This window comes from Muntiacus reevesi, chromosome 15 (genome assembly GCF_963930625.1).
Source record: "Muntiacus reevesi chromosome 15, mMunRee1.1, whole genome shotgun sequence".
In the NCBI taxonomy this organism is placed as follows: Eukaryota; Metazoa; Chordata; class Mammalia; order Artiodactyla; family Cervidae; genus Muntiacus; species Muntiacus reevesi.
In genome coordinates, this window is record NC_089263.1 from 19,511,785 (window position 1) to 19,615,132 (window position 103,348).

A 103,348-nucleotide genomic window follows, 5' to 3' on the forward strand; every position below is an offset into this window, starting at 1 on the left:
ACTGAGCGACTAACGCTAACTAAAAATCAACTACTGTAGTTCGACTGTTCATTCTCATGCAGAGACCTTCCCCCTTCCTTTCTATCGCAGCCCTCCCCACGCCCCGTCAAAGCTCAGCAAAGCTCTCCCTTCCTCAGTTCAGTTCAGTTCAGCCGCTCAGTCGTGTCCGACTCTTTGCGACCCCATGAATCGCAGCACGCCAGGCCTCCCTGTCCATCACCAACTCCCGGAGTTTACTCAAACTCATGTCCATCGAGTCGGTGATGCCATCCAACCATCTCATCCTCTGTCGTCCCCTTCTCCTCCTGCCCCCAGTCCCTCCCAGCATCAGGGTCTTTTCCAATGAGTCCACTCTTCGCATGAGGTGGCCAAAGTATTGGAGTCTCAGCTTCAGCATCAGTCCTTCCAATGAATACCCAGGACTGATCTCCTTTAGGATGGACTGGTTGGATCTCCTTGCAGTCCAGGGGACTCTCAAGTCATCTCCAACACCATAATTCAAAAGCATCAGTTTTTCGGTGCTCAGCTTTCTTTCTTTCTTTCTTTCTTTTTTTTTTTTTTGGTAAGTAGATTTGAAAACTGTTTATCATCACTTACTAAGTTAAACAAGATTCCAGTTCAGATTGATATACAAAACATAAACTAGATTGAGAGCAATGTATTAAAAAAACAAAAACACAGTTTGTATTTTGGGGTAATTAAAATGTACAGACCTAACACTAAAAAGAATGAAAAACACATCAAAGATTATCATTCTGTAATTGTTCTGTTTAGCTCTTTTTACTCTAAGCATGTAGTCTTATTTGGAGAATGACAGCTGGTCAAATTTTAGCTTAAAACATTTATCCATACTTAACCAGAGGTTTCAGAGATAACACCAACTCACGTATTCTGAATTATTTTATGTTAAATAGGAACATTTTCTCAATAGTCTTAACATTTTCTCTTAAGTTACATCTCATTTATCTTCCTCCTAAAGAACTACATAGGCTTGTTTTAAATAGTTTAAACACCTGTAATAAACTACAGATTGCTAAGAGTAGAGGTACTCTGATTAATGCTCAAAATGATATGGCCAGAGGAAAAGCCAGCATTATTAAATATGAATGCAATCCTTATAAATATGAATGCAATCCTTACCAACACAAATTGAACCTTTTTTTTCCCCAATAAAAAAGCTAGTCCAAAAAAAAAGGTCTCATTCTATAAAGATTTATCATTTCCAAATCACAGTGAAAGGAACTTGAATAATTTACCAATTTTGTTTTCTACTATGTGCCTTAAAGATACCTCACTAAAAACTGGTATCTGGCACAACAGAATGACATATGCAGAATGTAATATTGTAGCGACAGTACTGAGGTTGATTGTTACAGACATATTTAAATTCTGAGTATTAAATGTTGCATCCTAATTAATTATACAGAACATTGGTCCAATACCAAAAATAGAGAAGAGCAGCTGAAAGTGTAGCTCATTCAATGTTCAGAGATAAACCATTAACCATTCTTTCCATTATTTTCAGCAGATAGTCCTTTTTTGTCATATTTAAATCTGATGGCAACTGAAGAATTCTGGCATTTTTCCAAGCTACTGTATGAAAAGGATGCTGAAGGCCATCATGATACAGCATACTGCAACATAAGGACTCTTCCGTTCACCAATTCTGGCACACTTCCAAAATATACCCAACAACCCAGTTTTATTTCTGTCCAGGAAGCTGGGTGCCAAGGATCGGATATAAGCACAGGTACATATAAGCAGCAAGATTACAGTCAACAGACTCTGAAAATTGAAAATGGCAGACATAGTGAGGCCGGCGAAGCCCCCGGTGCTCAGCTTTCTTTATAGCCCTGCTCTCACATCCATACGTGACCACTGGTAAAACCATAGTCTTGACTAGATGGACCTTTGTTGGCAAAGTAATGTCTGTGCTTTTTAATATGCTATCTAGGTTGGTCATCACTTTCCTTCCAAGGAGTAAGTGTCTTAATTTCATGGCTGCAATCACCATCTGCAGTGATTTTGGAGCCCCAAAAAATAAAGTCTGACATTGTTTCCACTGTCTCCCCATCAATTTCCCATGAAGTGATGGGACCAGATGCCATGATCTTAGTTTTCTGAATGTTGAGCTTTAAGCCAACTTTTTCACTCTCCTTTTTTACTTTCATCAAGAGGCTTTTTAGTTCCTCTTCACTTTCTGCCATAAGGGTGGTGTCATCTGCATATCTGAGGTTATTGATATTTCTCCCAGCAATCTTGATTCCAGCTTGTGCTTCTTCCAGCCCAGTGTTTCTCATGATGTACTTCTCCATTCCTAGACCCTAGGAAGCCTCCAGCCTTGTTTTCCTCTGATTTCGCTACCTCTTCTAAAGCTGAAAAGGACTCATCCCCTCTGAGATATTCGGGGTTGGGATGGTGTGGCAGAGGCCCTGGCTGTACTCTGGGCACTCACACCAGGAAGTCATCACTAGGTCCCTTCTCTGCCCCAGAGCTGGGGTGACCTAGGGGTGGATGGATGAAAACACAAGAGAGCTCCTGTTCAGGCCTTCTAGCTAGCTGGGCAGAGAGCAGGATGGCCTGAGAAATCCTGGCCCCACAGTTCTGGCTCATAAGTCCCCAGTTTGGAATGGGCATGGGATCCACTGGTGGACCACACTGCCACCAGCCTTGGGTTCCTGGCTGGACAACTGGCCCTAGGAGAGGCTAATGGGAGGCGGGGGCTGCCACAGAGTTCTTAGCCAGCCTCTCCAGTTGGGGAGGCAATTCTGTCGGTGAACAGCCAGTGGAAATCCTGCAGAGGGGATTCATCCTGCATCTACCTGAGCAGGTGCTGTCCAGGAAACCGCCCTCAAATATCTCTTCCAGCATATGCCGCGCACCATCCACCCCATCACTCAAGCCATATTTGACTTGTCTTCTTCAATACACCACCAAGTTTCAACGTTTAGGAAAACCATGCTTAATACAATGAGCATTAAAACCCAAGTTGTAGGACTTCCCTGGTAGTCCAGTGGTTAAGAATCCTCCGCCTGCATTCGATTGACATGCATTCGATCTCTGGTCTGGGAAGATCCCACATGCCAGGAAGCAACTAAGCACGTGCACCTAGAGCCTGTGCTCTGCACCAGAAGAAGCCACGACAATAAGCCTGAGAACCATAGAGAAGACCCAGCACAGACATAAAAAAAAAAGCATGATAAATGTATGTTATTAAGTGAAACGGCTTTTTTTCCATCTCCAAAACTGTGATTCAGTTGGAGGTGCATTTTGTGAGCCGCAATAGAAGAGAGGGGACGATGTGTTTCTCTGGATAGGGACCTTGGCATCCCAGTGTGAAGGGGAGGTCATCCTGAGGTCCAGAGTGTGGGTGAGCCGTCATACCCCATGAACAGGAAAGCCAGCCAAACTGATGTTTCTCAGGAGAAAAGTCCCACATCCAACCTGGAGCCAATGAAGCAAATTTCTGTCATTTAGAGGAGATGCTTCACTCTCGTTTCTCACCAGAAAGTATTCAGAAAGACTGAGGGCCAGGCTCAGAGCACTTTGCTATCAGTTTAATGATAAAAACAGAATTTTGTGGACACGTTGTTTGCCTGCTGGGCTGTCCTGTGCCATATGCTGGTTCCCAGCACCCTGGTTGGGATCCAGGACCGGGTGAGGGGTCTGGGTCTGGCCAGTGGGTGTGTTGACTTCTATGGCTCTCCTGGCAAAAGGGACCCCAGGACTATGGAAGAACAGATAGTTAGGAGTGTGGATTCCGGAGCTCCAGGAAGAAGGCTGTGCGGGCAGGTGATGCCCAGGATAGCTGAGTGTTTCTATCTACACTAGCAGGCCCAAGGCCAGGTCTCCTACAGCTGCCCACAGGGGCCCTGCCAGGGCTAGGCTGGACTCTGTCTCTTTAGTCATGTCATATCAGCTTCTAAAGGCCCCACTCAGGAAACTGCTGAGTATGGTGTGGATTGTGAGCATGAGGTAGAGGAAGAGGGTGAGGTGGGGGGTGAGATGGGTGAGCTTGATCCCAAAGCTAATTCAAGGTCCTGACCATGTCCACCTGTGTATGTCCATCAACACCCCCCTTTCCTCATTCTGGACATGCCCAGATTCCAAAACCATGGATCAAGGCCAACGACTCATTACACCAAAGATCCGCCAGGGTCCAGAGTCAATGTCAGGGAGCTGGACTCAGGTGTGCGACAGAGTGGAGGCCAAGAGGGCACTCATGGGTCTGAGGGGGGTGAGGGGATGAGCGTGTGTATACAGATGTTGGAAAGGATGGACAGAAATGTCAGAATTACCTGTGCAGGTGCAGATGACAAGAACAAGGAAAACCGAGTTCGGTTTGGAAAGCTATTTGGCATTTTCTCTTATTTAGACTTTATTTATTTTTGGTTGTTTGGGGCCTTTTCTGCTGCACAGGCTTTCTCGAGCTGCGATGAGGGGGCTGCTCTTTCTTGAGCGCTCGGGGGTCTCATTCTGGTGGCTTTGATTGTTGTGAAGCCGGGGCTCTAGGAGCACAGGCTTCAGTAGTTGCAGCACTTGGGAGGCAGGGCTTTCTCGAGTACGAGCTCAGTAATTGTGGCACATGGACTTGTTGGACACACATGTCCCATGTCCCATGGCAGGTGGGATCTTCCCACACCAGAAATCGAACCCATGTCCCCTGCGCTGGCAGGCACATTCTTATCCACTGTACCACCTATCAATATTTCTAAATGAATATGTTCTTTCACTCAACATGTCATGATTTTGAGTTATAAATTTACCGTATAGATACATGCACACATCTACATGAAACATTGTTGTATAAAGATATTTATTGCAGCCCTGTTCCTGGGAGCAAAAAAAAAAAGGAAATAACAGAAAAGTGCGTGATTAAGGAACTGGTTTAATCAATTATAGCACGTCTATATTATGAAGCACTTACTATGTGGCTGTTAAAAAGAGCAAGGAGGATTTACAATACTGCTTACAAAAAGATTTCTAAGATGCATTGCTGAGTGAAACAGCAGTGAGTAAAACACCCCACAGCGTGTATGAACGGAGTGGGGAGGGTATACACGTGCGCTTGCGCACCCTCAGTCTCTGATGGAAAGGGCACACTAGACTGCTGCCAAGACTGCTCTGGGAAAGGGGAACCAGGGGATTCCGGGAAGAAAGCACACACCCTTTTGCAATGTTTAAATTTTAAATTATATGCATGCATTTCTAAATGTGCCAAATATTAACGTTTTCAAAAATAGGTTTGGAATGAACTGTGGCTATAGGGTCTATTCTGTTGTTCAGTCCCTCAGTCATGTCTGACTGTTTGTGACCCCACGGACTGTAGCCCGCCAGGCTCCTCTGTCCATGGGATTCTCCAGGCACAATACTGGAGTGGCTGCCATTTCCTACTCTAGGGGATTTCCCAACCCAGGGACCAAACCTGTATCGCCTGCACTGCAGGTGGATTCTTTCTCACTGAGCCACTGGGGGACGCGCCATAGGTTCTATATGTATTGTTTATATAACTAAGCTTCTGTATTGTCTCCCAGGACTGGGGGGCGCCAGCACTCAAAACATGGAAGGAAGAGTGAACATTTAGGTGTAAAATCATAACGGTGCAAATGGCAATGTAGCTAGGAACAGAAAGGTGGCGCTACAGAGCACAGGCCAGGACAGCCTGTGGAGAGGGCAGGGTACTCAGAAAATGATGCGAATATGTATCTAGGCGCTTCCCAGGTGCCACTAGTGGTAAAGAACCCGCTTGCCAATGCAGGAGACATAAGGGACACAGGGTCAATCCTGGGTCCAGAAGATTTCCCTGGAGGAGGGCATGGCAACCCACTCCAGTATTCTTGCTGGAGAATCGCATGGACAGAGGAGCTGGGCGGGCTACAGTCTACGGGGTCGCAAAGAGTCGGACACGACCAAAGCGACTTAGCACACACGCAAGCTGTTCCCTTCAAAGGAGTCAGCTGAGAGCCTATGTACTCAAAGGAATCTCTGCATTTGGGGCTTGAAAATGTGTCAGGATCGCCTGCTTGAACACTTGGCTTGGTGACACGTTACTCACTAGTAGCAAATATTTGTCTACAGAGGATGGATGTAAATATTGGAAACAGTTAAATATCAGTGGGCCACAAGTTTGGTGAAAGAAGTGAGAGATAAGTTAGGCAATTAATCTTTTTGTAAAAAATTTAAAAAACCCAAGGTCTAGAATCAAAGCAGACTGCTACTCTGATGTTTCTCAAAAATGGACTCTGACAGCTAAGCCCAAAAAGGATGCTCAAAAGATGTGTGTCTTGGCAGCATCCTAGGATCAAAGCTTGGGACCCAAAGGGACTACTTTGAGGAAGCCAACGCTTACTTCTTCATAGGTTCTGTTTGTCTGCTAGCGACAGCGGCCCGGCCCGGCCCGGCCCGGGGCTGGGAGAGCGCCAGGCCGGGAGGGCGGTGAGCAGGCGGCTCAGCTCTTCTTGCGCAGCTGGCTGTACTGTGCTCGGCCCAGGATGGGCTCCATGACGCTGGGCCGGAAGAAGCTGTCGCTGACCCGGCGCGTGGGCTTCTCGCGGGGCATGGCCGGGAAGGCGGTGCGCGGCAAGGTGGCCGCGTCCACCCGTTCCTCCGCGCCCGGGCCCCGAGTGCTCCGCAGGCTGCCGCGGGGCGGCGCAGGGCGCGGGGCGGGCTCCGGGCAGGCGGGCGGCGCCCCGGACCCTCTGCGCTCCGCCTCCCGGCGCTCGGTCTCGGCCGGAGGGTTGTCGATGTCCCGGAATTCGCTCTCGGGCTCCATCAGCGACAGCCTGGGGAGCTGAGGGCCCGCCCGGCAGCCACGTTAGGGCCCTCAGCTTGGCCCTTGTCCCTGCACCTCCCACCGCCCCGTGGTCACACGCGATCCGGAGGGCACAGGCTGCGGTGGGACGGGGATGGAGGATGCAGGGGAACCTGCCAAGGACGGCCACCCCTGCAGGTGTGCAAAGTGCGGACCCCCAAGGCAACGCAGCCACCCTCTAGTTTCCGGACCCCAGGGTCCCCCTCAGAGGTCCCTCAGTGGGAGGTCAGGGACTTCCCTGAACCTTCCTTGGCCCAATTCCGTGAACTAAGGACAACCCACACCTTGCTCCTGCGTGGGTCAGGGTACCCATATCTGGCTCCATTTTGGGTCCAAAGTGAAGAGAGCTCTCTGCCAAGCCCCTTGTTTAAGCCTCTTGGTGAGAATGAGTGACTAGTAACCCATTCCCCACCCCTACCCTCCCACCCCTCCCACCCTCAGCTTGAAGGGGCCTCCTGCTCTGACCAGATCTCTAGTGCCTGCATGACCTGTTAACTCGCTCTGGGAAGGGACACAGGGACCCCCAAAGTGGTAATAGGCACCCCCTGGGGTTTTCCTGCTGGGAAGAGGTATTGGAATTGGGATGGGGGCAGCTGCTGTCCCCTGGAACAGAGCCCACCCCCAAGGGGTCCTGGAAGCCTCCCTCCAACACTTGCCCAGGGAGCAGCATGCAAACCAGCCAGGCCCCTCAGTTGGGAGCTGAGGGGTGAGAGCTGGGCCACTGGGGGCCCCAGACGGATGACTGGTGACCTCTCCAGCTGCAGGTAGGAAGGATGGGTGTGGGGGAAGGTCTCAGGCCAAGGCCACCGGTCTCTATATTCTTGGGGCTGCAGAGGGCCCCAGTCAAAGTCACAGTGTGTCAGAATGTTTCTGGGGCACCGAGGGTCAGAGGCTGGGGAAGGGAGAGCCGCTGTCACCCCTTCAGCCTAATCTGCTTTCCAGGGGGTGGAGGTGGGACTGGGAGGGGAGGGGGAAGGGGAGGGGGGAGGGGGAGGGGGAGGGGGGAGGGGGAGGGGGGAGGGGTGGGGGGGGCTCACCGGCACGTAGTGCACCACTGTGCCCACCACGTTGTCAGTAACACCCTTCAGAGCGTCGGACAGGGACATGGCCCTGCCCTTGCTTGAGGAGGTGGCCCGGGCCGGCGTGAGGTGCAGCGTCCTGCCCGCCGTGGCCAGCACAGCCGCTGGTGCCCACATCACGACTGAGACGGTGCTCTGGAGGGCCTTCTGCAGGGTGTGCACCACGCTGCCCAGGAGGCCCTGCGGGCCGGGCAGGGCTGCTCCCTGCTGACCAGAGCAGGGTCAGTGCCTCCACAGCAACTCCCCTGATCCGTCCCCTCCTCACCATCCCCGGAGCTAGAGGCGGAAGAATCTGGACACTAAGTTGGAAAAAAAACTATCGGCCTGGCTCTTGGTCAGGTCACCTCTGCGCTCTGAACCTCAGTTTCTCCATCTTCAAAATGGGGATGACAGTCTCTGTCCTGCCTATTTGATGGGGTTGTTGTGAGGATCTGCAGGGAGAACTATTAGCCGGGTGCTCAGGGGTGAGGGTAAGGGGGCTGCACCCACGCACACGCCCCTGGGCCTGGGGGCAGAGAGCCTTGTGTCAGCCCGTGCCTCTGCTTCCCACCCCCTCAGGGGTTCCTGCACACGCCCTGGCCTGCGCTCTCCCTCGTACCTCACTGAGCCTGCTCTCCTCGGCCGCCGCCTCCTCCTCCTCCTCGGTCTCCTCCCCCTCAGTGTCCGTGTGGTCTTCGTGGTTTTCCTCCCGGGTGGCCGCGAGGTTGCGCAGCCAGGGCACCCGCACCTCGCTCTGCCGCCGCGACACCACCTGCATGGCCGCCGACGCGCCCCACTGGGCCAGGCTGCTCTGAGGGCGGGAAGGCCGTGGTCCGCTGGCTTCACTGCCCCTGCCAGAGGCCAGGCTGCCCCAGCAGGCAAAACCCCGCATCCCCAGGGTCAGGGTAGGGGGAGGCGAGCTGGGCCTGGCCCCAGCGGACTGTTCCAACTTTTTACAGAGTGGTAACTTACACCCACTGAGGTGCGCACGGCTTTAGTGTACAGCTCTGGGAATTTTTAGAAACACACACAAGTGTGACCAGCACAGATCAAGACAGAGACCATTTTCAACACCCCAGAAAACTCTGTGCCCCTTACCCAGTCAGTACTGCCTCAGGGGACCACATACTGGCCTCCATCACCAAGCATTAATTCTGCCCGTTTATGAATGGACTCACACGTGTTTTCTTTCATGCATAGCTTTTGTTCAATGTTATGTTGTAAGATTCACCCACATTACCGAAGAGTTCCTCCTTTTTCATTTCTGTGTCACACTCCACTGAATAAATATACCAAAATTTACCTATTCTACCGCTGATGGACATTTGTGTTGTTTCCAGTTCTTAGCTAAGGGTAAAGCTGATAGTAGCATTTCCAACATGTCTTTGGGGGATATAAGCTCTCCTCTCTGTTGGGTGGAGTTGTTGAGTCATAGGGGATGTGTGTGTTTAGTTTTCAGAGGTACTCCTTGCAGTTCTTTAAAGAGTGAGAAAAATCAAGTGGGCCAGAGGGTCCCATGGGAGGACACCAGCCTGGGCGGGTGGGCAGGTGCCACTGAGGCACAGCTTGACTCACTGCAGACCCCCAGGGGGCCCCACAGTCTCCTTGTTATACAACCCTAGGGGACACCATTATTTTCTGTGTAAATGGTGGTGTCTGAGGTTGTGCCGTAGAGTGGCCTCTGTCCGCGATGGGCTAGGCTGGGGCGCAGGAGTTAGTCTAGCCCCCACATGGGGATGTGACCCCCAGTGCAGGGGACAGGGGAGAACTACTGCTCCCTACAGGGCCAGGCATGTGGTGGGCTCTCAGCAAACATTTACTGGAATGAATGAGCCAGGTTTGACAGTGCTTTTAAAAGTACCACCCTCATGAAGGCTGAAAAGTGGTTATCTTGTTCACTGACCTTTATGCTGTAATGTTTTTATTTCCTTTTTTAGTGGGGGCAGGGGGCTTAGTTTCTTACTAAAGTTCCTATGAAAAAAATCCAGGCTATCCCTGCTAAAATACACAGAGTGTGTGGTATGGGGAGGAGTAAGCCCTGTCTGGGGCTAGAAAAGACAACTTTACCAGAAGTGCAGTGGGATGCCAATGAGAAGCCTCTAGAAGGGAAACCAGAAGCCTGGGGGCAAGCAGGGATATGGCCCAGCTGGGGCTCTCTGCCCCACAGGAGGGGTTTGGTGCCTTGCACCTTGCTTATTCAGAGGTGACACTCGCTAGTGCCTACAGAGAAGATAGGTGGGGGGAGGTCTCTGATTTCTCCCAAGAAGGTTGGGGGATAGAGTGGAACCTAGAGGGAGAATGGGAGAGACGGAAGGGGGTGGGGTGGGGTAGGTGACCCTGACAAGCAGGCTTGCCCTCCTCTCCCCTTGCATCCTAGAGCGCTAGCCCTCCACCCCACCTAAGGTCTCTTGTCCTTAGACCTAATATTCCACCCACCCCCACCCCGGCTGGAAGACAGGATGTTCTCAGGGCAGGAGGTGGAACTGGATAGGGATGGGAGGGACCAGGAGGTCCACAGGGTTCCCAGGCCACATCAGACACTCACCAGAGGCGCCACACCTGGGATCCACATGGCCAAGGCCCGGCCCTGTTTCAGTGCCCGGGCTGTGGTCTGGAAGGTGTGTCTAGAGAGAGTGTTGGCCAGGGCCCCAACCCTGCTCACGAGGCTCGGCTTGGCCTTGGGAGGTTTCTGGGCATCCTGGAGTCCTGGGGCAGGGGCTAGGTGGGAGTTGTGGGGGGAAGGAGAGGAAAGCAGATCAGAGAGGGGCTGGACAAAGCTGGGTGGTGTCTAGGGTTAGAAAAGGATCACCCTATTCCAACACAAGCTCACTGGAAACTTGAGGAAGTCACTTTCTCCACTTAAAGATGGGGAGAGGGGCCAAATGAAAGTGGAGGCCTCTGGGAGTCCTGCTGGGCCCTCCCTGCTCCACAGCAGTGGCTGTGTGCGCAGTCACTGCAGTCGTGTCCGACTCTGTGACCCTAAGGACTAAACCCAGCCAGGCTCCTCTGTCCATGGGATTCTCCAGGCAAGAATACTGGTGTGGGTTGCCATGCCCTCCTCCAGGGGATCTTTCCAACCCAGGAATAGAACCTGTGTCTCCTGCATTGCAGGTGGATTCTTTAACCTCTGAGCCACCAGGGATAGCAGTGGCTAGATGAGCCCTGTTGCCTCTTCCTAATCCCCAAGGAGCAGGGCAAGGGTGGGCACCCCCAGCACCCCCCACAATGGCAGATACCTGACTCTTCATTGGCTGGAGGGAGGAGGAACTCTACCATCTTCTCAACACCACCCAAGGCCAAGTCGGCCCCTCCAGAGGCCAGCCGGCCAGCTCGGGTGTTGGCGGCATACTCAGCAGTGTCTCTGGCCATTCCCCAGGCGAGCTCACATCCAGCCAGCGCGGCCCCTAAGACTTTGTCTGAAGTGCTGGCAATGGGCACGCTGATGCTGTTCCTGGCGCTGCGAAGGCGGGTGGAGATGGTGTCCTTCAGCTCAGAGGCGATCTGGTGGAAACGGGGATGGGTAGTCAGGCGTGAGGCTTTGGCAGGGCCTACATCCCGCTTTAGGAAAGCCTCATTTAAAGGCCTAAGGGACTGGCGCCAGTATTGGGGCACCTTGATTAAGCTGAACTTTACAGGGAAAGGGCTGCAGTCCTTTCTGCGCCAACCACTTAGATCTCCTGGCTTCTCTGCACCCGATTTCTGCCTGTCGAGATGCTAATCACCCTTCAAGAATCACCCCAGTGACCACGTTCCTGATAACACTTGTCCTCATATCCTCAAGGCACCTCCTCCACTGTATCTTCTGTCCTGACCCCAGAGCACTCCTCACATTCCCATCTGTGCCTAGGTGAACGTACGGATGTGGCTGGCCTTCATACAGGTTCTGCACTGAAATGATGTCTTTCTCTCCTTTGACTTTTTGCCTTTTCATACTGTTCCTTGGGTTCCTGAATATTCCTTGGAAGGACAGGTGCTGATGCTAAAGCTCCACTACTTTGGCCACCTGATGCAAAGAACCAACTCATTGGAAAAGACCCTGATGCTGGGAAAGATTGAGGGCAGGAGGAGAAGGGAACAACAGAGGATGAGATGGTTGGATGGCGTCACCAACTCAATGGACATGAGTTTGAGCAAACTCCAGGAGACAGTGAAGACAGGGAAGCCAGGTGTGCTGCAGTCCATGGGTGTCAAAGAGTCAGACACAACTGAGTGACTGAACAACAACTCCTTTGACTTGGGAGCTTCTTTGTGACAAAGGCTTTGCCCTTTATCTGGAAAAATAAGTGAAGAGCAAGGCCTCAGAGCTGAACAGTGCTGCTCTCCTGTGGCCTCCACTTCAGGCTATGTGGTCAGGGGGAAGTCACTAGTTTTCTCTGTCAAATGGGGATACCACTCCTATCCCAGAAGGTTGAAAGTGTTAGTTGCTTAATTGTGTCCGATTCTTTGTGACCCCATGGATTGTAGCCTGCCAGACTCCTCTGTCCATGGGATTCTCCAGGCAAGAATACTGGGGTGGGGTGCCATTCCCTCCTCCAGGGGATCTTCCCGACCCAGGGATCAAACCTGGGTCTCCTGTATTACAGGCAGATTCTTTACCATCTGAGCCACCAGGGAGAAAGAGGATTAAAGGAGAGGACTCTATAAATCACGTGTCATGACCCCTGGCATAGGATAGGGCTCACTCAGTAAATGTGAGATGAGTGGTAGTTTATCAGTGAGATGGATGAGGTCTGAGAGTGAAATGTATTCCCCTAAAGCACCAGACCTGGCCCTCACCACGGCAAATAGCCAATGAATAGGTATCCAGGTGAAATGACTTTTTCAATCTCATGGTTCTTAAGGTGTTGGATTGTGAAGACATGGGACTGCAATCCTGAAATCTGGTGAGTGTGACCCATGATCTTAGGTGTCTGTAGCCACCAAATGGTCTGATGTAGGCCCATGGGGTATCTCACAGAGGGGGGATCAGAAGCAGTGGCCCCCCACCCCAAGCTCCTGTATGAGTCTGCCTCTGGCCTGTGCCCGCTGGTTTCAGAAAGCCTGCCTTCATCTGGTCCCACAGGGAGAGGAAGAAGCCCGCTGTGCACTTTTGGGGGCAGGCAATGGCCACCAGCCTGGAAAGGCATTTGCCACGCCCTCCTGCATCATGGGCTCATGCCTGCTCCTCCGCTGAGAGGCAGTGACAACAGAAGGTGGAAGTGCTGGAGAAGAGGGGAGGGGCTCACCTTTTCAGGAGGATACTGGAGGGCAGGGATCTTTTCCTCCAGGTGGTCTAGGCCTCGGCAGGCCAGTTCGTTGGCAGCTACGACTGGAAGCAAAAGGCCATGGTGGGGTGAGCCCTGCCTTCACTGTGAGGACCTAGCAGGGGCCTCTGTGCCAAGTAAGGCACCTTGGAGCCCTCAAAACCCCCAGCCCTGCCACCTCCAAAGCACCGGGCAGCCTGGGGCCCTCTGCCACCATTGGCCCCCATCCACTGTGACTCCTTGAGACCAGGAAGTCTTCCCTCTGGGTAGAAGATCTGCAGTCATGCAGACCTGTTCTCAGAGCCTGGTGCCTGCATCTGCAGTGTGACTTCAGGCAAGTCACAACCTGGCTGAGCCTCAAGTTCCTTATTTGTCAAGTGTGGATTAATGTGGACAAACCCTGCAGGGTTGTTATGAGGAGGAAGTGACAGAACCTACGGGAATCACCAATGGATCTTGCTCTCTCGTTCTCCTATGACCCCTGTCTGGGTGAGCGCTGGGTGAACACGACAGGGGAAAGCAGAAGTGGCAGCGGGGAAGGAAAGGCAGTCAGGCCCTAAGGGAAGACCTTGGTGGGAGCTGGCCTGGTACCACTCAGGTCCAGAGATGACAGCTGGTCTAGAGTTCCAGATGGTCCGTGGCCCTTCATTTTAACCTTCAGGAGTGAGATGGTCAACAGTGGGAAGAGGGTCACAGGGAAGAGAAAGGGGCAAGTGACAGAAGATGCCAATGCTCCTGGAAGACATGACCCTGGGGCTGCTGAGGACATAGCTCTGCGCCCATGATCATGGAAATCACAGTTTTAAAGGATACCTACATCTTCTCTTTCACATATTCTTTCTCCAGGTATCTGAGGTTTTCACAAAATTCTCAAGCAGCAGAGAGAGCCCAGATGACTCAGCTGACTTCTGATATTGGGCCAAATGAGACCCAGGGAGATTATTTAAGGAGCCTGCAGGCAGGGAGGTGGGCCCGGGCCCAGGCCCAGGTCTTCTTTGTATCTGTCCTCTCCTGCTTGCTGTGCCGAATCCACAGGTACCCAAAACTCTCTTCAGGATGGTGGAAAGTCCTAGACTGCTGGAATTTCCCTCAGTCCTGTCAAGAGCTGTGCCAGGGAACACATATTTTCAATGAGGCAGAACAAATTGAACAGGGGCAGGCCTGGTAAGCTGTCCTCCACCTTCAGGTCCCTGGCTGGCAGCTCTCTTCTGCCGCTGCCTATCATGGGACCAGTGCCATCAGCTGCAGGACCCAGAGGGCTTCCCCTCTTCCTCCACTCCCCCCAGCCCTGCCAGGCCAGCCCTCCTGCCCACTGGCTCTGTGCCAGACTCTTCCAGTTTCTGCTGCTGCTGGATCTGGAGCTAAACTGTGTGTCTGGTCTGCTGTATGCCCCACACCCCCCACTGCGCACCCCATAACTCTGTCCACCCCTTCTCCTGCCAATTATCATCCTAGGAAAATGCCAACTGGATCAGAGAGGAGGCATTATAGATGAGATGAGACCTATGTCTATATCTATCTCTCAGTAACGTGCTTGCATGCTAAGTCTCTTCAGTTGTGTTCGACTCTTTGTGACCCCATGGACCACAGCCCTCCAGGCTCCTCTGGCCATGGGATTCTCCAGGCAAGAATACTGGAGTGGGTTGCCATGCCCTCCTCCAGGGGATCTTCCAGATCAAGGGATCGAACCTGTGTCTCCTGTATTGGCAGGCAGTTTCTTTACCATTAGCGCCATATATCTACATCTAAATCATCTGTATCTATAAATGAAACAACTATGTAATGAGATATAGAGAGTTAAGAAGGCAGTCAGACACAAACAAAAAGGCAAACAGACAAGCTGGCTATCAGACAGACTGGCAGACAGGTAAAAGATTGGCAGGCAGTCAGCCTCCGAGGGCCACGAGTACTCACATTGGGTGGACAGCCTGCGGACCACTGGCTCCATGCTCCAGGCTGCCAGGCTGCTGGCGCCCTGCACGCCCTTCTCGTAGGCATTGCATACAGAGGCCACCAGGGGGTGGGCTTCCTTGGTGCTGGCGTAGGTCTTCTGGAAGCACTCACAGGTGCCACTCACCACTGGCAGCTGCAGGACCCGCTGCAGCACATTCTCCTGCTCCTGGCATGGAAGGAAAGCAGCGAAAGAAATCAGCCCACCTCCTTCTCCTACCTCCTGGGGAGGCGGTCCCAGAGCTGCGGCGCCCACTAGCGCCTGGGTCCAGGTGACCTAGGAGGAATCCAGAATAGAAAGGCCTCTGCAGGCCCCACAGGAAACATAAGAGCCGGGCAGCCGCGCTCTCCTGGTCATAGTCCTGGCTCTGGAGAGCTCCTGGGGCAGCCTCCATCCTCCAGGGGCCACCCCACCCTGCAGCCACTCAACCTGAACTTCATGGCCAGGAGTGAGTGTGCCGGTGCATCTGTCTAGAGCTTTGGTCCACCGTGGATTGGGAGCTTCACCTGAACATCTTTCGGGTCTTTCTGGGACACATCTCCCTGCCTCCAGTGCCGGTCCCACTGCCTGGGGTGCTCCCCTTCCCTCCCACAGACCTTTCTGTCTGGCGGAAGACACAGCTCGAGCGTCGTTTCTCCCGAGAAGCTTCCCGGCCCTCCCTCACGTCAGAGGTCACCACCTACCTCCCCGGGATGTGTCCGCACTCAAACATGGTGCTGCGCTGGTGCTGACCACCCATGCACTCGGCTCCATCCCAGGAGGCTCTCACCACTGTGTCTCGGGGCCTCACCCAAAGCCGCCAGTCATGTCAGCCGAACAGGTGACAGGGCTGCACCTAAGGTGTTCAGATCTGCCCAACTGGACAGAATGACAGAATCCTAGGCCTCCAGGGGCCTCTGAAGCAAGACTGCTCTTCCCACATCCCTCTGGGAGGCTTGCACTTGAACTTCTCCTCAAATGGAGCTCACTCCTCGTAGAGTGGCCTATGCCCCTCCTTGGACAGCGTGGCTGAACCGGCATCCACCCCCACCCACAGCTCCACCCGCTGCCCTGTGGAACAATGCTGAACACATCTATTTCATCATTCATGGGTTGGCCTTTCACACACTTGAAGATAAGCATCTCTGCCTTTAGCAGTTCCTTCTGTATTCTAAATAGCTCTAGTTCCTAACTTAGCTTATAAACAACTCAGTGCCCTGATCTGCTAATTCCATCCTCTGCACACACTACATCTTGACATAGCCTTTATAGCACTCAAGCTTGAAGACAGCCTTCCAGGTGTGATCTGAATGTGTGGGGTCCAGTGAGACATCACCTCTCATTACTGGGATGCTAGGCTCTTATTAATGCATTCTAACTTTGGCAGCAGGCACATAATTAAACTTTGGATCAGCTAGGAAACTTACTTAAAATAAAAAAAGTGGTCTTTGAGTAAAAAAAAAAAATGCAGATTCTAGTCTTGCAGAGAGAGACAATATTTACTCAGTGCCATTATGCTCCAGGCACTGATTGAGGTGCTTCAGTAACATAACCTCATGTAACACTAACAGCAACCCTCTAAAGTCAGCACTGTCACCAGCACTTGCCAATGAGGAGACAAAGACTCAGAGATGTGAAGTGACTTACCCAACAACACACAGCTAATAAGTGGCAGAGCCAGGCTTCCAACTCAGGCCTGAAATTGCAAATCTGTGATTTGCTTCAAAATAACATAAGATGGGTGAAAGGATGGGTGAGGAGAAGGCAGTATGTCCCCGGGATTCAGTTGCTGGGGCTAGTGAAGGGTATTGTATTTTTCTGTCTTTTCTTAGGAATATTAGGAATTCTCCACATAAACATCCCAAGTCTGGCTCAGATGTTCAGGTTCTTTTTGTAGTTTTGAATTTGTACTGCTACATAGTTTTTCTCCAGAGGGGAGGATCTAGCTTCTTCTGTTTGTAGGAGACTCGCATGTACACCAGACCGTAGGCTATAATATTTCAGATTTTGGTCTTGCAGATGAGATTCTTAACAATTTGAACTAGATTCTTGACAATTTGAACTAGAAAAAGGTTATAACTGTAAACAAGAAAATTTTTCTTTAACATTTTGGACGAAGCCTTCGGGAGTTGATTTAGGCAAAGCCAAAGAGGGAGAGAGGTCCTGGGATGGAAATACACTACCATCTGTTAGGATGCACGTGTTAACTATGCATCTGTTAACTATGCACGTGACCATTTTATGCCTCTCTGTGTTCTATGATCAAATACAACACATGGCGATTCCTAGTGCAAAGGTTAGTTAAAGCCTAACTTGGGACAAGATGGATATTATACGGGCTCACAATTTTCCAGTTTCATTATTTGAACTGTGCCTAAGGTGGAGAGGCCTTGCCAGGCGGCATCAGTACACCTAAACGTGTAAAACCTCCCTGAGTCATGCTGAAGACCAGGCTAGACACAGTACTGTGGTCCCTTCTCACATACATAACGTGTGCTGTGTAGCTCTAAGAGGTGCCATTTACATAAACTAACATATCCAAGATGGCTCTGGAGTTACAGAATGCAGAGTCTCAGTCCTGAGAATTCAGTTTTGCCTGGATGGACAAAGCATGGACGTCTGGGTCAGGCTTTAGAATATAGTAGTTCCCTTCCTCTCCTTGTCCCCCACCAGCCAATTTTTTCTCCAAGGTGCTTAGTTTTTAATAGGCATCATTCCCTACCCCTCCACATTCTCTAACAGCCTCCTGCAAAAGCAAGAATAATGAAGATGTAATGGTCAATGAATTATGAATATAACCTAGACATATTTTGCTCTAAGCCCCCCGAGCCCTTCCTCCCAGCTCCTCCCTCCCCCTAAAGTTGTCTATTGCTTCATATAAGCCCAAGTTACTTACAGGGAGGTCTCCATCCAGCAAGGTGGGGCCCTTGTTGACTGCCATTGGAGCTCTTCAAGCTGCAAAGCAGAAGGTTTTAGGTCCATGAGAAAGTCCTCAGCCTGAGATCCACGGGGTCAGTCCCTATCCCTCAAGGCCATCAAGGGGACCCAGGCTTCAAGTTCCCTGAAGAGAAGGTATTTGGAGGATGAATGTCACAGACAAGTGGTCAGTCCTTAGAGTCCCACAAGTATGAGGCCTGGCAGCCTACTTGTTGAGACCGAAGTTTCTTATAAGTATTCAGGGTAAGAAACAAAAAATGAAAGTAGCTTCTAAGAGATAAGAGGTTTTAGATGAAGTTTAGGAGCTCTTAGATGAGGGTCCAAGAGACTAAAAGAAAGAGTTTCAGGTTTAATCTTTTGTTTTTTTTAATGAAAAAGTTCTGCATTAATTCCTCTCTTTTTAAGCAAGCACAGATACCAGTCGTTCCTCTGCTCAGCCAGATAAGAAAGTAGCCATTCATAAAACCAGCAATTTCAGTTGTGTTCTGGAAAAACCAGTGGCTGCAGAGTATTTACATTCTTGGTCATTCACCCTCAGTAACCTCTCCCTCAGGGGTTTCCCTTCAGGCCTCTTCATCCTCAGTAAAATTCCCAGAAGAACCTTACCCTCAACTTCTTTACTTCTCAGAAACCAACCAGGTAAGGTTGTCTCGGGACCCCCACGCTCACTCCAGCTGATGCTGTCTCGGTGCCACAGAGCTCAGGCTGCCGAGTGAGCCTCTCGTCCGGAGGAAACAAATCCAATTGCTCTTGGGCAACGCTATTAACACCTCCCAGCTAGAGGAGGGCAGAGAGGAAGAGAAAGCCTGGTCAGCCTGTTGTCATGGTTATTTGACCCAGGGTCCCCTGGGCATATCCTGCTCTGTAAGGAGATTTAGCCAACTAGGGGGTAGAGAGCAGGGCTGAAGGAAAACCAGACTCAGAGGAGTTATTATTCCTGAGCAATGAAATAACTGCTCCATGATCCATTTCTGACCCTCACTTCTCAAAAAAGCTGTTTTCCAAAAAGAAGACGTTGGGGTATATGTCATTAAACTCATAACCTCTAAAGTTTTATAATCTTTGACTCCTTTTCCATAGAGGGTCCTGTGGAATGGTTTTCAATCCATTTCCCTCATCCTTATTTTTTACTATCAAGAATGACTTTTGAACAGTAAGATTTAAACCCACACAGGAACACAGTTTACCTGAACATGTTAATCTTTTGATTATTAAGATAAATTACTCTCAGTGAAAAAGATAACCAGACCTGGGGTAGATTCCTTGACAGTCTAGGCTTTAATAGAGCTATTTCAATCTCTGTAAATCCCAGATTTCCAGGAAGTTTATTGAACTCTACCTGGTTTAAGATGCCACCAGAATATGCAGTGAGAAAGCCAACTGGATTTTGTCAAGTCTGGAAAAGACAATGTTGACCAAGATTCAGTTACTGATCAGTAGCATCCAGACAGCCACTGATCACCTCTCCTCCCTTCCTTAGTAATGAATCAGACAGGACCCCAAGAGCTAATTCCTGGCTTCAGAGATGATGGAGGGTTGTGGTATAAGCCATAGTTTTCAGATTATCTAAGAAGGCTTTTTAATTAACATAGGGAATAGGACAAAACTTATTTTCCTTATTTTTTGCAAAATTGTACCTACTGTTGGCTCTCTGCTAAGCTGCATACTGTGGGCAATCAGAGAAAGAGGCAGCAAGTGGAGAGGAATGGAGATGTGTGATAGATCCTCTGTAATCAATTCTATGTCTAGGATATGATAAGGCAGGAAACTAGAAATCGGGAAGGGGAGGAAAGAGTCAAATGGAGTCTCCAAAAAGAATAATAAATATGTGATACCACCCATTTATGATAAAAACTCTTCAGAAAGTGGGCTTAGAAGGAACCTACCTCAACATAATAAAGGATATGACACATAACAAACATACAACACACCTACAGTTCACATCAAACTCAATGGTGAAAACTCTAAGGTAAGGAACAAGATAAGGATGTCCACTCTAGACACTTTTATTCAACACAGTTTTGGAAGTTCTAGCTATGGCTATTAGAGAAGAAAAAAACAAGAGGAATCCAAAAGATTCCAAACAAAAGGAATCCAAATTGGAAAAGAAGTAAAACTGTCTGTTTGCAGATGACATGATACAATACTTAAGAAATCGTAAAGATGCTGCCAGAAAACTACTAGAGCTGATCAGTGAATTTGGTAAAATTGCAAGATACAAAATTAATACATAAAAATTTCTTGCAATCCTATACACTAACAATAAAAGACCAGAAATATAGATTACAGAAACAATCTTATTTACCATCACATCAAAAAGAATAAAATACCTAGAAATAAACCTACCTAAGGAGGCAAAACTATAGGATACTGATGAAAAAAATAAAAGATGACACAAATGGAAAGCTATACCATGTTCTTGGATTGGCAGAATCAATATTGTGAAAATTACTATACTATCCAAAGCAATCTACAAATTCAGTGCAATCCCTATCAGATTATCAAAGGCATTTTTCACAGAATTAGAACAAAAAATTTTACACTTTGTATGGAAACACAGAAGACCCTGAATAGTAAAAGCAATGTTAAGAAAGAAGAACAGAGCTGCAGGAATGAGGCACCCTGACTTCAGACTATACTACACAGTTACAGTAATCAAAACAGTATGGTACAGACACAAAACCAGAAATATAGATCAGGGAAACAAGATAGAAGTCCAGCGATAAACCCACGTACCTGCACCTCTGAGCACCTCAGTTCAGTTGAGTTGCTCAGTCATGTCCGACTCTTTGCAGCCCCATGGACTGAAATATGATAGGCCTCCCTGTCTATCACCAACTCCTGGAGTTTACTCAAACTCATGTCCATTGAGTCAGTGATGCCAATCAACCATCTCATCCTCTGTAATCCCCTTCTCCTCCCGCCTTCAATCTTTCCCAGCATCAGGCTCTTTTCAAATGACTCCATTCTTTGCATCAGGTGGCCAAAGTATTGGAGTTTCAGCTTCAGCATCAGTCTTTCCAACAAATATTCAGGACTGATTTCCTTTAGGATGGACTGATTGGATCTCCTTGCAGTCCAAGGGACTCTCATGAGTCTTCTCCAACACCACAGTTCAAAAGCATCACTTCTTTGGCACTCAGCTTTCTTTACAGTCCAACTCACACATCCATACATGAATACTGGGAAAACCATATCTTTGACTAGATGGACCTTTGTTGGCAAAGTAATGTCTCTACTTTTTAATATGCTGTCTAGGTTGGTCATAACTTTTCTTCCAAGGAGCAAGTGTCTTCTAATTTTATGGCTGTAATCACCATCTGCAGTGATTTTGGAGCCCAAAAAATATAGTTTCTCACTGTTTCCGCATCTATTTGCCATAAAGTGATAGGACTGGATGCCATGATCTTTTTCTGAATGTTGAGTTTTAAGCCAACTTTTTCACTCTCCTCTTTCACTTTCATCAAGAAGCTCTTTAGTTCTTCTTCGCTTTCTGCCATAAGGGTAGTGTCATCTGCATATCTGAGGTTATTGATATTTCTCCCAGCAATCTTGATTCCAGCTTGTGCTTCAACCAGCCCAGCACTTCTCATGATGTACTCTGCATATTAGTTAAATAAGCAGGGTGACAACATACAACCTTGACGTACTCCTTTCCCAATTTGGAACCAGTCTGTTGTTCCATATCCAGTTCTAACTGTTGCTTCTTGACCTGCATACGGATTTCTCAGGAGGCAGATCAGGTAGTCTGGTATTCCCATCTCTTGAAGAATTATCCAGTTTGTTGTGATCCACACAGTCAAAGGCTTTGGCATAGTCAATGAAGCACATGTTTTTCTGAAACTCTCTTACTTTTTCAATGATCCAACGGATGTTGGCAATTTGATCTCTGGTTCCTCTGTCTTTTCTAAATCCAGCTTGAACATCTGGAAGTTCATGGTTCATGTACTGTCGAAGCCTGGCTTGGAGAATTCTGAGCATTTTCTCTGACAAAGGAGGCACGAATATACAGTGAAGAAAAGATAGTCTCTTCAGTAAGTGGTACTGCAAAAACTGGACAATTACATGTACAAAAATGAAATCAGAATACTCCCTAACACCATACACAAAACCAAACTCAAAATATTAAAGACCTAAATGTAAGGCTAGGTACTATGAAACTCTTAAAGGAAAATATATGCAGAACATTCTCTGATATAAGTCACAGCAAGATCTCTTTCAATGCACTGCTTAGAATAATGAAAAATAAAAATAAAAATTAAAAAATGGGACCTAAGCTTAAGAGCTTTTACACAGCAAAACAAACCCTAAACAAAATTAAATGACAACCCTGAGAATGGGGGAAATATTTGTAAATGAAGCAACCAACAAGGGATTAATCTCCAAAATACACAAATAGCTCATGCAGCTCAATATCAAAAACAAATAACCCAATCAAAAAATGGGTGGAAGACCTAAATAGACATTTCTCTAAAGAAGACATAGAGATGGCCAAAAAACATCCGAAAAGATTCTCAACATTGCTAATTATTAGAGAAATGCACATCAAAACTACAATTGATGATATCACCTCACATCAGTTAGAACGGCCATCATCAAACAGTCTATAAACAATAAATACTGGAGAGATTGTGGAGAAAAGAGAACCCTCTTGTACTGTCAGTGGGAATGTAAACTGGTACAATCATTATGGAGAACAGTGTGGAGGTTCCTTAAAAACCTAAAAATAGCACTACCATATAACCCAGCAGCTCCACTCCTAAGCATGTATCTAGAGAAAACCATAATTCTAAAAGATTCACACACCCTGTTCACTGCAGGACTATTTACAGTAGCCAGGACACAGAAGCAAGGTGAAAGTCCATTGAGAGAGGAAAGGGTAAAAAAGATGTGGTGCATATATATAATGGACTATTACACAGACATAAAAGGGAGTGACATTTGCAGAGATGTGGATGGACCTGGAAGCTAGCATACAAAGTAGAGTACGTCAGAAAAACATCCTATAATATCACTTATATGTAGAATCTATAAAAATAGTAGAGATGAACTTGTTTGCAAAGCAAAAATATTTATAGAGTCACAAATGTAGAGAAGAAACTTATGGTTATCAAAGGGGTAGGGGGGTAAAATGAATTGGGAGATTGGGATTGACATGTATTTATAATTGATATAATGTATAAAATAAGTAAATAATGAGAGCCTACAGTTTAGCACAGGGAACTCAGTGCTCTGTGGTGATCTAAATGGGAAGAAAATCTAAAAATGAGTGGATATATGTATATGTATAACTGATTCACTTCGCTGTACAACAAGAAACAAATACAGCATTGCAAAGCAACTACATTCCAATAAAAATTACTAAAAATTTTAAAATATGTCATACATTTAATACTTATTGATCCAACCTGGGCTTTGAAAATGTAAGATAGTAACAGAGAGAAAGGGAAGTAACTAAAGAAGTGGCCTCTGCCTTCACCTCACTTCAATGTTCAGGACAAATTATCTATGTGTCAAGAGAGCAACCTGGGCCAAAGGGCAGTGTTAAGACTTTGAAGTCATGGCTTTGGGCCAGAGGGAGTACAGGGCTCTGTGCCTGAAAGCTCTGTTGACAAAGCTGGCTCTTTGGCCGTGTCAGCTGGTCATCCAGAATGTGGGTGAGAAGTGAGAAGTGGTGAAAAGGGTCTAACAGAGTCCCTTGGGAAGAGTCCACTTTCCAGCAGCAGCTTGAAGGACATAGTTACTTCCTTTTATTCCCCATCCCTACCTGCCCCCTCAACCCTGTCCAACTACCCCATGAGCACAGGGACCTTGGTCACTCTGTATTCAAACGGACCCCAGATCTAAGCACGGCACTCAAACATTTGTTGTTGAATAAACAAATTCTAGGCAACAATGTTCAGCTGTGAATGTGCTGGTCTATACATCTAAGAAATGTCTTCAGACAAATATTATATGGTATCACTTAGTGGTAAAGAACCTGCCTGCTAATGCAGGAGACATAAACAATGCGGGTTCGATCCCTGGGTTGGGAAGATCCCCTGGAGGGCTCGGCAACCAACTCCAATATTCTTGTCTGAAGAATCCCTTGGACCGAGAAGTCTGGCAGGCTACAGTCCATAGAGTCACAATGTTGGACATGACTGAAGTGACTTAGAATGCATGCACATATGGAATCTAAAAAATAATACAAACAAATTTATATACAAAAGAGAAACAGACTCACAGACACAGAAATTAAACTTATTGTTAGCAAAGGGGAACAGGGGTAGGGATAAATTAGGAGTACGGGATTGACAGATACAAACTACTATACATAAAACACATAAGTAAGGATTTTCTGTATAGCACAGGGAACTATATTCAATATCTTATAATAACCTATAGTGGAAAATAATCTAAAAAATACGTATGTATCACTGATTCACCTTGCTGTACACCTGAAACTAATAATATTGTAAACCAGCCATACTTCAATTTTTTTGAAAAGAGAAAACAGAGATACAGTTTTTAAGAATACCTACCATTTGAGGTGAGGTTATGGGGTAAAAGAGCAAACAGGTGAGGGAGATTAACAAACTTCTTACAGTTATAAAATAAATGTGTCACAGGTATGGAATGTACAATGTGGAAAATTTAATCAATAAATATATAATACCTTTATCTGGTAACAGATAACTAGATTTATTGTGGTGATCATTTTGAAATGTGTAGAAATATCAAATTACTATGTTCTGCACCAGGAAATCACACTGTGCTGTAGGTCACTTTTACTTTAAAACCAAACTCATAGAAAAAGAAATCAGATTTGTGGTTATCAGAGGCAGGGGATGGGGAGAGGGGTATCTGGAAGAAGGCAGTCAAAAAGTACAAACTTCCAGTTATAAGACAAATAAGTACTATGGATGTATGACAACATGATAAATATAATGAACACTGTTGTATGTTATTTATGGAAGTTCCTAGTGAGTAAACCCCAAGGGTTCTAAATGTATGGAAAAATTTTTTCTATTTCTTTAATTTTGTATCTATATGAGATGATGGATATTTACTAAACTTACTGTGGTGATCATTTCATGATGTATGTTAAGTCAAATCATTATGCTGTACACCTTATACAGTACTGTGTCAATTATATCTCAGTAAAACTGGAAGAGAAAAAAAATATCTTTGGTTTTTAGAATCCCTCCTGAATGCATATGGAGGATTGAAGGTGGGGATGGTTAGTTAGAAAGGAGAAAGGTGCACAGGGAAGGAGGGGCCATTAAGGTTTTCATAAATTCTAGAAGAGGTGGCTTTTCCCAAGCTCCCCATCACCCAGTCTAACTTGCAAAGGACAAAACTAACCAAGATGGACACACTGTTAAAATGCCATTACAGAGTCAAGCTTTTCCAGGCAGAAGCAAAAACACCACTGACAGGGATAATACATGGGACCCTCAGCAGTCTGGACAAGATTGTCTTAGAGGTCTCTTTCAACCAGGATGTTCTATACTTAAATCTTTCTTCATCCTTCTCCTGCACTTGGACCTTCCAGCCAAGAGCTTATTTTACCAGAACTCACTCTATCGACTGTGTAGACTGCTTATCTTAGGACCACCTTACTTTAACTCTTGTCCATTCCCAGAACACATTCACAGATACATGAGTAAATTTTGTCTACAGATTTATTAGACATAATTTATTACAGTAGAAGATAAGGACAAAGTAAATATAGTTAATATTTTTTATTTGCTTCGATCTAGCAGCTTTCATTTCTCTTAAAATTCCCAAAATGTTCTTTATCAAATCCTGTATCTTGATTGGTTACTCAAAAACTAGAGTGCCAAGTACCTGAATCTATTTTTTAAGAATCTCAATCACATTAATGGAAAATTTACTGAATGCACACTTCTCATTGCTGTTCAGATAAATGTGATGGCTTTACTGGTAGGGCTGACACTGGCCTCTTATCTGATGCTACCCTATTTCTCTACCTCACTTGCCTCAAATTAAGAGGATCTGCAACCACAAGAAAGAACCCAACACCCTGCATAAGCAAGTGGCATTCACTCAGTATTCTGGTGTCTTCCTCACTCATAGCTTACTGCCCTTTTCCACTTTTCCCAACCACTCCACAAATATGAAGTCTGACTTACAGAATGTTATGATCCTTCTACTTTATAGTTTCATGAAGTTTCTTAACTTCATAAATTTCAATGAAAATTAATGTATAAATGCCCATACTGTTATATGGCTTTATATCAAACAATCCAGTTAGTGGATCTAGATATAGTTTTAAATTCTGTAGAACAGAATATAAAGCACTAGCCAAATGTTCTTAAAAAAAAAAAAAAAGGCTTTTTGTATGGGATTCTGGAGAGTCTCATACTTCTACCTAATCAGGAAGGCAGTGAAACATGGAAAGAGCACTGGATTGGGAGTCAGAGAAATGAGGTTCTGGCCTCAGTTTTTTGTTTTTGTTTTTGTTTTTTTTTGACTATGCTAGGTCTTAGTTGTGGCATGTAGGATCTTTAATTGCAGCATGCGGAATCTAGTTCCCCGACCAGGAATTGAACCCTGAACCCCCTGCATTGGGAGCACAGAGTCCCACTCAATGGACTACTAGGGAAGTCCCTGTCCTCAGTTTTAACCTCAGCCTCCTCATCTGTCACAAACTGACCCACAGGTACGAACTGTGACTTTCCATATTATTTTTACTTCATGTCCTTTCTACCTGTCCTCAGTTTTAACCTCAGCCTCCTCATCTGTCACAAACTGACCCACAGGTACCAACTGTGACTTTCCACATTATTTTTACTTCATGTCCTTTCTATCTGCTTTTTATTTGTTTTTCCTCACTGCATTACCTAAAGACACAATTTATACCATGAAGATGCCTGATACATTTCTGATTTTACTCCTGGACAGAGGAAGGACAGGAGTGCAGTTGATGTGAAAGGTAAGTTAAGAGGCTAGAAGGCCAGCTCTGCTCCATCCTGCATTGACAGCTATGGAGGAAGTGGGGTAACTGACCAGATCAGGAGCCTCTACTAGATCTTAGAGAGGGCTGTGCATCAGACCTACTGGAGTCGTGCAAAAGTAGCCAGATACATGGACTCAGTCCTGCCCAACTCTGTGCAACCCCATGGACTGTAGCCCACCAGGCTCCTCTGTCCATGGGATTCTCCAGGCAAGAATACTGGAGTTGGTTACCATGCCCTTCTCCAGGGATCTTCCCCACCCAGGGGTCGAACCTAGGTCTCCCAAATTGCAGTCGCTATATATTAGTGTCCACTTGTTAGTTTAGATCTTTAAAATTTTTCTCTTTCAATTTTTATTCACTTAGCAAACACTGAGCTCCTAACATGCACATAAGAGATGCTCAATAAATGTGAGATGAAGGAAAAATACACAGAAAGTTAGAAGTCACTCCCACACTCTAGAAAACATATAAATCTTCAAGCTCTCCCCCTCACCATCCGTGGCCCCACCTCTGTTCACATCACAGTCACTAAATGTTCATGTGAATAAGTCCTCAAGCACAGTATGACACGGCTGTGCCTAGTGCAAATGTCCATTTCACCTACAGCTTGTCTTCAAAGCAGGTACTGGTCTTCAGCCTGAAACCATGTCACTGGGTCTTCAGTTTCATCTGAGGATACACCACAGTGATGATGCCTGCTACAGAGGACACAAGGCCTCCGAGGCCTATGATGCCAGGATTGGACTTATAGATCCCCAACTGGTCCAAGGGGTTCAGGATGTCACAGAAGTTCTTCACTGTGTCCAGAAACAAGGGAGGATGACTCTTCAGAGAGTGGAATAAGAGAAGAAGAAGGGACTGGAGCCACTCTGTCTCCTCATCAGCCACACTGTACCTGAGGGGATCCTGGGATGGTGACTTCTCCCTCTTTGCCCTGTCGTGTGCAACCTGTTTCATCTGCAGGGAGACTTCGTACAGATCCCTGACCAGGCTCAGCAGAAGAGAATAGTAGTAATAGCGGGCAGCCCACCTTCGCCATTTCTCTTTGTTAACGCCAGAGACAAGCCCTGTACTCCTCACGAAGAGGACAGTGTCACAGATGAAATAAATCACACGGTTCAAGCTGGCTAATGTTAGGCATATGCGGGGCACCGGGTCAGTGGCACGAATGCTCTGCTGTGTCGCCTGGAGAGCATGCACCACATTGCCTAGTCTGAACCCTGCAAGAAGAATCCACAAGAATTAACGGTTATTTAATCAGATGTAACAGGATTTTATAGGCAGAAGCCCTGTATCAGGGTGAGAGGTCAGCACTGCTTTTTTTAACAACTGACTGTCATCTATGGCTCAGTCTTTGCTCAGGAAAGGAAAAGTACTTTACAGTAGGTTAAGGACACCTAAGATGATCCTGGAAGGCAAAAAAAACAGCAACCCTTTAAACTTATTGCCTCCATTTGAATGACTATATTAACAAATGACAACATACTTTAGGCCAGGTCAATCATAAGTGTGGGTTGTTACAATTTGCATATTACCAGCTATACTTCTTTAGAAGGAAGGTACTGCAGTAACATGAATTCCAGAATGCAACATTCTTTTTTTTTGTTTTCTTTTTTTTTTCAAAATGCAACATTCTTTTAGAGAGTCTAATGCCTTACACTTATTTACTTTCCAGTTGAAAGACTGCTTTTTAAAAAAACACCTTCCTTGGTGGCTCAGCAGTAAAGAATCCAACTGCCAGTGCAGGAGACGTGGGTTCAGTCCCTGGGTTGGGAAGATCCCCTGGAGAAGGAAATGGCAACCTATGCCAGTATTCTTGCCTGGGAAATCCCATGGACAGAGGAGCCTCAAGGGCTACAGTCCATGAGGTTGCAAACAGTTGGACATGACTTAGCGACTTAACAAAACATCATCCTGCAATTTCTCTGATCCAAAGCCCCTATGGCTCCCTACTGTCAAAAAGCCAAAGTAGAGACAGCAGAATTTAGTGAATAACACAACTAATAATACTGTCATATGTGATGCCTAGTTCAACTAAATCAACCATTGACAGGGTATTTCCTTTATCAGAGCACGTAACTTGATCAGTGATGCACCAATCAATAAATATTTGTATATATTACAATCTTAAACATTATGGAGGATACAAAAGAAGTATTTTCCATACATGAATATATCTTAGACTCAGTAAATTCTCAGAAGTAGCTACCCTCAGGAAACACAGATCTCAGAAAAATGTTTGGTATTGTTTTATCAAAAATAACACAAAACATGTAATGAATAATTCAGGTTTCCAGTTCTAGATGTTGCACTAACTAGCTTAGTGACCTTGGGTAAGTCCTTTCTAAACTTCAAAGACCAGTGATTTTTAAAGTACCTTTAAGCCCCAACATTCCGAAGAGGGAGAACTTCTAATCTTGGCTTTCCAATCCATCCAGAAGAGCTCCTTCCCATCCCTCTGCTTGACAAATTAAGTCTTCTGCTCATCAAATTAGTTTCCTCATTGAGCTTCCAACACAATGGTTTGCTCAGAACATCCTGAGCCTCCACTAGAGGAAACTACCCTTCAAGAATGCTCTCCCAATCCTTCTCTCTCGTGCCACCCCTCAAGTTCCACCTCCTCAAAACACCTTTCTTTTTCTCAACCAACGTATTTGGTACTAAATCCTATATCATTAGACCATGTGATCTTAGTTCTTCCATAAAGCTCAGAACTACACCTACATGAGCAAATACTCAAAATGAATTAAATGAGTACAAACCACTGACTGCTTTTTGCCTTTTACATAAAAACAACCCCACAAATGACTTAAGAAAAAGTATCCATCCATTTCCTCCAGCAATCCCTCAAGAAAAAGGAAAAGGGAAAGGGGTCAAGGATATAGCTACTGTATTCTTCCAGGGCTCCCAGGAGCCAGAAGTTCATGTCAGAGATTGCCAGAACATTCTGTGATTCTAAGAACTAAAGGTGAACTAACACATTGTATGTCCCACTGGTTACAATGAAGCAGAAAGACAAGATGTCGCACCAAATGTGAACATAGGAGAATATCTGTGAACCATTTGCAGCAAAATATTTCATCTTTATGGCCTGTCATTCCATGAGGGCAGCCTTACTAGTGATCTTCATCAATAAGCTTGACTGACTAGAAATTCATGACCTGGGAAGTATTTTTGTGAATTACAAGGTCTGAGGATTCTAAACCAGGAGCCACTGTCCCTCAAGGGACAGGGTACTTACATTTACGGCCAGTGCTCACACTGGATTCCAGTTTCTTGAGCTTCATTACAACCTTCTCATTGTCAGCTTTAGGCTCTAACAAATATCTAAGCAACATGCATGTGTACTGAGTGGCTCTGAAATGGAAAAGAAAAATGAGGAGAATGATTTACAAACCAAATAAAATTTGATTCATGAAGTAAGGGAAAGAGAAACATGTCTTGCCGAAAACAAAGTTTCCAAGACAATTTCTCATGCAGCAGCTCCTACAAGAGCAAAATTCTGCAACACTCATTTCACAGGGCCAAAGGGTAGAACATGTGATGAAAATGCAACACAAAGGTAATGAAAGAGAACTCCACAAAAATAAAGTGAACAATTTCTCAGAATGCCCATTGCTGGCACAGAGAAAAGCATATAGCCAAAAGAGTGAACTGCAGAAAACTCTATCTCATGTTAAGTCTGCAAAGATCCATATTCTTTATTTTCTACAGTGTAAATTTCTAAAAGATTTTCAGATTTCTAAAAGGAAATTTTTACCAACTACTTAATGTGACAGGTCACACACTCAAACCAGAACCAATGAAAAGTCCACCACTGGCATACTGTTTAGTTTTTTTTATAAAAGAACCAAATACAGACCAACACATAAATAAGTATAGATTTGTCTTTCAAACTAATGAGTATTTTATATAAAGTACAGACTCCTGTTTAATACTACTAAATATTCAATAAAGTGATTACTGTCATGAGTACAAACAGCAATGCCTTACTGAAAGAAACATAGCAAATGAAAAATTGTGTATCATATAACTAAACATCTAAATGCATTTGACATTCTAATAAAGTAGGTAGATGACTGTTTCCTACTGTCCTGTAACTGCATCTGAATCCCCTTACGCTATAAATATTATTCTCAATAAAAATGGTGAATGTGTTATTGTGCCTGAAGTAATAAGAAACAATCTCTCTTTCTCTTGTAAGCATGTTTCCTGGATAAAGGGCTCAAGCTGGTCAAGTCAATGAATCCCTTTTTCTCAGATCTGGTCTAATAATAGGAATGTATCCAAAAACAAGACATTATTTTCTGAGTGCCAGTGTATTCACAAAAGCTGTAGATCACCAAGGGGGTTAGGAAATGAATACTAGAAATCTCAGATCTTGAAATAAGTATATACTAAGTACATATAATAAGTATATACTAAGCAATTATTTATTAACCAATCTCATTGATAAAATTTGCAGGGTATATTCTAAGCACACTGGAACTGGAGGCTTCTGTTTTAATGAAGTTTGTATATAATGCAACCATTTTGAAAATCTATCAAATTAATTAGAAAGATAGTATGGTTTGATAGTTAAAGAACTGGATCCTGAAGTCAACTGTGTGGTTTTAAATCTCTCGGTTCAGTCACTTAGTTCCTATTAAACTATTTCTGCTTCAGTTTCCCCATTTCTGTGAAATGGGAATGATTTCAAGAATTTAACCTAATAGGGTTGTGTTGACAGTTAAGTGGGTTAATAGTTGTTAACACTGGGAAAACACCTGGCATTAAGCCCGCTTCCAAAAGTCTCATAATTGCTGGGGTTACTATTGATCTGTGTGTATCAGCACTTGGACACTCAGAAGAAGAAAAAACTGTTAAATAAAACTGTAATTGTGACTACTTTCTTTTTATTGAGCACGATTCAGCCAAATCCCTAAAAGAAACGTTAGAAGCTAGTATTAAAGCCACAATCTCTTTAATATTTCAGCAGCACGGCCTGTATCTCGGAAAGGTGGTCAGTTCTTTCTGAGGCTCTCCACACTGCATTTTACGGTTCAGAAAAATTTCACAGGCGGTATCTCGCTGAGATACGGATGACAAACACAATTCCTCCCCATAAGTATTTCATGGAGCTTTTCAAGATACTACCAAATGCTTAGATGTCAACCCCGAGTTTGTCTTAAATAATTCCTTGGAGGAACATTGAGCGGAGAAAACCCACCCTTCCTAGAGTCAGGAGAGGAGGGTTCGTCGGCTAGTTTACCGCAGCCAGCGGCCCGGAGACGCGGGACCTGACGGGAAGGGAGGTGTGTTCGGCCCAACCTCATTGAAGTTAGGGTGAGGAGGGGCTCCCGCGCCACGCTACCGCCGGGAGCCGGCAGCGGCTTTCCCGGTTTCGTCCACTGGGCTACTAACCGCCCTTTCCGGGTATGGAGAACTGGGAACGGTCTACCCGGGTGAGCGGACCGGGGAAGGGGTAGAGGCCGCGGGCACCTAACTCACCTGAAGAGTCGGTCCCGGCCCTGGGTCTGGTTGGTGAAGCGGATGAAGGCGTCCATGGCACCCAGCCCAAGGATACGCGTCGCACCGGGCTCTGTCACTAGTCCTCAAGGGCGGCCGACAGTTCCCCACGGGACCTTCAGCTTCTCCACACCCGAGGGACCAAGTTTCCCCGCCCCCATGGGGGCGTGCACACCTTCCAAAGAGAGCCTTAGTGGACTTCCGGTTGGGACCGGAAGTTGTGGTTACTACGGCGACGCCACGCTTCTGGTCCAGGTGAGAGAAACATCGGCTTCTGATCCGGGTCCCGAGGCTCCTCACAAGTCTCAGGACTCCCCTCTGTCTCTAGGATCTCCTAGCGGGGGATCTGAGGGAACCTGTCTCCTCAACCTCAGGCGTCCCCGGGACGCCCTGCGCCTCCCCGCAGATCCCGGGGACCCAGGGGCCTCCACAGCGGAGTCCCGAAAGGAGGTTTCCCTGAACTTTTTGCTTGGGGACTGAGGTGCCTAATCATTTCCCAGCTCTGTACCTCTGTTTTCTCTTGAGCAACACCAGTTCCAGATCTGGGGAAGGAAATGGTTAGAGCAGAGATAAGCCAATTCATGGGGTGTATTTTAGCATGAGAGCTAGGTAAAGTGAGAGAATTTTCTGTTAGGATTGTTGAATGAAAACTGAAAGAAGGTTGCTCCTTGAGGGAATTCTGAAAAAGGGTTAATATGAAGGAAGTGGGGGCTAAAAGAGATTACAATAAAACTACACCACTGAACTTTCCTTTTTGAGGCTTGAAGACATGAAGCCCCACTCTTCCATAAGCAGTAATTTTATAGAGTTCTCCAGTATTCTTGGACTTCCCTTGTGGCTCAACTGGTTAAGAATCCGCCTGCAATGCGGGAGACCTGGGTTCAGTCCCTGGGTTGGGGATCCCCTGGAGAAGGGAAAGGCTACTCACTCCAGTATTCTGGCCTGGAGAATTCCATGGACTGTATAGCCCATGGGGTCACAAAGAGTTGGACATGACTGAGCGACTTACATTCACTTATTGTCACAAAGTAAGGGCATCAGTTTTTTTTAAACTTTATTCCCATGATCAGGTTTGCCCCTCACATTTGTAGGCCCTGGGTAAAAGTACAAATAGAGACCCACAAACCATAAGTTTAAATATTTAAATTTTTAATCAAGGTAACAATTGTTGTATAAGCTATGTTCTTTTCTCCTACCTTGACAACATACCATCATAATGATCTAGAAGACCAGTTTCATATTCAGGATTCTTGGACTCCTTGGAATACCTGGAAACCCAGCTGGAATATGGCACTGTGGAGAAAGCTGATCTCTAGTTCTTTCCCAGTTGTAACAGAGCAGGATGAGCACATCCCTTCAGTTCAGTTCAGTTTAGTCGCTCAGTCATGTCCAAAGCTTTGTGACGCCATGGACTTCAGCACATCAGACTTCCCTGTCTATCACCAACTCCTGGAGCTTGTTCAATCTCATGTCCATCGAGTCAGTGATCCCATCCAACCATCTCATTCTCTGTCATCCCTTTCTCCTCTGGCCTTCAATCTTCAGCATCAGGGTCTTTTCCAATGAGTCAGTTCTTCACATCAAGTGGCCAAAGTATTAGAGTTTCAGCTTCAGCATCAGTTCTTCCAATGAATGTTCAGGACTGATTTCCTTTAGGATGAACTGGTTGGATCTCCTTGCCGTCCAAGGGACTCTCAAGCGTCTTCTCCAACACCACAGTTCAAAAGCATCAATTCTTCGATGCTCAGCTTTCTTTATGGTCCAACTCTCACATCCATACATGACTACTGGAAAAATCATAGCTTTGACTAGACACTTTTGTTGGCAAAATAATGTCCCTGCTTTTTAATATGCTGTCTAGGTTGGTCATAGCTTTTCTTCCAAGGAGCGTCTTTTAATTTCATGACTGCAGTCACCATCCTCAGTGATTTTGGAGCCCAAGAAAATAAAGTATCTCACTGTTTCCATTGTTTCTCTGTCTATTTCCCATGAAGTGATGGGACTAGATGCCATGATCTTCCTTTTTAGAATGTTGAGTTTTAAGCCAGCTTTTTCACGCTCCTCTTTCATTTTCATCAAGAGGCTCTTTAGTTCCTCTTTGCTTTCTGCCATAAGGGTAGTGTCATCTGCATATCTGAGGTTATTGATATTTCTCCTGGCAATCTTGATTCCAACCTGTGCTTCATCCAGCCGGGCATTTCACATGATGTACTCTGCATATAAGTTAAATAAGCAAAGTACCAGTATACAGCCTTGAGGAACTCATTTCCCAATTGCTGTGCCTCATTTACTTTGTACCCTGTTACTAGGCAGCAGGTCTTGCTCAGCCATTGGTCGGTGCCTCAGTGGGCCTTGCCCATAAGCAACCAACTGTCAATGAACCACAGTTAGTGGTCCTGCCCAGATACTGGTCAGCACCACCGTGGGCCCTGCCCACTGGTAACTGTCAAAAGGGACCATTGGAGAAGAGATTGAGTCAGGGGTTGGTGGTGTGGTGGTCATCAGGTGAAGAGTGAGGTAAGAGGCAGATTCAGGCTTTCTCTTGGAGGCCCTCCAGCACACCGACTTGTGCTAGTGGTTGAGCTGGAAGGCCCAGGGAACAGATTGAGGACTATGTCCTGAGGGCTCCAGAGCCCTCACTAAGGCCCTCCACTTGCCTTGGCCCAAGGAGGAACAGTGAACCTCTCCCCCATCCCTGTCTCTGTGACCCTCTAGCAGTGGCCATCTGTCTGGGTGACAGTCTGTGAGACCTGATCTCCCAATCTGGGTGGCCTGAGGAAGCTGAGAGCTAGTTGGGTTGGATGCTTGGCTTCCTCAGGTATGACATCTGGGCAGGATGTGAGAACCTGGCCCCGAAGCAAGTAAACTGTACCACCTGCTGTGCTAAGCTCTAGGCCTATGGCAATAGATCTAATGAGGGATACAAAAAAAGAGGAAGTACAGCGAAGTGACATGTTAGATGATAGAGATGAGCATAGAGTGCTGCTAAACACAGATTTGTATAGTTTGTTTTGCTGTACCTACAATTCTGCCTTTTCCACAGTATCATAAATTGAATCATTTAGTATGTAGCTTGTTTTTTTTTTTTAGGCCACACTGTGCAGCATGTGGTACATCCAAAATCAGGGATCGAACCCATGCCCCTGCATTAGAAGTGCAGAGTGTTAACCTCTGGACCAAGAAAGTCCAGTGTGTGGCTTTACTATTTGATTTCTTTCACTTGGCATAATGCATTTGAGTTTCACCCATGCTGTGTATATCAGTAGTTTGTAAATATTTAATCACTGAGTAGTATTCCATTGTATGGATGTACCATAGTTTATTGTCTATGCACTGAAGTACATGTGTGTTGTTTCCAGTTTGAGGCAGTTATAAAGAGAGCTGCTATAAATATTTAAGTACAGATTTTCATATGAAACATTTTAATTTTTCTTGCATACATATGTAGAAATGGGATTGCTGAATCCTGTTAAGTGTGTATTCAACTTTGTAAGAAACTGCCAAGCTGTTTTCCAAAGTGGCTGTACTATTTCGTGTTCCCACTGATGTGAATGGGATGTGAATGTGTAGGAGTTTGTCTGTTCACCTGTTGATAAACATTTAGGTTGTTTTCAGTTTGGGGCCCCTGGAAGTAAAACAGTAATGAATGTTCATTTACAAGTCTATGTATGGACATATGATTTCAGTTCCCTTTTATCACACCTAGGAGTAGATGTGAATTTAACTTTTTAAGAAAATGCTAAACTGTTTTCTAAACTGTAGTGTTTTACTTTCCCAGCCACAACTGGAAGAGTTCCAGTTTTCCTCATCTTCAACAACACTTATTATGGTCTATCTTTCTAACTTCAGGCATTCTAATACATGGGTAGTACTCTCTCACTGTAATTATAATTTGCATTTCCCTAATGATTAACCATGAAGAACATCTTTAGTATGCCTGTTTGCCATCTGTATATCTTCTTTTGTTAAGTGTCGATGCAAATCTTTTACCCATTTAAAAAAATTATATCATTTTCTTATTATTTTTAAGAATTTTCAAAATATTTTGAATACAAGCATTTTGCCTACAAATATTTTCTCCTAGTCTTTGAGCTATCTTTTATTTTCTTAAACGTTTTTTGAGGAGCATAAGTTTGTTTTGGAAAGGTGTAAATTATCAGTTTGTTCTTACGGAGTGTGTGTTTTAATGTCGTATCTAAGAAATCTTTGTCTAACTGAAGATTGCATAGGTTTTTCCCTATGTTTTCTTCTAGAAGTTTTATCATTTTAAATTTTACATTTAGGCCTATGGTCTACTTTGAATTCTTGCCTGGGAAATCCAATGGACAGAGGAACCTGACAGGCTATAGTACTTGGAGTTGCAAAAGAGTCGGACACGATTTAGTGACTAAACAACCAGTTTGAATTAATTTTTGTATATAGTGCAAGGTATAGATCAGAGTTCTTTTTTCCCCATATAGATATTTAACTGATGCAACATTATTTATTGAAAGGATTGTGCTTTCTTCACTGAATTATCTTTGTCAAAAATAAACTGTCCATATATGTGTGAATCTAGTTCTGTCTTCTCTATTTAGTTTCATTGATATATTTGTCTTTTTTTTTTTTTTTTGGTACCTCTCCATCTCCCTGACCTATCTTACATATCTCTCCATCCCCTACTGCTTCTGGCAGCCACCTGTTTGTTTTCTGTATCTATGACTATTTTGTTTTGTTTGTTCACTTGTACTTTTTAAGTATTTTTAATTTAATTTATTTGGTCACGCTGGGTCTTAGTTGCAGATTGTGAACTCTTAGTTGTGGCATCTGGGCTCTAGTTTCCTGACCAGGGATCAAACCCAGGCCCCCTGCACTGGGAGCATGGAGTCTTAGTCCCTGGACCACCAGGGAAGTCGCTGTATTGTTTTTTTAGATTCCACATATAAGTGAAATCATATGGTACTTGTCTTTCTTGTCTGACTTATTTCACTTAGCATAGTTCACTCTAGGCCTAGTGTTAGTTGCTCAGTTGTGGCCAACTCTTTGCGACCCCATGGACTGCAACCCACCAGGCTCCTCTGTCGTTGGGATTTTCCAGGCAAGGATACTGGAGTGGGTTGCCATTTCCTTCTCCAGGGGATCTTCCCAACCCAGGGATTGAACTCGAGTCTGCTGCACTGCAGGCAGATTCTTTACTAACTGAGCTACCAGAGAAGCCCCTATGTCTATCCATGTTGATGCAAATGCAAGGTTTTATTCTTTTTTCTGGCTGAGTAATATTCCATTGTGTATATCACATCTTCTTTTTCCATTCATCTATTGATAGGAACTTAGGTTGCTTCCATATTTTGGCTATTGTGAATTATGCTGTAATGAACACATATCTTTTCAAAATAGTTTTTCTGTTTGTTTGTTTTCTTTGGAAAAATGCCCAAAAGTGGAATTCCTGGATCATATGGTAGTTCTTTGGGATTGGAATGAAAATTGACCTTTTCCAGTCCTGTGGCCACTGTTGAGTTTTCAAATTTTGCAGACATATTGAGTGCAGCACTTTAACAGCATCATCTTTCAGGATTTGAAATAGCTCAGCTAGAATTGCATCACCTCTACTAGCTTTGTTCCTAGTAATGCTTCCTAAGACCCACTTGACTTCACACTCCAGGATGTCTGGCTCTGCATGAGTGATCTCACCATCCTGGTTATCCAGGTCATTAAGACCTTTTTTGTGTAGTTCTTCTGCAGCCTGTGGTGTTGCAGAGTCAGACATGACTTAGCAACTGAACAACAACAACAATGGTAACTCTACTTTTATTTTTTTGAGGAACTTCCATATTATTTTCTGTAGTAACTTCACTAATTTATATTCTCACCAGCAGTGTATGAGGGTTCCCTTTTCTGTACATCCTCACCAACGCTTGTTATTTGTTGTCTTTTTGTCTTTTTTTTAAAGTGCCAATACCATACTGCCTTGATTACTGTGGCTTTTTAAGTCTTGAAGTAGGTAATGTTAATTTTCTAATTCTTTCTTTTTCTAAGTAATTTTGGCTATTCTAGGTACTTTGCATTTCCATATGAAGTGTAACATCAACTTCTTAATTTCTAAAAAATAATGCCAACTGGGATTATCATAGGGATTATTTTAATTTTTTATAAATCAATTTGGGGAGAATTGACACCCTAAAAACATTGTCTTCCAGCCCATGAATAAGATCTCTCTCTCCATTTAGTTAGGTCTTCTCTCAGTGATATTTTATGGACTTCCCTGGTGGGTCAGACAGTTAAGAATCGGCCTGCAGTGCAGGAGACCTGGGTTCGATCCCTGGGTCAGGAAAATCCCCTAGAAAAGAGAACGGCTACCCACTCCAGTATTCTTGCCTGGAGAGCTCCATGAATAGAGGAGCTGGGCTGGCTACAGTCCATGGGGTCACAAAGAGTCAGACATAACTGAGCGACTAACACATACACACTCAGTGGTATTTTATAGCTGTCAGGGTACAGGTCTTGTACATCTTTTGTCAGATTTAACCCTAAGTATTTCATATTTTTATATTATTATCAATAGCATTTTTAATTTTAATTTTTGATTGTTGCCTTTATATAGAAATAGATTTTTGTATATTGAACTTTTCTTCTGCAACCTTGCTGACTTTATTAGCTCTAGTAAAATTTTTTAAAAAAGATTCCACCAGGTTTTCTCTATAGATAATCATATTGTCTGGGAATAGCTCTGCAGAGCTCTTTCCAATCTGAATGAAAGAGTCCCATTTTCCCCGAAATTCCCTCATGCTCTTCTTTTTTAAATAACATCACCCCCCACCTATAACTCCTGACAACTACTGTTCTGTTCCCCATTATTAGTTTTGACTTTCAAGAATGCCTTATAGATGGAGTCACTGCACATAAGTTTTTAGACTGGTTTCTTTCATCCAGCATAATGCCTTTGAGGTTCATCCATGTTTTTGTGTTTATCAGTAGTTTTTTATTTTTATTACTGAGTAGTATCCCATAATGTGGGTATACCACAGTCATTTTTTAATTGGATCTTAGACATTGTGAATTTTACTCCATTGGATGCTGATTATTTTTGTAACTGAGCAAGGGCTCATGTGTCCATGACACAGAAAGCCAAATTCTGACAGCAAGTGTTTATAGCAAAGTAAGGGTTTATTGCAGGGCACCAAGCAAGGGAGTAGGAAATGAGTCTTGGATCCACTCCTTCTTGGTTTTTGGTTTAGGGATATTTTTAAATGGAAAAACAAAGAAATTGGGATTATCTTTGTCATGTGACATTTCTGTGACATGTCTTAGTCATAGTTTTGAGAGTTAGGATGACCCAGTTCATGATTCTCTGGCCAGGTAGTCCATGGCTCGGGGATCTAAGAGCTTAATCTTGCTCTGGAGAAACAACCTGAGTTTGTATGTTAATGATGGTGTCTATAACAGCAATCTTAGTACATTTATGATGTTATCAGCAACTGCAGTCTTAGTCATCTGATTCTGCTTGACCTAGTGTTCAGGATTGAGGTCAGAGGGGAGAAGAAACAGAGTGAAGTCAAAGGAGAGAGGCAAGCGAGTAAAGTTTTAGGTAGAGTAATCACAAACTCAGTAAGGGAACTTAGTTTTATTGGGGCTTGGTTTCATATTTGTATTCATATAAATATTTGTTCTGGTGTGTAGTCAAGTTACTTCATTAAGTTTGATCTTCTGACTTCCAAGATTCATTGGGCAATACCAGAGCAGTATTTGAATAGGATTAACTTTTCCCACTACTTGGCTAGATTCTCCTGAGTACTCTACCCAGTGTTTGTGAATAATGAGGTTTTCTGTTCTTGCTGGTGGAAACAGGCATTATTCGTGGCCCTGTGTGAGCTCAGTTTAGTGTTCCCACTGATGATTTCAGATGGTTCTTTCCTTTCAGACTCAAACCCAGATAGTCTCTTCTCACTTTGCATGGAAACATCACAAATGTGCTCTCACAAATGAGAAAAGATGATGGTAGCAGGGCCTTTATAAGGCTTCCAGGGCCCCAAGGCATTCCAACAGTGCAAGACCCTACTCCACTACCTATTAAACATCTTAAAATGTACCCTGTGTTCCACGTTAAATGCCTCTTCTTAACTGTAACATTTGAAAACCTTTTTATAATTGTACAGTTTTGAGTTTTATAAAGTGCAGATTGCTTGTTCTTTTCTCATAAACTTAGATATTATGTACACACAGTAGAGTTGATAAGCTGTCAATGTTTTCGTAAATATTTATTTTGATTTTGTGGGATTTTCTTTTTAAGTCAGTTTCTTTTCAGGTCTCAAATATTTCTGTAAGCCCTGGAAAAATCTCATAGGCTCTGGGCACTGCGCCTGCAGAGCTGGATGGCAGCAGGGGGAATAGAGAGGAAGGAGTAAACTGGACAGCAAGGAAGGGAAGTGTTTGAGCTGTATCTGACTGGAGGTGAAAGGAAAACAAGCAGAGAATCATGGCCCCCTACCCAGCTGGCTTCAGCACAGCCATTTGCAGAGATGGAAGAGCCAGGAGAAGGCATAAGTTGCAGAGAAAGGGTGAATTCAATTTGGGACAGAAAGCCACTCTGTTATCAGGAGGTGAAGAAAGGCAGCAAGAAGTCAAATTCCTTTCCTTTCATCATAGCACATGTCATCTTGGGGTGGCCTGAAAGATATGAATAGTCAAAACCTGTCTCTGCTGATATCCTTATTAAAATGAAGAGCATATCTTAGTGATGTGGTAATGAGGCAGGTGCCAGGCTCTAGAATAAATAGTGCCCATAAGTGAATACGCTAAGGAGGATGATGTGCTGTCTTCTGATAACTTCCCCCTTTTATCTGTAAGTACCTCAGCTTGTTTCTTTGACCAGCTTTTCAGAATTTCATAGACATTTCCAACACTATCTTCTGTGATGGCAAGTCCCAAAGGAAGTCGAAGTCAGAAGATGAAGCTCCCCATCTTTACCCGAAAGGGGACACTGGAGGTGCCGTCCCCAACAGAGAAGGACTGGTCTAAGGATGATGAAGATGATTGGGTCTTCAAGGATCCAGATCAAGAGCAGGATTCCCTACCCCAGCCGTATCGAATGATCAACAAAATGGTGAACTCACTGTTTGACCGTTCATGGGAAATTATTGAGGAGAGGGATACCTCAAAGACAGCTGAGCTCCGCCGGACCCAGCCCACCATCTACCATCCACTTAGAGAAAGTAAGGTATGGAGCAGCTGCCAAGGTGGCCTTGTTTCTCAACTGAGTGGTGGTTTTCACATTTATTTTATTAATTATTTATTTATTTGGCTGTGTTGGGTCTCAGTTGCACCGTGGAGGATCTTCATTTTGTTTTGCGGGTTCTTTTGTTACAGCACAGGGGCTCCAGAGCACATGGGCTCACTAACTGGGGCATGTGGGCTCTCTCGCTGACCAGGGATCGAACCCGTGTCCCCTGCATTGCACGGCAGAGTCTTAACCACTGGACCACCAGGGAAGTCCCCTCAACTGAGTGTTAAGATAATAAATGAAAACTCCTGATCCAGGGAAGGAATTCCTGCCAGGAAGCTTCATTCACCTGTATTACAGGTGCATGCTGGAAAGATTACAGGCATGCTGATGTTGATTAAAATGGATCTAGTCATTGCCTGGGTAAATGGGTATTCTGGTTAACTGAAGATTATGGACATCTACCTTTTACATCCTATTGTTATTTGAAAATCTTTCGGAGTGTATTAATCACTGTCTTGCTTGGTGGTTAAGAATCTGCCCGGTGTCAGCTACAACTCTTTCCACAGTGTTCTAGAAGAACAAAGTACAGGGAATGGGGGTCACTGGTCCACTTATCACAGGGCTATGGCCACGCTTGGTGTTGTGAATGAGCATTTCTTCTCAACTTCCTTGCTTTCTCCTGCCCCTTCCCCTAAATGTAGAATACTATGACTTGCTTATATCTGGGCAAGATATTTAGATGGGCACTGCATTTGGGTGGGATACCATAACTAGGAAGGACCTGCATCACTTTTTGAAGAGTTAGCTCAGGACTTCCTTAGTGGTCCAGTGGTTAAGGCTCCACGTTCCCCTTGCAGGGGGCAGAGGTTCGATCTTGGCTGGAGAACTGAGAATCCTGCAAGCTGCACAATGCTGCCAAAAAAAGAAAAGTTAGCTCTTGTTACTTGCAGATGGCAGTAACTGAAAACTATTCCTTTTCTCTTTGTTTTGCTTTTTCCAGCTCAACACAATGCCAAACTGCATGGATGTTTCCCAAGACTATGTGTTTATTGGAGGAAGCAAAGGATTCTCTATCTATAATCTGCATAACGCTAAACAGTTATATGTTTGGGAGAAACTTAAGGTTGATGTCATTTCCATCTGGGCCACAGATTTGGGGAGTGAAATACTTATTGCTCCTGTGGATGAAACGGGTACATGTCCCTCTCTTTCCTTTTTAGCCTAATCTACAGATACCTGTAGACTGTTGTTCAGTTTAATCTTCTTTGCAGGCGTGGGAGGGACCAGACATGGAGAGTTCTCCCTGGTCATGTAGTAGCAGCCAGCATCTGCAGGACAGTGTGGTGTGCCAGGCGCTGTTCTCACATTTCACATATGTTGGTCCATTTCACCCTCTCAATAACCTAGGAGATACATATAGTTTATTATTGTTGTTTTTCAGAAGAGGTAATGCAGAAAGCGGGCTTTCTGGGTGACTCAATGGTAAAGAATCTGCCTGCCAATGCAGGACATGAGGGTTTGATCCCTGGGTGGGGAAGATCCCCTGGAGGAGGAAATGGCAACCCACTCCAGTATTCTTGCCTGGAGAATTCCATGGACAGAGGAGCCTGGCAGGCTGCAGTCCATGGGTTTGCAAAGAGTCAGACATGACTTAGCAATTAAATAACAACAGAGAAAGTGGCACAGGCAGGATTTGAACCAGGCAGTGTAGCCCCGGAGTCCACACCCTTTCCAGCACTCAGCAGTCCTACTGCTCACATATGCAAGGCTTGCTTTCCCCCTCTCAGCCTGAGGATGAATCAGGCAGGGGAACCTTTGTACAGAGAACTATGGACGGTGTCCTGGAGGATACTCTTTCTGTAGGAGAATGATCTGATTCCATTGACGTTTTAGGAAGAGCACCCTGATAGGAGTTTGAAAAACCCAAATGGAAAGGTAGAGAGACCAGGAAGAGCTAGTTCATCAATTGAGGAGAGAAATTATGAAGGTCTGAGCTAAGACAGGAGCTGTTTAATTGAAAAGTGCACTATGGTTCTGTAAGATGTTAACACTAGGGGAAGTGAGATGAGGGGTATAAGGGAATGCTTTGTAGTATTTTTGCAGTTTTTCTATATGTCTAAAATTAGTTCAAAATAAAAAGCTTAAAAAATGAAAAGGAAAATATAATGGAAAAACTTGGTCAGAGATGGAACATATGTGTGGAGTTGGGAAGTGGGGGGTATGAAGAAAAATGACTCCTTTCTGCCTTTAGATAATGGGATCAAAGATGATACCATTCCTTGAAAAGCAGTTATAGGAGAGTAAGGTTTCAGGGGACTGTGAGTTGAAAGCCTCAATTTGCACATGTAGATGTTTGAGGCACCTGGATTAGGAATGTTGATATTCAGGAGGAGTTTGGTCTGACGATAGGATTGCATTTATCACACTGCATTATATCCAGTTGGTTTCATGTCTGTGTGATTCTGAATGTGATAAACTGGAGGGTGGAGACTGCCTTGGTTGTCCTTCGCTCCTTTGTGGTCTTGGAGCAGATATCCCATGAATATTTATTGGGTTGAGTTAGACTTTCACCCACAGCGGGCCAGGTGCCTCTTGAAAGTCTGTATTATGGCAATAGAGGTAGGTTATGAGTGTCTGGGAGGCACCTCAAGAAAGTGGCAAGAAGTTTGTGGGTGATGACCATATACTAGAGCCCTTAGGTTAAATGGGAATTAGAATGACCGAATTACTTACTGAATTGACAAAATTAACTTCATGAGGAGCTTGCTGGGGTTTGAGAGATGAGGCACATAGAAGAGGAAGAAACCATCCTTTCCCTCAGAGAATCCATGCACTCGCAAGAGGAATAATGAACACTCACAGGAAGTGAGGGCTTCTCTCTTAGCTCAGTCAGTAAAGAATCCGCCTGCAATGCAGGAGACCTGGGTTTGATTCCTGGGTCTGGAAGATCCCCTGGAGAAGGAAATGCAACTCACTCCAGTATTCTTGCCTGGAAAATCCCATCGACAGAGGAGCCTGGTGGGCTACAGTCCATGGGGTTGCAAGAGTCAGACATGACTTAGTGACTAAACCACCACTGCCATAGGAAGTGATTGGATGACACTGTGAAACACTGGAGTGATGTGCTAAAACAGGTGGATGGAAATCAAGGAGTGGATCAGTGTAGCTGAAGTGCTTACAAACAGATTCTAAAAGGAGAAGGTAGGGCCAGTGTAGCTAGAGATGACCTAAGAGTGAGAATAGCTTGAACATTTCAAGTGAGGGGTGGAAGAAGGCCAGGAAACCAAGATGATCACCGGCAGTGGAGGGGGTGGGATGGAAACCTAATAATGCACGAGCTTATGATATTTCAGAAAGTCAAACATATAAAATTCCAATTTGTCTTCAGCTCACTTGTCTGTCTCTCAATCTTCCTTATTTTTCTGTTTCAGGTATCGTTCGACTGTTTTATTTTTATAAGGATGGTCTTTACCTCATCAAAGCCATCAATGAATCGGTAAGCTCCTGTCCTTTCATCGATAGCTGGGCCAAAAGCTGTAGCAAATTAAGTTTACTTTTAACATGGAAGCAATGACAGCTATCCTAGAGTAGAGAGAAGTAGAGACCTCCCTGGCCAGGGAGCCTCCTCCAGAATATCCAACTGAAAGATCCCTCACCATCAGAGAGTACATACTGAATGCCTTGGATTTATTTACCCTCTTGTCAAGAGAAGAAAATTACTAAGGAACTCCAGTCCAAATTGAGCACCAGATCAACATATCTAATAACAACTTTGTTGTTTAGTTGCTATGTCGTGTCCGACCCTTTTGCGACCCCATGGACTATAACCCATCAGGCTCCTCTGTCCATGGAATTCTCCAGGCAAGAATACTGCAGTGGATAGCCATTTCCTTCTCCAGAGGATCTTCCCAACCCAGGCATCAAACCAGTGCCTCCTGCATTGGCAGCCGGATTCTTTACCACTGAGCCACCAGGGAAGCCCTAATAACCACTTACAAGCCGCTAAATTTTCCGGGCTGCTTCACATCCCGTTCTCTTATCCATACTCTTCCCTCCGCCTAGAAAGCTCTCCTTGTTTCCCTGCCTACTATGTGTGCCTCTTAAATTGCTCTCATTCCTCAAGACCAGCTCAGACATCCTCTTCTTTGAGATCCTTTCCGAAGAGAAGTTGCCCTTTCCCTGCGGTGTAACCACCATAGAGGACAGAATTGCTATCACAGTGTTTCTCCCCCCTCCATATTTATTTGTTTATATGACTGTTTCTTCTCCTGGATGTAAGTTCCTCGAGAGCAGAGGACATGGACCCATATATTTCTTATTCCTAGTACCTTGCCTGCATACTGTAGGTTTTTGAAAGTGTTTTTTAAATTAACAAACCCAAAAAGGAGGAGGTATTGCTAAGAGTATATTTTTAATTGCGGTTTATTTTATAAAAAATATTACTGATGAGCACCAAAGCAATTCAGTGTGTGTGGGGGGGATGCTAGAATGATGCTGGAATGCTGGATAAACAAATTGGGGGAAAGAATGAAGCTCAACCCTACCTCACATCATATATAAAAATTAGAGATGAATTATAGACTTAACTTTAAAGGGCAAAGACATTATCCTTTTTAAAGAAAATACAGGAAATGGTTTTTACAACCTTGGGGCAAGCAAAGATTTATTAGGACATAAAAGGCACTAACTGTAAGAGAAAAAAACTGAAATGGGACTTCATCAAAGAAAATTCTCATGCCTCATGTGAGTGAATGAAAGTCTCTCAGTTACGTCCGACTCTTTGTGACCCATGACTGTATAGTCCATGGAATTCTCCAGGCCAGAATACTAGAGTGGGTAGCTATTCCCTTATCCAGGGAATCTTCCCAACCCAGGGATCGAGCCCAGGTCTCCTGTATTACGGGCAGATTCTTTACCAGCCAAGCTACCAGGGGAGCCCAAGGATACTGGAGTGGGTAGCCTATCCCTTCTCCAGTGGATCTTCCCAACCCAAGAATTGAACTGGGGTTTCTTGCATTGCAGGCAGATTTTTTACCAGCCGAGCTATCAGGAAGCTCTCAGGCCCCATGCGATATGCAAAAATGAACTCAAAATGGATCATTTGAGCTATTTGAAAAATCAAAAACTATAAAACCTCTAGAAGAAAACATAGGAGCAAGTCTTTGTGACCTTTGTTAGGCAAAGATTTTTTTAAACTACAATACAGAAACTACATTTCATACAAGAAAAAAAATTGATACATCAGACTTCATCAAGACTAAAACCTTCTGTCCTATAAAAGACACTGTTAAAAAAATAAAAAGGCAAGTTATAGACTAGGAGCAAATAATTGCAAATCACATATCTGATAAAAGACTTGTATCTAGAAGATAGAAAGAACTCTCAAAACTCAAAAATAAGAAAAACAACACAGGTTTTTAAAATGAGCAAATATCCTGAAAAAAAAAAAAAAAAAAAAAGAGTTCACCAAAGAATGTATAGAAGATTAAGATGTTCACTACCATTAGTCATTAGGGAAAATGCAAATTAAAATCATGACCTATCACTGCATGTGTACTAGAATGCCTAAAATTGAAAAGACAGACCATACCGAGTGTTAGCAGAACTATGAAACAGCTGGGACTCTCATACACTGCTGGTGGTGGAGACTAGTGCCACTACCACTTTGGCAGTTATTTTTTAAAAAGACATTAAACATACACCCACCATACGATGTGGCCATTCCACTCCCAAGTATTTGCCTGGGAGAAATGAAAGTATACTTCCGTATGAAGATTTGTACATGGACGTTCCTAGTAGCTTCCTTTGTCATAGCCAGAATCCAGGAGCCGCTCCACACCCATCAACAGGTGAATGGCTCAGTCAGTCTTGGCACATACTGCTCAGCAGTAAAAAGGGATACGTAAAACAACACGGTTACAGCTCAGAATAATTAGGCTGAGTGAAAGAAGTCAGACAAAAAAAGAATACATATATACTGTATGATTCCATTTCTAGAAAATTCAAGGAGATACAAAACTAATCTAGGAACAGGGAATGCCAGTTTTTGCCTGGGGTAGGTTGGGAGAGGGGTGGAAAAAAGGCTTACAAAGGGGCGGGAGGAATGGATATGTTCCTTATCTTGATTGTGGTGTTGGTTTCAAGGGATCTATATATGTCTAAATTAACCAAATTGAACAGTTTAAATATGTGCAGTTTATTATATTATTATCATATCCCTAATAAAACTAATTTAAAACTTATGTTCATCATAAGATGCTGTTGGGGACTTCCTTGGTAGTACAGTAGATTGGAATCTGCCTGCCTATGCAGCGGACACAGGTTTGATCCCTGGTCCGGGAAGATCCCATATGCCGCAGAGGAGCTAAGCCCATGCACCACAATTATTGAGCTGGAGTCCTAGAGCCCACAAGCAACTACTGCAACTACTGAGGCACTAGAGCCCGTGTTCCACAAGAAAAGAAGCCACCTCAATGAGACGCCCGCACACTGCAACAAAAAGTAACCCCCACTTGCCCAACTAGATAAAGCCCATGCATAACATGAAGACCCAGCACAGTCCAAAAGAGATAATTAAAAGATGCTGTTAGAGTTTAGTCAGTATTAGGGGCAGAGAGTGGACCCCAGAGAGCTCTGAGAAACCCCACTGCTGCCCTGCCTAGTGACCCTATAATATAAAATGTCCAAACTCATCATGTAAACATGTCCAAGCTCATGAAGTTGTACCTTTAGTATCTGTGCCTCTGTGAAGTTGCTCAGTCATGTGTGACTCTTTGTGATCCCATGGACTGTAGCCTACCAGGCTCCTCCATCCATGGAATTTTCCAGACAAGAGTACTGGCATGGGTTGCCATTTCCTTCTCCAGGGAATCTTTCCAACCCAGGAATCGAACCCAGGTCTCCCGCATTGCAGGCAGACACTTTACCATCTGAACCACCAGGGAAAACTGCTTTTAAACTTTATGTAAAAAGAAATCTCTTTAAAAAAAGATACAAGGAGTACTCATCAACTCATTTCAGAACTGTGACCAGCAGAACCGTGATATCTAAACTTGACAGGAACATTATACACAAAGTAATGTTAGTGAATTACAACACACTAGTAGTGTTTAAAAAATTAATTCATAACAGATATATCTTTTAGGGACTTCATTATTGCCTTTGGAAGTTGCTAGGGTACAAAGTCTGTATTCTGAAAACTCATCAGCGAGAGCATCAAGCATTTCTCTTGACTTTCCCACATAGGCCGTATTTCTGGATAATCAAATCAATGATGACAGAAAAAGTGGAGAGATTTTCTTTACAGAATTCTAACAAATGTGGATTCCCTGATAGCTCAGTTGGTAAAGAATCCACCTGCAACACAGGAGACCCCAGTCCAATCTCTGGGTTGGGAAGATCCCCTGGAGAAGGGATAGGCTACCCGCTCTAGTATTCTTGGCCTTCCCTTGTGGCTCAGCTGGTAAAGAATCTGCCTGCAATGCGGGAGACCTGGGTTTGATTCCTGGGTTGGGACGATCCCCTGGAGAAGAGAAAGGCTACCCACTCCAGCATTCTGGCCTGGAGAATTCTATGGAATATATAGCCCATGGGGCCACAAAGAGTCAGACACGACTGAGTGATTTTCACTTTTAGTTTCAACAAATGTGGAAGGAATGATAGAATTGGACTATCTCAATTTTTAGCCATTTTGCAGAGGAATGGTCTAGATCATTACATCAGTGCTAATGGGGAACTTTACAATTGATGAGCCAGGATGACACCTTTTGTCAGTGATCAGTGTGAACTTTATTAAAAGAAAGACCAGCTAGCTATTATGAGCCTCCTGGTGTGATGCTGGAGGGAGACACAGAACACCTGTGTAGTATTCTTGCCTTTTATTTTAATTGTACCTAAATCTAATCAAACCTCTAGATCTGATTACTGGTTTATAGGAAATACAAGGGATCCCAAGGACATATTAAATAATGCCATGGGATGCAATCAGTCCAATCCAGAAAGTGAAAAAAAATCTATAGGACAAATGACCTGATTTATTCAACAAAAAAGAATGGCAAAAAGAAAAACAAATGGGGTAACAGTTATAAATCAAAAGAGACTTCAGAGATGAATTAACTAAATATACTACATGGACTTTATTTGAATCCTGATTTGAACAAACCAGTTGTGGAGAGACACTTATGAGACAATTGAGGAAATTTGAAAACAGACTGGGCTAGTAAGTGATATTAAAGAGTTAGGATTAATTAAATAAAAATGTTTAATGAAGTCAGGAGGTAATAAAATAAGATTTCCCATATATTATAACTGATGAAGTTGAGTAATGGATACATGGGGTTGGTTCATTATACTATTTTCTGTCTTCATGTGCATTTGAAATTTCTATAAAACTTACAAGTTGATATTAAACTATATAAATAAAAATGTTGTAAAAATGACCATACTACCCAAGACAATCTGCAGATTCAATGCAATCCCTATCAAAATACCAATGGCATTTTTCACAGAACTAGAATAAATAACTTTAAAATTTGTATGGAAATACACAAAAGACCCCAAATGTCAAAGCAAGTTTGAGGAAGAAGAGCAGACCTGGAGGAATCACGATTCCTATTATACTCGACTACAAACCACAGTGATCGAAACAATAGGTGTTGCACAAAAACAGACGCATGGGTCGACTAAACAGGATAGGAAGCCCATGTAGTTATGGTCCGTTAATCCATGACAAAGGAGGCAAGACTATACAATGCAGGAAAGGCAGTCTCTTCAATACGTGGCGCTGGGAAAACTGGACAGCTACATGTAAAAGAATGAAATTCAAACATTCTAAGTAAACTCAAAATTATACATATATACATACACACAATGGAATACTTCTAGGCCATAAAAAGAATGAAATTTTGCCATTTGCTGCAACGTGGATGGATTTGGAGGGTATTATGCTAAGTGAAAAAAGACAAAGACAAATATTGTATGATATCACTTTTATGTGGAATCTCAAAAATATAGCAAACTAGTTAATATGACCAAAAATAAAAAACAGACAGATATAGAGAATAAACTAGTACTTACCAGGGGTAGGGAAAAGTAGGGAGGTAATATAGGATTACAGAATTAAGAGATACAAACTATTATGTGTAAAATGAACTACAAGGATATTTTGAACAATATGGGGAATATAGCCAATACTTTATAATAACTGTAAATGGAGTATACACTTTAAAAATTGTGAATCACTATACTGTACATCAAATATACTTCCATTTTTAAACAAGAAAGTGAAAGAAAAACAAAATGTTTAAAACTCCCTCTCCTTAAATAACTTAAGGAGCTTACTAGCCTAATTCTTCTAGGCACCTAATTTTGCTAGTCTTAGAGCCCCTGAAAGGTATAGCACATCTGTATACATTGAGGCTTTTTCACCTTGCTGAAAATTCGAGCAGGTTCCGTTCAGTCTCTACTTCATATGGACTGAATATATTTTTTTTATATGGACTGAATATTTTTGTGCCCCTAAATTTCATGTTGAAATTCTGATCCCCAGTGTGGGAGGTGATTAGGTCATGAGGACAGAATTCTCGTGAGTGGAATTACAGCCCAAGAGAGCTCCCTGAACCCTTCCACCATGTGAGGACACAGAGATGGCAGGCAGTCCATGAGCCAGGAAGCCAGGTCTTAGCAGACACTGAATCTGCCAGAAATCCTTGGAAATCATGGATCATGAGAAATAGATGTTGTTTGAGCCAAATCAGACTATGGCAGTACTATAGCCTAGACAGAGCCTTTTTTTCAAGCAGCTGACCAGAGTTTTCATTGTCATGTAGAGCTCTTTTCACCACATCTTGAAAAGAGTTATTCATAGGTCTGTAGGGTTTGCAACCTGACCAGGAGATCAGACAGTATGAAATCACTGTAAATGATCAGGAGTATTTATGAAACCAGGAAATAAGTCCAAAATCCTTTAGATGGAAAATTGAGTTCTACTTCTTTACATACAACCTAGTCCAATTCCTATACAAAAATGGAACATCTGAAGCAATTTGAGGCATCTTTTTATGCCTCAATCTTTAAAAGGATTGTTTTCCTGATATGAACTACAAAAGGCCCTGAAATACACTCTCCTCTATCATCAGGCTAAACTTACTCTATCAGCTTCTCTCTTCTTTCAGGAGGATGCCAGCAAGCAAACCACCTGTGTAAAGATGGAAATTTCTAAAGGAGGGAACTTTGCAGCCTTGCTCCTACAAGGTAAGACTGACCAAAGGCTCTTCAGAAGATTCAGATTTCCACTATCTTCCAAATAACCCCTTTCCCCAAAAAACATTTTACTTTTTAAAAATAATTTTATTTATTTATTTTTGGATGTGCTGGGCCTTTGTTACTGTGTGTGCTTTTCTATAGTTTTGAAGAGCAGGGGCTACTCTCTAGTTGCAGTGCGTGGTCTGCTTATTGTGGTGGGTTCTCTTGTTGCTGAGCACAGACTCTAGGATGTGCTGGCTTCAGTAGTTGTAGGATGTGGGCTCACTAGTTGCAGTTCCCAGGCTCTAGAGTGCAGGCTCGATGGTTGTGGTGCTCCTTACCACAGGAGCTTAGATGCTCCTTACTACATGGGATCTTCCCAGACCAGGGATCAAACTCATGTCCCCTGGGTTGGCAGCCAGATTCTTTACCACTGAGCCAAGGGAAGCCCTCCAACCCTTTTATTTAGAAATAATTTACAGAAAAGTTGCAAAGATATGGCTGAGTTCCCTTATATCCTGCACCCAGTTTCCCTAATACCAACATTTAATATAACCACGGTACACTTGTCAAAATTAAGCAAATAACATTGGTATAATACAATAAACTACAGATTTTTTTTTTTCAGATTTTTCCAGTTTTTCCTAGATAATTTTTTTGGCTCCAAGGTACAATCCAGGATATCATATTGCATTTGGTCATCATCTTTTTACACTGTACCTGTATGTGTGATGTCTTGGTCTTACCTTGTTTTTCATGACCTCAACATGTTTGCGGAGTACCAGTCAGGTATTTTGTGCAATGGCCCTGATTTTCAGTTTGAATTTTTCCTCATGATTCAAACTGGGGTTAAAGATTTGGAGGAAGATCTCACAGAGGTAAAATGCTCTTTTCATTGAATTATATTGGGAGGTACGTGATAGCACTGCTGCTGATGTTAACCCTGATCACTCAAAGTGATCTGCCAGCTTTCTCCACTGTTGAGCGACTGTTTTTCCCTGTCCATGCTCTAGGTCCAGACCACACTCAAGGGGAGAGAATGTAAACACCATTTTCTGGATGTAGGATGATCAGAGAATTTTGATACCTATGTTGAAACCTCCACAGTGACTGATAAACATTTAGGGGGAGATACTTGGAGATTATGGAAATATCCTATTTGTCATTAAAGTTTTGCCCACCAGTTTTAGCATTCAACATTGGATCTTGCTTCTTGCAATTTTTCCTGTGGTAATAGAACATATTTTATCCAAATGATTATTAGCATGGCTTTTAACTTTTAAATAATTAGACATTTGGCATCTGGGCCTCTATTTAGATTCTTGCCCCAAGTCCCTCAGATGTTAGGCGCTGGAGAAAGATACATATTTTGTAATGCTTTATGCACCAAAGGAAACATTTATACTATCTGTAGTAGTTTCTTAGGGCTGTTATAGCAAAGTACCACAAACTGGCTGGCTTAAAATTACAGACATTTATTCCCTCACAGCTCTGGAGTCCAAAAGTCTAAAAATAAGATGTCTATATGAATACTTTTTAAGGGAACATTTAACCAGAATCCCATTCTAGGAAAGTAACCTTTCCTGGGTTGGCAGGTATTCAGTACAGAAGCTGAGCGTGTTGCTTTGACAAGATAAAGTTCTCACAGCCAGCCCATGGGCTGTCATCTCCTCAAATATTGGTCAGAAGAATTCTCTTGAGGCATCTCTCACAATTCAGTTCTAGCCCTTTGTCAGCCATACCCCTCTCAGTTACTGATTCTGCATATGCCCCTGTCCTTCCCAGGTGGGAATAGCTGTAACACAAAACACCAGTGGAATTTACCATTTGGAACCTAGAAAACGTGGGGACCAGGCAGCGTGGATAGTTAGGTTAAAACTGTTACATCAGCGCCGTGAGGGTGAGAAGCCCATCTCCAGTTAGAGGCAGTGGCCTGGGGCGGGGAGCTCAGGGCTGTGTGAGTGAGGTCTGGCAACAACTGCTACAGAACCACGTCTCCTTCCATTTGTCAAAGTTGCTGTTCCGAAGCTGCCCACTGGCCCTTGTGCCAGTGGTTCTGAGAAGATGGGCCGTTTCTCTGAGGAAACTCGTTGCCTGCTTGCGGTTGCTCAGTGGTTCCTCTTTCCCAATGCAGGAGCCGGGGACATTTGGCTGGATGTGTATAAACTGCCCAAGGAGTCTTGGATCAAGGAAGTGCAGTACCCCCAACTCACCGTAAATACAAAGAAAAAAGTCAGACAGCAGCTGCAATTGGTAGGTAACACCTGTCTTCAACTGATAAGTTTCTCCCTGCCCACATCTAGCGCACCTCCTTGCAATTTCAAGATGAAGGAGCCTGTCTGGAGGCTGTAAGACAGGACAAGAGGCACCCTGGCCTGTGTCTCTCAAGTCAGTTTGCTTTGGTTAAAATAAGATGGTTAAAAAGCAGAGGGGTCTTAAACGGTGGAACACAGTATCTCTCTTGTCTGAGAGTTGCCTCTCCACCAAGACCACTCCCAGGCATTTCTCTGGGAGAGTGTTGTCTTTTTTTTTTTTTTTTTTTTGACTCTGACTAATAGATATATTTTTTCCCCTCCTGGGCTGAAATAATCCTTCCATGTCTCCTATTCCACTATACTCTCCAGATTATGGTATAAAGGAGTTGTTCTAAATATGTGGGAATATATGTATTCTTTATATTATTCTTAGAAGGTAAGTAGAACTCTACTATTTCAGTTTAATTACATGTGATCCCTGGGACTCATGCCATCTCTTTAAAATATAATATTTAAGCAAAAAAAGATTTTAAGACAATTTTCTCATCTGTCTGATGTGCAGTTATTATATATATTGGCTGCATTGTGTGTGGCATGTGGGACCTGAGCTCCCCGACCAGGGATCGAACCCATGCCCCCCGCAGTGGAAGTGCAGAGTCCTAACCACTGGACTACCAGGGAATTCCCAAAGTGTACTTATTATTTTTTTAATCAACAACTGCTGCTGCTGCTGCTAAGTCGCTTCAGTCGTGTCTGACTGTGCGACCCCATAGACGGCAGCCCACCAGGCTCCGCCATCCCTGGGATTCTCCAGGCAAGAACACTGGAGTGGGTTGCCATTTCTTTCTCCAATGCATGAAAGTGAAGTCGCCCAGTCGTGTCCGATTCTTCGCGATCCCATGGACTGCAGCCCACCAGGCTTCTCCGTCCATGGGATTTTCCAGGCAAGAGTACCGGAGTGGGTTGCCATTGCATACAACAAATATCAATTGAGGATGCCTTTAAAACATATTGTGCTATGTGCTATAAAGTGTTAGTGAAATTAATCTACGAGACCAAGATTGAGATTCACATTCAATGCCAAGTACATTGAGTGGCTTTGAATTAATGCCCTTTCTCTCCAGTGAATGTCTTCATAGCAAGGTGTGATTTTTGTATCTCTGGGAGGGTTACTGGCCCAGAGACATTCCTCCTCTAAACTCTTACAGAATCTATTCTTTGCACCTCTCTTTGACACTTCTCATATACTATCCTGTTGTGTGTGAAAGTTCTTTTCTCCTAACTAGATGGTAAATTTCTAGGTTGTTGTACCTTCTGCTTCTTTTTGTCAACCATCCCCATGGCATCCTACCCAGTGCCCAACAGATACATTTTTTGAGGGATTAACTAATTATCCAAGTGGGAAAAGCACCTTGGAATGGGGGTGATTTCTCACCATAATTCACTCAGTTTCTATACACTGAGAGGCAGTCACTAAGGCCTGTTACAGTGGTAGCTCTTGTACTGTGAATTATATTTAGAGTTACTTATAAATAATAATTGTCAACATCACTGATATATTTTGCCAATCAGAAATATTCACTTTAACTTAGATTTTTGTAATAGTCTCCTAGCTGACCCCCTCCCTTCTGCTCATATTCTCTCTTAACGTCACTAATGATTTCTTGTTTTCCCCAATACATATTAAGATCCTAGAGAACAGGTATCATGTATTAAAATCCTACAGGCCAGAAGACCGCACAAATATTGGCCCTCCATGTCTATGGGGATGAGTTCACATCTCATAAGAGTAATTGGGGGGAAGAAGGAGCAACTCAAAAAATTAACAGAAGAAGGGGAACATATACCAAACTCATCATGAATTAATTTCTCATTTTTCTCCCCAGAACATTCCTGATTCTGTGACTGCAGATAGTTTAGATATGGTAAGAAACTTTAAAGAATATCTCCAAAGAGATTTAACTTGCATGTTAGAGATTTTTTTATTTTTTATTTTAAAGGTACCCTAAATGTCAAATATATTGATAAAATATTCTCCCCAGGGCACTGTTTTCAGATTCTCTGTGACTTGATCTTGTCCCTCATTCTCTTGAAGATAGCTCTCTATCCTTGAGGATAATTGACCCAAGTCATTTGTTCAGGGGTGAGTTTCCCTGAGATAAGGGGCCTTACCAGTGTTTTCACATGGTCATGGACTTTTGTAAAATTGGAAAAAGTAACATGTTTTAACCATAATCACTTAAGATCACTGTCATCTCCTCTCACTCAAACTTCCCCTCTGTCACAATAGCCCCCAAACTGAGTTGTATTAGGTGGTCATAGGCACTTTGTATTCTCTTTCTTACAGAGACCCCTAAATCATATATACTTCAGGCCCCATAGAATCCAACTTGCCTTTACCAACGTAAGCAGCCCAATCCACCAAACTGGTGTTTGGGGTTTTTTGTTCTATTTTGGTTTGGAGGTCACCTTTGTACTGGGATACAGCAGAGCACAGACTGGCTTCCTTGGAGCTTCCTGACTCTGCCTCTGAGGCAAAGAGCGCAGCATGCTTTCCAGAGGCTTAGGTCTTGTGATTCAAGCCTATCAGAAGAGAAATGATCAACTTCCAAATGGAAGTCTCTCTCCAGAGGCCTCTCCTTTATCCCTTTTAAAATTACGTTTTGTCTCAAGTTATACAAATGCTATGTGAACACATCGCTTTGGGAAGAACCAAGTAATGCAGACTCAGCAGCCCTCTCCAGAGATCATCACCATTAATAGCTTGGTGTGTGTTTTCTATAGGCCTTTAATATATAGTTTGATTCAGATTATCAGTTTATTTTGAAAAATATACTTTCATTTTATAGGAATTTTCTTCTATATAAGTGGCATCATACTATATAAATTTTCTTATGAATTTGCATTTTTATACTAATCAACTTATTGGCAAAGTTTTGCAATGTCAAACAAACCTACCTTGTTCTTTTGACATCCTCTGTTATACTCCTACTAAAGATGTACCATAGTTTATTTGGTTGTTCATCCACTGATGATATTGAAGGTTTTCCTAACTTGTGGCTTTTATATAATGCAGTGAAAATCTTTGTAAACTCTTCTTTGTGTACCTGAGTGCTTCTGAAGGATGTGTGCAATTTTAGTTTTAATACAGATCCCGTTAAATTGTCCTCCAAAAATGGCATGACAATTTACCATCAATCAATTTCTCCACAGCCTGGTTAACCTTGATATTATTAATTAATTTTTTGTGCAAACTGATGAAACAAAATAGTGTCTTATGTTAATTTTCATTTATCTACTCATATTTTTATTGGCTATTGAGGTCTTATCTTCTGTGAATTGCCTGTGAATTTTTTTCCAATTACATATTTTCTTCCCATCTGTTGTTTCCCTTTTTTACTTTATGTGCTTTTCTGTTGTAAAGACATTTTAGATTCTGTTATAGTCAGAAATTTTAACCTTTTCTTTACAACCATTGCACTTAAGAAGGCTTTCTCTATCTCAAGACTAGAAATAAATTCTCCTGTGCAATAGTTCGTAGTCTTTTTTTTTTTGCACATTTCACTCTTTTATACACATGGTAGTTTCTTTTGTGAGTGGAGCAAGGAAGAGATCAACTTTGATCTATCTTTTAAAAATAGCAATTGCAACACAAGTATCATTCCTATGTATATTTCTACACTTTTGATCCTGTTCCACTAAAATATTTGTGTACCTGTACCAAGCACCAAGACCTTAGGAACTTCACAGCATAATATAGACCTTTAGTGCTATAAACTTACATCTAAGTAATGCTTTAGTTGCTTCCTTCAAATTTTGATATTTTATGTTTTCATTTTTGAAAATACTTCCTAATTTGCTTTTTTTAACTTTTTTTCTTAAACCAGTGGATTATTTTTGAAGCATATTATTTAGTGTCCAAATACTTTCTTTTTTTTTTTTTTCTGGTTTCTAACTGAATTCCACTGTGATCAGAGAACATACTTCATATAATTTGAAACCTTTCCAATTTATTAAGACTTGTTTCATGCCCCACATATGGTTAATTCTGTTAAGTATTCTATGTGCACTTGAAAAGACCATGTAGTCGGTTGTCATTGGTCCCAGTTATTCAAGTCTTCTATATCCTTAGTGCTTTCCCCTCTATACTCTTACTGATTTTCTGTCTACTTATCCTATCAATTACTGAGGGAAGAGTGTTGAAATCTATGAGACTGTAGATTTATTTCTGCTTTCACACTAAGAATTTTTGCTTCATGTATTTTGAAACTCTGTTATTAGGTGCAAGAAACATTTAGAATTTTATATCTCCTTAAGAATTGACCATTTTATCTTTATTCAATGACCCTTTGATCTCTGGTAACATTTTTTGCACAGAAATCTATTTTGTCAGATATTAATATAGCAACCTCAGCTTTCTTTTGATTAGTTTATAAGATATATTTTTCTATACTTTTAAAATCTTTATATTTAAGATAAATTTCTTTTTGATAGCATATCATTAGGTCTTGCCTTTTTAATCCAATCTGTCAAACTCTTACCTTTTAACTGGGGTGTTTAGGCCATTTAGACCATTATATTTAATATGATTTTTTATGTATTTATGTCTAAATCTACCACTTTGCTGCTTAGTTTCTATTTGCCCCACCTGTTTTTCTTTATTTTTCTTCTTTTTTCACCTTCTTTTGAAATGAGTGTTTCTAATGATCCTGTTTTATCTCCTTTGTTGGCTTATTACCTGTGCTTTTTCCTTATTGTAGGATATGAACATTTCTTTTAGAGGAGATGTTAAGTTGAGTCTTCCAGTTCAAATAATGAAAATCAAACCACCCAAACCAATTACAGGTACGTATAACTCCATGAATACTGTTTTTCCTTTTGCCATTGATTTCTTAGTTTTTTTCTTTCTCTTTCTCCACATTTTTTCATTCATTAGCAGCAGTATCTGATTTACAAGTCATAGGCTCTGGGACCTAAAGATTAAAAGTATAAATGTTACAAGGATACAATTAACTAAAAGAATTGGGACATCAGGAAAGAGACACCTTTCCCAAGTGCTGGTGGAGTTCACTCATTCCTACATTCCTGTGTTACTTCATTCACCAATATTTGCTGAGAGCCAATAATGCACCAGGCACCAAGATGAGTAAGACACATCTCCCATGCTCTAGAAGCTGCAGGTGAACAAAGAGAGAATAGGAGGAAACCGTAATAGTAGGATTCGATTAAGTGCAGCAGTGGGGACATCCAGGACCAGAAAAGCATAGAGGAAGGAGTAACTAACTCTGCCTAGGGAATAGGCAGACGCTCTGTCAGAAGAAGGAACATCTGAGAAGGTTTTAAGAATTAAGTGGGAGTTGACTGTAGACAGAAGACATACAGTCTATCCTCTCAATATTCACACATGACCTTAGAGATATACCTACAAGGATGTTTACTGCAGTGCTATTTATAGAGGCATAAGACTAGCGAGGTAAATCTGGTACACTCAGAGTACTTTGCAGCCATTAAAAACAAAGAGACAAATGCAAAAGACCAAGAACAGACAATTCACTCTCATAGAAGAACATGGTGATACGATTTCTCCATCAAGATTTATTACAAAGTAATAAATTACAGTAATTTTAATTACAATAATTAAAGTAATTATTACAGTAATTAAAACAAGGTAGAAAAAGAGATGAGTGGATAATAGATGGAAACATATATATAAAATATAGAAATAGTTGATAGAATATAGTAGATTTATTTATTTATTTATTTATTTATTTTTTTTTTTTAATATTATTTAGATTTAAAGATTAGATGAAAAACACAGGGTCGAGAGGGCAGGACAGAGTTAGGCTGAAACGGACCCTTGATAGCTGATGAAGGTGGTGCTACAGAGCAGTGAATGGTCATTTCAGTAAGTGGTGCTGGTCGTCCATATGGCCATTGCCTCGCATGATATACAAAATTAAATTCCAAATGAATCGTAAAAGTTAATATGAAAGACAAAGCAATAAAACTTTTAGAAAATAATATAAGGCAATATCTTTATGACCTCTGGGTAGGGAAAGACTTCTTAGACCAAAGACAAAAAGTACTTATGATAAAAGAAAAGCTGATAAGTCTGACTATATTAAAATTAAGGACTTCTAGTCATCCAAGTACATTATTAACAGCATGAATGAGCAAATTATGTATTGGGAGAAGGCATTTTCAAAACACATAAGACTTACGAATGGTCCATATCCAGACTCTATTAAGAATTCCTACAGATTGTTAGGAAAAAGACAGGTAATTTGGTATAAAATAGGTAAGAGATTATTCAAATGGCCAATAAACATATGAAAAGATGCTCAGCATAGTTAGTTATTAGGGAAAGGCAAATTAAAACCATAATGAGAAAAAAAGAACCCTTAATGAGATACCACTCAACACCTACCAGGATGGCTAAAATTAAAAGCTACTGATTATAAACAGATCTACACACACACCGCAGGGTGTTTTTCTAACAAAAGGAGTCAGGAATAATGCTAATAAAGAACAATGATGATATTGTTTAAAAATAAATAAAAGATATTGATCATACCAAGTTGGTGAGGATATAAAACAATCAAACCTCCCATACATAGATAGCAATGAAAATCAGTACAACCACCTTGGAAAATAATTTAGTGTTAGTGTTAAAGAAAAGTTATATCCTCTGGACCAGCATTTATACCGGGTAACCAACCATATCAGTTTGTCTGGGACCAAGGGATTTCCCTGGACATGGGGCTTTTGGTGCTAAAACTAGGAAACTCCTGCACAAACCAGAATGAGTTAGTCACCCTGCTTCTAGATGTATACCTGATTGGCTTGAAAGTAAAGGTATTTCAGGAAGAATGCACAGGAATAGTAATAATGGCATGATTTCCAATAACCACAAACCATGAAACAACTGAAAATCCATCAACAAAAGAACATGTAAATAAACCTTAATATATATATTTTTTCCACCCAATGGAATACTATACAGTAACAAAAAGGAACAAACTACAAATATACCCAACAAAATGGATAAATCTCACAATATTAAGCATACGAGGGCACATATAGAATTGACACTGTATAATTCCACCGTGTACAGCTCAAAAATCAGGCAAAACAAATCTGTAGTGTCTAGATGCATATTTAGGCAGCATAAAAGTAACACAGACATCATGAAGTGATTACCTAAAAGCCAAGAGAATGGTTGCTGCTTTCCTCAGGGGGTTATGACTGGAGCAGGGCCCTTGGGAAGCTTTTATTACGAAGATGTGATAATCTGTTTCCTGACCTCAGGAAGGACAGATGTTTTCTTTAGCATAATTTATTAAGATGTATTTAAAGGAAAAGATACATTTTTATGCTCCTTTCTGAATGTGTTATAGTTCACAACAAGGAAAGCGTTTAATAAATGCAAATAAGCAAGAAACAATGAAGAAGATCTATAGTACTGAAATAAAGAGATCTCCCAAGATACTTCATTAAATCAAAATGCAAAATAAACCAAAAAACAAAATGCAAGAGGTGTAGGGTATGACAACAATTCTCAAACTTCAGCTGGATCAGACTCACTTGGAGGATTTATAAAAACCCAAATTGCTGGGCCCTACCCACAGTGTTCCTGTTTCGTTTCTAACTCTGCTGATCTGGGACCATATTTCAAGAACTGCTAGTTAATATATGGTATCATTTGTTTAAAAGATACATACAAATGTACATGTAATACATATAATAGTATATATTATACCATACACATTATATAAGCTAGTAATATGCTGCCATCTGGGGCTTCTCTGAGGGCTCAGACGGTAAAGGGTCTAACTGCAGTGCAGGAGACCCAGGTTTGATTCCCTGGGTCAGGAAGATTCCTCGGAGAAGGAAATGGCAACCCACTCCACTATTCTTGCCTGGAGAATCCCATGGACAGAAGAGTTTGGTGGGCTACAGTCCAGGAGGTCACAAAAGAGTCAGACACAACTGGGCAACTAACACACACACGCTGCCATCTAGAAGGGGTCAGTTTCTAGAAAGTCGTACCAGAAACCGGTAACAATGGTTGCCTCTGGAGGAGGGACTCGGGGCCCTGTGGGGCCCCTGGGCACCTTCCAAGGAGTAAAGGAGTTCTGAAAAGTAGGGTTCATGCCCAGAAAATAGATCGCCTAGGTTTACTGTGGGTGTGCCTGCTCAGTTGCTCAGTCATGTCTGACTCTGCGACCCCGTGGACTGTAGCCCGCCAGGCTCCTCTGTTCAGGAGATTTCCCAGGAAAGAATACTGGAGTGGGTTGTCATTTCCTCCCCCAGGGGATTTTCCCGACCCAGGGATGGAACCTGGGTCTCCTGCATTGGCAGGTGGGTTCTTTACCACTTGAGCCACCTGGGAAGTCTCCACTGTGCATTTAGGAGCAGATGAGAAAGAAGGAAATGAAAGGAAGGAGAATTGGGAAGGAGAATGATAAAAATGATTGGCAGAGAAAGGAGAATTTTTAAAGGAAGGTAGTTGGATCAATGTAAGCAGAGGAGGCTGAGACTGTGTATTGAGGGTCCTCAGCCACGGCTGAATAGTGCGAGTGACTGGCAGGTTTGGGGCCTTGGTGGGCTGGAGAGACAGCAATGGTGATCTAAGGTCTCTAGTGATATTGTGAACATTTCCCTGGCCTCTGGAGATTCCGTGGTCTGGAAACAGGAGATGACAGCAGGATGGAGATGGAGGAGTGGGAGGAGGGAGAGCAGCTGCCCTTCACCAGTGCTCCATGAGCTGGGAGACCAGGGAGAAGGCTGAACACCTGGGCAGAGCAAGAACAGACTTCTGAGGACAAGGGATTCTGCAGGAAACTGGGAAGCATAGAGGAGGAAGGAGAAACCAGGAAGGAGGACGTCAGAAGGTTTAACCAATGCTTGAATATTTTCAACCTAGGTACCACATTTAAGAGCCCCCTGGAAGCCTTTGCAAAGATAGCAGGCTGCCGCGGGCTGGGCTCTGGGCAGAATCACTACATCAAAGCAAGCCAGTGGGAGAAGCGGGAGGCAATCTTAAAAGCCACCTACAAGAAGTACCTGGATGGGGAATGGGAGCCTGAACCGATCAGGTGAGCCTGGAGGTGAGGGGTGCAGGGGTGAGGCCAGAGCAACCCCTCCCTGGGAGCTTCTCCTCTGTAAGCACATGCAGAAATCAACCCAAGGACCTGAATTAATTCAGAGTCTCAAAGCTCTTGATGGTTTGCGGGACTTCTCTGAGAACTTCAGCAAAATCTTTTGAAAAGTTGGATGGAGGTTGTTTAAATATAATTAGACAAAGGATGATAACATAGATTTAAAAGAAGGAATAGGCATCTGTGGAGATGAAAAGTAGAGCTTTAGAATTTTGGGGGGGGGGGGGGCGTTGGAGGCCATCCAGCACTGCTTACAGGATCTCAGTTCCCTGACCAGGGGTTGAACCCAGATCATGGCAGTGAAAACACCAAATCCTAACCACTAGACCACCAGGGAACTCCCTATTTTATAATTTTTTTGTATGATAGCATCTCCTTAAAAAAAATTGTTTTCCTGATTATCTAGATAACACAGATGATCCTAGAGAGGAAAAGAAAATTGACCACTAATAACATTTTCTTCCACTTCCATCCAGTCTTTCTAAATGTAATACATTAATGTGTAATTGTTAAAACACGTTACTTTCTAATCTCAGTGAGCAGGTAGGCCTCAGTTATTGTAAAACCTGAGCCCGAGTCCTTGAAGTATCTGGTGGAGCAGGTTCGGCAGCCAGCTCTCCTCACAACTATTGCAGGTCTCAGAAATGTTCTTACTTCACAAGGGGAGTGAAACCTCTCATCTTGCTGTCATGTGGACCTGAATTTTCTCACTTCACACAAAGTCCCAGGGCTAGCTAGGCCCTGCTGCTGCTGCTGCTGCTGCTGCTGCTGCTGCTGTCACTTCAGTCGTGTCCGACTCTGTGCGACCCCATAGATGGCAGCCCACCAGGGCTGGGATCTGCTGTCCCTGGGATTCTCCAGGCCAGAACACTGGAGTGGGTTGCCATTTCCTTCTCCAATGCATGAAAGTGAAAAGTGAAAGTGAAGTCGCTCAGTTGTGTCTGACTCTTAGCGACCCTATGGACTGCAGCCTACCAGGTTCCTCCATCCATGGGATTCTCCAGGCAAGAGTACTGGAGTGGGGTGCCATTGCCTTCTCTAAGCTAGGCCCTAACAGACACTTAAAAAAAAAAAAGTACCAACTTAGTATACCCGGGATAGGAGCATTTATGTACTTCACCCAAGTCTGATCATGAAGGGGTCTTCCCCCAGGACAGGAATGCCTCTGCCCATACTGAGTGCTCCTCCTGACCTGGACTAACTCCCACCACTCTGCCTGTCCAACCCTCACCAAACTCCAAGGGCCCACACCCACCAGGACCAGCACATAGAATATGATTTGCTTCATGGCCTTGAACACCCTGGAAGGTCCTTCTGAACTACTCATTTCTGGTCTTAATACCAAGACGCTGCCAGCACTTCTCTTTGCCAAGGAGTCCACCACGGCTCTGACCAGTGTCTCTTTCTTTCCCAGTATGGCTACGTTCTACTTCCTCCTTCCCAGTCGTGTAATCCCAATGCCAGCGGGAGTCAAGAGACCCCCAGGTAAAGGAAGGGGAAGCAGGTGGTCATCACGGGGGAATGCCCAGCAAGCCCTCCTAGAGAAGCTCTGCTCAGCACACCCTGCCTGCTGGGAGGGAAGGAGGTGAAAAGTAGGTTGCCAGCTGCAGCTTAACAGTTTCTAGTTGCACCTGTGACCCCTGAGCCCAGATTCCTTGATGATGGACACTGGCACTGTCTTCAGGGTGTGAGCTGCCACAGAGGATGGTGTGCGCACATCCCGCCAGGCTGCTTCTGGATTTTTGTTGTTGTTCAGCCTCTTAAGTCGTGTCCACCTCTTTGCAACCCTATAAACTACAGCACGCCAGCCTTCCCTGTCCTTCACCATCGCCCAGAGTTTGCTCAAACTCACGTCAATTAAGTCAATGATGCCATCCAACCATCTCATCTTCTGTCACCCCCTTCTCCTGCTCTCAATCTTTCCCAGCATCAGGATCTTTTCCAATGATCAGTTCTTCTCATCAGGTGGTCAAAGTAATGGAGCTTCAGCTTTCGCATCAGTCCTTCCAATGAATATTCAGGGTTGATTTCCTTTAGGATTGACTGGTTTGATCTCCTTGCAGTCCAAGGGACTCTCATGAGTCTTCTCCAGCACCACAGTCCAAAAGCATCAATTCTTTGGCACTCAGCCTTTTTTATGGTCCAACTCTCTGGATATGAATTCCTTTCTATAGAAAAGGTTAGTTAAAACACTGACAGCCTAGTGGACAGGAATTTATCTAGAAGATGTGAAAGCAGCTGAGGGGTAGTAGTGACCATCCTCCCTGCACAGGAAGATGAATTGGCCTCAGGAGCAGCCCTCCTGGGGGTGCCCAACCCCTCAGCTGGTAGCTTACCCCTCAGTTGGGTGCTGCCCGTTGGCACAAACCATTTCAAACTGACCTCCTCCTGGGCAAACCCCTCCACCCAAATCAAAGTCCACCCAGACTCCTTCCGTGACACCCCTTTCCTCTCTTCTTCCCCAGGGCTAGCCTGTGTCCTTGGTGTACACTGGACCGATCATCACAACTTCTTCTTCTATTCACTTAACCGGACGATGAAGGATAAAGCTGGTACTTTACTGCCGGGATGGGAGTCGCCTAACTAAGCTCAGGGCTCTCAGATCATGTCCTTCTTCAGCTCAACCAAGAGCACATGACTGACAGCCACGTGGCTTTTAGGGGACCAGAGCTGTGCAAACAGAGTGGGTGGCTTGCTAGCTGTGGTGTGACCCCAAGGCTGTGTCTCTCATCTGTCATGTTTCTTAAAGATGATGTCCATGGGGACAGATCCCCGTCTGTTTACAGGGCTCCTTAGGCAGTGAAGGTGAAAAAAAGGGGTGCTTGGTCCCAGCACATGTCTGCAATGTATGTGGTTTCAGGCCGGTCACTTGATGCCCCAGTCCCATTTTCTCCCCCAAAGCAGAAAACCACTCAGTTACACCATCCTTATGTACTGCACGCATTAGTCGTGAATAGCAAAATCCAGTTTTTCTACGTGAAGGCTCTTTTGAAGTTGAAAGGCACTTAAGAAATATGGGTGGTGGTGGTTTGTTTTTGACAAACTCAGGGAGGCAGTTCCACGAGCAAATTCACTTTGTGTGAATTCCTTGAGCTAACACTATGCTATCCTTCAGAGTTATATTCAGAAATATGTTTAAAAACTCACAAAGGAAGAATTTCTTTCCTTCCATCCCTCTCCCAGGAAACCTGGCTTCTAATCTCCACTTCTGTACTGACTGGCTCTTGTGACTTTGGGCAAGTCACTTCCTTCTCTGCCTCATTCTGCTCATCTGTAAAATGCGGGTTCTAATAGGACCCACCTCATAGGATCCTTGTGAGAATTAAATGAAATGAAGCCCATAAAGTGCCCGCTCCAGTGCTTAGCACCTAGTAAGTACTCATTCAGTGTTCCTGCCCACGCTCAGTTGCTCGGTCCTGTGGGACTCTTTTGCGATCCCGTGGACTGTAGCCCTCCAGGCTCCTCTGTCCATGGGATTCTGCAGGAGAATACGGAGGTGGGTTGCCATTTCCTTCTCCAGGGAATCTTTCCAATCCAGGGATTAAACCCATGTCTCCTGCTTGGCAGGCGGATTCCTTACCATTGACCCACCAGGGAAGCCCCAATCCCTGTTAACTGTATATATAATAACTGTATATATATAATATGTATATATGTATAATATGTATATATAATAACTGTATATATAATAACTGTATATATAACTGTATAATAATCATATAACTTATTATGCTGAGGAAGGAGACAGCATGGCACAGAGAGGAGAGAGATGGTGAGCCCAGACAGGCAGACCAGTCTGGGTCTCATGCCCTCCAGGGGCGGCGGGGGTGGGCGCAGGGATCCGGGGGCGGCCTGGTGAGTGGCGTCCTCCCCTCTAGACCCTGAGGGCGTGTGGCCGTGCGCCGCGCCCATCGTCGGGTCCCAGCTCAGCCCCTGCTCTTCCTACCTGGTGCTGGCCTGCGAGGACGGCGTGCTCTCGCTCTGGGACCTGGCTCAAGGTAAGCCCTGCTCCACCCTCCACCGCCGCGCCTCCGTTACACACCCGGACCTGCCCGGTTTAACGCTTCCTCCCTTCCGCTCCAGTGCTGACTTGTCCCTTTCCTTGGGTTTGGTTCCCCCACATACTTAGAAGGGGTCCTCCTGAAGCGGGGGGGGGGGGGGGGGGGGGGGGGGCTCCCTTCTCCCCGTGGGTGTTATATATGAATTCCTTTATGTAGGAAATGTTAGTTAAAACACGGACAGCCTAGTGGATAGGCTGCCTTCACTCTGAAGGATGCTCGCGGCCTGGGTTTTGTTTCGTTTTTCTTCTGGTTCTCCTGGGTCTTTCCTGCAGCACACAGGCGTCTCTAACTGTGGCGCGGGCACTTAGTTGGCCCGCGGGCTGTGGGATCTTAGTTCCCCAGCTAGGGCTCAAACCCCGCATCCCGTGCCCTGGAAGGTGGGTTCTTAGCCACTGGACCACCAGGGAAGCCCCTCAGTGCTTGGTTTTGCCTTCCTGTCACTCATACACTTGCTGGTCACAGACCTCGCGCCGGCGGCTGCCTCCCTCTGCCCCTTGCCTGACCTGCCCGTGCCCTTCCTTCCTCCAGGACTCACTCTTGGAGTCGTTGCTCTTCCTGAAAAGTGCTTCTGCCAGAGCATCCACTTCCTGAAATACTTCCTAGTCCACAAAGGACAGAATGTGTATCCGGAGGGCTCAGTGAAATGCCACATGAAATGCGTGGTACTGTGTACAGATGCGTCTCTCCATCTGGTGACAGCCTCAGGGGTCCAGAACTCCACCATCAGTCTGCTGGTGGAGAGGTGGGTGGTTTGGGGGAAGGACGGGGTTCATGATCTGCCTGACATAGTGCCTTATTTAGTAGTAAAAAACCAAAACAACCTCTCAGAGGTCATTACTGTCTCAATGGGCTTCTCAGAATCACTAAATCTTTTATTGGGTCCCTTAAAAGTTCGTTTGGGTTTATTTTCTGCAACCTTTTATGGAAAAACCCAAATGAACTTTTTGGCCAACCCTGTGCATGTGTATATAAATTGTGTGTTGGCACAAATAACATCTTTCCTATCCCACGTAACCAGAAAGAGGGTCGTTTTTGCCAAAATATTGTTTGTAATCAGTTTCTTCAAAAACCTCCCTCTTTTAAATTGTGAAATATTTTATGCATGCAAATAACCTGTATAGTATGTGTGAGGGTGTGTATTTAGCATACATATGGGCGGGGGTGGAAACTCCACTGTCCCCATCACCAAGCTTAAGAAATAGATCATCTCCAATTCAGATAAGGCTCTCTGTGAGCCTCTCCTGGATCACATCCTTCTCTCCACCTCAAAAGTGGTTGTTGTTCAGTTGCTAAATCGTGTCTAACTCTCTGCAATCCCATGAACTGCAGCATGTCAGGCTTCTCTGTCCTTCACCATCTCTCAGAGTTTGCTCAAAGTCATGTCCATTGAGTCGATGATGCCATCCAACCATCTCATCCTCTGTTGTCCCCTTCTCCTGCCCTCAACCTTTCCCACCATCAGGGTCTTTTCCGATGAGTCGGCTCTTCACATCAGGTGGCCAAAATACTGGAGCTTCAGCCTCAGCATCAGTCCTTCCAATGAATATTCAGGGTTGATTTTAATTATCTATTGCTGCATATAACAAACCACTCCACAATTTAGCGACTTAAGGAAACAGTCACCATTTAGCCTCTGATGCTGCAGGTCAGCACTTGGGGCTGGGCTCAGTTGGACAATCCCTCCTCTGGGCTTGCCTTGACTCTCACAGATGCCCATGGGCAAGGGGCGGACTAGCGGGCCTTACTCACATACAGGCAGCTGGCAGCTGGTGGCCAAGGCACTCCTCCTTGCAGCCTCTCCTGCAGGCTGTCTCAGGCTACTTAGTAAACCTCAGGGCTCCCAGCCGCCGTCGAGGCTCACTGATACTTTCCAAGCCTTGGGCACTGCTTGTGTTACACTGGGCACAGCATGTCATCTGGCCGTGCCCACATTTAAGCATTTTCCCCCTTGATTTATTTATTTTTAATTGACGGATAATTACAGTATTGTGTTGGTTTCTGCCATACGTCAACGTGGATCAGCCACAGGTATACATATGTCCCCTCCCTCTTGAGCCTCCCTCCCACCTCCCATTCCATTCCCCCCCTCTAGGTTGTCACAGAGCCTCTGTTTGAGTTCCCTGAGTCATGCAGCACATTCCCAATGACTATCTGTTTTACATATGTTAGTGTATATGTGTCCCTGCAAATCTCTCCATTCATCCCGCCCTCTCCTTCCCCGCCCTGTGTCCACAAGCCTGTTCTCTTTGTCTGTGTCTCCATTGCTGCACCGTAAATAGATTCACCAGACCATCTTTTTAATTCCATATATATGCATTAATATACAATATTTGTTTTTCTCTTTCTGACTTACTGCACTCTGTATAATAGACTCCACCTTTTTTAAAATGAGAGTTACTGCCTAATTTGATGCCTAATTTTTTTCAATCTACCACATTGTTTTCCTAAATTCATCATTTCTTTGTTTTCCTTCAAGAATTAACCACATTCATATGACTGTATCTTCAAGTCATATACAGTCCAGCTGTGCATATTTTAGGGAACTTGCTAATGCGATAATATTCTGTGTATTCTCCAATTTGTTTTCCAATGCCATTTATTCTGTGACTTGCTTTGCAGTATTGTTCAAAAGAACGGTACATGTTGTATGCAGCTCCAGCTCTTTTGTTTTCATTGCTATATAGTATCCCATCATATAATGTAACACAATTACTTAAGTACTCTCCTACCAATGAATATTTAGATGGTTCCCAGTTTTTGCTACTGTGAACATCTCTGACATACCTCCTGATGCTTCTTGAGAAGAACTTGTCTGTATTGGATATAGGTATATGCCCAGGAGAGGATGGCAAAACTTGAAAGCTCCCCCAGTCTGGATGTCTGTGTGTCTGTTTGCTACAGGCCGGTGAAATACCTGGATGAAGCCATCTGTGCCGTGGCCCCGGTCCAGGCCTTACCTGGGATGGTAGGTTCCTCAGGCCCCTCATTCTTCTTTAATGAATGTGTTCATTATTCCTTCCAAAAAATCTCTGCTGAAGGCCTGTTGTGTGCTGGGCTTTGGGCACAGATTGGGAGGAGAAAGCATCTGCCCTCGTGGAGCTCACAGTTCAGTGGGGAAGACAGGTGAGCCCCGGCAGGCGGGTTTTTTACCACTGCTGCCGGCAGCTCCACAGGAGCAGACACACGCTTTCCTGCTGCCCCCGAGTGGCTCCAGCTGGATCCAGAGGCTGGGTGCCCCAGGGTGAATAAATTCTCCATTTGTTTTTTTATTTCTAGCTACTTTTCTTATTTCGCAATAGGATGAGTGATAGACTGGAGAAGTCCCCACTCACTGTCTCTTTGCTCCCCAGGTGCTGACCTTTTCCAGAGACGGCTCTGTGTTCCTCATGGATGTGGCCAAGTCGCAGATCGTCTGCTCCTTTGCTCCCCCCAGATCCTACTCCCTGGCAGCCCCCTGGAACCCAGTGTTTGTCGTGTCTTTACACCACCCGTGTTTCCTGCTCCGAGGTACGGAGGGGGACCATGAGGGCTGCCGCCCAGACCTGTGGCCTACTGACCACCTCCGACCCTCTCAGTCCTCGCATAAAGCACAGGGTGACCCCATCCAGTCTCCTCCCCACTCCTCATCCCAGCGCCCACAGGCCAGGACACCGCCGCTCAGTCCTCACTGGCGCTTAGATAAAATGCCGGGCAAGCCTCCCATCTGGACTCCTGCTCCTCCAGATCAAGTGAGGCCCTCTTAGCCCAACCCCAGTGATCCAGGCTTTGTAAGCAGAGAGCAGCCCCCTCACACCCACCCTGACCGCAAGGCGCACAGAAAAGGTGATCGCTGTAACAGAACACCATGGTCCTGTTTCGTCCCAGGAGACCATCCAGATGAAATTGGATCTGCCAGCAAAGATGAGGACATCCCAAATTCTATTTTCTATTTTAATTTTGAGGACTACCCACTCCTAGAAAACTTCTCAAGAAACTGCACCATTCCTCAAGCTAGCATATTGGACCACCCAACATTTGCCCAGGCACTGCCCCTGGAGGAGAGATGTGAGAAATTCTTCCAAAAGAGGTAAAGTTCTGGGTCTCTGCACCTGGGGTGGTCCCTGGGCCATGGAATAAGTGGTTTCCTTGATCATAGATCCTTTTCGGCATTTAAATCCCATTCAGATTGGAAGAAAAGGAGTAGTGAATTCAGACTGGTAGAAAAGAAAGGCTACAATTTGGTGTTTTCTTCCTGTCAAGGCTGTCTTTTTCTTGTTGCTTTTTCTTTTCTTTTTTTTTTTTTTTTTTCAAGTATATTTGGATTATCAGACATGGTCATCTAAGACAGGGGTTGGCAAACTACAGCTAAATTTGGCCCAGTGCCTGTTTTTGTGAATAGAGTTTCACTGGAAGACACCACGCCCACTGCTTTCTGTCTCATCTGCTTATGTAAGAGTTACAGAGGAGTTGAGCAGCTGCAGCAGGGATGCTATGACCCGAAAAGCCTAAATCATTTCCTAGCTGGCCTTGTAGAGAAAGTGTCTGCCAGCTCCTTGTCTAAGCCCCCTTCCCTTTCTCCATGATCCATATAAACAATTACATGATACACCTCTCCTCTTTCCCTGTCTGTAACCCCTAGCCCCAAGGGGACTCTGCTTGTGTTCCTTCCCGCTATGCTGCTGCTGCTAAGTCGCTTTAGTCGAGTCCGACTCTGTGCGACCCCATAGACGGCAGCCCACCAGGCTCCGCCATCCCTGGGATTCTCCAGGCAAGAACACTGGAGTGGGTTGCCATTTCCTTCTCCAATGCATGAGAGTGAAAAGTGAAAGTGAAGTCCCTCAGTCGTGTCTGACTCTTAGCGACCCCATGGACTGCAGCCTACCAGGTTCCTCCGCCCATGGGATTTTCCAGGCAAGAGTACTGGAGTGGGTTGCCATTGCCTTCTCTGCCTTCCTGCTATAAAAGCATCATTAATGGTACTCAGTCCATTCTGAGAAAGCAGGGGTCTCTTTTTTTAAATTTTCATTTATTTACTTATTTATTTTTGGCTGCACTGGGTCTGCATTGCTGCATGCAGGACTTTCTCTAGTTGCGGTGTAAGGGCTTCTCATTGCAATGGATTCTCTCGTTGTGGAGCAGGGGCTCTAAGCACATGGGCTTCAGTAGTTGCAGTCCCAGGCTCTAGAGTGAGTGCTCAGTAGTTGAGGCCCACGGGCTTAGTTGCTCTGAGGCATGTGGAATCTCCCCGGACCAGGGATCAAATCTATGTCCCCTGCATTGGCAGGCAGATTCTTAACCACTGGATCACCAGGGAAGTCCAGTTGGGGTCTCTTCTAATCCATCCACAACATTATATTGGATAATGAAGCATGTGTGATGTTTTTTCTTTGTTTTTTTTTTTTCCTGTTTGCAACTTTTCTACCCAACATATGGATGTTTTTGGAAAATTTCAAACAATGGCTTTAAAAAAAAAAGTCAAGAGAATGAGGTCAGGTCATGGCTGTAGTGGGGCTGTTCTCCTGGGTTGAGGGTCATGGTGTGGAGCTTCCTGGTGCTCTTGCTTGATAAGGCTCAGAGAAGTTTAATGAGCATGTTCCTCTTTCTGTCCTGTCTGTCTAACCCCCTCCTTTCCCCAGCCTAGGAAGGGTGCGCCTTCCCACTTCACCCAAAAGCCAACTGACTGCCCTCCCAGTGGGAAGGGACCAGAGGCCAGCGGCTCCAGCTCTGGGCAGCTCACCTCCTGCCTGGCAGCCAAGGACCTGAGCAACTCCGGATGCCTTAGCCCCTGACCGTTTCCTCCCTTAGTCGGGGCACAGATGTTACCACTCAGACATCTGCTTAACTAACCCTGCTCAGCCTGATAAGTTTGCTTCTCATGTAGAGCTACTACTATAACGGAGTAATCACTCACTGAAAAAATGTGACTCATTATTTCTCAGCTTTATGTTGTTGTTCATTTGCTCAGTCGTGTCTGACTCTTTGTGACCCCATGGACTGCAGCTTGTCAGGCTTCCCTGTCCTTCACTATCTCCCAGAGTTTGCTCAAACTCATGTCCATTGAGTTGGAGATGCCATCCAGTCATCTCATCCTCTGTTGCCCCCTTTGCCTCCTGCCCTCAATCTTTCCCAACATCAGATTCTTTTCCAATGAGTCAGCTCTTTGCATCAGGTGGCCAAAGTATTGAAGCTTCAGCTTTATCATCAGTCCTTCCAATGAATATTCAGGGCTGATTTCCTTTAGGATTGACTAGTCTATGGCCATACCACCCTGATCGCGCCCGATCTCGTCTCATCTCAGAAGCTAAGCAGGGTCGGGCCTGGTTAGTACTTGGATGGGAGACCTTAAGGATTGACTGGTTGGATCTTCTTATAGTCCAAGGAAGTCTCCAGAGTCTTCTCCAGCACCATAGTTTGAAAGCATCAATTCTTCAGTGCTCAGTCTTCTAAGCTTTATATATATATATATATATATATATATATATGCACTTACAGAAATTTGGGAAGCAGGACAATAAAGAAAAATTAATTTCTTTATTAAATTAAATAATAATAATTTAATTATTATTTAAATTAATATCACACCTATCACCCCCAGATCCCAGTGCTGTCATTAATGCATCAGTAGATTTCCTTAAGATTTTATTATTAGCATTTTTACTATGTTGAGATCATGTTCACTTTTTTCATCTGGCCTTATGTCACTCCAGAATACAACTTAATGACTTTTTAATTTTAAGAAAAACTTCCTTATTGCTCTGGTTTTTAGCGTCTATGTACATAAATTTCCATGGGAAGGGTGTCTGTAATATCCTTCCCCACTCCCCCATGGCTGGGTCTGCTCTCTCAAGAAGGCAGTCCCTCTGCCCTGACCCCCTCCAGTCTCCAGACCCATCCCGGCCCCCATCGGGTATAGTAGGGGCTCCTCTATCTGCCCTTCCCAGTGGTGTTTCTTCCCTTATCAACACATCTTAGCTCCTAGGTCCCACATCCTAGCCCCTCCCCGGGAGGGACTGCGGGAGCGGGGTGGGGTGGAAGGGCCTGCCTCCCAGGGAACCTTCTGCTGGGAAGTGGGCCGGAGTCAGCAGGGCTGACCAGGTCGGGGGCTGGGGGCCCAGGTGCAGGGCTCAGGGCTGAACGAGCAGTGGGAGCTTGGGGAAGGAAAAAGTTCAGGGAGGTGCTCCCTGGGTCCAAGGACCCAGCAGAAGCTGGGAGGGGTTGCATGGTGTGGCTGGGGCAGCTCAGCTTGAAGGGATGTTTACTTGGGCCTGATCACAGGATTCAATCATTTCCCTCGAGGTCCCAGAGATAAATTAGGAAACACTGATTTAGACAAGGCATTTCCTGTTCCCCGGTGGCTCAGACAGTAAAGAATCTGCCTGCAGTGCAGGAGACCCAGGTTCGATCCCTGGGTCAGGAAGGTCCCCTGGAGAAGGGAATGGCAAACCCACTCCAGTACCCTTGCCTGAAAAATCCCATGGACAGAGGAGCCTGACAGGCTACATCCATAGGGTCGCAAAGAGTCAGACATGACTGAGCGATAACACCTCCACTTTCCTTGTTCTACTTGCTCTGAGGTCTGACATCTGGGGCTTTTCCAAAGAGTATCCTCCCTCCAATACTTTATTATGTTAAATAGACCTCAGTTTCGAAAAAAAGTCAGTGAGCATCTATATTCCCACAACCTAGATTCTGTCATTAACATTTTATTCTTTGTTTCTTGCACATAAATATGTCCAAGGATTTTAATCATTTTTTTTGGTCTCTGTTTACTCCTTGTGACTGAAACAGTTTCCCTTGGCCCTAAAACTAGGTGAAACTTGAAGGCAATGGATTTATGTGGCAATAGATTCAGAGTTCAAACTTAAGATAGTCTGTCCAAAGTGTTTTTGCAAAACCTGCACTTGGGACTTTTATAAATAGCCAGTGTGAAACTGAAGCACGCCTTTTGGACTTTGCAAGAAGGCCAGTTAGCACCAGTGTGCCACCCCCAACCCCTCCACAGGCCTGGCTTCTGTTCCCATCCCTCCTGGGCCTCCAGGACACCATTCCTTCTGGTTCCACTCCCTGATGTCAAGTCCGCCATCTCGGCTGGGTCAGACTTTTGATCACAAGACAGAAGTTACAGGACACAGGAAGCTGCCAGAAACAACCCCCCCACCCCTCTTTCTTCCCTCCATGCCCTTTTTATTCCCTGTAGCCAAACAGAAGGTGGGCTTCTGGGCTGACCCAACAGTCCCACATCTGCAAGGCACACACTCCCTTGGCGAGGGATTGGGCAGGTCCCATGTGGACACCAGATGACATTCCCCTTGAGGGTGGAGGAAGAATACACCCACTGCCCAGTCTTCATTACCCCTAGGAGGGAAATCATGGGCCCATCCTAACCTTCCTTTGCCTTTCTTTTATTATTATCAATTGATGAATTAATATATTTATTTTACTTTGGCTGTGCTGGGTCTTTGTTGCTCTACTCGGGCTTTCTTTAGTTGTAGCAAGTAGGGGCTTCTCTCCAGCTGCGGTGCAAGGGCTCCAGGGCACACAGGCTTCAGCAGCTGAGGCACATGGGCTTTAGCTGCCCCACGGCATGTGGAGTCTTCCCAGATGAGGAATTGAATCCGTGTCCCTTGCATTGACAGGCGAACTCTTAACTACTGCACCACCAGGGAAGTTCTGCTTTTCTCGAGAAACAGAGGGACGAACCTCTGAAAAATGATTTAGAGACCCATAGACCCCACATGTGCACGCTGTAAGGCTACTGGAATTCAGAGGTCTTGCCTGAGGCCTTACAGATGTTCCGTCTGCTCTCCCACTTTGCAGATGGACAGCCCATCTTTTTGGAAGTTGGATACACACACATTGCTTCAAAACAATAGACTGCAGTCATGTTTGTTATGCCATCACGGTGAAGGAAAACTCTTTTCTTTGCTGATGGTAGAGGGAGGGTGTCTGGAGCGCCACAGAGGCTGTCCCCAGGGACAGTCTGTACCTAGCCTCAGGGGGCAGGCATCCTCCCGGGTCCCTCCTCACTGCTGAGCGCCGGCACTCAGCCAAAGGCAAGGGCGCTGGTGCCACGAGAGCCGCCCACCCAGCTTCCACGTGCTCCCCACACCTCTGCGGTGCCCTTGGTGGATAAACTTGCCTCCCACTTCCCAGAGCACCCAGGACCTTGGCTGCCCTCTCACCCAGGTCACCCCAACCCCACACCCTGTCTCCCTGCTGATTCAGAGAAAGCGGCGTCCTGCTCATACCCACGGCTGTCTCCTCAGCCAGGCACCCAGACCTTCTCGTCCATCGGGTCGGTGACCTCTTCCCTCATTGTCTTAGTCACAGGCATGTGTCCCCACTGCATTCCCAAGTTAGGAAATAAGCCAGCGCCTTCCCAGTTCTGAGCCACCTTATTCCTCCTCTGCCCAGAGCCCGGTTCCCAGTGACTACACCCCACTCCTGAGCCCTCTTCCCCCATCTGCGCCCCAGTCCACCGCAGACTCCACCACAGGGGGTCACTCTGGCCCCATTTCCCAGCCATCATCCTCCCACAGTCATTTTTGTGAGTTTTTCCTAGTATTTCTGTGGGATAAACTGGAGGTGAGCTTTCAGAGTTACGGGGTAGGTACGTCTGAAAGGGCAGATTCACCCTGCATCCCTACCCCCTCCCCAGACTGGCCAAGAAATGAGGGACAAAACTGATAGTTTGTGACTATTTTAATTTGGAAATTAAGGAGGTTGAGCATCTTTATGTTATATCTAGCCTATGTTTCTCTGTCTCCTTCTGCAAATTGACCTGGCTCTTTCTCATGGGGGAGTTCTTTTTAATTTATTTATGTATATGGCTGTGCCAGGTCTTAGCTGTGACACATGGGATCTGATTCTCTGACCAGGGATTGAACACGGGCCCCCTGCACTTGTTGTGGGAAGTCCTAGCCACTGACCACCAAGGAAGTCCTCATTTTCTTTTGATTTTAAAGAGTTCTTTGTCAATATGTTGTAAATCATTTTGCCTGATTTGTCTTTGGTTAGGAGTAATTTTGGTTGCCTGTTTAGCCAAATGGAAGTTGTGCAGTGGGATGTTCTCACCCCCTCCCTCAGGCTTTGCCGAGGGGTGGGATGTAACTGAATCACTGTGCTGTCCAGCAGGATTTCACATAACATTGTAAATCAGCTATTCTTCAATTAAAAAAAAAATGAAAAGAATTAACCTCTCCTGAGCACCTGCTGTGTACCAGGCACTCTGCCAAGCACTTTGAGACACATCTTGTTTCTTACTGTGGTTAACTTTATCCCCACAGTACAGCCAGGAAGCTAAGGCTGACAGGGGTCAAGTCGCCTGTCCAGGGTCACCAGCTTCTAAGGCAAGGAGCTGGGTTTGTACATGAGCTGTGAGGGGCCAAGGCCTGCACACCCTCTGCCCGCCCCCTGCCCACCGACCCCCCCCCCACACCCCACACACGGGGACTGGAAACTCCAAGGGTCCTCAATAGGAAAAGAAAAAGAGGCAGATCTGAGTGTTGCCAGGAAGCAACTGCCAGGATACATTTTCAGTGAAAAAGGCAGAGAGTGTGTTGCGCTCTTCCATTTAAGTTTAAAATGAGAGATGATATGCATGTCTGTACTTGTATGTCTGAACGGTTTTCAAGGATTTACAAGGAGCCATTCATTACAGTTTCTTCAGGAACAGAAAATAAGGGTCTGAGGTAAGAAGGAGGTTTACTTTTAATTGTATACTCACTTTTGTGTCCTTCGATTTTTTTTTAAAGCAAAGTATAGGTTACTTACATTAAAAAAAAAAAATGCTTTAATGCTCTGAGTACCGTACATCTCCGTGTGGCTGTCCCACTGGCAGAGCCACAAAACAAACCCAAAGCTGTGGTCCTTGTCTTTCCCCTAGAAGTGTCCCTCCTCCCATTTGCTCTGAGCTTTTAAACACTGTCCGCTCACTCAGGCACCCGAGGTGGAAACCTGGCCGCAGCCGCACCCCCTCCCTAGAAGGAAGCCTGCCTCTCTCCTGCCTGCTCCCCGTGGCCAGCTCTGCATGCAGCCTGAAGGGTGACCCTGGGCTTCTCTAGTTCTGCCACACTGACTGTGCACTTATTTTTTTTTAAAAGACTCAACTCAAAAATCTTATCCTCTGGGAGCACTCCCCAGGCAGGAAGTGCTCTTCTCTACAGTTTTCTTCTATTTTCTTCATCTTAAATGCCTCCTGTTACAAATGTTCTTTTCCTCTTTTCACCTCACTAAACTGGGCTTCCCAGGTGGCGCTAGTGGTAAAGAATCTGCTTGCCAATGCAGGAGACAGCAAGAGACAAGAGTTTGATCCCTGGTCAGGAAGATCCCCTGGAGTAGGAAATGGCAACCCATTCCAATATTCTTGCTTGGGAAAGTCCATGGACAGAGGACCATGGCGGGCTACAAAGAGTTGGGGTCACAAAGAGTCGGATATGACTTAGTGATTGATCACCTCACTAAACTGTGTTGGGGGAGAGGGCAGCTGTTTTAGTCACTTTGATCTTTCCAACACTTCCCCCAGTGCTGGTCACTAGTACATGCTCAAGAAATGTTACACGTAACTAGTGGCATTTGGATGTATTTAACGTTGGTCCTGCAAATAGACTTTTAGTTCATAAATTCACCTTCCATCACTCCTATTATTCCTTCTGCAAAGCCGATTCAGGATCCTTCTGTGCACCAGGCTGAGTCCTGAGAACACAGACAGGAAGCAGATGTGTCATTTGGGGAGTTTCTCATATCAGCCCAGGGTGGTCAGGGTCTGCCCTGGGGACCTAGGAGCCCGGGGTGGGGGGTGGGGAATAGGGAGTGGTGGGGACGCAGTACAAAGCAGGTCCCTCTCATCAACTGCCTGTCCCGCAGTATTCAGAACCTGGCGAAGAGCAAGGTGAAAGAGGAAGAGCACTGGACCCGGCTTCGGAGGTATTCCTTGCTTCTCCAAAAAGAGGACCTTAAGAAGTGACCTGGCTGCGGCCCTAGGCTCTGCAGAGGTTGGCAGCAGGCAGGCTTTGCCCTGGAACGCTCTGAGGTCAAGAGACACGACAAAGGGCTGCAGCTCAGTAGGCCTCAGGGGCCTGGCTTGCAGTCTGGGACCTCTGCAAGCCAGCAAGGGGAGAGACATGATTTGGGAGTGGGGGGTAGGGCCTTAAACCTGTAAGCCGCTCGTCAGAATGCTTAGGAGGGCAGATGTCACCTAAATAAACAGCGATGTTGTTTCCAGACTTCAAAGCGGCTGTGGTGTGTATCCTTGGTTCCCACTCAGTCCAGGGTCCAGGCAATGAGGTCAGCCAGGGTCCCAGGCCTGGTGAGGACGGTTCGCCTCGTAGGCCCACAAGGAGAGCAGGAGCCACTCTGCTCAAGTAAGCAAGACTCTTGTCCGCCCGGCTCTGTGTGGCCCCCTTTTCTCTTGGCCCACTTGTTTGCCCTCTCTTCGCGGTTTCATAACCTTTGTGGACTCACTCTGGAGAGGCTGAGGCTCAGAGTGGTTGACTGACTACCTGAGGTCACACAGGTGTGAGGGCACAGTGGGGGCAGGCAGGAATTGTCTTCCTCTTGTCTGCTGCCTGGGAACCCTAGAGGAGACTGGGGGTGCTGGGGGCCTAGGAGGGAGGCGCAGAGGTGCCTTATTCCTTTCTAGAAACTGCCCTTCCGGGTAAAACTGGGTGGAGTCAGTCCCCAGCCGCTCAAAGCTTATGCCTGCCTCTCTGAGGACACCATGTGGTGCCTTTGAGAACTGCAGGTGGTTAGTGCACCCCAGCCTCTCCCAAGACCGCCTACCAAGGCTGAATGCTTGCTTGGTTTGTGACCGTACCTAGACAGCATATTACAAAGCAGAGACGTTACTTTGCCAACACAGGTCCATCTAGTCAAGGTTATGGTTTTTCCAGTGGTCATGTATGGATGTGAGAGTTGGACTGTGAAGAAAGCTGAGCGCCAAAGAATCGATGCTTTTGAACTATGGTGTTGGAGAAGACTCTTAAGAGTCCTTTGAACTGCAAGGAGATCCAACCAGTCCATCTTTAAAGGAAATCAGTCCTGAATGTTCATTGGAAGGACTGATGCGGAAACTGAAACTCCAGTACTTTGGCCACCTGATGTGAAGAGCTGACTCATTTGAAAAGACCCTGATGCTAGAAGAGTTTGAAGGTGGGAGGAGAAGGGGACAACAGAGGATGAAATGGTTGGATGGCATCACTGACTCAATGGACATGAGTTTGAGTAAACTCCAGGAGTTGGTGATGGACAGGGAGGCCTGGCATGCTGTAGTCCATGGGGTCTCAAAGAGTCAGACACCTCTAAGTGACTGAACTGTTTCTGTGTCCCCATCCACCTTCTCCCCTGAGTCATACACAGTCTTTGTTGGTGTGACATCTCCCTCATGGCGCTGATACTGACTAGTTGAATGCCCCCTGGATGAAGAGATCCCCACCTGAGACACTCTGCCCCTCACCGTCCTCATCATGAGAATGAAAACACAGCAGGAAAAAAAAACAAAAACCAAATGCTCTACAGTATCCTTTTCCTTTACACAGTAGGCATGGTGGCTGGCAGGTCTCTCTGAGATGAGGAAGGAAAATTTAGGATGATCGTCTTGGGTTTACACACCACCTAAATGTGACGGGGAACTGACATTTACAGTGCATCTACCGGGGTCTCTGTATTTTAGATAAAAGCCTTATGTCACTTTGTAAAATGTAAGTATGATTATCCCCAACTAACAAAGGCAAATTGAGACTGTAGTCAAGACTTGGAACAGCCTTATCAAATCCTGGTGGACTTTTTCAATAGCAAAAGTCAGAAACCCAACTAAAACTAACTTCAGCAACAAGGAGAATTTGTTGGCTCATGGAGTATAGAAGTCTAGACATAATGCTTTCCATGTGGTTGGCCCCAGGTCAAGTTGTTTATTTTTGTTTTGTTTTGTTTTAATATCTATTTTTCTTTATTTACTTATTTGGCTACACCAGGTCTTAGTTTCAGCATGTAGGAGCTAGTTCCCTGACCAGGGATTGAACCTGGGTCCCCTGCATTGGGAGCATAGAGTCTTAGCTACTGGATCACCAGGGAAGTCCCCACCCCCCAGTTTTGATTCCCTTTTTTAGGTAGGCCCTTCTGCTTGGGTGGCAAAATGACCACTAACAGCACCCACGGTGACTGTCCCTTTCTCAGTGGTTCCAGCAAAGTCCTGAGCCTACTCCTCACTGGCCTGCATGTGGTCACGTCCCTGAACCACTCACTGTGATGACCATTTAAATCTGCACACATGCCCGTCCCTAGAGAGGCATGGAGGTCATGGCCACCCAAACTAAGGAAGGGAGAGCTGTCTGGAGAAAAGAAAATGACAAAAAAAAAAAAAAAATGACAGGCCACAAGGGACAAGAGTAGGAGGGGTGCTGAGCAGGCCAAGACAAGGGAGGTGCCCTGTCCACCCTTTCCAAAGTCACATGCTGCCAACACCAGGTACCTCCTCACTTCCTAGTGTGGGTGGGGAGAGCAATGGGGGGTTGGGGCATTCACAGGGAACCTTACATGCTGGATCCACAGAGGGATAAGGGAGAGGGAACCAGGGCCGGCAAAGGACCAGAAGGTGGGCAGAAGAGGCTCAGGGGGCACTAGGCTGGGGAATCCAGGGCTCTAGCCCCACCCCCCATGGAGCTGGTGCACTCCTGGGGCTGTGCCACTGGCCCCCAAAAAGGTCCCTGCCCTCTGGGAGACAGGGCCCCTGAGAAGCACCAAGAACCCTGGGTTTTCTCGGGGAACATTAGGACGCGGCTGAGTGTCCAGGGCACAGAGTTTAGGAGGCACTCACCCTCGGGGCTGTGCAAAAGCAGGGCCTGTACCTGGGTGGGGAGGGGGTGGAGGGGGAGAGTGGACAAAGTGGCCCTGGCCTCACCCTGGGATAATCGGGGCCTTGCAGTTAGGGCTGGCTTCCCTCCTGAGCCCTGGGCCAGCCTGGTTCTCCAGGCGGGAGTGTTTCAGAATCCTGAGAATCCTGGGGCATCCATGTGCTCTGCCCCTCAGATAGCCTGTTCATTTAGCATAAGATGGTCCTCCACCAGGCGCACCACCCACTCGCCCAAGTTTGAGCCCAACTTTCCAGCCCAGCTCCTGGGACAGTCTGCCCTCTGCTGATACAGATAACTCCTGACCACCAGCCCTCCCCTCCAGGCCTGGGTTCATCTGGTGACCCATGTGGTGTGTCCTTGAATCAATGTCTTCAATGTCAACTGATCCGCTTAGCTGCCCCTCCTGAAAACACTGACCCGTCCAGCATCAGCATCTACAAAATACAGCTGTCTCATGGGAGCAATACATGTGGTCAGCAGGCAGCAGCAGGCCCCTGCCGGTGATGCCACTGGTGGGCCACGTGCTTTAGGAGCTTTATTTCACAGGCCTCAACACACATACAACTTGCTTGACAGGCTACAGCAAAGACCAGATCTGTTCAGTACCACTCACCAGTGTTGCCACCCAATAAACAGGTATACTTTGTTGTTTAGTCGCTCAGTCGTGTTTGACTTTTTGAGACCTCATGGACTGTACCCCGCCAGGCTCCTCTGTCCATGGGGATTCTCCAGGCAAAGATACTGGAGTAGGTTGCCATTTCCTTCTCCAGGGGATTTTCCCAGCTCAGGGATCAAACCCATGTCTCTTGCATCTCCTGCGTTGGCTGGTGGATTCTTTATCACTGCACCACCTGGGAAGCCCCAATCAGGTATACTAGCTTTATGAAAATTTCCTTGTTCTTTTTCTGTGCTCCAGTGTCCTCATCTGTAAAATAGCTACAGGTGCCCCACCACCTGCCCACCTCACCTGTGGATCTGAGGCTAAAATGACTTGAAATTAGTTGTTGGATTTATTTTTTTAAACATTTTATTTTTCGGCAATATATATAAATAGCATTCTCCTTTAACCTTTGACCGTTCCTCAGGGCATGTGGAATTCTATCTAAGTTCCTACCCCGGATGGAACCCACATTGGAAGCCGGGAGTCTTAACCATTGGACAGCCAGGGAAGCCCCCAGCTGGTCAATTTAAAGCCTTAAACACAGACCCGGCTCGTCTGGTTGCTCCGTTATGTGTGCTTCTCCAACATGACGGTTCTGACCCCTGGGGCTGCGAAGGCGGCCAGCGGCGACCAGAGCCGGGCAGGATCCGCCGCTGATGCCATCCTCCGCCCCCCCCCCCCCCACCCGCCTTCCAGCAGGCCTGCGCCCAGCCCGCTCCGGACCAGCCCCCCACGGTGAGGGGACGCGTCACCCAGCACCCTCTGTCCCTGCTCAAGGCGATGCGCCCGCGGGGAAGCACACCGGCCCTGGAGTCACACCCGGGCCCCAGTCTCAGCGCGGCCCCTGATCGTCCTGTCTCAACTTCCCATCCTCCACACGGCCCTGCTAACGGTTTAGCTCACCAGGTTAGCAGAGAACTGACAGCGCGCCCTCGCCCAGGGCTCACTTACCTGGGCGCCGCTCTCGGCCCTCCTCCCGATAGGTGCGAGCGGGGCCGGCCCAGGAAGCGGGTGGGGCTGCGGGAGGGGTGGGAGGCGCCCCTTCCCATCTCCAGACCTCTTATTAGCGGGGACGTGTTAATGGAAATTCACACCCAGGTGCTAATAAACAGTGGGCCGCTCCAGGGCTCGGAGAGCGAGGGGAGGGGCACCCCAGGGGAGGGGGCTGGCCGATGAGCCCCACTTATCTATGAAAAGACTTGCTAATAACTTTAATTCCCCGTCCTAAACCACGGGGCCTTTACCATGCAAATAGATTTTTCTAAACTGGGCAGGGTCCTGGAGAAGACTTCCCGCTCAGCTCCCTAGGGCCCTGGGAGGGGAGAGAGAGTTGGGGGCGGAGGCGCGGGAAGGGGGAGGATCAGTGAAGGTGTGAGGTCCCGCCCCCTGCGGGGCCTCTGCTTTTGGACCCCACTCTCTATAACCAAATGCTGGCCAGAGTGCGCCAGGACTCCTGGATTACACACTGTGACCCCCACCCCACTCTGAGTTACTGCCCCTCCTGGCCTGGGCCAGAGCATTGGGAATGATGTCTGAAGTGGTTTCAAAACAAATCAAAATCAACTTATAAATAGATAAACCGTGCTACAGCCATGCCATGGGATATTACTGAGCAATAAATATAAATGAAGTACTGACACACGAGAAAATATGATGCTTTCATTCATATGAAAGTCCAGAATAGGCAAATCTGTAGAGCTAGAAGAAACAGATGAGGGGGCTGGGGTGGAGAATAGGGGGATTGAGTAACAGGGAATCACTGCTAAATGGTTACAAGGTCACTTCTGAGGGGTAGTAAAAATGACCCAAAATAAGACAGTGGTGATGGTTACTGAAGGAGTCTTTTGGGCCTAGAAAAGAGAACTATAGTCTCAAAGGCCCCTTGCTGAATCATCTAACTTCGGAGAAAACAAAGCATAATTTTAGTTCCATCCTGATGCTCCAGGCCAGTTGCATCTATCTGGGACTTATCACCTCCTGTCCGGAAACCTACCACCCCCTACACCCGCCCAGAAGACTTATCACCCCCTGCCCAACTACAAGTGTCATCTCAACAAAAGAATACTCAAAATATCCCGCCTGATTGACGTTTCCCTTATCGCTTCCACAAACCTCCCTATAAGTATGAAGCCTCCCTGATCCCTTTCGGCGCTCAGCCTGGTCGTTAGGCCGACTGTCGCCCCTCCCTGCCTGAATAAAGGTAACCTACTTCCGTTGAGATTGTCTTTCCTTTTCTGCCTCGCCGGAACTGTACCTTACAGTTACCTAACTATGAATATACTAAAACCATTGAATTATGTACTTGAATGCATTTCATAGTATAAATTATATCTCAATAAAGGTCTTTTAAAAAATGCCAAGGTCAGTATTTCAAAGATGCTTGAGGGGGGCAGAGGGGAAGAACTGAGCATCCATAGATGGCTAAGGAGACCCCTCCCCCCACCTCACCAACCCCCAGGCTTGACTGCTTACCAGACCCCCTGAATGAACCCAGGTTTTCCCCTTCCCCCGTACAGCACTTCCCTAATCTGAATCCAAGCCTAGTTCCAGGTCAGCTCTGTAGATCTGGATACTACCGATGGACCTCTTATCTTGCCTGAGCCAGGCCTCTGGGAGGTCACAGCTATTTAAACTTGGGACTGACCCACCTGTGTTATTTTATGTCCCTAAACAACATGGGAGCGAAACCAGAGTGAAGGGAGATGGGAGAATCCCAGGGTCCAGGCCTTGATGCTCCAGCACAAGGGCCATCGGACTCGGGACACATGAAGTGAGCCCTTGGAGCGGGTGTCCTGTCAGACCCCAGAAAGAATGGAGCAGGCAAAACCCAAGCAGGGCCGAGAGCTCGGATTCTGGAAGCCATACTTGGGCTTGAGTGCTCATCCTTGGTTTATCCTTCTACAAAATAATTACTTAGGAATAAAATGTGTAAAGACCCGGTGCACAGTAAGTATGCACTAATGGAAACGCATTTCTACAGATACTTGGTTTTATCCAGGTTCAAAGAAAGGGTGGACAGACACAGCTTGTGCCGCTTTCTCAAATGAAGCCCCGCCCCCTTCAGGCGGGCCCGTCGGGAATAAGGGGGTGCTAAGACCCGGCTGAGGGCAAGAAAGAAGGGGTCTGAGGCTGTGTGCTTTGGGGACCCCCAAATCCCTGACGTCCTTTGGAGGAGGGGAGGGAAGCTTTGTGTCCCCGTAGAGGAAGAACTTGCCAACTGCCACCAGCACAGAGTTTATTCACAAATAAATAAGTACATACTAGGCAGAGCTCCTGCCTGTTAACAAGTGTCTACCCTCTGAGCCCCTCCATCACGGGAGGGGTTGCGGAAGTCCGTCCTAGGTGGGGACCGGCTTTCACTTTCAGCGATGCCCATGCCGGTATCTCCGGTGCCCTCTTTCAGGAAAGGGAGTCTGGAGAGGAACCGCTTCGAAGGCGCGGAAGCCAAAAAGGCGTCGGTGCTCACAGAACTGGGCGCCAGATGTCCATCGTCACTTCAACTTCTCAGGCCGGCGGCCACTCCAGGGGCAAGAGGGGCATCGAGGTCTCCAGCAGGGCCAGTACGTCGCCGGGAAAGAGCTGGAGGAGACAGGGGACAGCGTGGTCCTCAGCGTGGGGCCGCCGAGCTGGGTGTCCGCGCTCGCGAGCTCCGCTCTCAGGGGGGCCTTCGGCTTCCCCAGTGTCCCCCTCCCTCCCCTCGCCGCTCGGGGGCCCCGCGCACGCCAACCGTGTCGCTCCAGAGAGGGAGCAGGCGAGGCCGGGCCGCCGATGGGGGAGCCCCACCGGGGGCTGATCCCCGGAGTGTGAGGTGGGGATATGAGACAGTAGGTAGTGCCACCCTACGACGGCGCGACGGAGTTCCGCGCGAAGAAGGGCGATACTAACCGGGGATGAGGGGCTCGGCTCCATCGCCGGTCCTTCCGGGCACGCCGCCCCGCGGTCGTTAAGCACCGGAGGGTCGAGCAGCTCGGGCGCTGCCAGGGCTCCGGGGCAGGCGGGCGGGGACCCCCAGGACACCGAGGCGCCCGCGGCCGCGCCGGAGCAGCAGCCTAGCGTCTGCGCCTCCGCGGGGCGGCCGTTGGGGCACAGCGCGCAGCCCCGAGGGGGCGCCGCGTCCCCGCGTTGCCGGCGCCGGCGCTGCAGGCTGTCCTCGCTGAGGCCCAGCACGGCCGACAGGTGTCCGATGTAGCGGATGGCCAGGCGCAGCGTCTCGATCTTGGTCAGGCTCTGGCCGGCAGGCGCCACGGACGGAGGCAGAAAGCGGCGCAGCTCGTGGAGGGCGCGGGCGAGCGTGCGCATGCGCAGCTTCTCGCGCTCGCTGGCGCTCTGCCGCTGCCCAGCGCCCAGGCGGCTGCCGCGCGCGCCTCGCCTCCCTGCTGCCGGCCCGCGAAGGGAGGCGCGGGTGGCCGGGCTCCCGGGGCTCGGCACGGGGCTGCAGGCCGGGACGCTGCCCCACGAGTCCGGGGACGAAGCCGGGGAGCAGCCGCAGTCCGCGTCGGCGGCCTGCGGCGGCTGAGCTGAACCCCAGCCTGCCGCGAGCATCCAGGACTCAGAGAGCGGGGGGCACAGGGACTGGGCCATGGCAGCGGCGGCGCGTCTGGGGGCTGGCGGCCGGCGACCGCTTTATCCCCGAGCCCCGAGGTGTGAAGTGGCCCCTTCCAGCCCGCATCAGCACTTCAAAGGGGGCTCGGGGGCCTGGCGGGGGCGGGGCTTGACCCTTTGAACCAACGTCGGGGGTGGGGGTTGCGGGGGGCGAAGGTGTCGGCCTGTTGGCTGCGCCAGGTTGGCCCCACCTGGGCCCTCGCATGGGCACCTGATCCGGACCCTCCGGCCTTCTGCTCGAGCCAGTGGCAGGCGCTGTCCAGGGTGTTAGACCAGCTCAGCAGGCTAAAGGGAGCCAGGTCAGGGAACTGCAAGTTCTGGTACCTAGGTTTGCGGCTGCCTTCATCTGTCGGAAACCTTATGCAAATACTTGTTTTCTTGAGGGTCTTTTTTGGTGGCTCAGAGGTAAAGAATCTGCCTGCCAATGCAGGAGACATGGATTCGATCCCTGGTCCAGGAAGATCCCACATGCCTCAGAGTAACTAAACTCAGTGCACCACATCTATTGAGTCTGTGCTCTAGATAGAGCCCAGGAGCGGCATCTACTGAAACCCCCGCGCACCCTAGAGCCGGTACTCTGCAACCGGAGAAGCCACCGCAATGAGAAGCCCATGCACCACAACCAGAGAGTAGACCCCGCTTACCCGCAACTAGAGAAAGCCCACGCAGCAACCAAGATCCAGCACAGCCAGAAATAAATGCTTTTTAAAAAAAAAAGTTTTCTTGAATCTTCGTTTCCAGTTTGTATAACGGGAGAGAAGGAAATGGCAACCCACTCCAGTATTCTTTCCTGGAGAATTCCATGGACAGAGAGAGGAGCCTGGCAGGCTACAGTTCATACAGTCCACGGGGTGGCAAAGAGTCGGACATGACTGAGTGACTAACACAGGCACGCTGTAGCAGCAGGTCCATGGACTCCTGTAGAGGCCAGGAGGGAGTGGGGCCCTGGTTCCATGTTCCTCCTCCAGGGCAGACTGGTCCTGGGTGCACCCTTCCCTGGTGGTGGTGAGTGGAAGGGATGAAGCGATCTTAGGTAAATCCAGCAAGCTGGCAGAATCTGGGCAGGCTGGTGAACCATCTGAGCTGGAAGAGAGGAGCCCTGCTGCCCTCCAGGACACTCTCAGCCTGGCAGGGTCAAGGGCTTGGCCTGTTGCCACAGCTGCCACCTCTGGCCCTTAGCTGGTATCCCACCACTTTGGGGCAGGTATAACAGGCTTTGCCAATGAAATGTGAGTGACAATGACACAGAAAAAACACTTAAGAAAATTCAGAGTAATTCCCTGGTGGTCCAGTGGTTAGGACTCAGCAATCTTACTGCAGGGGCCCCAGATTCTATCCCTGGTCAGGAAATAAGATCCCACAAGCCACAGCATGGCAAAAACAAAAACAAAAACAAAAAAAACAACCCTTAATGATAAAAATTCTCAGCAACTTTAGGCTAAAGGAGAACTTTCTCAGTCTGATGAAAGGCATCCTCAGAGAACCTACAGCTCATAGCATACTAAATAGGGAAAGATTGAAAGATTTCCTTCAATACTCAGAACAAGGCGAGGATGTTGGCTCCTACCTGCACCTTGTCAATGTTGGCGGGTGGGGGTCTCACCTTGGAATAAGGAAAGAGAAATAAACGGCATATGGATTGGAAAGGAAGAAATAAAACTGTCTCCATTTATGGACAACATGATTGTCTACATGGGAAAGCTAGAGTATCTGCATTGCCTGCCTGACCCCTCGGGTCTGAGTTTACACGTTGTCACAATAGCTCCTTCATGTATGGAGGTCTGCTCTCCAGCTGGACTGTGAAGTACGTGGTGTCTGGTATCATGTCTTCCAAAGAAGTGGAGTCTAGGGTTTCTTTCAGAGGTCTACTGTTTTGTGTCCCCCGGGCTTCCAGTTCTGTGAGACTCATGGGTGAGCTGGTTTGCAGCAAAGAAAGCCAAGTGACTTGGTAACTTCTTCCTGAGCATCTCTGCTCACCCCCACCCCTCTCCCCTTGTCTCCTTTCTCTTCTACTGCCCTTGGCCTCTTCTAACACCCTCTATACCTCCTACTCTGCAGTCTGTCCCAGCAGTCCCAGATGCTTATGCCCATGATCACATATAGGAGACACAGTGCCAACCCACCCCTGGGGAGAAGGGGTGGAGTCCATCCCATGGGCACATGCCACAGGGTCCATCAGCTCCCTAGGAGAGCCTGGAGTACAAGGACCCTCCCAAGCCTGCAGCTGTCAGCATGGTCTGCCTTTTCTGGATCCTGGACAATGGATGGGATTCTAGATTCAAGCCAAGAACCTGGCATTAGGACCCCACCCCCCCCTTTAATCCCACTTGATTGGAGCTAACAAACAGTGGGAATAGGTTGTACATTCAAGTAGGAGGAGGTGCAGAGTCAAAGCTGGTCAGGCAGGAGGGGTGGGATCCAAGGGGACTCCGGGCATGCTGTTGCCAACTTCTGAATGTCAACAAATTCCTCCAATTCCCATATGATTCTGATTTCCACTTTGTAGCTAATAATTGAGGAAACTCAGAATGACCAGGCTTCCCTGGTGGCTCAGACGGTAAAGAATCCACCTGCAATGCAGGAGACCCAGGGCTTGATCCCTGGGTTGGGAAGATATCCTGGAAAAGGGAATGGCTACCCGATCCAGTATTCTTGCCTGGAGATTCCATGAACAAAGGAGCCTAGTGGGCTACAGTCCATGGGGTCACACAGAATCAGACATGATTGAGTGACTAATACTTTCACTTCCAGAATGACCAAAATCTCCTAGGAAATCAGCCACCCTTTTCTCATATTGTTACGTTATTATTTATTTGAAAATCTAATACATGCACGTGATTAAAAGTTGAATGAGTACAGAGGGCATATCAAATCTCTTTACTCTTCTGCCTCTGAGGTCACCAATTCCTAGTCCAGGGGAAACCACCATGACTGGTTTGTGGGCAACAATGCTCTTAAAGTGAATTTTTGTTAAGTACAAAATCAACTAAATCATTCTTTAAACAAGAGGCCATATGTCTGTGGGAGGTAGACTGTTGATCCTGAAAACACAGCTCTCGCCCCTGAAGATGCTCAGATCTGAGAGCCAACAGTTAACATTCATTGCTCACTTACATGGGAGCCACCAAAAGCTATGGAGCAAGAGAGGGATACCATGCGTGGCTTGTGATGGGAAGATCTCAGGTGTCAGGGTTGAGAGAGGGTTAGAAGGATTCAGGGGTGTCCTTGGAGGCCAAGAACTCACAAAAAAAACCTACATGAGAGAGGCGGGGTGGATGGGAGGGTTCTGCCCCCAACCTCAGTCTTTCCATCTTCAGCTCCAAGTCTGACAAATTGGAGGTGCCAGCTGGAATCCCTCCCTCTCCTGTGACCCCTCAAGGCCCAGTGTGTGCAAGGCTATGGTCAGTGGGCCTGATGAAGCCAAGTGGGGGCAAAGGAGGGACCCCCAAGCCGGAGCCTGGACTCTCCAGGCTCCCATCAACTGGCCTCCCTCTTCCCCGGGCCCCTATGCCTCTCGCACCTTTGATCTTCTTATCGCCAGCCCCTCCGGTGGGTTCATTAGGGAGCTGCCCCAGTTAATGAGTTCTCCGGGCGGCAGGGCCCACACGCACTCCCGCTGGGCTGAGGCCTTCACACCTCTGGGGCCTGTGTTTTGACAAGTGCCAGAACCAGTGGCTCCTGCTCTCCCGGCCGAGCCTGCCTTCGCCTGCCAACGTGTAAGGCTGGGAAATGAGGCCTTGGGGCAGCCCCACTGAGCAGAGGTGAGAGTTCAGGGGGTCCTCGCCAGGGTGGGGGCAGGCAGGACAGGGCAGCACCCCCTTGGACTGGGGCCTGGGTCTCAGCCTTCCCGCCGGAAGCCAGCCGGCTGCCTCGGGTCGAGCCTCTATCCTGGGCACTGCCCCCTCCCAGCTCCCAGCCCCTCTGACAGGAGAGTGCTAATCAAAGGTGCAATGTCAGTGTTCCCCTCGCAGCCCCTAATCCCGACCCCGCCGGAGCCAGAGGCCCCAGGAGAAGGAAGCGGCTCTCCTACCGCCAGCCTGTTTAGCATCAGCACGGACACCTCCTGGGAGGCTCCTAATCTGGGTGTTCCCTGCTGCCGGGGATCTTCCCGCCACACCTCGGCACAGGTCTGAGAGAAAGGCCCTTTCAAGGAGAGTGACTGTTGCTCATGAAGCCCCACCTTTAGGCAGCCTAGGACCCCCTCCTAGGGGTGTAGCTTAGGATCGGATCCCTGTTCTGCCACATACCACCTGTGTCACTTGGGTAACTCAGTCTCCATCTCTCCTTGAATACCTGCTGTGCTGATGTTGCAAGGGCATCAAATCATCCTGCACAGACCATACTTCAAGCAGTGCCACATGCATGTCCCTGCAGCCACTTGGGGCCTGGCATTGTGCTGGGCCTCGGCCGGATCCCAGCTCACAAGCGTGCTGTGATGTAGATGTCGCTGCTTCACTTGGTAATTAAGGCAATGGAGGCGCAGGGGGTGGTCCTATGTCACATGGGCAGTAGGGGCAGAGCCAGGGTCTGTCTGGTGCTGTTTGGGACCAAAGCAAGTGTCCTGTCCTCACACCAGCTCCCCTGTCTCCTCTGGAAACCTCCAGTGGCTCCTTTCCTCCTGGAGGGCCGCCTCAAGTGTGAGGGTGCAGAAAGAGGGGGTGATACCCCCTAGTCCTCAAGGCCCCCTGAAACCTCGCTACAAGTCACCCGGATCTGTGAGATGTTAAAAATGTAAAGCATTTCCAGATCCACCCTGGACCTGCTTGAGCCAGAAACCCTGGAGGAGATTCCAGGTATGTAAAGTGAAATGTCCTGAGAACGATGAAGCTGGGCCACTTTTGAGAAGCCGTGCCCTACAGTGAGCCCCCTCCAATCCGGAGAGTGGAAGGGGCGTGGGGAGTGCCCAGCCCCCACCATGGAGCCTACGCTCCACTGTGTCTTGGACAGATGAGGCCGTGCTTGTGTTGGAGGTGGGGCTGCAGCCGCCTGAAGCCCAGAGCCATCAGAGGGCCCAGCAGGAAGGCTCCCAGCTTCCCCTCCACCTCCCTCCTTCCCCATCAACTCCCAGTGAAGGCCCCCAAGGCTCCCAGGAAGCCCCTTCCAACTGAGATCACCACCCTCCCCTCACACCTTTAGCTCCCGGAGCCACTGGCTTGGCAAGCCATATGGAATAGATTATTCTGGACCCATGATAATCTGATTATCTTGGTCATGGATCAGCTGGAATGCACAGCCAGTGAAAGTCACAGGAAGAAGGCAGAGGGATGATGAGGAGGGAGGGGGTGGGAAGAAAGGAGAGAAATCTGTCAGATTTCTGGTAAGGCTGGGGAGGAAGTGCCAGTTCTGGGAGCTGGGCCAGGCCAAGAAGGCAGGGAAAATAGATTGTGCCTCTCCTCTTAGGGGTGTCACATTTATGCTTCTTCACTGCATCTGGGTAAATGGAGGAACATCAGAGCCTTATAGTGAAACACGGGGAATCCGGGCATGAAAGGGGTGAAGTAGCTGAACCAGCCCAAAGCAAAGATGCAGACATATGAATACAGGGAAACTTGTCACACGGCCCCTCAGTTAGTATAGCTGTAAAATGGAGCAAGGACTCCCAACTGCCTGCTGGGATGTCCTGTGAGACAGCATGCCTCGGTTGCAAAGCATGGTCTCAGGCCAGAGAGCTGCCCCTGGGTGTCCAGTGTCATTGCATTCCCAGTCACAGACAGCAGAGGGCACTGTCCAGCTACCTGGGATCTTGGGATCTGGGCTGGGCCGACCTCCTGCCATTGTTAGAAGACTTATTTATTTTTCTGGGGCCAGGGTCAGTGCTGGGAGGAGGTGGTGGGCACTGGAAGCTAAGCAGATATATCAGAGACGCTGGGGCTGGCTTAAGAAATGGGTGAGGCTGACTTCGTGCCAGTGTGATGGGCTATGTGACCCCAGACAGTCCATTTGTTCTCTCTGGACCCCAATTTGCTTATCTGTCCACTGGGAAAAACATACACCTGTGTGCAGAAAGGTAAAGCAAGATGGAAGCCAGAAGAATGAGGAGAAGGCAGACGGGCGCAGGTCTCTCTACTTTCCCTACATACACCTGGAAGCAGAGGTTGAAAGCAATCAGACCCCGAGCTGACCAAAACTCTAGGCTCGCCAGCTCCCCCTAAGGATTTACAGGCCCAACTCAGCGGCAAACTTTGGGCACATCCAGCACCAGTACCTGCAGAAAGCACAGGATGGCGCTTCCTCCGGGCAGGATACACAGGTTTCTGGCTCCTTCTAACCCCACGCCTGCCCTGGCTGACTGCACAGCAGAACAGTGAGGTGCCAGGACAATGGTGAGGCTCCAGTCAAGTCACTGGGTGGCTCGGGGCCTCAGTCAGCTCCAGGTTGTCCTTGCCAAGGGCTGGGGAAGGAGCACATTACCTCCCTTCTGGGGTATCTAACTTCAGACCTAATATAGAGCAGAATGGGGGCTCCTGGGAGTGGGCTGGGGTGTCTGGGTAGGGTCTGGGGAAGTGAAGAGCTTCTGAGCATAGGATCCTTTGTCAGAGACTGGAAGACAGCCCTTAACAGAGTGGAGAACATGTAGGCAGCGAGGATAAAGCTTAAGTTGCATGCATGCATGCCAAGTCATTTCAGTCATGTCTGACTCTTTGCAACCCTATGGACTGTAGCCCTCTAGACTCCTCAATCCATGGGATTCTTTAGGCAAGAATACTGGAGTGGGTGCCAGGCCCTCCTCCAGGGGATCTTCCCAACCCAGGGATAGAACTTGAGTTTCTTATGTCTCTTGCAAAGAACCTGCCAGGCAGGTTCTTTACCACTAGCACCACATGGGAAGCCAGGGCTTAAGTTGACCAGATTATAAACAGAAGAAGGGTCTTACATGGTCAGTACTGAGTATGTGCCTACTGAGGGTAGGATAAACCCACCAAGAGAAATCCAAATCTATCCCTTGGCAGAGCCCAGGAAGTTCCTTCACCCTTGGAGATCATGCCTCACCCCAGGCCCTGGGAGCGCACAGTCAGCACCCAGCACGGACGGCCCAGCTGGCGGAGGCCCCCAGGAGTGCCGACACCTGCTGCTTGCCTCCCACAACCTTGACAACCCCCACCTCTGCCCCCACCCCCGGCCCTCCCCAAGGCTGGCCCCAGGCTTCAGAACAGCCTCAGCATGCCCTTTGCCCAGCGATTTCCCTGATGGGGAATTCATCCTGATAAGAAAAGATTAAAGGTGCAAGTGAAGACTTACTGCTGAGTGACAGATCCAAACTGCAGAAAAATTCCTTCCATGTGACTTGATTGATATAAGGAAAAGCAAAAGAGAAGAAAAATCTAAAAACCAACTCCTACCGTGCATTTTGTAAGGATCCACAGCATGCGTGTGCATAGATGCATACTCACCAAGGCCAAGATCTAGGACTTATCTGGTGTGCGGGTGGGGCAGGGCTGGGTTCTGAGGGCTGATATAGAGATGTTAATCATATCTATAAGGTTTAAAACTTTTACAAGGAGTTTGCATTCACATGTGACATGTGCAGTTTAAAAGTATAGGTACACGGATACATACCTATGTGCAAAACTTCAAGGCATCTCAGTATATACTAGAAAATTTGTTACCTAAACAGTTACTGTCACACCAGGGAGGACTTTAAAATCTCATTGCAGAAATAAATCTAGTGACCTGGAAAAGGTTATTCATACACTGTGTAGCACAGGAAGCTCAGCTCAGGGCTCTGCATGACCTAGATGGGTGGAATAAGGGGGTGGGAGGGAGGGCCACGGGGGAGGGGTTATATGGATACATATACCTATTCACTTCCTTGTACAGCAGGAACTAACCCAACATAGTAAAGCAATTATACTCCAATTTTTTGGAAAGTTGTTAATGCATTAGTGAGAGAAGTTGGTCACAAAACAACATGCACTTTATACAGCCAAAGGAACTGAAAGCAGAGGCTAAAATAGATGCTTGTCTGCCAACATTCATAGCAGCATTGTTCATAACATCTGAAAGGTGGAAACAGCCCAAATGTCTATCAACTGATGAGTGAACAAAATGTGGCATAAATGGACAATGGGCTATTATTTGACCGTAAGAAGGAATGAAGCTTGGGTACATGCTACCCTGCAGATGAACCTTGATGACATTATGAAATAAGCCAGACACACCAAAGAACAATACTGTATGCTTATACTTATACGAGATACCTAAAACAGATAAATTTATAGAGACAGGAAGCAGATGAGAGGTGACCAGGGGCTGAGGGGCTGGTGGTGAAGGGGAGTTTTTGCTTAATGGGTTCAGTTTTTGCTTGAGATGATGAAAAAGTTTTAGAAATAGAAATGGTGATGGTTGTACAACATTGGAAATGCAATTAATGCCACTGAACACAATTAATGCCATTGAACTGCATACTTAACAATGGTTAAGATGGCAAATCTTATGTTATACAAAATACATTTACTGCAATTTAAAGGAATTCTAAATGTAATATACAAAAACTACTGAATTGTACACTTTAAACAGGTGAATGTATGGTATGTGAATTATCTCAATAATGCTGTTTTAAAAATGAGAATATCTATTACCAGAAGCTTCAAAAAAAAATGGGCAAAAGAACTCAGTGTGTGTGTGTGTGCTCAGTTGTGGCCAACTCTATGTGATGCCATGGACCATAGGCTGCCAGGCTCCTCTATCCATGGAATTCTCCAGGCAAGAATCCTGGAGTGGGTTGCCATTTCCTCCTCCAGGGGATCTTCCCAACCCAGGGATCGAACCCACATCTCTTGTGTCTCCTGCCTTGGCAGGTGGATTCTTTACCACTGCGCCACTTGGGAAGCCCAAAGAACGCAGTATGCTCCCTTATGCTTCCATCTCCATGTTCCGTGTTTGTAGGGATCCTTAGAACAGGTTAGGATGCAGAGATATAGACTAAGTGTGAACCTGGTCCTCTCTGGGTGGACGGAAGTGGGGGCTTTAAAATTCCCTTCATTTTGATCCTCTATACTTTCCTGTTGTTTAGTCGCTAAGTCATGCCTGACTCTTTGAGACCCCATGGACTGTAACCCACCAGGCTCCTCTGTCCATGGGATTTCCCAGGCAAGAATACAGACTGAGTTGCCATTTCCTTCTCCAGGGGATCTTCCGGACCCTCGTCTCCTGAATTGGCAGGCGGGTTCTTTACCACTGAGCCACCAGGGAAGCCCAAGTCTTGCTTCTCTGTAGTGATTATTATTGCTTTGATAAATTAGAAAAGAAAGAAAAGGAAGGGAGGGAGGGAGGAAAAGACTTCGCAACCCCCTTGCCTCTGTTGTTTGCATGCTGGTAGCAGAGATGTTGGACCCAGGCCCCTTAAGGCTCTTGGCAATCAGGCTGGGCTGGCTCTCCCTTTGCAGAGCCTACAGAGTTAGTGCCTCTCCTTCTCCCACTTTGTCCCTCCCAAGAGCTGCAAGACCACAGATGGCCTCTCCTCTCCAGCAGGACAGGCAGGCAATACTCGTGGATTCCCCCGTGATGAACATATGATGCTACATCTAATCCTCCCAGCAAGGACACCCATTTCATCGATGAGGAGACTGAGGCTAAAAGGTGGACACTGAGCCCAGGCATGGCTGGCCCTAGGCTTGAGCCGTCTCTGCTGAGACTTGTTGCCCTAGGAGCTGGACCAGGCCACCCTGGGGCCTCTGCAGGCCCTTCCACACCGCCTCCTTGGCCTAGCCTTCTTGTTGGAGGAAGAACAAGGTGTGCACCTCCCTGCCCCCAGCCTGCTGGACACTCCCTGGATGCAGTGGCCCCGGCCCCTCCCATGCACCCCCAGCCATATTTGCCCACCTTACCTCCTATGATCCTTGGCCCACCCAGGGCCCCTGCCTGTACCCAATTTAGACAGCCTGATGTGACCACAGTCTCGTTTCCCTGCCTCCATCTCTTTACCTTCCAACCCCTCCCCCTCCTCAGAATTTCTGTGGGATCTCACTGCCTCCCCAAGAACCCAAACTCCTCACTCAGCAGGACTTTCTAACCCCACCCGGCTCCCACTTTCTTGTCCACACCCCTCCCACCCTCCGCACCTCTGTCCCAGGGCTCCAGACGGCTTGGCATCGCCCCAATTACCCCTGAGCGTCCCTGCTTCCAGACAGGCTCACACCTTTCCCCTCGGCCAGGAAGACCCCACCCCCACTTGGAGAAAATCCACAATTTCAGGGCCCTCCCTTCCTCCCACCCTGATCACCTGGCCAGGCAGCACCTCTCTGTCGCCCATGGTCTCCCAGCACATCAGGCCCCCACAGACTCGGAGCCAACTGTCTTTCTCCTCCTCCAACTCTCAGCTCCCAGAGAGCAGTGGAGACTCGACCACCACCCCCCACCCCCAGCCCCGCCACCCCGAGTCTCAGCCCCCTGGTCAGGAACGATGTTTCCTCATGGGGGTGTGCATGGCCTTTGTGGATTTGAATTCTGGTTCTGGGGGGCCCTAAAGCAAAGAAAGTGGGCTCTCTGGGCCCAATTTCCCCACTCAGCAAGACAGGGAATAGCAGGCTGTCAGGCCTGGGGTTTGAGCACTGAACAGACTTCCGTGGGCAACGCTGGGCACCGTGGGGGCGGACGTGCTCACAGCCGGGCCCGTGTGGGGCCGGTCAGGGTGCGGACAGTGCCCGGGGCTGCTCTGCGCCCTTCCCGGGTGACTGTCAGCCTCTGGGCGCCCCCAGGTGAGGCTGATGGTGCTCTGCCTGGCAGGGCCTGGTCATTGGGCTTCCCTGGCTATGCCCAGAGTCACATGCCTGTCCCGGGAGCCGCGGGAGGAGAGTGTCGAGGGTTCTGGGCTGGATACTCAGGGCTCCCGGAGCGAGCAAGGGGCACACGCAGGCCCCTGGGTTTCACCCCCCTCACCAACCCAGGGACACAAGCTCTGCCTTTCCCCTCAGCCTCCCACGAGGGGGCCTGCAGCCCCCCGCTCCTGCCCCCGAAGTGCTTTCTGGGGTTTCTGAGGGGACCTGCCGCCGGCTGTTTTGGAGGCCCTTGCACACCCTGGTTCCCAAGTCGACACCTTCTGCCCCGGAGGAGGCAGCCTTGTGTCAACAGGCAACAGGAGGTGTGAAGGCAGCCACCGTGGCCAAGGGGGCGGCCGGGCCGGCCCGCGAGGTGGCTGGTAATGAGAATACCACACGGCGGCCCCTGCAGCCCCAGCAGCCTGCCACCCACCCCCACGTTCCCACCGTCGAACCACCGCAGGGCCGGGAAGGGACGCAGGAGGGAAGACTTGCGGGGCAGAGGCCAGCCCTGCCACCAGCTCCAGGGCCCAGGCCTGTTCCCCAGGGCCCCGCAGGCCTGCCCAGGGGGAAGCAGCAGGTGGTGAACTTCTGGGAGCACGGCTGGGGGTAAACAAATGCTGAGGCCTGTGCTGAGCCACGAGCGAACGCAGGCTGACCAGAGGCATGGCCTGCCCCAGCCGCTCGCAGGGCCGGAGCTAAAACACACTGACTCCAACCTGGGCCTCTCTGCCCTTCTCCTCCGACCAGGGCCTGGGGCGTCAATCAGGGGGTGATGGCCAGGAGCCTCAGGTGGCGCAGATGGTAAGGAACCCACATACCAGTGCAGGAGACCTAAGAGACTCAGGTTCGATCCCTGGGTCAGGAAGATCCCCTGGAGGAGGGCATGGCAACCCACTCCAGTATTCTTGCCTGGAGAATTACATGCACAGAGGAGCCTGGCGGGCTACAGTCGGTGGGGTCACAAAGAGTCAGACACGACTGAATGACTAACACTCATAATTGGAGTATTGACAGGGACGCTGCCTGCCCCTCTGCGCCCAGCTGACTGGCGCTACAGGAGTGAGCGAAGCTGAAGTTCTCGTGGCCTTGTGGTTCTGGCCCTGAGAGCAGGCCCAACTGAGCGCAAGCCGCAGACACAAGGAAGAGCTAGGGTAGGAGTGTCACGAGCGCTGAAACACTTTCTGCCCTCCCCCCGCCCAAGATGTTCTGAAGCTAGGTCTCCTGTGGCTCCCTGGCCCTGAGACTGCCCAGGGCCCTGAAGGGACAGCTGCTGATTCTTGGCCTCAGCTCTCAAAGTTCCTCAGGGATCATCAGGTCCAAGCACCTCGTTTTATGGTACTTTTGGTCAGTGTTGGCAGAAGCAGTAGCAGCCATCCACTCCAGCTCCTATGTGTACTCATCCAGCCTCTTTTTTTTTTTTAATTTAATTTTATTAGTTAGAGGCTAATTACTTCACAACATTTCAGTGGGTTTTGTCATACATTGATATGAATCAGCCATAGAGTTACACGTATTTCCCATCCCGATCCCCCCTCCCACCTCCCTCTCCACCCGATTCCTCTGGGTCTTCCCAGTGCACCAGGCCCGAGCACTTGTCTCATGCATCCCACCTGGGCTGGTGATCTGTTTCACCATAGATAATATACATGCTATTCTTTCGAAACATCCCACCCTCACCTTCTCCCACAGAGTTCAAAAGTCTGTTCTGTACTTCTGTGTCTCTTTTTCTGTTTTGCATATAGGGTTATCGTTACCATCTTTCTAAATTCCATATATATGTGTTAGTATACTGTAAAGTTCTTTATCTTTCTGGCTTACTTCACTCTGTATAATGGGCTCCAGTTTCATCCATCTCATTAGAACTGATTCAAATGTATTCTTTTTAACGGCTGAGTAATATTCCATGGTGTATATGTACCACAGCTTCCTTATCCATTCGTCTGCTGATGGGCATCTAGGTTGCTTCCATGTCCTGGCTATTATAAACAGTGCTGCGATGAACATTGGGGTGCACGTGTCTCTTTCAGATCTTCATCCAGCCTCTTTAAAACCACACACACAAACACACACACATATAATTTACTTATTTGGCTGCACCAGGTCTTAACTGTACCACACAGGGTCTTCAGTTGTAGTATGTGAACTCTTAGTTGCATCATATGGGATCTATCTAGTTCCCTGACCAGGGATCAAATCTGCACCCCCTGCTTTGGGAGCAGAGAGTTTTAGCCACTGGACCACCAGGGAAGTCCCTTCATCTGGCCTCTTCTTGATTACCTCCAGGAACAGGCCACTCACTCCCTCCCCAAGACAGCCCCTGTGATCTTAGAAAGTCCTTCAGACTCTCCCTGGAGTAATCCAGGGAGAATCTAGGTGCTGGAGAAATCCAGCACCTAGAGATGATGCTCGCATTTCCTGTGTAATTTCCTTTTTGCATGAAACATTCCTGAGTCCTTCATCTGTTTCTCTGGTGACCCAGCTTCATGCCCCCTCACTAACCTCCCTCCCCTAAGCTAGGTTTGTCCCCTGCCATCATAAACTATGGCCCCCAGCTTTGACCACTTACCCCACATAGGCAATAAGAGACCATTGCCTCCTTGATTTGTTGTTGTTCAGTCACTAAGTCATGTCTGACTCTTTGTGACCCTATGGAGTGCTGCACGTCTGGCTTCCCTGTCCTTCACCATCTCCCAGAGTTTGCTCAGATTCATGGCCATTGAGTTGGTGATGCTATCTAACCATCTCAGTCTCCTTGATTAAAGATCCCCTTTTTCTTGAAAATGGGAATGGGATCACATTTTTCATGCCCTTGGTGCCTGAAAGGCAATGACCACCATGCCTGTTCCACAGTTGCTGCCGGTTACATGATGCCTCCTGACCCTGAACTTAGAAGGAGGGTACATAGGGCTCTGTTGATTCTATCTTATTAGTAATTAGATCTCATGAGTCATTCCAGCCTACCAGAATCTCTTTCAGTTCAGTTCAGTTGCTCAGTCGTGTCCGACTCTTTGCGACTCCATGGACTGCAGCATGCCAGGCTTCTGTGTCTGTCACCAACTCTCAGAGCTTACTCAAATTTATGTCCATTGAGTCAGTGATGCCATCCAACCATCTCATCCTCTGTCATCCGCTTCACCTCCCGCCTTCAATCTTTCCCAGCATCAGGCTCTTTTCAAATGACTCCGTTATTTGCATCAGGTGGCCAAAGTATTGGAGTTTCAGCTTCAGCATCAGTCCTCCCAATGAATATTCAGGACTGATCTCCTTGCAGTCCAAGGGACTCTCAAGAGTCTTCTCCAACACCACAGTTCAAAAGCATCAATTCTTTGGTGCTCTGCTTTCTTTATAGTCCAACACTCACATCCATACATGACTACTGGAAAAACCATAGCTTTGACTAGGCAGACCTTTGTTGGCAAAGCAATGTCTCTGCTTTTTAATACGCTGTCTAGGTTGATCACAGCTTTCCTTCCAACGAGCAAGCGTCTTTTAATTTCATGGCTGCCGTCACCATCTGCAGTGATTTTGGAGCCCAAGAAAATAAAGTCTCTCACCGTTTCCACTGTTTCCCCATCTATTTGCCATCAGGTGATGGGACCAGATGCCATGATCTTAGTTTTCTGAATGCTGAGCTTTAAGCCAACTTTTTCACTCTCGTCTTTTACTTTCATCAAGAGACTCTTTAGCTATTCTTCGCTTTCTGCCATAAGGGTAGTGTCATCTGCATATCTGAGGCTACTGATATTTCTCCTAGCAATCTTGATTCCAGCTTGTGCTTAATCCAGCCCGGCATTTTGCATGATGCACTCTGCATATAATAAACAGGGTGACAATATGCAACCTTAACATACTCCTTTCCGGATTTGGAACCAGTCTGTTGTTCCATGTACAGTTCTAACTATTGCTTATTGACTTGTATACAGATTTCTCAGGAGACAAGTCAGGTGGTCTGATATTCCCATTTCTTGAAGAATTGTCCACAGTTTGCTGTGATCCACACAGTCAAAGGCTTTGGCATAGTCAAAAAAGCAGAAGTAGATGTTTTTCTGGAACTCGCTTTTTTGATGATCCAATGGATGCTGGCAATTTGATCTCTGGTTCCTCTGCCTTTTCTAAATCCAGCTTGAACATCTGGATGTTCATGGTTCATGTACTGTTGAAGCCTGGCTTGGAGAATTTTGAGCATTACTTTACTAGTGTGTGAGATGAGTGCAATTGTGCAGTAGTTTGAACATTCTTTGGCATTGCCTTACTTAGGGATTGGAATGAAAACTGACCTTTTCCAGTCCTGTGGCCAATGCTGAGTTTTCCAAATTTGCTGGCATATTGGGTGCAGCACTTTCACAGCATCATCTTTTAGGATTTGAAATAGCTCAACTGGAATTCCATCACCTCTACTAGCTTTGTTTGTAGTGATGCTTGCTAAGGCCCACTTGACTTTGCATCCAGAATATCTGGCTCTAGGTGAGTGATCACACCATCATGTTTATCTGGGTTTTGAAGATCTTTTTTGTACAGTTCTTCTGTGTATTCTTGCCACCTCTTCTTAATATCTTCGCTTTTGTTAGGTCCATACCATTTCTGTCCTTTATTGAACCCATCTTTGCCTGAATTGTTCCCTTGGTATCTCTAATTTTCTTGACGAGATCACTACTTTTTCCCATTCTATTGTTTTCCTCTATTTCTTTGTACTGATCACTGAGGAAGGCTTTCCTTAGATGTGACTTTTGTCCTTGAGAATGCTTGAGGGTCACAAAAAAGCTGCTGAAGCTCCAGACATCACAGCAGTTTTCCAGGATGACAGAAGAGAGTAAGAGTCAGAGGAGTGTACCTCTCTGCTTTAAAAAGTTTTCCTAGAAACCCCATACAATATTTCTACTAACATCCTATTGTTGATTCAATCTGCAAGAGAGGCTGGGAAATATAGTTTTCAGTTGGGCACATCACCCTCCATAATACAGAGCCGTTATTAAAGAAGAAAGAAGAATAGAGGCAATAACAGACACTGTGTGGACAACCAGAAGAGTCTGCCACACTAATCAACATTCTACTGACCATGGTTCCCTGATCCATCTACCACCTCCTTCTATCATAGGAAGGAAGGGGGTGAAACTGGTGTCACTATCA

General features: G+C 46.5%; 4 protein-coding genes, 1 non-coding gene and 1 pseudogene across 9 annotated transcripts; 1 reads left to right on the top strand and 5 right to left on the bottom strand.

Moving 5' to 3' along the window:
- Positions 1-889: 889 nt before the first annotated feature.
- On the bottom strand, positions 890-1,823 carry LOC136147234 (protein kish-A pseudogene; annotated as a pseudogene).
- A 2,984-nt stretch (positions 1,824-4,807) lies between these two features.
- Positions 4,808-32,531, bottom strand: PLIN1 (perilipin 1). 4 transcript variants are annotated; one of them, XM_065906160.1, is made up of 12 exons: positions 32,435-32,530; positions 20,716-21,963; positions 19,319-19,375; positions 18,586-18,749; positions 17,939-17,997; positions 15,027-15,231; positions 13,095-13,177; positions 11,106-11,370; positions 10,415-10,587; positions 8,489-8,680; positions 7,849-8,094; positions 4,808-6,790 (listed from the first exon to the last, which is right to left on the bottom strand). In XM_065906160.1, exons 5-12 carry the CDS (start codon positions 17,981-17,983, stop codon positions 6,449-6,451), a joined length of 1,551 nt encoding a protein of 516 aa, XP_065762232.1. In that variant the 5' UTR covers positions 17,984-17,997; positions 18,586-18,749; positions 19,319-19,375; positions 20,716-21,963; positions 32,435-32,530; the 3' UTR covers positions 4,808-6,448. The 4 variants fall into 4 exon arrangements, with proteins under 4 accessions (XP_065762232.1, XP_065762233.1, XP_065762234.1 ...); XM_065906161.1 differs by lacking the exons at positions 18,586-18,749; positions 19,319-19,375 and having other exon boundaries at positions 32,435-32,531; XM_065906162.1 differs by lacking the exons at positions 13,095-13,177; positions 18,586-18,749; positions 19,319-19,375; positions 20,716-21,963; positions 32,435-32,530.
- Positions 25,505-32,610, bottom strand: PEX11A (peroxisomal biogenesis factor 11 alpha). Of its 2 annotated transcripts, XR_010659103.1 has the most exons (4): positions 32,435-32,610; positions 30,186-30,301; positions 26,696-28,164; positions 25,505-26,595 (listed from the first exon to the last, which is right to left on the bottom strand). XR_010659103.1 is itself a non-coding variant. In XM_065906164.1 (3 exons), the coding sequence occupies exons 1-3, from the start codon at positions 32,488-32,490 to the stop codon at positions 27,593-27,595; spliced, it is 744 nt and encodes a 247-aa protein (XP_065762236.1). In that variant the 5' UTR covers positions 32,491-32,610; the 3' UTR covers positions 25,505-27,592. The 2 variants fall into 2 exon arrangements, 1 of the variants encoding a protein (XP_065762236.1); XM_065906164.1 differs by having other exon boundaries at positions 25,505-28,164.
- Positions 32,611-32,690: 80 nt separating this feature from the next.
- WDR93 (WD repeat domain 93) lies at positions 32,691-79,395 on the top strand. Its single transcript, XM_065906396.1, has 17 exons — positions 32,691-32,707; positions 41,301-41,645; positions 42,652-42,844; positions 45,083-45,147; positions 51,824-51,902; positions 54,028-54,146; positions 56,035-56,073; positions 58,909-58,993; positions 63,075-63,246; positions 64,724-64,794; positions 65,775-65,861; positions 67,188-67,307; positions 67,899-68,112; positions 70,272-70,335; positions 70,721-70,877; positions 71,235-71,436; positions 79,215-79,395. Exons 2-17 carry the CDS (start codon positions 41,343-41,345, stop codon positions 79,312-79,314), a joined length of 2,070 nt encoding a protein of 689 aa, XP_065762468.1. The 5' UTR covers positions 32,691-32,707; positions 41,301-41,342; the 3' UTR covers positions 79,315-79,395.
- On the bottom strand, positions 54,757-54,829 carry TRNAG-UCC (transfer RNA glycine (anticodon UCC)). The gene has a single exon. It is a non-coding gene; the product is annotated as a tRNA-Gly (tRNA).
- A 6,968-nt stretch (positions 79,396-86,363) lies between the features above and the next one.
- MESP1 (mesoderm posterior bHLH transcription factor 1) lies at positions 86,364-87,440 on the bottom strand. The gene is made up of 2 exons (XM_065906917.1): positions 86,745-87,440; positions 86,364-86,438 (listed from the first exon to the last, which is right to left on the bottom strand). The coding sequence occupies exons 1-2, from the start codon at positions 87,438-87,440 to the stop codon at positions 86,364-86,366; spliced, it is 771 nt and encodes a 256-aa protein (XP_065762989.1).
- Positions 87,441-103,348: the final 15,908 nt, after the last annotated feature.

Coding starts and splice junctions, on each gene's coding strand:
- PLIN1 (XM_065906161.1), bottom strand. CDS start 17,983: ATGGCAGTCAACAAGGGCCCCACCTTGCTGGATGGAGACCTCCCT. Junction 15,232..17,938: donor TGCTGGATGGAGACCTCCCT/GTAAGTAACTTG, acceptor CTTCCATGCCAG/GAGCAGGAGAATGTGCTGCA. Junction 6,791..7,848: donor CAGTGGTGCACTACGTGCCG/GTGAGCCCCCCC, acceptor GCGGGCCCTCAG/CTCCCCAGGCTGTCGCTGAT.
- PEX11A (XM_065906164.1), bottom strand. CDS start 32,490: ATGGACGCCTTCATCCGCTTCACCAACCAGACCCAGGGCCGGGACCGA. Junction 30,302..32,434: donor GGCCGGGACCGACTCTTCAG/GTGAGTTAGGTG, acceptor TTTCCATTTCAG/AGCCACTCAGTACACATGCA. Junction 28,165..30,185: donor TGTGAGCACTGGCCGTAAAT/GTAAGTACCCTG, acceptor TTCTTCTTGCAG/GGTTCAGACTAGGCAATGTG.
- WDR93 (XM_065906396.1), top strand. CDS start 41,343: ATGGCAAGTCCCAAAGGAAGTCGAAGTCAGAAGATGAAGCTCCCCATC. Junction 41,646..42,651: donor ATCCACTTAGAGAAAGTAAG/GTATGGAGCAGC, acceptor TGCTTTTTCCAG/CTCAACACAATGCCAAACTG. Junction 42,845..45,082: donor TGCTCCTGTGGATGAAACGG/GTACATGTCCCT, acceptor TTTCTGTTTCAG/GTATCGTTCGACTGTTTTAT.
- MESP1 (XM_065906917.1), bottom strand. CDS start 87,440: ATGGCCCAGTCCCTGTGCCCCCCGCTCTCTGAGTCCTGGATGCTCGCG. Junction 86,439..86,744: donor AGCCGAGCCCCTCATCCCCG/GTTAGTATCGCC, acceptor TGTCTCCTCCAG/CTCTTTCCCGGCGACGTACT.